At 45.5% G+C, this 144,179-nt stretch overlaps 2 protein-coding genes across 4 annotated transcripts; both read left to right on the top strand.

Annotated features, from left to right (window-relative positions):
• The first annotated feature begins 39,515 nt into the window (after positions 1-39,515).
• Positions 39,516-53,493, top strand: LOC144597556 (G-protein coupled receptor 26-like). Of its 2 annotated transcripts, XM_078407040.1 has the most exons (4): positions 39,516-40,240; positions 40,342-40,470; positions 42,713-42,826; positions 52,604-53,493. In XM_078407040.1, the coding sequence occupies exons 1-4, from the start codon at positions 39,803-39,805 to the stop codon at positions 52,973-52,975; spliced, it is 1,053 nt and encodes a 350-aa protein (XP_078263166.1). In that variant the 5' UTR covers positions 39,516-39,802; the 3' UTR covers positions 52,976-53,493. The 2 variants fall into 2 exon arrangements, with proteins under 2 accessions (XP_078263166.1, XP_078263175.1); XM_078407049.1 differs by having other exon boundaries at positions 39,516-40,470; positions 52,604-52,979.
• A 2,073-nt stretch (positions 53,494-55,566) lies between these two features.
• cpz (carboxypeptidase Z) lies at positions 55,567-101,300 on the top strand. 2 transcript variants are annotated; one of them, XM_078412782.1, is made up of 11 exons: positions 55,567-55,716; positions 76,449-76,478; positions 78,322-78,690; positions 78,903-79,100; positions 82,070-82,266; positions 85,844-86,005; positions 91,092-91,250; positions 91,854-91,989; positions 93,992-94,131; positions 98,613-98,712; positions 100,671-101,300. In XM_078412782.1, the coding sequence occupies exons 1-11, from the start codon at positions 55,629-55,631 to the stop codon at positions 101,003-101,005; spliced, it is 1,914 nt and encodes a 637-aa protein (XP_078268908.1). In that variant the 5' UTR covers positions 55,567-55,628; the 3' UTR covers positions 101,006-101,300. The 2 variants fall into 2 exon arrangements, with proteins under 2 accessions (XP_078268908.1, XP_078268900.1); XM_078412774.1 differs by having other exon boundaries at positions 78,897-79,100.
• Positions 101,301-144,179: the final 42,879 nt, after the last annotated feature.

Genomic DNA, 144,179 nt, shown 5'->3' with positions numbered 1-144,179 from the left:
CTCTTGAGTGCGGGATCAGTAGACTATTTCAGTACACTTAAGGGCCTGTCCTACTTAGGCGATTTTTTAGACGACTGCCGGCGATTGTCAAAGTCGTAGCAGATCGCCAAAATTTTCTTTTACCCTACGACAATGACCACGACAATGCCGAGTCAGGTCGAGATAACACCGTCTTCGGAAACATCTCAAAATTCCCACGCTGTCAATGCTTCTCCGGCGTCCTAATTTTTGCTGAAATCACTGACAAGTCGGTAAGTACATGAGAGTTTTGAAATATAACAACTTGCCCGGGTTACTTGAAAACCAAGCTTCACGGTAACAAGGCATAAACTGGATGACTTCCAGTTTACTAATAGCTGTATTAAGAAATTTAATTTTAAAAGTAGTTAAATGGATTTTTGTGAAAAGTGTATGGACATTCTTTGAAAATGTACGGGAGATGCATATCTGGTTTCTGGGTTGCATATCTTGGTTGGGATCCTACTTTAAATGTAATGGCCGATGGCCATAAACATCGCGAAAATTTCCACGCTTACCTGACCATCAAACTGTCGCCTCCAATCTACCTGTCAAATGTCCTGACGGTAAATAAATTGGCTAAACACAAGTATTTTACGGTATCTTGAAATGACTTTACTTATTTTAATATTATGTGCTTCTAAATGTATCTAAGAGATCCTAGCAAACCTGGGGACAGCATCTGACAGCGCCCGCAATAAGCTACGATACCTGGCGACAAGCCAGCTGTTGCCGAGAAATTTCACTCCAGATGATTTCTCAGCGACGCGCCGAGATCTACTACGATTCTTGGAAGACTCCTCACGATCATGCCCGCCACACCCAGCGAACTGTCAGCGACAGCCTAGCCGCCGGCAGTCGCCTTAAAATCGCCTAAAGTGGGACAGGCCCTTTACTAATCGTGGATGTGTTTGGGTATGGGAATACTGCACTGGACTATATGTAAGAGAAGAATTTCACTTTGCATTTGCCCATGTGACAATAAAAGTACTGTTGAACCATCCGTCACTTTGCAGCTAATGCTGGGAGGACAAATTGCTTGAGATTTGAGCTGTTCAAAGCCAGATTCTATTTGTTGAAGCACAACAGTGACCAGCAGCATATCTCAAAAATGTTTATGGAAGTATTGGGTTGATCCGCTGCCTCGATTCAATTATTAATGAACAATATAGTCCTGCAGAATATCTAGATGTTATTTTTTTTAATTTAGATTTTTAAAAAAGATTTAGAGATACAGCGCAGAAAAAGGCCCTTCGGCCCACCGGATCGCGCTGCCCAGCGATCCCCGCACACTAACACTATCCTACACCCACTAGGGACAATTTTTACATTTGCCCAGCCAATTAACCTACAAACCTGTACGTCTTTGGAGTGTGGGAGGAAACCGAAGATCTCGGAGAAAATCCACGCAGGTCACGGGGAGAACGTACAAACTCCGTACAGGACAGCACCCGTAGTCAGGATCGAACCTGGGTCTCCGGCGCTGCATTCGCTGTAAGGCAGCAACTCTACCGCTGCGCCACCGTGCCGCACCAGTAGCGAGGTATTTGGTAGAAACTCTCACTAGTTTCAATTGGCGAGGGTTGGGTTGGCTTGGACCCAAAGGGTTAGCCTTTCAATAACTGGGATAGATGGTGGTTCTTCCCCCGGCAGAGAATGGAGGTTTGGGGATGAATGAAATGGGACAGAAAGCTGATGAACAGGATTTGGCTCCAATTTCTTTGTTTTTCTGAGTATAAACTTCCTGTTCCACCTATCCCATCTCAGTTGGTCCTTTGCTTTGAGCACCGCAGAAGAGGTTGGACAGACTTGGATTGTTTTTTCCGGAAACCGGGAGGTCTAGGCAAGGCCAGATAGAAGCGTGCAACGTCTTGAGGGGCATACATGGGACAGATAGTCAGAACCTTTTTCTCCTAGGGTGGAAATAACCTAGCGTGGAAATGAAGGCCAGAGGGCATTGACTTAAGGTGACGCGGGCACAGTTGAAAGAAGATGTGTGGGGAACGTTTGTTATGCAAAGGTGGGTGCCTGGAACTTGCTACCAGTAGTGTGGTGCGGGCAGATACAACATGGTGTTTAAGAGGCTTTTGGACAGGCACATGGCTATGCAGGGAATGAGGGGATCCTGAGCTGGCAGATGAGATTAGTTTATCTTGGCATTGTATTCAGCACAGACATTGTGAGCCAAGGAGCCTGTATCTATGCTGTACTGTCCTGTGTTCTATGTCTCATCAATTCAACTCATTTATCTGCACTGTTGGCAGCATTTACTCAGAGGTGATCCCTGGGATTGTCTGCTGATTAGTGGTGTCCGTTGAGATAATTACAATGGCTCTATGTGTTTGCTTTCTCATTTGAATCAATCTTTGTGCAGCAGACTCGTCCATTGTTCCAACAGCTTTCATTTAAGAAATTGATCTCTATTGCACCTTGTCAAATGACTTTGAAATATTTGGACATTAAAGCCCCCAAAAAAATTCCAAGGGCGGACCTGCGTGGTACTGAGGAGACACGAGGGGGGGCCTCATCTATGATGGGAGTGGGAAACCCCCCCCCGTTCCCTAAAGAATGAGGACATCTCGGATGTCCTGGTATGGAACACCTCATCTTGGGCGCAGATGCAGCGTAGACGGAGGAATGACAAGAAGGGAATAGAGTCTTTGCAGGAAGCTGGGTGGGGGCAGAAGTGTAGGTTTTTTTTAGAGATACAGCACAGAAACAGGCCCTTCGGCCCACCGGGCCCGTGCCGCCCAGCGATCCCCACACACTAACACTATCCTACACACACTAGGGACAATTTTTACATTTGCTCAGCCAATTAACCTACATACCTGTACGTCTTTGGAGTGTGGGAGGAAACCGAAGATCTCGGAGAAAACCCACGCAGGTCACGGGGAGAACGTACAAACTCCATACAGACGGCGCCCATAGTCAGGATGGAACCTGAGTCTCCGGCGCTGCATTCGCTGTAAGGCAGCAACTCTACCGCTGCGCCACCGTGCCGCCGAGATAGTCGAGATAGTTGTGGGAGTCAGTGGGTTTGTGTGTGATGCTACCTGGCTCGTTGAGGTCCTCCAGCACTTTTGTGTTGTTCTTTTTGCGAACCAGCATCTGCAGTTCCTTGTGTCTACAAACTAAGTGAAAACTCTTTGTACATCAAAAGCATGTTCTAACTGCTCAAAACAATGTTTTCCCTTAGCTCCTGTAGAGAGGCCAATGTTGTCCTTCCTCAATGATCAGTGATAACTCTCCAGCAAGGACAAATGACTGAGTCTGGACAGAGTTGGTGACAACGGCTTTAAGCTGCTCTGTGATCACTTACACCATGGAGGAGGAGAAAGGAACACGGTACAAGAGGTTGAAAAATCCACTTTAATTGACTAATTTGATCTGAATCATTTTTTTAGGGGTGGGGGGGGGTTTGGTTAATTAATCAATTAAGAAGTGGTCAATAAGTTAAAACAGGAGGACTTTATTTTCAGATGCCCTGATAGAGTAGATGTGGAGCGCATGTTTCCACTAGTTGGAGAGTTTAGGACCAGAGGTCATGGCCTCAGAATTGAAGGAGGTTCCTTGAAGAAGGAGATGAGGAGGAAGTTATTTAATCAGAGCTGTGGTGAATCTGTGGAATTCATTGCCACAGAAGGCTGTAGAGGACGAGTCAATGGATATTTTTAAGGCAGAGATAGAAAGGTTCTTGATTAGTACGGGTGTCAGGGGTTGTGGGGAGAAGGCAGGAGGGTGGGGTTAAGAGGGAGAGATAGATCAGCCATGACTGAATGGCAGAGTGTACTTGATGGGCTGAATGGCCTAATTGTGCTCCAATTACCTAAGAACACAGTGGCGCAGCGGTAGAGTTGCTGCCTTACAGCGAATGCAGCGCCGGAGACTCAGGTTCGATCCCGACTACGGGCGCCGTCCGTACGGAGTTTGTACGTTCTCCCCGTGACCTGCGTGGGTTTTCTCCGAGATCTTCGGTTTCCTCCCACACTCCAAAGACGTACAGGTATGTAGGTTAGTCGGCTGGGTTAATTAAATGTAAAAATTGTGCCTAGTGTGTGTAGGATAGTTTTAATGTGCGGGGATCGCTGGGCGGCGCGGACCTGGTGGGCCGAAGGGCCTGTTTCCGCGCTGTGTCTCTAAATCTAATAAATCTAAAACATAGAAAAATGAATAGAATGGAACGAATGGAATTATTTGAGGAACAGCCATGATCCCGATAAAAATAAAATTAACAGCATGCATTTAGTTTGGAACAACAAAGTAAGAAGCAGGACTAAGGGTCTCAAAGTAAGATACGTCAGAATTGCATGTCTCTTTACGCCTGGATCAAATGTATCAGAGACTTGTAAGTTAAAAGATGGAACAGGAACGTGGTGACTCTTGGTTGGATGTTCTGGAAGAGGATCTATTGTACTCATATATGGGATAATTTGATGGAGAGCATGCAAGAACTAGCATTTGACGATACCCCATGGCACCAAATAAACTATTAACCATTAATCTTTCACCATTGCTTCAAATTCTATGTGTTTGAAGGAACTGCAGATGCTGGTTTAAACTGAAACCATCCCTCCCCCTTCCCAGTTCTCCGACCAGTCTCACTGTCCCAGTCTATATTTTATCTCAGTTTGCGTTGTTGTGTTCTCTTCTCCCAGCTAACCATGATAAATTCTACATCTTTCTTGATCGCCATCCTCTTTGTCCTATTTTCACACCTTTCACATCCGTGTCTATAGAAACATAGAAACATAGAAAATAGGTGCAGGAGTAGGCCATTCGGCCCTTCGAGCCTGCACCGCCATTCAATATGATCATGGCTGATCATCCAACTCAGTATCCCGTACCTGCCTTCTCTCCATACCCCCTGATCCCTTTAGCCACAAGGGCCACATCTAACTCCCTCTTAAATATAGCCAATGAACTGGCCTCAACTACCTTCTGTGGTAGAGAATTCCACAGATTCACCACTCTGTGTGAAAAAAAACTTTCTCATCTCGGTCCTAAAAGACTTCCCCCTTATCCTTAAACTGTGACCCCTTGTTCTGGACTTCCCCAACATCGGGAACAATCTTCCTGCATCTAGCCTGTCCAACCCCTTAAGAATTTTGTAAGTTTCTATAAGATGCCCCCTCAATCTTCTAAATTCCAGCGAGTACAAGCCGAGTCTATCTAGTCTTTCTTCATATGAAAGTCCTGCCATCCCAGGAATCAATCTGGTGAACCTTCTCTGTACTCCCTCTATAGCAAGAAAGTCTTTCCTCAGATTAGGAGACCAAAACTGTACACAATACTCCAGGTGTGGTCTCACCAATGGGGTATCTTCTCCTCCCCTGACATCAGTCTGAAGAAGGGTCTCGACCCGAAAAGTCCCCCATTCCATGTCTATAGAGATGCAGCCTGTCCCGTGTGAGTTACTCCAGCTTTTTGTGTCTAACATTTAACCATCGCTTCCAATTCTGTTGTATAATCTTTACATTTCACCTGAGAGGAAAAGGTTTAACCTCTAATTGAAAAAGGCAACACTTCATACTCAGTGACAGAGCACTTATCAGCTGGGAAGGCACAACTGACACTGACTACCACAAAGAGCCAAGGCTGACTATTCAATATAGGGCAATTAGCCTAGCAATTGTTCTTTGGAGGTAACATTACTCTTACTTCCTTTGTCTTTTGATATCAAAGGACGTGCTATGACAAATGAGTAATTCAGAGCCGGACATCCAAGCTATTATGTAAAATTAAATTAAGGAGGAACAGATGTCAAAAAAGGTTTGCAAAATCAACATGAAAATATATGGTTATGAACAACTTCAGATAATTTACACCATCGGTTTTAATCCTTTGTTTCCTTTCTCTACCTCCCAATGCAATGATTGACAATGTGCAAACCACAAAGATAAATAACAGCACAACTTTAGTGGTCGTGCACATACATACGTCAAGCACACATAAATGTCAAGGCCAAACAATTCAAATGCATTGGCCAAAGAGTTAAAATATATATCAGCCGATATTAGACTTCAGTTGTGAGGAATCTGAGAGGCTCAGGCTGCAAAACAGCTGGAAAGATCCTATTTCACACATCAAATTTAGCTGAAAGGTACAATTACTACAGCACTGAGCTGTAAGGGCAGCAGGGTGGCGCAGCTAGGAGAGTTGCTGCCTCATGGCGCCAGAGACCGGGGGTTCGATCCTGACCTCGAGTGCTGTCCGTGTGGAGTTTACGCATTCTCCCTCTGACTGCGTGGGGTTTCCTCCAGGTGCCCCAGTTTACATAGAAACATAGAAACATAGAAAATAGGTGCAGGAGGAGGCCATTCGGCCCTTTGAGCCTGCACAGCCATTCACTATGATCATGGCTGATCATCCAACTCAGTATCCTGTACCTGCCTTCTCTCCATACCCCCTGACTCCTTTAGCCACAAGGGCCACATCTAACTCCCTCTTAAATATAACCAATGAACTGGCCTCAACTACCTTCTGTGGCAGAGAATTCCACAGATCCACCACTCTCTGTGTGAAAAAAAACTTTCTCATCTCGGTCCTAAAAGACTTCCCCCTTATCCTTAAACTGTGACCCCTTGTTCTGGACTTCCCCAACATCGGGAACAATCTTCCTGCATCTAGCCTGTCCAACCCCTTAAGAATTTTGTAAGTTTCTATAAGATCCCCCCTCAATCTTCTAAATTCCAGCGAGTACAAGCCGAGTCTATCCAGTCTTTCTTCATATGAAAGTCCTGCCATCCCAGGAATCAATCTGGTGAACCTTCTCTGTACTTCCTCTATGGCAAGAATGTCTTTCCTCAGATTAGGAGACCAAAACTGTACGCAATACTCCAGGTGTGGTCTCACCAATGCCCTGTACAACTGCAGCAGAATCTCCCTGCTCCTATACTCAAATCCCCTCGCTATGAATGCCAACATACCATTCGCTTTCTTCACTGCCTGCTGCACCTGCATGCCTACTTTCAATGACTGGTGTACCACGACACCCAGGTCTCGTTGCATCTCCCCTTCTCTTAACCGGCCACCATTCAGATAATAGTCTGCTTTCCTGTTCTTGCCACCAAAGTGGATAACCTCTTACTCCCATATCCCACGCTTGTAGGTTAATCGGCCTCTGTAATTTCCCCAGAATGCTTGAGAGTGGATGCAAAAGTGGCATAACATAGAACAAATGGGCGATCAATGCTCAGCACGGACTCGTTTGGCCGAAGGGCCTGTTTCCATGCTGTACCCTTAAATAAAATAACATTAAAATAATTCCGGTCTCAAACGGCGAGTTGAATATCCCTCACTTGCGTGCAAACAGGATCCATTCACCCATGTGTGGGCGGCCATGTTATGGCATTAAAGAAATGGAGACTATGACAGGTGGCCAAGTGATAGTGACCAGTGTATGCATGATCTGTGCCCAAACCTGTCCCTTGCTCTTCTCTTACAGTAAAGTTCTGGTGGTTTTCAGGGAAGAAATTCTGTCCAGGTATTTTCCAGCTCCAGAATAAACAATAGGATCATAAAGACGGAGGCGAACAGAATGAAAAGAGGAATGCTGATACTGGGTGCTATAGCAATACAATGTAGAGAATGGAATGAATGAATGAATTAATTGATTAATGAATTAATGAATGAATGAATGAATTAATTAATTAATGAGTGAGTGAATGAATGAATGCATGAATGAATATTTTATTTTTACATGTGATAAGTCACAGTGAAATTCTTTGCTTGCATACCCAAGGTATGCAAATAGCCACCACATAAAGGGCACTGACAAAGTTACAAAGTTTCCCGCTCCAGGTCCTCCATGTTCTCTACCCCCCTCCCCCCCCCCCCCATGCCATGTCCCCCTTTGTTCCTTCCCCCACCAGCGGCGCCCTCGTGGTCCGTCCTTTTGGGGTCGGCCGGCGCCATCATCGACCGTCGCACCGACCCCTCCACTATCACTGCCGGGATGCTGAAAACTGGATGGGACGAACACATACTTTTTGAACTGATGTTTAGTTTAATAAATTCTATCTCTTTAATTCGTATAGTATTATGTAACAAAGGCCACCCCATAGGGCAATTATATTATATGAGGTGATATGGAGATCACTATTGGTTCCCCTTTAAAATTGGCGGAAAGCATCGGAGTGCTTGAGGAATGAGAAGGAATTTATTTCGTCAGAGGGTGGTGAATCTGTGTACATTGAAGGCAGAGATAGATAGATTGACGTACAGGTATGTAGGTTAATTGGCCGGGTAAATGTAAAAATTGTCCCTAGTGGGTGTAGGATAGTGTTAATGTGCGGGGATCGCTGGGCGGCACGGACTTGGAGGGACGAAAAGGCCTGTTTCCGGCTGTATATATATGATATGATGATATGATATTGGTACGGGTGTCAGAGGTTATGGGGAGAAGGCAGAACAATTGGGTTCGGAGGGAGAGATAGGTCAGCCATGATTGAATGGCGGAATAGACTTGGCCCGATTCTGCTCCTATCACTTACGATCTTATGAGTGGCACGCAAAGTGGACATGTGTTTTTAGATTTAGAGATACAGCGCGGAAACAGGCCCTTCGGCCCACCGAGTCCGCGCCGCCCAGCGATCCCCGCACATTAACACTATCCTACACCCACTAGGGACAATTTTTACATTTACCCAGCCAATTAACCTACATACCTGTACATCTTTGGAGTGTGGGAGGAAACCGAAGATGTCGGAGAAAACCCACGCAGGTCACGGGGAGAACGTACAAACTCCGTACAGATGGTGCCCGTAGTCAGGATCGAACCTGAGTCTCCGGCGCTGCATTCGCTGTAAGGCAGCAACTCTACCGCTGCGCCACCGTGCCGCCCAAGCCACTTATGATTTGGCTGCCTGAGGTGCTACTGGTAAACTGTAGATGCCATGTTGGTGCGGGAAGGTGCAGCGCAGTGGTGCAGCAGTCAGTGCTGCTGCCTCACCACTCCAGTTGGACCCTGATCTTGGATGTAGCCGGTGTAGAGTTTGTACTTTCTCTTCATGTCTTCATGGGTCTCCTCCAGGTGTTCCTGTTTCCTGTCATGTCCTGAAGTCGTGCCAGTAAATTAAGGGCCTGTCCCACTTAGGCGATTTTAAGGCGACTGCCGGCGACTAGGCTGTCGCCGACAGTTCGCCGGGGTGTCGCGGGCACGATCGTGAGGAGTCTTCCAAGATCGCAGTGGATCTCAGCGCGTCACTGAGAAATCAAACGGTTTGAAATTTCTCGCCGACAGCTGGCTTGTCGCCAGGTATCATTGCTTATTGCGGGCGCAGTCGCATGCTGTCCCCAGGTTTGATAGGTTCTCTTAAGATGCATTTAGAAGAACATAATATTAAAATAAGTAAAGTCATTTCAAAATACCATAAAATGCTTGTGTTTAACCAATTTATTTACCGTCAGGACATTTGACAGGTAGATTGGAGGCGACAGTTTGACAGTCAGGTAAGCGTGGGAATTTCGCGATGTTTATGGCCATCAGCTATTACATTTAAAGTGGGCTCCCAACCCAGATATGCAACCCAGAAACCAGATATGCATCTCCCTTACATTTTCAAAGAATGCCCACACACTTTTCACAAAAATCCACTTAACCACTTTTTCTTTTTATTTTTTAATACAGCTATTAGTAAACTGGAAGTAAATCCAGTTTATTCCTTGTTACAGTGAAGCTTGGTTTTCAAGTAACCCGGGCAAGATATTATAGTTCAAAACTCTCAAGTACTTACCGACTTGTCAGTGATTTCAGCGAAAATCAGGACGCCGGAGAAGCATTGACAGTGTGGGAATTTCGGGATGTTTCCAAAGACGGTGTAATCTCAACCAGACTCGGCATTGTCGTGGTCATTGTCGTCGGGTAAAAGAAAAGTTCGGCGATCTGCTACGACTTTGACAGTCGCCGGCAGTCGCCAAAAAAATCGCCAAAGTGGGACAGGCCCTTAAATTATCTGTCTGGGTGTATGTTACTTGTTAACGAATTAAAGAATCGAAGGGGAAATTGCTCGGTAGATGGGAGGGGGAACAGGTTGCAAGGGTACTGGGAAATAAGAGGAGGAATGGGACTAGTGGTATCACTTCCTTGGTGATGGTATGGACCCAATGGACCAAATGGTCTCCTTCCATGTCAAGTCAAGTCAATTTATTTGTATAGCACATTTAAAAACAACCCACGTTGACCAAAGTGCTGCACATCTGACTAGGAAAAAAAAAGAAACATACAGTGGCAGGCAGCCAAACACAACGGCGCGGCCATCTTGAACAAAATGTTAATTCAATGTAATTATAAGTGCACGATAAGGTGAGACATGAAAACATGGGGCTGCAAGGTAGCGCAGCAGGAGAGTTGCTGCCTTACAGTGCTTGCAGCGCCAAAAACCCGGGTTCAATCCCGACTTCGGGTGCTGTCGGTACGTTCGCCCTGTGACCTGCGTGGGTTTTCTCCAAGACCTTTGGTTTCCTCCCACACTCCGAAGACGTACAGGTTTGTAGGTTAATTGGCTTGGTATCAGTATAAATTGTCCCTAATGTGTGTAGGGCGTGCGGGGATCACTGGTCTGTGCGGCCTCGGTGGGCCGAAGGGCCTGTTTCCATGCTGTATCGCTAAACTAAACTAAACATAATTAAAATCAACCAGATCCAATATTGAGCCAGATGGCAGCACAAGCCTTAGGATGTGGAGGCAATGTCATAGTCATAGAGTCATCGAGTGATACACTGTGGAAACAGGCCCTTCGGCCCAACTTGCTCACACCGGCCAACATGTCTTGTATACACTGGAATTTAGCAGGATGAGAGGAGATCTTATCGAAACGTATAAGATTATTAAGGGGTTGGACACGTTAGAGGCAGGAAACATGTTCCCAATGTTGGGGGAGTCCAGAACAAGGGGCCACAGTTTAAGAATAAGGGGTAGGCCATTTAGAACTGAGATGAGGAAAAATGTTTTCACTCGGAGAGTTGTGAATCTGTGGAATTCTCTGCCTCAGAAGGCAGTGGAGGCCAATTCTCTGAATGCATTCAAGAGAGAGCTGGATAGAGCTCTTAAGGATAGCGGAGTCAGGGGGTATGGGGAGAAGGCAGGAATGGGGTACTGATTGAGAATGATCAGCCATGATCACATTGAATGGCGGTGCTGGCTCAAAGGGCCGAATGGCCTCCTCCTGCACCTATTGTCCATTGCCTATTGTCTATTGTCTACACTTGTCCCACCTGCCTGCGTTTGGTCCATACCACTCCAAATCTGTCCTATCCATGTACCTGTCCAACTGTTTCTTAAATGTTGGTATAGTCCCTGCCTCAACTACCTCCTCAGGCAGCTTGTTCCATACACTTTGTGTGAAAAAGTTACCCCTAAGATTCCTACCAAATCTTTTCCCCTTCATCTTGAACCAATGCCCTCTGGTCCCCGATTCACCTATTCTGAGCAAGAGACTGTGCATCTACCTGATCTATTCCTTTTATGATTTTATACACAAGCGTGATCCCCAAGTGGTCGCAGAGGCTTGCGGGAGTGTGGTTGAGAATGTTCCAGTACCGCAGAACAAAACAGACACCTTAAACTTGCTCCAGTCTGTTTATTGAGCAATCTCCATTGGCCGTTTTAAGGATTTGGGCTCAGTCACAATCCTGTTCAAGTGAGCAAATTGTCAACAATATGATTCATGGCTGAAAATTGTATTTGCCAAATCAAATGTTCCCATTTATGACAGGCCAAACTGAAGGTTGCAATTAGGCCCTTGGCATGAGTAGTACGACTGAAGTGCCCCCTTCTACGTCCAGCTTGCAATTGCTCAACAACTGTTCATCCTTCAAACAAAGTGGCTGATGATCGAAAATACCCGGGCGACGTTACAGGCAGGTCAGGGAAGCACAGGAAGTGTGCAGACAAAGGGTAGAGTTTCACCATAACATTTGCAGCTTCAGAGACAACATAAAAGCTCCTTGTTGCTCTTTGTCTAAACCCATAATCCCTCCAATCCTCCGAAACAGTCTTGAGTCGAGTCATTTTACCTTTGCAGCTAAATTTGATGTGTGAAATAAAATCTTGTCAGCTGTTTTGCAGTCGGAGCCCCTCTCAAGTTCCACACTGGTACCAGAACTGAAGTCTAATATCAGCTCATGGTCAATTCCGAAAAATATTAACAACTATTTTAGCTCTTTGGCCAATACTTCTTAAGGGCTTGACCTCAGCACACACCAAGCATGCTCGAGCTCACTGCTGCTGTAAAGACAGAAGCAAGGACCATGTTGTGCTGCTATTTATTATTTATTCTTGATTCGCACACTGCTAATCCTTGTATTGTGAAAGGAAAAAAGATAATTAAATGAAGGACAGCTTCATCCAGTATTGCAAATATCACTGTTTTCATTCATTTTCATTTGTTATTAAATCTTGCAAATGATATCTTCTTGATTTAATTTGCCATACAATGGCAGCCCCGCCAACATTCTGTCTTGTCCTTTCCTATCTTTGTTGTTTTAAGTATGTTGTTAGATGTGTGTTTTAGTGTATCTTTAGCTTTGTGTTATGTGGGGGGGTGGGGTGGAGGGTGGTTTGGGCAAATCTTTTAAAAATCTCTTTCCTCGACGGAGGTGCGATTTTTTTCCGTGTCGTATCTCCGTCCGTACTGTGGCCTAACATCGAGGAGCTGGCAGCCTCTTGGTGGGGATCGACCTTGGGAGCTCCAGCCGCGGGAGCCTGCGGACCTAACATCGTGGAGCTCGCGATCCGTTTGTCAGGGATCTACGGGACCTCCAACCCTTACTGCCCTTACTGAGAACAGTACTTGGATTTTTGAGCACCTTCAATGCAGGAAGACAACACACGATATTTCAGTGTGTCATCAGAAACGTGATTCAACAAAGTGGGACAATAGGGACATAATTGGGCGGCACGGTGGCACAGCGGTAGAGTTGCTGCCTTACAGCGCTTGCAGCGCCAGAGACCCGGGTCCGATCCCGACTACGGGTGCTTTTGGTACGGAGTTTGTACGTTCTCCCCGTGACCATGTGGGTTTTCTCCGAGATCTTCAGTTTCCTCCCACACTCCAAAGACGTACAGGTATGTAGGTTAATTGGCTTGGTATAAGTGTAAATTGTCCCTCGAGTGTGTAGGATTGTGTTCATGTGCGGGGATCGCTGGTCGGTGCGGACTCGGTGGGCCGAAGGGCCTGTTTCCGCGCTGTATCTCTACACTTAACTAAACTAACAACTGGCTATTTGGTCATAGTGATGCCTTTTATGCAACATTGCAAAGAAGGAAACAAAGTTCAAGATGAAAATTCAATAGCGGGGGATGTAGACGACTGATTATTTTAGGTTTAGGTATAGATTCTAGTCTAGATTATAGATATTAAATATTAAATGTTGCAACTTTAAAAAAAAATAAAAAAATTCTGACTATACTGTTCTGTATAATTAAAAATGTGAACCTAGATTTAATGTTACCATAGATTCTGATATTACTTCCATCACAAAGTTTGTTTCTTTTTTCTGAATTAATGCGATAAGCATAATTTAGCCAATACTTTTGATTTATTTGCATACAATAATTCCCAGCGCTGGTACAACTGTTATTTTTGAGTGGTATTATTAACCCCTAGGCCTGTGACATTTCAGATAATCTGCATATTGTGCAAATTGCGCAATAATATGCAAATCACTGAGATGCACATTTCTGAGCTTCAACCCTGAGGTAATGCCAGAAATAACTAATGCGGCTTTCACATCGACAGGTACATCACACCCCCGACAATATTGTTAAAGCTTCAAATTCACCTTATGCTCAAAACTGAATTTCGCAGTTCTCAGAACTCCTCCTATTTCCGGTAGAACAGCGCACGCACAAAAACCTAACATTTAACGATCTGGACACTCAGATAGAGTGACCTTTCGAAATGCTGTGATGATTTCTGATCTCTGGTAACTTCAAATGCACTGAAGAACACTCTTTTTAAAGTGATGTATTAACCCCTAAGTGTCAAAGGTAAAGGTTGGTTTCAGCAGGGAAAGCATAACATCCATAAGGAAAATAACATCCATAAGGTCGATCGGTTAAAATGTAAGGCTCAGAGCAACCACTCCTGTCCAAGTCTACCTGTCTTAATAATTAATATTACTAAAGGGGTAAGAAAATACCAGCCCAAAACTTGTTCATAAGATCATAAGATCATAAGAGATAGGAGAAGAATTAGGCCATTTGGCCCATCGTGTCTACTCCGCCATTCAATCATGGCTGATCTATCTCTCCCTCCTAACCCCATTCTCCTGCCTTCTCCCCATAACCTCAGACACCCCGTATTAATCATGAATCTATCCATCTCTGCCTTAAATATATCCACTGACTTTGCCTCCACAGCCTTCTGCGGCAAAAGAATTCAACAGATTCACCACCCTCTGACTAAAGAAATTCCTCCCCATTTCATATCATATATATACAGCCGGATCAGGCCTTTTCGGCCCTCCAAGTCCGTGCCGCCCAGTGATCCCCGTACATTAACACTATCCTACACCCACTAGGGACAATTTTTACATTTACCTGGCCAATTAACCTACATACCTGTACGTCTTTGGAGTGTGGGAGGAAACCGAAGATCTCGGAGAAAACCCACGCAGGTCACGGGGAGAACGTACAAACTCCTTACAGTGCAGCACCCGTAGTCAGGATCGAACCTGAGTCTCCGGCGCTGCATTCGCTGTAAAGCAGCAACTCTACCGCTGCGCTACCGTGCTGCCCTCCTTCCTAAAAGAATGCCATTTAATTCTGAGGCTATGACCTCCAGTCCTAGACTCTCCCACTAGTGTAAACATCCTCCCCACATCCACTCTGTCCAAGCCTTTCACTATTCTGTACAGTTCAATGAGGTCCTCCCCTCATTCTTCTAAACCCCAGCGAGTACAGGCCCAGTGCCGACAAACGCTCATCCTCTGATAACCTACCCATTCCTGGGATCATTCTTGTAAACCTCCTCTGGACCCTCTCCAGAGCCGGCACATCCTTCCTCAGACATGGACATGATTTGCTTTGGTGAAAAATTAAGGTTTGCTTCATACCTATTTTATTCATTTATCCTGATATATCCAAATAATTACTGCATTCAGGAAACTCGGTCCAGATTAAAGGCGTTCACATTTGATTAACAGAATGCAGAAGTGGAACAAACGGATTACTTACAGCACCACAAGGGGCACTGCAGCCTATCCTCCACTATAGGCCACACTCCATGCTCAGGTCAAGGACTAGAGCATTGGACAACACACATTGCCGCACTGGTGAGTAAGGCAAGGCAGCGCCTTTACCACCTCAGACAGCTGAGGAAATTTAGAGCCTCTCTGAGGATAATTCAGTGCTTCTACTCTGGGGCTGTAGAAAGCATCTTGTCCGGGAACATCACAATCTGGTTTGGGAACAGCTCTGCCCAGGACAGGAAGGCTCTGTGGAGAGTGGTGCGTTCGGCACTATGGGAACTACACTCGCCCCCCTGCAGGACCTATACATCAGGAGGTGCAGATCCAGAGCCAGCAACATTATGGGGGACCCCTACCACCCCAGCAATGGACTGTTCCAGCTGCTATGGTCAGGCAAACGCCTCAGCTGTCACGCTGTGAAAACAGAGAGGATGAGACGGAGTTTCTTCCCACAGGCCATCAGGACTGTTAACTCTCATATCACCAGGGACTAATTAATTTAACTGTATTCATTTATTTTTTGTGTTAACTTTTTTTCTCTATTCTGTTTTGTAGTTTAGCACAATCCGCAGGCGTTGCCACTTTCATTTCACTGCACATCTTGTATATGTATGTGACAAATAAACTTGACTTGACTGGACTTAACTTGACTTAACTTGACTTGACTAGAGGGCATAGCATTAAGGTGAGAGGGCCAAAGTTTAAAGGAGATATGTAGGGCAAGTTTTTTACAAAGAGGGTGGAGAGGAGGGGGAGGGGGGGGGGGGGGTGGGGGTGGAGCGCTTGAAATTCACTTCCAGGGGAGGTGCAGACATAGTAGTGACATCTAAAAGGCTTTTGGGTAGGCAGACAGATATACAGAGAATGGAGGGATATGGATCATGTGCAGGCAAGAGTGGATTAGTTTAAGTAGGTAGACACAAAATGCTGGAGTAACTCAGTCGGTCAGGCAGCATCTCAGGAGAGAAGGAATGGATGACATTTCGGGTCGAGGCCCTTCTTCAAACTGATGTCAGGGGACAAAGATAGGATGTAGACGGAGACAGGAAGACTAGTAGGGGAACTGGGAAGGGGAGGGAATAGAGAGAGGAAGCAGGGACTACCTGAAGTGGGAGAAGTCAATCTTCAAACCACTGGGGTGTAAAATACCCGAGCGAAATATGAGGTGCTGTTCCTCCAATTTGCGCTGGGCCTCACTCTGACAATGGAGGAGGCCCAGGACAGAAAGGTCAGATTGGGAATGGGAGGGGGAGGTGAAGTGCTGAGCCACTGGGAGATCAGGTTGGTTGAGACGGACTGAGCGGAGGTGTTCAGCGAAAAGACCGCCGAGCCTGAGCTTGGTCTCGCCGATGTAGAGAAGTTGACATCTGGCTTAGCTTAAGTAGGCATCATTCGGCATGGGGTTATTAAGAGCCGAAGGGCCTTTTCCTGTGCTGTGCTTCTATGTTCTATTTACGGGCTATCCTCGCAGCCAACCTCTCTCCACATCTCACCCAATCCTCTCATTTGGTGTAATTTCCCATTCCTCTCACCGAAGTACAGTGAAAAGCTTTTGTTACATGCTTACCAGTCAGCAGAAAGACAATACATGATTACATTCGAGCCGTCCACATGATACGTGATAAAGGGAATAACATGAATAATGTTTAGTGCAGGATAAAGTGCAGTAAAGTCTGATCAAAGATAGTCCGAGGGTCTCCAATGAGGTAGATAGTATCTCAGGATTGCTCACTCGTTGTTGGTAGGTTGGTTCAGTTGCCTGATAACAGCTGGGAAGAAACTGCCCCTGAACCCAGAGGTGTGCATTTTCACACTTCAATACCTTTTGCCTAATGGTTCCAGTCTGATCATCTTCCTGCCCTAAACATTCACTCCTTTCACTCCTTTCCCTGGTGCCCTTTGCTTTAAACATTTGCCCAAGAACTGCTGCAAGCATTGTAACAGCAACAGCATTGTACAGGAAGGATTCAGAATGGTGTTGCCTGGATTGGAGGGCTTATTAGAGGAGATTCGATTAACTAGGTCTGTTTTCCTTGGAGTGGAGGAGGCTGAAAGGTGACAGGATAGAGTTATATAAAATGATGGGGGGGTTTTAAATAGGGCCTATATCCATTGGTAGGATGTCTTCTTCCTCTTCTTCTTTCGTGTTCATCATCCATGTTTCAAATGTTAACATCACTGTCATCGTCCGTTCTGAAAAGGACACAAGCTTCCGGCGACAATCAGTGGGAGCCATCACTTGTACAATAGATGATGGTGGTGGCAGAATTAGCTCAGGACACTTCCAGTTTCCAGCCCCGCGACATGGACGCTTCTGCTATGGGGCCGGTAGGATGTCTAAGACTAGAGGAGAGAGGTTTAAGAGAGGATGTTTAAAAAGTAGTTGGTGCCTGGAACGAAGTGCCAGATGAGGTGGTGGAGCCAAGAAGGGTAACAACATTCAAGAGGTACATGGGACAAGTACTTTAATGAGCAAGGCATCGAGGGGGATGAAATTAACGCAAGCAAGGGGAACGGGTGCAGCTAGGCATGACGGTGAGTGTGAAAACATTGCGCTGAAGGCTTGATTCTAAGCTGTACCTCTCTATCATTGTATAATAATATGTATTTGAATAACATTTTTAATGGAGTAGACGATCACAAGGTGTTTCATTGGTGCTTTACCAAACCAAATTTATCACCAAAGTCATGCGATGGGGTGATGGTCTTCATCCAGAAGGTGGGTTTTAAGAAGTGCCTGAAAGATGGGCAGATAGGTAGACAATGTTTAGCAAAGGAGCTCAGCACTTGTAGGACGGCAATTAAAATCAGAACTACTCAAATGGACAACGTTGGAGGATTGTAGACAGCGAAGAGGTGGTGGGGCTGAAGGAGATAGTGTGACTGAAAGAGCAAAGTGTGGAAAGATTTAGAAAAGAAGGATAAAACATTAACCTGAGATACTTGGTAGCTTGATGCACCATTGCACATTGTTCACAGCGCACAGGTGAGTGGTAGAATATCGGAGTGCTGATAGAAATGTGAAGAGAATACGTTACAGAGAATATTAGTGCCCCTTGAGCCAAGATTGGTTCAATGGTTCAATGGTTCTCAAGGTTTCAAGGTTTGTTTATTGTCACTCAATGTCAAGTCAAGTCAATTTTATTTGTATAGCACATTTTAAAACAACCCACGTTGACCAAAGTGCTGTACATCAGTTCAGGTACTAAGAACGAACATACAATGGCACACAAACATAACAGCACATACATAAACAGTTCACAGCGCCCCCTCAGAGGGCCTCAAACGCTAGGGAGTAGAAATAGGTTTTGAGCCTGGACTTAAAGGAGTCGATGGAGGGGGCAGTTCTGATGGGGAGAGGGATGCTGTTCCACAGTCTAGGAGCTGCAACCGCAAAAGCGCGGTCACCCCTGGACCGCGGGATAGTCAGTAGCCCCAAGTCGGCCGACCTGAGGGACCTGGAGATAGAGTGGTGGGTTAGAAGATTTTTGATAGAGGGGGGCTCGAATGGCTTCCTTCCATGGTGAAAAGGGAAAATGGTAAAATCTTGTTCTAAACCAAGAGCCAGTGTATTTTAGCAAGCACAATAATGAAATGTGAAGGGGATTTGAGGATAGTTAGGACACAGACTGGAGTACGGGACAGTTTGAGAATATGAGGCTAAGGAGTGGTTCTAGTTCATCACATTTGGATATAACGAAGGCTTGTATGAAGATTCTATAGCAGCTGGACTGAGCAGGGACCAGGATATAGGCTTGTATACACTGGAATTTAGAAGGATGAGAGGGGATCTTATCGAAACGTATAAGATTATTAAGGGGTTGGACACGTTAGAGGCAGGAAACATGTTCCCAATGTTGGGGGAGTCCAGTACAAGGGTCCACAGTTTAAGAATAAGGGGTAGGCCATTTAGAACTGAGATGAGGAAAAACTTTTTCAGTCAGAGAGTTGTGAATCTGTGGAATTCTCTGCCTCAGAAGGCAGTGGAGGCCAATTCTCTGAATGCATTCAAGAGAGAGCTAGATAGAGCTCTTAAGGATAGCGGAGTCAGGGGGTATGGGGAGAAGGCAGGAACGGGGCACTGATTGAGAATGATCAGCCATGATCACATTGAATGGCGGTGCTGGCTCGAAGGGCCAAATGGTCTCCTCCTGCACCTATTGTCTATTGTCTATTGTCGATTTACAACCTCACCAAAGTCAATTAACCTTTTATCATCTTTAATAATTTAATCATCTTTAATAATTTAAATTTTTATCATCTTTAATAATTTAATCTTCACATTTTTGGAGTTTTGGAGAAAACCAGAGCACCTGGAGAAAACCTATGAAGTCACAGGGAGAAAGTACAAACTTTGTACAGACAGCACCCATTGTCAGGATCAAACCTGGGTCTCTGGCACTGTAAGGTAGCAACTCTCCCACTGCGGCACAGTGCCGCTTCTGCCTATCTCTGCTATCTGCGCAGTGCCTACATTAATTGACTATCTGATTAACCCGTTCAACCGTGCTAATAAACTACATATCCCCACTCTCCGTTCATCTCCATCAAGCAGGTGTTGATCATTGCAGCATCTGCTTGCTGAACATAAAATGACCAGACATTATCTCTGTCCTGGCACAGAGCAACTGCTATGGAGTTTAATCCAAGCAAGTATGAGGCATTGAGAAGTCGAAAGCAAGAGGAAAATATATAGTCAATGGCAAGATCGTTAACAGTATTGACGTACAGAGGGGTCTTGGGGTCCAAGTACACACCTCCCTAGAAACAGCAACACAAGTAGATAGAGCGATGAAGAAGGCACATGGCATGCTTGCCTTCATCAGTTGGGGCCCTGAGTATAAGAGTCAGGAGTCATGTTGTAGCTTTATAAGACTTTGGTTAGGCCCCATTTGGAGTATTCTGTGCAGTTACGGTCATTCATTGCAGAAAGGATGTGGAGGCTTTGGAATTATGACAGAACGCTGCATGGATTAGACAGTATTGGCCATAAGGAGAGCTTGGACAAATTTGGATTGTTTCTTCTGGAGCATCGGAGGCTGAGGGGAGACCAGATATAAGGTTATAAAATTATGAGAGGCAAAGCTGGTGTAGATAATCCCTAGGTGGAAACGTCAAAGACTTTCAGGATGTCAAAATGCCAAAACCATTCAGGATATTTTCTACCGGCGGTGCCTGCGGAAGGCACGCAGCATCGTCAAGGACCACAGCCACCCAGCACGCAGGCTGTTCTCCTTGTTACCGTCAGGCAGACGATACAGGAGTATGGCTGCGCGTACCACCAGACTTAAGAACAGTTTCTACCATCAGGCCATCAGGCTTCTGAAATCATAAACACATTTCACATCATATATGTTGATTATTTTTAATATTGTCTTTTTACCTTACTAATGTCATTTTTAAAATCTTATTTATCCTTGGAATATTACTGGGCGGCACGGTGGCGCAGCGGTAGAGTTGCTGCCTTACAGCGAATGCAGCGAAGGAGACTCAGGTTCGATCCCGACTATGGGCGCCGTCTGTACGGAGTTTGTACGTTCTCCCAGTGACCTGCGTGGGTTTTCTCCGAGATCTTCGGTTTCCTCCCACACTCCAAAGACGTACAGGTATGCAGGTTAATTGACTGGGTAAATGTAAAAATTATCCCTAGTGTGTGTAGGATAGTGTTAGTGTGCGGGGATCGCTGGGCGGCGCGGACCCGGTGGGCCGAAGGGCCTGTTTCCGTGCTGTATCTCTAAATCTAAATCTAAAATCTACTGCTGAGGTGACCCGTTGTCTTGTCAAATACATTTCATTGTACCGTTGATCCTGTGCCATATGCCGACCTACATATGACAAATAAAATGTATTATTATTATTATTATTTTGCTTTAAGGTGTGAGTGGCAACGTTTAAAGGAGACGTGCAGGACAAGTTTTTTTTACATAGTGAGTGGTGGGTGCCTGGAATACACTGCCAGGGGTGGTGGTGGAGGCACACATGACAGCGGTATTTAAGACACTATAGGTTAGGCACATGGCTTTGCAGGGAGTGGAGGAGTATGGATCACATGCAGGCAGCAGAGATTAATGGGCTCAAGTGCCACAGCTTAAGGATAAGGGGGAAGTCGTTTAGGACCGAGATGAGAAAACATTTCTTCACACAGAGAGTGGTGAGTCTGTGGAATTCTCTGCCACAGAAGGTAGTTGAGGCCAGTTCATTGGCTATATTTAAGAGGGAGTTAGATGTGGCACTTGTGGCTAAAGGGATCAGGGGGTATGGAGAGAAGGCAGGTACAGGTTACTGAGCTGGATGATCAGCCATGATCATATTGAATGGCGGTGCAGGCTCGAAGGGCCGAATGGCCTACTCCTGCACCTATTTTCTATGTTTCTATGTTTATGTTACTATGTTGTACTATGTTGTACTGTTCAGTGTTCTATGTATGTTCAGACAAATCAAAGTAATGTTGTAGGTCATGGTGTGGCAAATAGACAACAGAAGATAGGCAATAGACAATAGACAATAGGTGCAGGAGGAGGCCATGCGGCACTTCGAGCCAGCACCTCCATTCACCGTGATCATGGCTGATCATCCACAATCAGTAACCCGTTCCTGCCTTCTCCCCATATCCCTTGACTCCACTGTCATTAAGAGCTCTATCTAATTCTCTCTTGAAAGCATCCAGGGAATTGGCCTCCACTGCCTTCTGAGTAGAGAGTTCCACAGCTTCACAACTCTCTGACTGCAAATGTTTTTCCTCATCTCCGTTCTAAATGGCCTGCCCCTTATTCTTAAACTGTGGCCCCTTGTTCTGGACTCCCCCAACATTGGGAACATGTTTCTTGCCTCTCTCGTGTCCAATCCTTCAATAATCTTATATGTTTCAATAAGATCCCCCTCATCCTTCTAAATTCCAGAGTATACAAGCCCAGCCGCTCCAGTCTTTCAACATACGACAGTCCTGCCATTCCAGGAATTAACCTAGTAAACCTACGCTGCACGCCCTCAATAGCAAGAATATCCTTCCTCAAATTTGAAGACCAAAACTGCACACAGTACTCCAGGTGCGGTCTCACTAGGGCCCTGTACAGCTGCAGAAGGACCTCTTTGCTCCTATACTCAACTCCTCTTGTTACGAAGGCCAACATTCCATTGGCTTTCTTCACTGCCTGCTGTACCTGCATGCTTCCTTTCAGTGACTGATGAACTAGGACACCCAGATCTCGTTGTACTTCCCCTTTTCCTAACTTGATACCATTCAGATAATAATCTGCCTTCCTGTTCTTACCACCAAACTGGATAACCTCACATTTATCCACATTAAACTGCATCTGCCATGCATCTGCCCACTCACACAACCTGTCCAAGTCACCCTGCATCCTCATAGCATCCTCCTCACACTTCACACTGCCACCCAGCTTTGTGTCATCTGCAAATTTGCTAATGGTACTTTTAATCCCTTCATCCAAGTCATTAATGTATACTGTAAATAGCTGCGGTCCCAGCACCGAGCCTTGCGGTACCCCACTAGTCACTGCCTGCCATTCTGAAAGGGACCAATTTATCCCTACTCTTTGCTTCCTGTCTGCCAACCAATTTTCTATCCATGTCAGTACCCTACCCCAATACCATGTGCTCTAATTGTGCCCACTAATCTCCTATGTGGGACCTTATCAAAGGCTTTCTGATAGTCCAGGTACACTACATCCACTGGCTTCCCTTATTCATTTTCCTAGTTACATCCTCAAAAAATTCCAGAAGATTAGTCAAGCATGATTTCCCCTTCGTAAATCCATGCTGACTCGGATAGCACACAAACATTAACTAATAACCCTCAAGCATTTCCACAGCTGTTGTCATCTGCATTCTGTTGCTCCAAGGTTGTGACAGGTGGAAAGCTTCTAATTTGATGACCATGAAAGTGGATACCAATCACCTAGAACCTAGAAGATCTAACTTTAGACTGTAGACTTTACTTTAGACTTTAGACATACAGTTAGTATGTACACTAACTGAGTGTACTGAGTCCACACAGACCAGAGATCACCTCGTACACCAGCATGCGTATTGCGTACAGTTTTGGTCTCCTAATCTGAGGAAAGACATTCATGCCTTAGAGGGAGTACAGAGAAGGTTCACCAGATTGATTCCTGGGATGGCAGGACTTTCATATGAAGAAAGACTGGATAGACTCGGCTTGTACTCGCTGGAATTTAGAAGATTGAGGGGGGATCTTATAGAAACTTACAAAATTCTTAAGGGGTTGGACAGGCTAGATGCAGGAAGATTGTTCCCGATGTTGGGGAAGTCCAGAACAAGGGGTCACAGTTTAAGGATAAGGGGGAAGACTTTTAGGACCGAGATGAGAAAGTTTTTTTCCACACAGAGACTGGTGAATCTGTGGAATTCTCTGCCACAGAAGGTAGTTGAGGCCAGTTCATTGGCTATATTTAAGAGGGAGGTAGATGTGGCCCTTGTGGCTAAAGGGATCAGGGGGTATGGAGAGAAGGCAGGTACGGGATACTGAGTTGGATGATCAGCCATGATCATTTTGAATGGCGGTGCAGGCTCGAAGGGCCGAATGGCCTACTCCTGCACCTATTTTCTATGTTTCTATGATCCTACACATTAGTGACAGTTCACACTTTACAGAAGCAAAGTAATCTGCACATGTTTGGAGTGTGGGATGAAACCGGAACACCTGGAGAAAACCCACGTGGTCACAGGGAGAATGTGCAAACTCCATAAACACAGTACCCGTGGTCTGGATTGAACCTGGGTCTCTGGCACTGTAAGGCAGCAACTCTACCACTGTGCCACTGTGCTGCCCTGACATTAAACCATAGCTTCTTGGCTGTAGGGGCAGCATTCAGTGTTGGTAGCTGGCAGACCTGAGCAGGGGCACTGTCCAGCACGCCCGAAGTGGATCACAATAACTGTTAATCTCAGGATGGTCAGTAGATTCATGTCCCACTGAAGCACATCCTGGCAATCCTGGGAATCATGTGAATGGCAGGTTGCTGGAATGAATGAAGCTCTTGAAAGGAATCCAGATCCACAAAATGTCTTGCCAACTGCAGTCCTGGCACCATTCTCTCCTTCGACGTGCTCCACCAAGATCTCCGGTTAAGCACCAGAAAAGAATGGAGCCTCCATTTTCATGATCGCACCGTTCCTGGTTGACCACATTTCTTGCCGCTGCTGTTGGTTTGCCCCACTGCTGCCATCACCTGAGCTGCTTGCCTCTGCCTCCAAGTCTGATATCACCTACTTTTTCCCCTCTCTCTCCTCATTCACAGACTGATCAGGTGTGTCAAAGGTTAGAAATATATTTTTCAAAATAATTTTGCTCTTAAAACGCGCCTCTAAAAAAGTTAATAAAGTTGTTCTCTCGCATAGGCAGAGACCTGGGTTTGAACCTGACCTTGTGTGCTGCCTATGTGGAGTTTGCACGTTCTCCCTATGACCGCATGGTCTATCCTCCGTGTGCTCCGGTTTTCTCCCATATCCCACTGATGTGCAGGTTTGTAGGTTAAAAAAACCTGCAGATGCTGGTTTAAATTCAAGGTAGACACAAAATGCTGGAGTAGCCCAGCGGGTCAGGCGGCATCTCTGGAGAGAAGGAATGGGTGACGTTTCGGGCCTGAAGAAGGGCCTCGACCCGAAACGTCACCCATTCCTTCTCTCCCGAGACGCTGCCTGGCCTGCTGAGTTACTCCAGCATTTTGTGTCTACCTCAGGTTTGTAGGTTGTTTAGTTGCCAATGTGCGGGGAGTGAAAGTGAAAGTAGGGCAACATGGAACGAGTGTGTTTGGGTGATCGATGTTTGACTCGGTTGGCTAAAGGGCCCGTTTCCATACTGCATCTTTCAGTCGATTCAAAGTTTATGCTTGTGGGTGCTAAAAACAAACACTTTTTTTTTATCACTGCCACAGTGTCAGACTTCCAGTACCACGGCACAATTTAGCTGCTGAAAATAAAACCGATGCATGCTGAGAATTACTCCACAGTGCAGACACTCAGACTGTGACATATTGGGAATGTTAGAAACAGATGTTTGCTGAGATTTCGTTAAATGGCCTCAGCTGCCACGGCCTGAAATGAATGCTGCTTCAGTCTCCACACACACAGAGACACGAAAGATATTAACAACAAGTGTAATTAATCCATTGGTTGAATATAGATTTTTAATGTTTATTTATGTTGCAAATCTTGTTTGTAGTGATTTTAGTTACCAAGAAAATAGTGCATGCAGCCAAAGGGATTTTGTTATAAAGTATTTTAAGAGTTTAGATTGATTATACTATATCTTTTGCAGTGGCAACAGTTGTAATCACTTATTATTTTTTCATTTTATTAATTGTCCTTTATGCTGCTTGGAACATTTAATTGTCCATTTGCTGTGATTTCACTTGATTGGTATTGTTTATTTAAGGTTGGTGGACACCCTTTTTCAAGGGTCTTTTATAATGTTACAGAAATGTAGCACAAATAGATAATAGACAATAGGTGCAGGAGGAGGCCATTCGGCCCTTCGAGCCAGCACCGCCATTCAATGTGATCATGGCTGATCATTCTCAATCAGTACCCCGTTCCTGCCTTCTCCCCATACCCCCTGACTCCGCTATCCTTAAGAGCTCTATCCAGCTCTCTCTTGAATGCATTCAGAGAATTGGCCTCCACTGCCTTCTGAGGCAGAGAATTCCACAGATTCACAACTCTCTGACTGAAAAGGTTTTTCCTCATCTCAGTTCTAAATGGAGATATAACTGACCTATGATGATTTAAAAATTAAGATAGCATTTTGCAGTATTCAGTCTGAAGAAGGGTCTCGACCCGAAAAGTCACCCATTCCTTCTCTCCAGAGAAGCTGCCTGTCCCACTGAGTTACTCCAGCATTTTGAGTCTATCTGTACTACAGTATTATCGAATTCATTTTTTGCCTGGGCAGCTTACACCCCAGCGGTATGAACATTGACCTCTAACTTCAAGTAACCCTTGCTTTCCCTCTGTCTCCGTCCCTCTCCCTTCCCAGTTCTCTGACCAGTCTTACTGTCTCCGACTATATTTAATCACTGTTTGCTTTGTTGTTAGCTTCCCCCAGCTAACAATGATCTATTCTACATTTACCTTGATCTTTATTCCCTTTGTCCTATGTTCACACCTCACACTTCCTTATCTATGTATCTCCCTCTACACTGACAATGGTCTGAAGAAGGGTCTCAATAGTCAATAGTCAATAGTCATTTATTTGTCACATACACATAAATGTGTAGTGAAATGAAAAATTACCCGCAGTTCAACAATAAGACCAATAAGAATAATCAATAAAAATGCAATAACACACACAATCATAAACTAACACCAAACAAAAGAAACATCCATCACAGTGAGTCTCCTCCAGTCCCCTCCTCACTGTGATGGAAGGCCAGAATGTTTTTTCCCTTCCCCTGCCGTCTTCTCCCGTGGTCAGGCTGTTGAAGTTGCTACGTCGGGGTGGTCGGGGCTCCCGACATTGAAGCCCCCGCCGGGCGGAGAAAACCCCGCGGCCTATTTCAGGCCGCGCCGGACGGTGAAAGGTCCGCGGTAGGCCGACCCAAGCCCCGCGATCTGGGGCGGGCGAAGCCGCTGCCGGAGCTCCCGATGTCGGCCCCCACCCAGGGACCTGCAAGCTTCCGAAGTCCAGGCGGCCCACGCCGGAGCCTCCGGAGACGAGTCGCAGCCGCTCCCGCAGCCTCCGAAGGCAGCCAGCGCCGCAGGGGATGAGTCCTGCGAACCAGAGCCCAGGTGGTCCCAGCCGGAGCCCGCCAGCTCTAGGTGAATGGCCGGTGGTAGGCCGCAGCGGGAACGGAGACACAACACAGAAAACAAAGGTCGGGTCTCCGTTCGGGAGAGACAATGTTACAGTTCCCACCCCCCCCCCCCCCCCACATAACACACAACCACAAACACTACATAATATCTAAACTACAATTAAGACAAAAACAACAAAAAACACAAAAGTCAAACGGACTGCCGGCAAGCCGCAGCTGCGAGGGCAGCGCTGGCTCCTCCGAGACACAAAGTCACCCAAAACGCCACCCATTCCTTCTATCCAGGGATGCTGCCTGTCCCGCTGAGTTACTCCTGCATTTTGTGTCTATCTGCAGTATTCTGAATATATGTTTTAGAAATACATTCAATAATCCTGTCAATTTAATTAGAAAAGGCTTGAATGTGGTCTTTATTTGCACTAAAATCATTTGCTTCTGCATTCTGTACTTTTAATTTATCTGCAGATGATGTCTACAGGGAAGCAAGAACGATCCATTATATTTAGGATATGCCTGCAGTTTAGAGGTACAACAATGCATGGCATCATCGAGTTTAGAATCCTTTGCTTTATAACACTGTTAGTTAATGTTAGCTGAGTTTGATAACTTCATCTATGCAAACTTCCATAGAGCTCAGAAGACATCTACAACACACGATGCCTCAGAAAAGCCACCAGCATTTACAAAGACTCTTCACACCCCTGCAACAGTCTGTTCGAACCTCTACCATCGGGCAGATGCTACAAGGCCTTCTACGCCCGCACCTCCAGACTCGGGAACAGCTTCATCCCCAGGGCCATAACTGCTATGAACCTGCTGAGCCAGATGGTCACATCGCACAGTGAACCGGCACAGATCTACTTGCACTTTATTCTGTTTTAAAACTGTTTCTAATTTGTTTCATTGGGTTGCTTAAATTAATACTGATTAGCTAATTAATTTATTGCATCGTATGGGAGACGCATTCCCAATCTCGTTGTACCCCTGTACAATGACAATAAAGATATATTGTATTGTATTAATGCAGTCAACTTGTGCTTTGGTGGAAGTACTAACGTTTAGGATTATGAAAAATCTCCAGCTTTGGTTTGTGTTGTAAGGAGGATACTTACATTAACAACAATACACAACTGAAATTTTAAGCATTGGTAATATATTTTTTATGTATTTATGTGAATGTGTGCTTATGCAAGCATATATGAGAGCATAAGTGATAGGAGCATAATTAGGCCATTCGGCCCATCAAGTCTACACCGCCATTCAATCATGGCTGATCTATCTCTCCCTCCTAACCCCATTCTCCTGCCTTCTCTTCATAACCTCTGGCACCCGTACTAATCAAAAATATATGTGCTTATGTGGAGGATAGGCACAAAAAGCTGGAGTAACTCAGTGGGTCAGACAGCATCTCTGGAGAAAAGGAATAGGTGACATTTTGGGTCCAGACCCTTCTTCGTTTTGACCTGAAACGTCACCTATTCCTTTTCTCCAGAGATGCTGTCTGACCCGCTGAGATACTCCAGTTTTTTGTGTCTATCTTCGGTTTAAACCTGCGTCTCCAGTTCCTTCGTACACCTGTGCTTATGTGCTGCTGAGCACTAATACTTTATGTATGCCCCTTGCATGTGTGTATGTTTTCTTACATGTGTGCCTGTGTCAATGTCACTATGTGGCAAGTGTGTGCCTGCATTTGATTTTGCTCAGATGTACACTCAATAACATGTGCACTTATATGTACTCATGTGTGTATGTGTTTTTGTGTGTGGGAGGGTGTTTGGTTACGAAGGAGGTGAAAAAAATATGACACGCTAAGATAACAATCTGGTGTAACTGAAAGCTCTGAAAAAATACAGTAAGAAATCATACCAGTCGAACCAAAGGAATGATCCGCCTCAGGGAATCCTCTTTTTGCAGGCACCAGCATACATGAGACATCTTTTATTCCAATAATCAGAAATTCCACAGGATACATTAGTGCGATTGCCTCCATGAAACTACAAAGAGAAAGCTGTTGCCTTGTCGATAATGATGGGCCCAGAAACATATTATTCGTGGATGATTTTAGAAATAATTACCTCAGGCTTTGGCCCAGAGTCAATTCAGAAAATTGAAATTATGTTTGCCTTCTCCAAATTTAGCTAGACACGTGCATCCAAATATTTATATAAATAATCATTGGTTTCAAAATAAATAAACCTTAAACATTTTAACATCTACCTCTTTCACTCATTGCCCTTTAGGCCTGTATCCATGATATGCCTCTTTGTCAACAAAGCATAAAACGGCCAGAATACCTCTGGAAAACATGTTTTATCTTGCCTGAAATGCTTGGAACAATCTGGATTATTCACAAATTTACAGAACAATGCAAAGACATTTTCAGGTTTGCTTGACGGGTGCATTTTTTACACGATCCTAACCATCTATATCTTTCTCTCGGCTAACACCTGAACTAAACAATCAGTTGGTTGCTTCAATTTGAGAATGTTGGCACCATATGCCTTTATATTTCTAACATGATTTATATTGATTTTTCTTTATTTTTTAGAAATTATACATATATATATATATATTTAAAATAAATTATATGTTTGTAACATAATAACATTACATAACATAATCTAACATCACATATGTTTCTAACATTTAAATATTTCCAACATAAATTATCTGTAAAGTTAATTATGGAATATGGAATTTGCATTTTGAAATTGTTTTGCTGCACTCCAATACAGGAGTTTAAGGATTTAATATTGTGAGAAAAAAATTAAAGGTAGTGAAAAGTTATATTAAAAATATATTCATTTATCTCAATGGATATTTTATTTTGGTTGATTATAATTATGGACTGCAGTGTGTAATTGTATTTAATGTAGTGCTGGAGCACACACGAATTTTGCTTCAGAATTAAACATACTGGCAGCTAAGCAGCTCAAGTGCAGTGGCAATTTTACCGTCTGCGTGGCAATGTGGAAAATTGTTCAGCCATATCCTGTCTAGAGAAAGCAGGATAAATGCAGTACAAATTTCTCCCCATTAGGCATTCCTGAATCATCGCAAAATCATTGGAAATTTTGTTGTCAGTGCTATTAAATGTCAATAACATGTTCATTCATGTTCGATGCAGAGTATTCTTAACTGCAGACCTTCTTGCAACCTTACTCCAAACATATGCAAAAAATGCTGAATTCCAAGGGTGAAGTGACAGTGACTACCCTTGACAGGGAGTCACAGAGACATTCAGCACAGAAACAGATGCTTTGGTCCCCCACATTCATGATGACCTTTTTGCCCATTTACTTTAATCCGCTTTGCTCACGTTAGGACTATACCTTTCTAGGCCTTGCTTTTTTAAATGTGTGTCTAAATGCCTCTTAAGTATAGTAATTGTATCTCACCCCATCACCACCTCTGGCAGTGTTCCAGATATCAACCAGTAAACACCAGCGCTCGGTCCGCATTAACCAAACTGATCTCCCGGTGGCTGAGCACTTCAACTCCCCCTCCCATTCCCAGTCTGACCTTTCTGTCATGGGCCTCCTCCAGTGCCATAGTGAGGCCCACCGGAAATTGGAGGAACAGCACCTCATATTTCGCCTGGGCAGTTTGCAGCCCAGTGGTATGAACATCGACTTCTCCAACTTTAGATAGTTCCTCTGTTCTTCCCGTCCCCTCCCCCTTCCCAGATCTCCCTCTATCTTCCTGTCTCCACCTATATCCTTCCTTTGTCCCGCCCCCCTGACATCAGTCTGAAGAAGGGTCTCGACCCGAAACGTCACCAATTCCTTCTCTCCCGAGGTGCTGCCTGACCTGCTGAGTTACTCCAGCATTTTGTGAATAAATACCTTCGATTTGTACCAGCATCTGCAGTTATCTTCTTATATCAACCAGTATGGACTGGAGGAGAACCAATATCCTTGTGGGGAGGTTTTGCATTAAAAAAATGTTGTAATTCAAGATTCAAGATAGCTTTATTTGTCATCCAATATTGGACGAAATTCAGTCACCCACAGTCCAACAATAAAAGTATTAAATAAGCATTAAAATTACACAACCCCAAAAAAAACCCAAAACACAGTCCAACAATAAAAGCATTAAATAGGCATTCAAATTACACAACCCCAAAAACCCCCAAAACACAGTCCAACAATAAAAGCATTAAATAGGCATTCAAATTACCCAACCCCAAAAACACACAAAAAAGAAACATCCATCACAGTGAGTCTCCTCCAGTCCTCTCCTCACTGTGATGGAAGGCCACAATGTCTTTCCCTTCTCCTGCTGTCCTCGCCCGCAGTCAGGTTGTTGTGGTTGCAGGCCGCACCGGACGGTCCACAGCGGGCCAAGCCCAAGGCGAGTCGCAGCCGCTCCCGCAGCCTCCGAAGACGGCCGGCTCCGCCGATGATAAGTCCGATCCGGGGCGGGCGAACACGCTGCTGCCGCTGTTGCTGCACGTCGGGGCGGTCATGGCTCCCGACATTGAAGCCCCCGCCCAGCAGAGAAATATCCCGCGGCATATCTTAGGCCGCGCCGGACGGTGAAATGTCCTCGACCCAAGCCCCGCGATGTGGGAGGAGTCGAAGGAGAAGTTATTGAGGGTGAGGGTCAGCTCCGCTAGGCGGGGTAGAGTGCTGGTAGAGGGAAGTTGGATGGTTCTGCGGTCGAGAAAGAAACGGAGGACTTTAAGGCCTTCCTGGTGGGGGATGGTGTAGAGTGGTCTGAAGAAAGGTCTTGACCTGAAACGTCACCCATTCCTTCTCTCCAGAGATGCTGCCTGTCCCGCTGAGTTACTCCAGCTTTTTGTGGCTATCCTTGTGGGGAGGTTTGCCAATGACACTCAGGTGGATTTAAATTTGAGTGGCTGGGGGGTGTGTGGGGGGGGGGGGGGGGGTGGGGGGAGAGGCAGAAACCGGAGCAGCAAGTCAGCAGGTGGAGGGATTGATGCGAAGATAGAAGTTATGATAAGTATGCCTGAAAGGAAGGACATGCAAGAACAGATTAATGAACATGGTGATAATAATGGACTGATCTATGTTTATTTCGAAACAAGGGATATTATGGATAATGAACTAAGAGAATGGATGTGCATGTAACTATAGTGTAAGAAAATAACTGCAGATGCTGGTACAAATCGAAGGTATTTATTTCACAAAATGCTGGAGTAATTCAACAGGTCAGGCAGCATCTCAGGAGAGAAGGAATGGGTGACGTTTCGGGTCGAGACCCTTCTTCAGACTGATGTCAGGGGGGGCGGGACAAAGGAAGGATATAGGTGGAGACAGGAAGATGGAGGGAGAACTGGGAAGGGGGAGGGGAAGAGAGTGACAGAGGAACTATCTAAAGTTGGAGAAGTCAATGTTCATACCGCTGGGCTGCAAGCTGACCAAGCGAAATATGAGGTGATGTTGTGGCTATTACGAAGAATTGGTTGCACCAGTGACAGCACAGGAAGCTTAACGTTCCAAGGTTTCAATATTTCCAATGTGATGGAGAAGGAGATAAAAGAGGAGCAGGAGTTGTATTACTAATCAGGGAGGATAGGACAGATGCACTCTGAGAGGTCATACAGAAGGGTTTATCCACTGAGGCAATATGGGGAGTTTTCTAAAATAAGAATGATACCATTACTCTGATGGGATTAGACTGTAGGCCGCTCAATAGCCAGCAGGATATAAAGGAACACGTATATTGATAGATCATGGAAAGATGTATAAGCGGCATGATTGTTTAAAGTGAGTGACTTTGACGTCCTCAATATTGACTGGAACCTAATTAGTGCAATAGGCTTACATGGGGCAGAAAATGTTATGTATATCCAATAAGGTTTCTGGGAACAATAAATAGCCAGTCTTTTGGAAGGCATAAAGAACTTAAGGCACAGGCATCATTAGAGGAATACAGAAGGTGTAGGGCGGTTCATAAAAAAGAAATTAGGAGAGCAAAAAGGGGCCATGAGATAGCACTAGCGGGCAAAATAAAAGAAAATCCCAAAGTGTTCTATAAGTATATCAAGGGTAAGAGGATAACGAGGGAAAGAGTGGGGCCCATCAGGGACCATAGTGGAAAGCTGTGTGTGGAGCCAGAGGATGTAGGAGATGTTTTTAATGATTTTTTTGCATCTGTTTTTACGAGGGAGGAGGGCGATGCGGACTTAGAAATGGAGCAGGAGGGTTGTGATGTTCTTGAGCATATTGCTATTGACAGGGAGGCGGTGCTGGAGGCTCTGGCAGGCTTAAAAGTGGATAAGTCTCCGGGCCCTGACGAGATGTATCCCAGGATGCTGAGAGAGGCAAGGGAGGAGATTGCGGGGGCTCTGGCACAAATTTTCAGAGCCTCTCTTGCAACAGGGGATGTACCGGAGGACTGGAGGATAGCTAATGTGGTGCCATTATTTAAAAAGGGCAGTAGGGATAAACCTGGGAACTACAGGCCGGTGAGTCTGACATCGGTGGTGGGGAAGCTGCTAGAAAAGATTCTGAGGGACAGAATCAGTCTTCACTTGGAGGATCGAGGGTTAATTAAGGATAGTCAACATGGCTTTGTTAATGGAAGTTCGTGTCTGACTAACTTGATTGAATTTTTTGAGGGGGTGACCAAGGAGGTAGATGGGGGTAGTGCAGTGGATGTGGTATACATGGATTTCAGTAAGGCTTTTGACGGGGTCCCACACAGGAGACTGGTCAAGAAGGTAAGAGCCCATGGGATCAAGGGCACCTTGGCAAAATGGATAAAAAACTGGTTTAGTGACAGAAGGCAGAGGGTGATGGTAGAAGGTTGCTTCTGTGACTGGAGGCCGGTGTCCAGTGGGGTGCCGCAGGGATCGGTGTTGGGTCCCTTACTGTTTGTAATCTACATTAATGATCTGGATGTCAACGTACAGGGCATGATCAGCAAGTTTGCAGATGACACAAAGTTAGGGGGGGGGTGGTGAATAGCGAGGAAGGGATCTGCAAGCTGCAGGAAGATATAGATGAGATGGTCAGATGGGCGGAGCAGTGACAGATGGAATTTAATCCTGAAAAGTGCGAGGTGATGCACTTTGGCAGAAATAACTTGGAGAGGGAGTACACCATGAATGGAAGGACCCTAGGGAAGACAGGGGTACAGAGGGACCTTGGAGTACAGGTACACAAGTCCTTGAAGGCAGCAGGACAGGTGGACAGGGTGGTCAAAAAGGCATATGGGTTACTGGCCTTCATTAGCCGGGGCATCGAATATAAAAGTAGGGGGGTAATGATGGAATTGTACAGAACACTGGTGAGGCCGCAGCTGGAGTATTGTGTACAGTTCTGGTCACCACATTATAGAAAGGATGTGATAGCTTTGGAGAGGGTGCAGAGGAGATTCACCAGGATGCTGCCAGGGATGAAGGGCCTCGGCTATGAGGAGAGACTGAGCAGACTGGGGTTGTTTTCCCTGGAGCAGAGAAGGCTGAGAGGGGACATGATCGAGGTGTACAAGATCATGAGGGGCATAGATAAGGTAGATGGCGGGGAACTTCTTCCACTGGTGGAAGGTTCAACAACGAGGGGACATAGATACAGGGTAAGGGGAGGGAGGTTTTGGGGGGATGTGAGAAAGAACTTTTTCACCCAGAGGGTGGTTGGAGTCTGGAACTCACTGCCTGGGGTGGTGGTGGAGGCGGGAACACTCACAACATTTAAGAGGCATTTGGATGGGCACTTGAAATGCTACAACATTCAGGGCTACGGTCCAAATGCGGGAAAATGGGATTAAAATTAGACTGTGTTTGGTAACGGGCGGCGCGGACACGATGGGCCGAAGGGCCTCTTTCTGTGCTGTAGGACTCTATGGCTCTATGACTGACTAGAAGAGGGACCATGCGGGCTCTCATATTGGGAAATGAGCTCGACCAGGCAACCAGTGTTTCAGTGGAGGAACATTTTGGGAATGGAGATCACATTTGAACGGAAGGTAGACACAAACTACTGGAGTAACTCAGTGGGACAGGCAAAGTGGAGGGTAGGACTATTCGAGGATAAAGTAGAGTGTGGGAGGAAACCAAAGATCTTGGAGAAAACCCATGTGGTCATGGGGAGAACGTACAAACTCCATACAGACAGCGCCCATAGTCAGGATCGAACCCGGGTCTCCAGTGTTGCAAGCTCTATAAGGCAGCAACTCTACCGCTGCATCACTGTGCCACTCCTTGAAGGACAGTGAGATCCATGAAGGATATACTAAAATGCAAGGGTATTTTGAGATCAAGATGGGCGTGGTGTTGGGTCTCATGAAGAGCATTAACCTGGATAGGTTCCCATGGGCCTAATGGGATCCATCTCAGTTTATTGAGAGAGCAAGAGAGGAGATTGCTGTCAAAGATGTTTAAATCCTCCCTAACCACAGGCAAGGTCCTGGAGGACTGGATATCAGCTAATATTGTTCCTCTGTTTAAAAAGGGAAATATGGATCATCCAGGGAAATTATAGCATGGTGAACCTCACATCAGTGATAGTGAAATTAGTGGACAGAAATTGTAGGGTCAGAATTGACTTACTTTTAGAAGGGAATCAGCTAATTAAGCACAGCATAGCAGGTCATGTCTTACAAGCCTGATTGAGATTTTTGAGAAGCGACAAAGCTAATTGATGAGGGTAGGATAGTGGATGTCGTCTACTTTATTGTCAGTGAAGCAATTGACCAAGCCCCTCATAATAGACTGATCCCGAAGGTTAAGATGCATGTGATTCATGGTGACTTGGTAGTTCAACTCAGAACTGGCTTACCGATAGAATACTGAGGGTTGTGATCTAACAATGTTATTCTGGTTGGAGATCTGTGACTAGTAGTATTCAGTGCTGGGACCTCTGTTACTTGTGGTATCAGCCAAAACATTATGACCACTGACAGGCGAAGTGAATAACATTGATTATCTTGTTACACTGGCACCTGTCAAGGGGTGGGATGTATTAGGCAGCAAGTGAACAGTCAGTTCTTGAAGTTGATGTGTTGGATGCAAGAAAAATGGGCAGGAATAAAGACCTGAGCGACTTTGACAAGAGCCAAATTGTTATGGCTAGACGACTGGGTCAGAGCATTTCTGAAACGGCAAGGCTTGTGGGGTGCTCCCGGTCAGCAGTGGTGAGAACCTACCGACAGTTGTCCGAGGAGTGACAAACCACAAACCGGTGACAAGGGTGTTGGGCGCCCAAGGCTCATCGATGAGCGAGGGCAACGAAGGCTACTCCGCCTGGTCCGAACGGACAGAAGGTCTACTGTGGCACAAGTCACAGAAAATTTTAATAATGGTCACGGAAGGAATGTGTCACAATACACAGTGCATCGCACCCTGCTGCATATGGGGCTGCACACGGAGGACCAACAGCATATTAGGCAGGTGGTCATAATGTTTTGGCTCATCAGGTCATAATGTTTTGGCTGATCGGTGGAGATAAACTAACCAGACGAAAATGTTGGTGCTTGGACATTAAGTTTGCAGACAACACAAAAATTGATGGAGTTCAAGAGACAAGGGTGTTTTATTGCCATATGTCCCAGTCAGAACAATGAAATTATTGCTTGCAGCAGCACAACAGAATAGGTTAATATGTAATAAACAGACAAAAAAATGTTCAGTGTACATATATTTATACTGAACATTTTTTCAGTATAAAAACAAACAAACAAACAATAATACTGCAAAAACATAGAACCACTGCCCCCAAGTATATATAGAGAGAGCTTATTTGGAGGTTATAAGATGCCGTAATATATGGATCAGTTACAAATATGGGTGGAGAAATGGAAGTTGGAGTTTAATCCAGGCAAACTGGGGAGTTCAAAAGTAAAGAGAAAGTACACAGTTAATGGCAATCCTTGACAACATTGCTTTACAGAGGGATCTTGTGGTTCAAGTCCAAGTTCCCTGAAAGTAGCAACATAAATTGCAACAGTGGTAAAGAAGGCATATGATATGCTTGCCTTCATTAGTCAGGGTATTGGAGTCAGGAAGCCATGTTGCAGTTTTATAGAATTTTGGTTCGGCCACATTTGGAGTACCGTTCTGGGCTCCCCATTACAAGAAGGGTCAGAGGCTTTGGAGAGGACACAGGAGATGTTAACCAGGATGCTGCCTGGGTCAGAACGTATTAGTTGCAGAGAGAGGTTGAGCCAAATTGGAGATGGACGCAAAATGCTGGAATAACACAGCAGGATAGAAAACGTCTCTGGAGAGAAGGGTCGAGACCCTTCTTCAGACTAGAGTCAGGGGAAAGGGAAATGAGAGATATAGACAGTGAAGTAGAGAAATATAGATCAATTGAATGAAAGATGTGCAAAATAATAATGATGATAAAGGAACTTTTTCAGTCAGAGGGTGGTGAAGGTGTGGAATTCTCTGCCTCAGAAGGCAGTGGAGGCCAGTTCGTTGGATGCTTTCAAGAGAGAGCTGGATAGAGCTCTTGAGGATAGCGGAGTGAGGGGGTATGGGGAGAAGGCAGGAACGGGGTACTGATTGAGTGATCAGCCATGATCGCATTGAATGGCGGTGCTGGCTCGAAGGGCTGAATGGCCTACTCCTGCACCTATTGTCTATTGTCTATTGTCTATTGTCTAACATAAGCAGATATATGTTAGCCTTTTGCTAGTTGAGAACGAGAGGCTAGTGCAACTTGGGTGGGGGCTGAGTTACTGCAGCATTTTGTGTCTATCTTTGGTTTAAACCAGCATCTGCTGTTCCTTCCTACACTTTGAACCAAATTGGAATGTTGGTCTTCATAACAAGGGGAGTTGAGTATAGGAGCAAAGAGGTCCTTCTGCAGTTGTACAGGGCCCTAGTGAGATTGCATCTGGAGTACTGTGTGCAGTTTTGGTCTCCAAATTTGAGGAAGGATATTCTTGCTATTGAGGGCATGCAGCATAAGTTAATTCCCGGAAAGGCGGGACTGTCATATGTTGAAAGACTGGAGCGACTGGGCTTGTATACACTGGAATTTAGAAGGATGAGAGGGGATCTTATCGAAACGTATAAGATTATTAAGGGGTTGGACACGTTAAAGGCAGGAAACATGTTCCCAATGTTGGGGGAGTCCACAACAAGGGACCACAGTTTAACAATAAGGGGTAGGCCATTTAGAACAGAGATGAGGAAAAACTTTTTCAGTCAGAGAGTTGTGAATCTGTGGAATTCTCTGCCTCAGAGGGCAGTGGAGGCCAATTCTCTGAATACATTCAAGAGAGAGCTAGATAGAGCTCTTAAGGATAGCGGGGTCAGGGGGTATGGGGAGAAAGCAGGAACGGGGTACTGATTGAGAATGATCAGCCATGATCACATTGAATGGCGGTGCTGGCTCGAAGGGCCGAATGGCCTACTCCTGCACCTATTGTCTATTTTCTAATTAGGCCATTCGGCCCATCAAGTCTACTCCGCCCTTTCAATGGTGGCTGATCTATCTCTCCCTCCTCATCCGATTTAACCTCCTAACTTCTGACACCTGTGCTAATCAAGAATCTATCTATCTCTGTCTTAAAAATATCCACTGACTTGGCCTCCACAGCCTTCTGTGGCAAAGAATTCCACAGATTCGCCACCCTCTGACTAAAGAAATCTCTCCTCGTCTTCCTAAAAGAAAGGCCCTTTAATTCTGAGGCTATGACCTCTATAGTTCTGGACTCTCCAACTTACTTAACCAACCACTGGTCGGGCCCTGAATCCCGTAGTATAACAGTGTACTCAAATGAAATCGATATTGCACAGAGCACTGTAATACAAAGCAGTATATTTCCCTGGGTGTATAAATAACTGGGGGTCGGATACATGGAATGCCTCACTGCGAAGCTGCTTCCATTTGGAATGTTTTAAGGCAGCGACAGTCAATTAGGTGGAACCACATATGTTGGGGGTGTGTGTTGTGATTGTGTCGGGTGCTTTCAGTTACAGAGTAGCTCAGCCATCGTCTTCATCCGCCGGTTCAGATGCAACTGAAGCAGGTGGGCACGCGTTTCTTTCTCTTTGACTCAGAGTGTTTCACTTTCAGAGCTGGCTTTCAGAGCTCGGCTGGAGTTGAAGTGCGCTCAGACTGATGAGTCTCCGACCTGCTCTGAGGATGTGAAAAAACCCAAACATTTGCAAATTCGACAGGAGGGGGCGGATCGTTAGAGATGGCAAGGGTGTCAAACGGCGTGTAGGTAAAAACGCACAACCCACGCCCGGGCGCCCAGTTCACCGCCTCCACAGGTCTCCCTCGCAGTGCTTTGGACTCGGAGAGGTGCCCACAAGCTCTCGCCCACTGCCTCCGTTATCCCTCCATCCCAGTCAGTGTGCTGATGGATTTCTGTGCCGAGGTGGGCTGTGCGCATGAACCGGCCGCTGTTGTTGGATGTAGCTGCTGCTGAGGAGGTGTCTGTTTCACACAGAGAGAGAGATCCGGCGTTGCCCAAACCTCGGGCTTGGGTTGAGCGCCACTGACGGCGGGGGGGTTGGGAGGAGGTTTGGGGGGTGGTCTTGTGGATAGGTGGTGGGAGGGGGGGGGGTTAGGTGGGGGGGATCCCGCAGTGCCCGAGCCATCATTCAAGGAAGCCAGTGAGGGCTGCGCAGGTGAACGTCGCTTTATTCGGGCAACACCTGGATCGCTTCAACTTCCAATTCCACTCTCCCGAGCCGGCTCCGGGACTTTGGACAGCTCCGCTTTTGCGTTAAGCCCTCTCGGACTTCGGATTGCTGGGAAGAACAGAAATAGGGCAGCAGGGGTAGATTATCACCGCCAGAACCGATGTCTCCATGGAATCTCTCGCCAGGCAAAAGGACCTATTGTTATAAATCTACCCATTGAGAGATGGACTTGGCAGAAGTACTTCTGGTGCTGTTCATCGTGGTGGTGCTGATGGTGTCTTTACTCTCCAACTTGTTGGTGTTGATATGCTTCGTCTACAGTTCGGACATCCGCAAGCAGGTGCCGGGCATATTTATAGTTAACCTGTCTTTTTGCAACCTTCTCATCACCGTGGTGAACATGCCGGCGACCGTGCTGGGGGTGGTCAAAAAGCAGCAGCCATTCGGAGATTGCATCTGCCAAACCGTTGGGTTTCTGGAGACCTTCCTCACCACCAACACGATGCTGAGCATGGCGGCGTTGAGCATCGACAAGTGGATCGCCGTGGTGTTCCCCTTGAGTTATATCAGCAAGATGAGACACAAGGACGCCGTGCTGATGATGAGCTACACTTGGCTTCACTCCCTCTCCTTCCCCGTCGCCGCGATGTTTTTCACCTGGGTCGGTTTCAATAACATTTACGCGTCGTGCACCTTGCACCTGCAGGAAGAGACGGCGAGGAGACAGTTCACAATACTAACCGTGGTCTTTCACTCCACCAGCTTCATGCTCTCGCTCGCTATACTGTGCTTTACGTACCTGAAGGTTTTGAAGGTTGCCCGCTTCCATTGCAAGCGAATAGACATTATCACCATGCAAACTTTGGTTTTACTGGTGGACATCCACCCGAGGTAAAGTCACCTTTTAAGTTCGCCGCGACTGGTTTTACTGTAAATCGTGTCACTGTTTCCATGAAACGGGAAACATTGCCAATGCATGTTGTAAGTGCTACCGTGAACAGTCTGAGACAGGTAACACATGGGATGTGCAGGAAATTGAAGCATATGCATCATTATCCCTGGGATGGCAGGACTTTCATATGAAGAAAGACTGGATAGACTCGGCTTGTACTCGCTGGAATTTAGAAGATTGAGGGGGGATCTTATAGAAACTTACAAAATTCTTAAGGGGTTGGACAGGCTAGATGCAGGAAGATTGTTCCCGATGTTGGGGAAGTCCAGAACAAGGGGGTCACAGTTTAAGGATAAGGGGGAAGTCTTTTAGGACCGAGATGAGAACGTTTTTTTCACACAGAGAATGGAGAATCTGTGGAATTCTCTGCCACAGAAGGTAGTTGAGGCCAGTTCATTGGCTATATTTAAGAGGGAGTTAGATGTGGCCCTTGTGGCTAAAGGAATCAGGGGGTATGGAGAGAAGGCAGGTACGGGATACTGAGTTGGATGATCAGCCATGATCATATTGAATGGCGGTGCGTACAGGCTCGAAGGGCCGAATGGCCTACTCCTGCACCTATTTTCTATGTGCAGGCAGGTGAGTTTTGTTCCTGTTAGCATCGTGCTCGGCACAGACGTTGTGGGCCGAAGGGCATGCTGTTCTGCTGCACTGCAATATGTCGCATGAAATTAATACCACAGACGTGTAATAGGCGCGGGTTACAGCCAGTACATTTGGTTCATTTCATTCGCCTGGGTCTTTTCACTCAATTTAGCTTCGAGAACCAGAAGTTTTGCTTAGAAAGGTGGAACAAAGTGAAAGGTTACGGACAGTCATCGAGTTGTTTCATGGGCAGTTTTACCTTCCAAAATGACCCGTTTAAACAAAGTCACTGACATATTACATTAGTGCAGTGGGGGGTGAAAAATTAAGGAACGAAACTTGTTAGGTTTCTTTAAAAATGTTTGTGCTAGATTATTATTTGAATAAATTAAGTAAAACGTGTCAGAGGAAATATTTGACCGGGGGGTGTGTGTGTGTGTGGGGGTGGGGGGTTAGTGGAAGCAGATACGATGGGGCCATTTAAAATGCTATTAGAAAGGTGCGTGGATATGCAGGCGGGGTGAGATGTGGATAACATGCAGGAAGAGGTGATCCGTTTAACTTGGTTTCGCGTACGGCACAGATAAGGTGGGCCGAAAGATCTGTGAATGTACTGTACTGTTCTATGTTTTATGCCGAATGAGGCAATGAGGAGCACCTCCACCATGCATTTTCTCAGCACTCCTCAATAGTCTTCTTTCCACATCACTCCAAGTAGACATCCAGACATCTTTTTTAAGATGGTGAAAATTATGTTTCAAACAGTGAGTTTAGAACAGTGCGCTGTACAAAAATACAAAAACAACACACCAGCCCTACAGTCATTTCATCAGCCATGTTAAATCTCTGCTCCCTGATTCTTGGCCCTTCACGTTTTCTTTCAATCCCTTCATAATTTTATGCCGCTCAATTAAGTTTCACCTCAGACGCTTCCGTTTCGTTCAGAATACTTCCACCTGTCCAGTCTTTCACCGTAGATACCACTTTTCAGTGATTTTCACTCAGTAATTACGTTTCTGGCTGGTAAGTTGGTCTGTTGGTTGCTACTCGCATGACAATAGACAATAGGTGCAGGAGGAGGCCATTCGGCCCTTCGAGCCAGCACCGCCATTCAATGTGATCATGGCTGATCATTCTCAATCAGTACCCCGTTCCTGCCTTCTCCCCATACCCCCTGACTCTGCTATCCTTAAGAGCTCTATCCAGCTCTCTCTTGAATGCATTCAGAGAATTTTTAATTGGCCTCCACTGCCTTCTGAGGCAGAGAATTCCACAGATTCACAACTCTCTGACTGAAAAAGTTTTTCCTCATCTCCGTTCTAAATGGCCTACCCCTTATTCTTAAACTGTAGCCCCTTGTTCTGGACTCCCCCAACATTGGGAACGTGTTTCCTGCCTCTAACGTGTCCAACCCCTTAATAATCTTATACATTTCGATAAGATCTCCTCTCATCCTTCCAAATTCCAGGTTATACCAGCCTAGTCGCTCCAGACTTTCAACATATGACAGTCCCGCCATTCCGGGAATTAACCTAGTAAACCTACGCTGCACGCCCTCAATAGCAATGGAATTAAGTGTCGGATTTCTCATTTCAGTGTGAAACAGCGTTGTATCGCAGAGCAAAAGAGCAGAAGACAGCGCGCAACCAAGAAGATCAGCATTTTTATAGGGTCGTTTATTGTCTGCTTTGCTCCTTATGTTATCACCAGGTAAAGTACCCCAGCCACTTGGCTCCTGTCGGTTTCAATAGTGTTCAAAATAATCGAGTCGGGCTTCATTTTGATCTCATTAAGCGGACGATGGTGCAATAACACCGCCGATTAACGGTGTAGAGATAAAATCAGAGGATCGTGGTGTTTTGTATAAATACATCTAAGTTCGCATTGTTGTTTGCCTTGCGAAGTGTGGTACTGGAAGACCTTCCACTGAAAGAAGGCGGTCGCAAAGCAGTAACCACAGCTGTTGCTCAAATTTAGGGATTGCCTGACATGTGCACATCCCCCCCCCCCCATATTAACGTGCATGCAGTTTAAGTGCAATATGTTTTCACATCTGGTCGCAAATTTCGGGTCATTGAATCTCGGGTGTGAGTTAGTCACTAATTGTCTCCGAATGTTAACCACGCGTCAATTGTGCCCCCTCTTTCCCACGCATTACTCTAAAGGCGACACCCCCTCGTGTTTACCGCGCCACTGTAATACAACGATGAAACACTGCATTATTCATTGAATGAGTGAATTAGCCTATTGGCCAAGTATGTGCATGTACAAGGAATGCGCCTTGAATTTGAAGACAAGGAGCCTGAAGAAGGATCCAGACCCTAAACGTCACCTATCCATGTTCTCCGGAGATGCTGCCTGACCCGCTGAGTTACTCCGGCACTTGGTTTCTTATTTTTAATTATGTGGATGATTATTCTGCCTTGGGGACGTTGGGATTATAAATTCTGGCAGACTGCCCCATCAATCGCTTGTTGCATCTTCGTTCCACATGGGTTAAATGATCCTAATTAAACACCATTTTAATAATGCGGGATCATAGACATAGAAACATAGAAAGTAGGTGCAGGTGTAGGCCATTCGGCCCTTCGAGCCTGCACCGCCATTCAATATGATCATGGCTGATCATCCAACTCAGTATCCCGTACCTGCCTTCTCTTCATACCCCCTGATCCCTTTAGCCACAAGGGCCACATCTAACTCCCTCTTAAATATAGCCAATGAACTGGCCTCAACTACCTTCTGTGGCAGAGAATTCCACAGATTCACCACTCTGTGTGAAAAAAAAACTTTCTCATCTCGGTCCTAAAAGACTTCCCCCTTATCCTTAAACTGTGACCCCTTGTTCTGGACTTCCCCAACATCGGGAACAATCTTCCTGCATCTAGCCTGTCCAACCCCTTAAGAATTTTGTACGTTTCTATAAGATCCCCCCTCAATCATATGCAGGTTGAGAATATTAGTTCAATTTGGCATCATGTTTGGTACAGACGTAGTTGGCCGAATAGACCCGTTCCTGTGCTGGTCTATGTGAGCAACTCAGGGCTTCACCTGCCTCACAACACTTACAACCACAGAGACAGGGGTTCGATCCCCGACTACGAGTGCTGTCTGTACGGAGTTTGTCCGTTCTCCCCGTGACCGCGTGGATTTTCTCCGGGTTCTTCGGTTTCCTCTCACAAATCTAAAGACGTGGCAGGTTTGTAGGTTAATTGGCTTGGTATAAAATATAAATAGTCCCAATTATTTCAAATGATTTCAATCAGGGGGAATAAAAAGTATTTGTCATTTAAAACTAGAGGGTTCATGAGCCCACACGTTTTCTTCGGTACCAAAAAAACTTTAAGCGTCTAGAATAAAGCGGATCCTTTTAATGAGCTTTCCATTGAGAATACTTCCAAATATTCTATTCGGTTGAAAATAGACTCGCGTTTGCAGGCCGGAAATAACTGCCTATGGATATTACTTCTAGTAGGTTCATTGTTAAAATGGGGTTAAAATGTGTAGGATAGTGTTAATGTGCGGGGATCGCTGGTCGGTGCGGACTCGGTGAGCCGAAGGGCCTGTTTCCGTGCTATCTCTCTACAAACTAAAAACTATAACTCGCCTAACCTGGTTTCTCCTCCTACTAGCTTCTCTCATTTTCAGTCTACCCATTGAACTCCCCTGGAAAAAAAACACGATGGATTCTGTATATTTTCCATATGAGGGCAAATACACAAATTCGAAGTTTGTCCCACATTAAAGTGAACGGGTTGTCGGGAAAGGGATAACAGATTCACAGCACAGACGGCACGGTGGCGCAGCGGTAGAGTTGCTGCTTTACAGTGAATGCAGCGCCGGAGACTCAGGTTCGATCCTGACTACGGGCGCAGTCTGTACGGGGTTTGTACGTTCTCCCCGTGACCTGCGTGGGTTTTCTCCGAGATCTTCGGTTTCCTCCCACACTCCAAAGACGTACAGGTATGTAGGTTAATTGACTGGGTAAAAATGTAAAAATTGTCCCTAGTGTGTGTAGGATGGTGTTAATGTGCGGGGATCACTGGGCGGTGCGGACTTGGTGGGCCGAAAAGGCCTGTTTCCGCGCTGTATCTGAAATATGAAAAAATAATATAAAATAATATCTCCCGCTGTCTCCTAAACCGGGGGGAATGCGTTGGATAATTTCCCGCAAAATGATAGTGAATCTGGATGATCTTCACACAGAGAGTGGTGAATCTGTGGAATTCTCTGCCACAGAGGGTAGTTGAGGCCAGTTCATTGGCTATATTTAAGAGGGAGTTAGATGTGGCCCTTGTGGCTAAAGGGATCAGGGGGTATGGAGAGAAGGCAGGTATGGGATACTGAGTTGGATGATCAGCCATGATCATATTGAATGGCGGTGCAGGCTCGAAGGGCCGAATGGCCTACTCCTGCACCTATTTTCTATGTTTCTATGTTTCTATGAATGTGAAGTTGGGGTGCTCCTAGAACCGAGAAACATTGAACTCGGCAGCATTTTGCGCAGGTAAAAGTCCAATCCACGTCGCATTGTGGACCATCATATCCTGTCAACTATGTAATGACATCCTAAGGGAAAAGGCCGAGCTATTTATTGATGTGCTTGGTCATGTATTTTGATCCACCACAGTCCTGTTAACATGCTGCCCGTACCCGTCACACACACACACACACACACACACACACAAAACACACATACACACACACGCACACAAACACACACGCACACACGCACACACGCACATACACACACACACACATACACACACACACACACACACAAACACAAACACACGCACGCACACGCACGCACACACACACACACACACACGCGCGCACACACAAACAAAACACACACACAGTAAACTCTCAACTGATAAACAAAACTGATCTGTCAGTTCAGTAAAAAGAAGCAGCCTCACGCTTAAAATAACTAGGGGAACACATGGAGCAGCAGGTGCTGGAACCTTGAGCATAACACAGTGCTGGAAGAACTCAGTGGGTCAGGCAGCATCTGTGTAGTGAATGGGGAGGTCGGGAATGGAGGAAGGTCCAAACCCGAAACATCGCCCGTCCATTCCTTCCACAGATGCTGCCTGGCCGGATGAGTTCCTCCAGCAGCACTCTTGTGTTTTGCTCAAGTAAACGTCGGGCCAGGTGGTAGACTGGACGCCGGGAGCAGACTTCACAAGGTCTGGGATCACCTATTCGGTATCCCATTCTGAGAAATCCGCCCCATCCTAATCACATCCCTGTTTTGAAAGTGTGCCATATCCTAACAAAACATTTCAACGTTATTTCTAACGCGATTTCCCATGTGAATATCTTACCATTTCGCTACAAAAATTAAGATACATCTCGGGTGGATGATTTGACTTCTGGCCAACGTGCAAGACTTGAAGTTATAATGAGGGCGGTATGGTGGCGCAGCGGTAGAGTTGCTGCCTTACAGGATTTGCAGCGCCGGGGACGTGAGTTCGATCCTTACTACGGGTGCTGTCTGTACGGAGTTTGTACGTTCTCCCCGTGAGTTTGCACGTTCTCCCCGTGACCTGCGTGGGTTTTCTCCGAGATCGTATTCCTACCAAGACGTTTCCAATGACGTTTCCAATGACGTTTGTATACTTGGTATAGGTGTAAATTGTCCCTGCTTGTGTTAATGTGCGGGGATGGCTGCTCGGTGCATCTCTAAAACTAAAACTGATATTGGAAAGTGACAATAGACAATAGGTGCAGGAGGAGGCCATTCGGCCCTTCGAACCAGCACCGCCATTCAATGTGATTATGGCTGATCATTCTCAATCAGTACCCCGTTCCTGCCTTCTCCCCATACCCCCTGACTCCGCTATCCTTAATAATAATAATAATAATAATCCATTTATTTTATATAGCGCCTTATCACATGCTCAAAGCGCTTTACAAAAACAATTAACATAGAAACAAACAGACAAACTATCCTGACGGAAAAGCGGCGAATACTCAACGCCAGCGTACTCTCACGTCAGGGTCCGGCAGTAGACATTAAAAAGCACAAGACACACAGATATAATTTTTTACACAAAACAGCCATCACAGTGATTGCTCTAGGCATACCCTCACTGTGATGGAAGGCAAAGTCTTATCTCCTCCTCATTCTTCTCCCGTGGTGCCACGAGGTGATCGAGGCTCCCAACTTTTAGAAGCCCCCACCGGGCGATGGAAAGTCCCAGGGCCGAGCCGAGCAGGCCGATGAAAGTCCGGAGCCCCCACCGGGCGATGGAAAGTGCTGCAGCCGAGCCACGCAGGGCGATGAAAGTCATGAGCCCCCACCGGGCGATGTAAAGTGCTGCGGCCGAGCCACGCAGGGCGATGAAGGGCCTGCGAGCGGGTCGATCGTACCTCGCGCTTCGGGGCGGTCGAAGCTGCTACGGCTGGAGCTCCCAAAAGCCGGTCGCCAGCCAGGGACCTGCGAGCTCCCGATGTTGCGGTCTGCAGGGCCCACGGCCGAAGCCTCCGAGATGGTAAGTCCAGGCCCTGCGACCGGAGTCTTCAAGGTCGATCCCAGCTGGAGGCCGCCGACTCCACGATGTTAGGCCGTAGCGTGAACGGAGATACGACACGGTAAAGGTCGCATCTCCGTTGAGGAGGAGATTTGAAAAAAAGGTTTCCCCCAACCCCCCCACCACCCCCCTACATACACAGAATTAAAAATAAAACAAAACGTACATTTAACAACGACAATGACAAAAAAACAACAACAAAAACGGAGAGACTGCCGGTGAGCCGCAGCTGCAGAACACAGCCACGCCCCCCTTAAGAGCTCTATCTAGCTCTCTCTTGAATGCATTCAGAGAATTGGCCTCCACTGCCTTCTGAGGCAGAGAATTCCACAGATTCACAACTCTCTGACTGAAAAAGTTTTTCCTCATCTCAGTTCTAAATGGCCTACCCCTTATTCTTAAACTGTGGCCCCTTGTTCTGGACTCCCCCAACATTGGAAACATGTTTCCTGCCTCTAACGTGTCCAACCCCTTAATAATCTTATACGTTTCGATAAGATCTCCTCTCATCCTTCTAAATGCGCTCGGCGTTACTGTTAAGCACCAGTCGTTTGTGGGGTTGTGGAAGGATTGTCATAAGCGTGAATGTGGAACTGTAACACATCCTCACGCCAGTGTCGTAAAACCCCATTTTAACAATGAACCTACTAAAAGTAATATCCACAGGCAGTTATTTCCGGCCTCCAAACGCTTGTCTATTTTCAACCGAATAGAATATTTGGAAGTATTCTCAATGGAAAGCTCATTAAAAGGATCCGCTTTAATCTATAAGAAAATAACTGCAGATGCTGGTACAAATCGAAGGTATTTATTCACAAAATGCTGGAGTAACTCAGCAGGTCAGGCAGCATCTCAGGAGAGAAGGAATGGGTGACGTTTCGGGTCGAGACCCTTCTTCAGACTGATGTCAGGGGGGCGGGACAAAGGAAGGATATAGGTGGAGACAGGAAGATAGAGGGAGAACTGGGAAGGAGGAGGGGAAGGGAGGGACAGAGGAACTATCTAAAGTTGGAGAAGTCGATGTTCATACCGCTGGGCTGCAATGGAATGTGGAATGTAATCTAGATGCTTAACGTTTTTTGGTACAGAAGAAAACGTGTGGGCACATGAGCCCTCTAGTTTTAAATTACAAATACTTTTTTTCCCCCCTGATTGAAATCATTTGAAATAATTGGGACTATGAAATGGCAAGGCTTGGATGGCAAACCCATGATTGCAATGCTAAGACTTAGAAATGAATATTACCATCAAATCCCTTCCCTCCCTGTCACAATAGACAATAGACAATAGGTGCAGGAGGAGGCCATTCGGCACTTCGAGCCAGCACCGCCATACAATGTGATCATGGCTGATCATTCTCAATCAGTACCCCATTCCTGCCTTCTCCCCATACCCCCTGACTCCGCTATCCTTAAGAGCTCCATCTAGCTCTCTCTTGAATGCATTCAGAGAATTGGCCTCCACTGCCTTCTGAGGCAGAGAATTCCATAGGTTCACAACTCTCTGACTGAAAAAGTTTTCCCTCAGATCTGTCAGAATGCTGATTTGGTAGAGAACCAGATTCTGGTCTTCGTTCGCCCTAATCCTTGCTGGCCTGCGAAGAGTTCAGATTTGGAGACAAAAGGAACTACAATACTGGAATCGTAACCAAAGCAAAAGTGCTGGTGGAACTTAGTTGGACAGGTATCATCTCGCCAGAGAATGGACAAGGGTTACTTCGTCATCTGTCCACTCCTTCCACGGATGCTACCTTCTTTCTTTCGTATGTCAACTACAACAATCGAAAGTGGCAATTGGTGCTTCGGAGTATCGTAATTTTGCCAGTTCGGTAGAGCTACCCAGGGTGGACCTGACCCGCTAAGTCCCTCCATCATTTTGTGCCTTGCTCAAGTGTCCAGGTTCTCCACTCAGCAGAGCTCCGCCGATTTGATAAAGAAATGAGAGTCTCACTGTGATTGTGGAACGAATTTCCTGATCATCGTAAAAATTTCAATTGCAAATGTGCGATGGAAGTATTCAGGAGACTGTATTGTTATCCCGTGCTACCTTGAGATCTACCCCCAACAAGATGACCACGCTGCGGGAGTAAAGGAAAAAAGCAAAACAGTTCTTTGTCCTCACACAGTTCTCTTTATATATCATATCATATCATATCATATATATACAGCGCGGAAACAGGCCTTTTCGGCCCACCAAGTCCGCGCCGCCCAGCGATCCCCATACATTAACACTATCCTACACTCATCAGGGACAATTTTTTACATTTACCCAGCCAATTAACCTACAAACTAATAACCAATTAATATACTAATTGAGTATAGGAGCAAAGAGGTCCTTCTGCAGTTGTACAGGGCCCTAGTGAGACCACACTTGGAAAATTGTGTGCAGTTTTGGTCTCCAAATTTGAAGAAGGATATTCTTGCTATTGAGGGCGTGCAGCGTAGGTTTACTAGGTTAATTCCCGGAATGGCGGGACTGTCATATGTTGAAAGAATGGATCGACTGGGCTTAAATTCACTGGAATTTAGAAGGATGAGAGGGGATTTTATAGAAACATATAAAATTCTTCAGGGATTGGACAGGCTAGATGCAGGAAAAATGTTCCAGATGTTGGGGGAGTCCAGAACCAGGGGTCACACTTTAAGAATAAGGGGCAGGCCATTTAGGACTGAGATGAGGAAAAACTGTTTCACCCAGAGAGTTGTGAATCGGTGAAATCCTGTGCCACAGAAGGCAGTGGAGGCCAATTCACTGGATGTTTTCAAGAGAGAGTTAGATTTAGCGCTTGGGGCTAATGGAATCAAGGGATATGGGGAGAAAGCAGGAACAGGGTACTGATTCTGGATGATCTGCCATGATCACATTGAATGGCGCTGCTGGCCTCGAAGGGCCGAATGGCCTACTCCTGCACCTATTTTCTATGTTTCTATATGTATCTTGACACATTTTTGCTGATTATTAGGGAGGGTAGCTCATTATTCTCTCCACCCGTGAATCCACATCACTCTCAAACTCTTTCTAGCCTTCACAACAGGTACCGAAACAGGAAAATGACCCTCCCCCATCCCCCGTATTAAAAACAGATTTATTCTATTAAAAAAAATTGTTGCTATTGAGGGCATGGGTTGGTATTTGGGATGAGAGAAACATGTGCAAATATTATAACAATGGTCTGTGCTGATATTTATGTAGGCCATGTGCTCAAGGTTGCAACTCCAAGGTCTGTGGACACGAAACCCAGCCTTGCCTTTGTAAAGTGTATGGCATGGAAACAGCTGGAAAAAGTTGCTGGGGACCATGTAGTAGAAAACCAGATATTCTGCCTTGTTTCAGAACAGAACAAGGCAGACCTAACTGATGCGCAAGAAGAGAGGCATAAGTGGAGCATCCTATCTCAAAGCAAGAAAAATTCAGCCACGAATTAGCAAGCAAGTGTTACGTACGGTCATAAGTTCATAACTGATAAGAACAGAATTAGGTCATTCGGCCCATCAAGTCTACTCCGCCATTCAATCGTGGCTGATCTATCTCTCCCTCCTAACCCCATTCTCCTGCCTTCTCCCCATACCCTCTGACACGCGCACTAATCAAGAATCTATCTATCTCTGCCTTAAAAATATCCATTGACTTGGCCTCCACAGCCTTCTGTGGCAATGAATTCCACAGATTCACCGCCCTCTGACTAAAGGAATGTCCCTTAATTCTGAGGTTATGACCTCTGGTCCTAGACTCTCCCACGAGTGGAAACCTTCTCTCCAAATCCACTTGCTCCTGGCCTTTTACGACTCGGCAAGTTTCAATGATGTCCCCCCTCATCCTTCTAAACTCCAGTGAGTAGCGATTCACCATCCGACCATTCATGGGCGGCCACGGTGGTGCTGCGGCAGAGTTGCTGCCTTACAGCGCTTGCGGCACCGGAGACCCGGGTTCTATCCCGACTGTGGGTGCTGTCTGTACGGAGTTTGTACGTTCTCCCCGTGACCGCCTGGGGTTTTTCCGAGACCCTCGGTTCGGTCCCCCACTCCAAAGAATGTCCAGGTTTGTACGTTAATTCTGGTATAAGTGTCAATTGTCCCTGTGTAGGAAAGAACTGCAGATGCTGGTTTAAGTCAAAGGTGGACAAGCGGGGCAGGCAGCATCTTTGGAGAGAAGGAATGGGTGACGTGTTGAGTCGTGACCCTTCTGTGTGTGTGTAGGGTAGCGTTAATGTGCGAGGATCGCTGGTCGGCGCAGACTCCACGCTGTATCTCTAAATTAAACTAAACTAGAGGCCCAGTGCCATCAAATGCTCATCATATGTTAACATACTCATTCATAGGCTTATTCTGGTGAATCTCCTCTGGACCCTCTCCAGTGCCAACACACCCTCAGATTATGGGAACCAAAATTGCTCACTGTATTCCAAATGCAGTCTGACCAGCGCCTTATAGAGCCTCAGCATTATATTCCTGGTTTTGGTTATTCTAATCATCTGGAAATAAATTCTGGCATTAGCCGTTTGCCCTCTACGCGCCTCTTTGGTGCATCGGATCAAATCATGTGGAAACTATTCAACAAGTTGAATGCATTTATCTCAAGCATGCTTGTGCACACCAAGACAGAATTCAAAACACTACCCGGTCCACCAGCCAAAAAAATACACAGTGATAGGCTGATAAGAGTAGAATGGTTGGCAATTTGGGTGGAGCGTTTAATGTGGGCCGAAGATTAGACTTTGTGGGAAAGTCTACGCGACGAGAATACGGCATCATTATGACCCAAAGTGCTGGAGTTACTCAAGCGGGTCAGCACATGTTCTCCAGAGATGCTGCCTGACCAGCGTCTGCAGTTATTTGTTTCCATCATAATGACCCGTTCCTGTTTTGAACTGCAAGTAAATTACAGAGCGCCAAAGAAGACGATTAATACTAATAAAAGGTGTATCATTTTGCCCCCTCCTCTCCCACAGGTTGATAGAGCTATTGTCCTTCGTGTCCATAAGCTATCACTGGGGAGTTCTGAGCAAGTGCCTCGCCTACTGCAAAGCGGCTGCCGACCCCTTCGTCTACTCGCTGCTACGCCAACAGTACAAGAAGGCTCTGGTCAACATTGTCAACCGGACATTCAAAAGAGATTTGTACCCGTCCTCTGGACACAACAGCTCCTTGGATACCGAGAACGACTACTGCCTGCAGAGAAGCTGAGAAGCCACCTCAGCTGTGTGGTGAACCTTTCACCCAGTGTAAGTGAAACTTGGCCACGCGGAGACTACATGCACTTTTTGATCATTCCAGTGTTACGGGGAAAACTAAAAGAGCCAAAGGCAAGCGTCTTTTTATGATGAATATTTTATGAAAGAATGTAATATGGTTAATTCTCATGTCTTTTCCCGTAAAATATTTGTATTTTCGCAGTTTTGTGCAAATTATTATCAAGCTTTGAGTATTTGTACATTGGGAAGGAGAGTTGTGAATTGAAATTATCTGTATGCACTGTATCACTTAAACCATTACAAAAAGCTTTCTATAGAGTTGTTACGGGATTAATAAACTTACTGTAGGAGCAAATGTTCATTAACAGGTCCAGGTCCTGTGCCAAAGGGTAAAACAGTTGTCCCCTGTTTAAAACTAAAACTACAACAAAAATTTTTTTTGTCATAGGTCAGGGCAACTCCACCAAACACTTGGGTTGGAAAGAGCCAGCAAATGTAGAATCAAAATCAAAGTTGTTTGAGACAATATTTAATGATGAATGGGTGGGTGAGGGTTTGGTGGAGGTGTAGAGTTAATACTCAATGTGTTTACGGTGTTTACATTCTATGTAAGCTTCACGACAGATTATCGAAGCAACAATAAATTTTCATGAGTACACTGTGTCGAGCAGAATTTTATTTAAACACGAGTCCGTCGTTTGACGAAACTAATTTGACTGCAAATAAATAAATAGTGTCGTGTGAATACGATTCCAGTTCATACGACCGTTTATACATTGGTCGGAGTGTTTATCCAGTGCCCTCCATAATGTTTGGGACAAAGGCCCATCGTTTATTTATTTGCCTCTGTACTCCGCAATTTGAGATCTGTAATAGAAAAAAATTACATGTGATTAAAGTGCACATTGTCAGATTTTATTAAAGGGTACTTTTATACATTTTGGTTTCAACATGTAGAAATTACAGCTGTGTTTATATATAGTCCCGCATTTCAGGGCACCATAATGTTTGGGACACATGGCTTCACAGGTGTTTGTAATTGCTCAGGTGTGTTTAAATGCCTCCTTAATGCGGGCATAAGAGAACGCTCAGCACCTAAATCTTTCCTCCAGTCTTTCTATACCTTTGGAAACTTTTATTGCTGTTTATCAACACGAGGACCAAAGTTGTGCCAATGAAAGTCAAAGAAGCCATTATGAGACTGAGAAACAAGAATAAAACTGTCAGAGACATCAGCCAAACCTTAGGCTTACCAAAAATCAACTGTTTGGAACATCATTAAGAAGAAAGAGAGAACTGGTGAGCTTACTAATCGCAAAGGGACTGGCAGGCCAAGGAAGACCTCCACAGCTGATGACAGAAAGAATCTCTCTATAATTTTAAAAAACCTGTCCGACAGATCAGAAACACTATACAGGAGTCAGGTGTGGATTTGTGACCACTGTCTGCAGAAGACTTCATGTTCAGAAATACAGAGGCTACACTGCAAGATGCAAACCACTGGTTAGCCGCAAAAATAGGATGGCCAGGTTACAGTTTGCCAAGAAGTACTTAAAAGATCAACCACAGTTCTGGAAAAAAGGTCTTGTGGACAGATGAGACAAAGATTGACATATCAGAGTGATGGCAAGTATGGAGGAGAGAAGGAACTACCCAAGATCCAAAGCATACCACCTCATCTGTGAAACAGGTGTTATGGCCTGGGCATGTATGGCTGCTGAAGGTACTGGCTCACTTATCTTCATTGATGATACAACTGCTGATGGTAGTAGCATAATGAATTCTGAAGTGTATAGACACATCCTATCTGCTCAAGTTCAAACAAATGCCTCAAAACCCATTGGCCGGTGGTTCATTCTACAGCAAGACAATGATCCCAAACATACTGCTAAAGCAACAAAGGAATTTTTCAAAGGTAAAAAATGGTCAATTCTTGAGTGGCCAAGTCAATCACCCGATCTGAACCCAATTGAGCATGCCTTTTATATGCTGAAGAGAAAACTGAAGGGTACTAGCCCCCAAAACAAGCATAAGCTAAAGATGGCTGCAATACAGGCCTGGCAGAGCATCACCAGAGAAGACACCCAGCAACTGGTGATGTCCATGAATCGCAGACTTCAAGCAGTCATTGCATGCAAAGGATGTGCAACAAAATACTAAACATGACTACTTTCATTTACATGGCATTGTGGTGTCCCAAACATTGTGGTGCCCTGAAATGGGGGGGGGACTATGTATAAACACTGCTGTAATTTCAACATGATGAAACCAAAATGTATAAAAATCGTATAAGAAAATAACTGCAGATGCTGGTACAAATCGATTTATTCACAAAATGCTGGAGTAACTCAGCAGGTCAGGCAGCATCTCGGGAGAGAAGGAATGGGTGACGTTTCGGGTCGAGACCCTTCTTCAGTATAAAAAGCGCCTTTATTAAAATCTTGACAATGTGCACTGTGGTTTTTTTTTTCTATTGCAAACCTCAAATTGTGGAGTACAGAGGCAAATAAATAAAATGATGGGCCTTTGTCCAAAACCCTGGCCAGGAGACGATTTTTTTGCAATTTGGTAGCTTTCCCATCTTCTGCGCCCCCTTGTAATGTTCACTATTGTAATCGGACTTCCACGTGGCAATACGGTAACATGATATTCCGCCGTATTTCTTATAAAACATGCACATTGCCTTTCAGTTCCCCCTGTTTCGCAGAGCTGTACGTACACATTATAGCAGCCCGTCGTCCAGCGGCGTTATCAAAGGGCAGTGCAGACAAACGGAGCGAAAATGAACCTGGTGCCGTTTGTCCTGCACGTCCTGTTTGTCACGGTCGGACACTGTGCTCCAAGGTGCGAGCCCGGCGATGCAGCACTCGGTAAGCAAGGGGGACAACTGTATATGCACATACATGTCTGATTTAGCGCCGCGTTCCGGGAGTAAAGAACTGGCCATCAAACGTGTTACCCTGCACTGTCATAATGCCGAACGAGTGTGTCTCTTTGAATAGAAAAGATTCGAGGCGCATTTGTATAACGTCGGTGCATGTTCTGATGGTTTAACTGAATGCTGCCTCATGTGTAATCTCAGAACCATTGTTCTCATCATCCAAAAGCAACTTTGAATGGCGAACAACTTCTTCTGACCAGGGAAAAACTGTAGGGGAATTAGAGGTCGACCATCAAATCACACATGTGATATATTGGTTTGAAAACTCAACAGAACAAACATGCGTGAGGTTTGCACAAAAATCAAAAAATGAAACAAGCTGCAAAAAAGAGTAAAGCATTTGCATCCCGTATTACCAGGGCGATGTGGCAGTGACTGGCTGGTCTGATCGCGTTAGCAGAATGTGGTGGAGCTCTTAGATTTTAACCATGGTGGGCGCAGCAGACCTTTTTAATCATTCTGAAAACGAGACAGAAGTAGTTTAGGAGAGTCAATGTCTAAGTCGGGGTCACGTTGCGACCACACCTTGCGGGGGCTTTTCCAAATCCCACACGAGGGGATTTTATAAGTTTTGCTGCTCCCAGATGTTCGTGGGCCAATGGAGGCTCCTAGAGGAACCGTCTCTTCCAGTCAGCAGCTTGAATGAACATCAACAGCTCGAAAGTGCTTTCATGATTCAATTAACAAATGCTTTGCAATCTGCTGAGAACGGCAGAGCCGACTAAGTTATATCTTTATTAAAGACTGACGAATAGCATTGTGTTGGAAGGAACTGTATATGTAGGTTTATTCACAAAATGCTGGAGTAACTCAGCAGGTCAGGCAGCATCTCGGGAGAGAAGGAATGAAGAAGGGTCTCGACCCGAAACGTCACCCATTCCTTCTCTCCCGAGATGCTGCCTGACCTGCTGAGTTACTCCAGCATTTTGTGAATAAATCGATTTGACAATAGACAATAGGTGCAGGAGTAGGCCATTCGGCCCTTCGAGCCAGCACCGCCATTCAATGTGATCATGGCTGATCATTCTCAATCAGTACCCCGTTCCTGCCTTCTCCCCATACCCCCTGACTCCGCTATCCTTAAGAGCTCTATCTAGCTCTCTCTTGAATGTATTCAGATAATTGGCCTCCACTGCCCTCTGAGGCAGAGAATTCCACAGATTCACAACTCTCTGACTAAAAAAGTTTTTCCTCATCTCAGTTCTAAATGGCCTACCCCTTATTCTTAAACTGTGGCCCCTGGTTCTGGACTCCCCCAACATTGGGAACATGTTTCCTGCCTCTAACATGTCCAACCCCTTAATAATCTTAATAATCTTAATCATTTGTACCAGCATCTGCAGTTATTTTCTTATACTGTATATGTAGGTTCATACTGAAGTTAGACACACAATGCTGGAGTAACTCAGCGGGACAGGCAGCATCTCTGGAGAGACGTTTCTCGACCCGAAACGTCACCCATTCCTTCTCTCCAGAGACGCTGTCTGTCCCGTTGAGTTGCTCCCCAGCATGTCGTGTCTGTCTTAGGTTCTGAGGAATATAATTTCTCGATTGCTTTCGATTGGAACTTATTTTCGAATTAATTGCGCACAGTCCAAGCGCACGCTTTCATCTGGGTGCCCATAAACATTTCCAATAGGTCCCGTGCGGACTCAAGTTTTATTGTCCAGCCAGATGTTAGTTTCCTCGTCTTTCCAAAGGATGATTTCTAAATGGAAGAAAATGAAGCGACCCCCCCCCCCCCCCTCACCAGTCACCATTAAGCGCGTTCCCTCTGCTTTGTTCACTAAATACTGCAGCCCCATCAAGTTTTACGAGGTTATTTTTAGTTGTCTCCTACGTTAATTTTGCCAGTATACATTGGTTTTTTTCAAAACGAGCCTTGTCTCTGCTGCCTCCTGGCGCCTGTTGTATAACCAACTTGGAAGCTGTTCGCATGTGAGTTACTTCATATGAGAACACACAAGCCGGGCGGACAAATTACACTAGTATAAGAAAATCACTGCAGATGCTGGTACAAATCGATTTATTCACAAAATGCTGGAGTAACTCAGCAGGCCAGGCAGCATCTCAGGAGAGAAGGAATGGGTGACGTTTCGGGTCGAGACCCTTCTTCAGACAAATTACACTGATGTTCTACCATCCGGTGTTACATCCGATCCTGTACCTCCTTCATTTCAGCCAGCATTACATTTCCTTAGTGTAAAACTCCATCGATTTTAGCCTGGGGTATATTCTATGACCAAGCGCCCACGGAATCTCAAAGATTTACAATGCCATTTTTTTTAAATCGCAGTCTTAAATAAACTCTTGAGGCCACGATGCTGGTTCTAGACTCCCCTCGCAGTGGAATCGCCATCTCTGCAATTCTTCTGCCGGTTCCTCTCAGAACCCTGCTATTGTCCATGAGATCATCTTTTTTTTTTCCACGAGTAGTAGTTCTACTCAGTAACCAAAGTCTGTAGTCTCTTTTTTTGCTCTGGTTTATTTTCACCCACATGTTTAGACCGTAATGTTGTATCCTTGTTGTTTTGAAGTCTGACCCAGGGTCTGAAGAAGGGTCTCCACCCGAAACGTCACCCATTCCTTCTCTCCAGAGATGCTGCCTGACCTGCTTAGTCACTCCAGCATTTTGTGAATAAATACCTTCCATTTGTACCAGCATCTGCAGTTATTTTCTTATACTCCTTGTTGTTTTGATGTGTTTATGCTTTATTCTTAATTGTTAACTGTACGTTTGTGTTGTCATTTGTGAGCGGAGCACCAAGGCACATTCCTTGTATATGCACATACTTGGCCAATAAACTTATTCATTCATTCATTCATTCATTCATTCATTCATTCATTCATCTCTCCTAAATTCTGGTGACTTTCGGTCAATGTTATTCAATCTCCACGTGACAACAAACTCATTCCTCCAATCAGTCTGGTGAATATACCAAGCAACATCTTCAAGGTCTGAAGAAGGGTCTCGACCCGAAACATTACCCATTCCTTCTCTCCCGAGATGCTGCCTGACCTGCTGAGTTACTCCAGCATTTTGTGAATAAATACCTTCGATTTGTACCAGCATCTGCAGTTATTTTCTTATATAACATCTTCAAGGTAAGTATATATTTTCTTAGGTATGGAACAAATAGAGTACCAATATTATCGGTGGACTCACTCTACAATCAACATTTCAGCAAGACTTTCCCAAAGTTCATCACGTTTCAGCTTTGACTTGTAACCTGAACTGTCATCCATTGGGTTGATTTCCCTACCCTGGAAGAAAGACTCTGTGCATTCACCCTATCTATTCCCTCATATTTTACACACCTCTCACCCCTCAGCCTCCTGCACTCCAAGGAACAAAATCCTAGCATGCCCAACCTCGACCATTACTGGGATAACATGGGGACCTCGGAAACTTTCATTGTAAAATACACACTTAAGTTATTTTTAACATTCAAATCCTCTCTCCCAAACAACATGAAGTTTAGTCCTCTCCATTTTCCAGGCAGATCTCCACTTCCAATTTGCAAGCACCTAAATCTGTGAATCCCTCCAGCCTTTGATTTCACCTAAATCTCCTGGCCTCTGACCATCTCCCTCCCCACAAACACGTATGGATCCATTGCCTGAGATGGTGGTGGAGGCATATATGAGAAGGACATGAAGGTGGCTTGTAGATAGTCACAGGGAGACACATGGAATGGGAGGGTATGTAACACCGGTAGGCAGAGTAGACTGGCATCATGTCTGGCATGGACATTATGAGCCGCAGGGCCTGTTTCTGTTCCTGTTCTATGTTCTATGAGCACTGTTGTTGAAATTTTCCTGCTTTCCATCCATCACAGGAACAGTAGCAGTGTTCCCAATCCCTGTAACAAGACATCCAGGTAGTTCCCTGTCCCCTGACAAGACCCAGTCCCATTCCCTCATAGGCCCAATAGGAACTAGCCAATTTCTGTGTGTGTGTGTGGGAGGGAGGGGGGTGGGGGGGGGGGGGGGGGGGGGTGGGGATGCGAAGTCACACTTACAAATCTGGACTTTAAATCACCAACTAATTTTGATGAGGTGTGATAGTAACTGAAATGTTGCAGCCCCATCACAGTGTAGTAAATGTTAGTCAATGGAGTATTCTTCTGCTCCCAAGATAGAATGATATAAGAAAATAACTGCAGATGCTGGTACAAATCGAAGGTATTTATTCACAAAATGCTGGAGTAACTCAGCAGGTCAGGCAGCATCTCAGGAGAGAAGGAATGTGTGACGTTTCGGGTCGAGACCCTTGAAGAGAAAAAGACATTCTGGCCTTCCATCACAGTGAGGAGGGACTGGAGGAGACTCACTGTGATGGATGTTTCTTTTTGTTTGGTGTTAGTTGTGATTGTATGTGTTATTGCATTTTTATTGATTAATCTTATTGGTCTTATTGTTCAACTGCGGGTAATGTTTCATTTTACTACACATTTATGTGTATGTAACAAATAAACGACTATTGACTATTGACTATTGACCCGAAACGTCACCCATTCCTTCTCTCCTGAGATGCTGCCTGACCTGCTGAGTTACTCCAGCATTTTGTGAATAAATACCAAGATAGAATGATGTCTTCGGACTAGTTTTAGCTTTATTATTATCATGTGTACTGAGGTACATTGAAAAGCTTTGTTTTCATTGCTATCCAATCAAATCAGATAAGTCAGATAGGAAGGAACTGCAGATGCTGGTTCAAACCGAAGATAGACACAAAACGCTGGAGTAACTCAGCAGGACAAGCAGCAACTCAGAGTGCACAGTCCACAGAAAACAGAGTGCACAATGTTGCACAATGCTAAAATGTTAAATAAGAATAAGTTGTCACTCTTGCTATAAAAATTAGTCCAATTATAACGGCAGAATGATTGAACATGAATAACTTTAATATTTGAGGTGTTGGGAAGGAAGACTTTTGAGAAGCAAGCTGGGATAAAAAGAACATAAATTGGATGCAAGGCTTTATAGTTGAAAGGGAATGAATGGAACAACAGCAGAGTAGAAAAGTACAGTAGGGGAAAAATAGATTGGAGAATATATGTTCGTGAAGGGGTCCTATTTGATTCTTTCTGCTTGCAATTTATACAAGAGTAAAAAAGAATTGGTAAAATGGCTTTCTTAGATATGAGAGATTATTGAAGTCTTGGACTGGGTTCAGATTTATAGAAAGATACAAGTTGGCACGCTGAAAAATAAGTGAAAATTGAGCTTTTTGAAGGCAACTTTAGCATTGGAGAAAGTCCAGGATTCCCTTTGCAGTGAAGCAAAATGTGAGGCCGATGTTGATGGAGTTGACCTTGAAGTGGGTTCTTCAAAAAGTCTGAAATAGCTTGGTTGAATACATTTATAAGATACTAGACCAAGTGGACCCGTTGGGTCCAAACCTCTCCTGCATTGGTGCAGCACCCTCTCCTCCCCTCCTCCCCTCTCCCCCTCTCCCCCTCAACCCCTCCCCCCTCCCCTCCCCCTCCCCTCCCCACCCCCTCCCCCTTCCTCTCCCCCCCATTCCATCCCCTCAACCCCCCTTATCCTCCTCCCCCCTCTCCCTCCCTCCCCCCTCCTTCACTCCCTGGAAGATAGATTTAAACTTTAAAATGTGAATAACTGTAAAAATATAACAACTATTTCAATGAAAATTCTTCCATTAGCACCAAAGGGACGATGATGAGTAATTTGGGCCTCAAATTGTTGCGCTATCGTGTACCGTTTTGGCTGTAGTTCAGGAACAAACAAACAAGAGTTTTAGTATGTAGATGAAGACCCAAAAATGTATTTATTTTTTCTTGTAATTTCTTAGAAACATCGAAAAATAGGTGCAGGAGGAGGCCATTTAGCCCTTCGAGCCAGCACCACCATTCATTGTGATCATGGCTGATCACAACGTCTTACAACATATAAATAAGTCATTTGGACTCCAAGTTTTTTGTCTAGTTTCAGGGCATTTTCATAAGTCCAATTCCCTTAGTTTATTTCCTCATCAAGGAAAATTAATTGTCAGTTCCAACCAAATTATGAAACTTTTCAATTCTGTTTTTTTAATGTTTAAATGAAACTTACTCTTAGGAATTAAATTCCACCTCCTGTACTTGTTCAAAAGGGCTCTAATGTAACCAGGTGCAATGTAACATTCTGTTATCTGAACAGTACAACTTAAACCAAATCAGCTTCAGTACATCGTTTCCGTTCCTTCATATATTTTCCCTTCAGTATCAGCTGCCATTGAATGTAAGAAATTTGTATCATCATTATGAAGTTTGGGCCCAAAATGCCAAAATATTCATCTGATTATGGGCCTTGATGGACAATGAATTGTATTTTAATCTTCTAGCATGAGCTTGGTTTGCATAACAGAAAATCCCATATCTCTTTACTTAAAACTTGTGCATTCTTTAAATCTGAATACCATATTTCAATTGAATTTTCGACATTAAAAACAATCTTAAATGTTCTTAATCTTCTCAAATAAATAGGTACATTGGTAGGATAGGAATAGTGGTATCTTGGCCAAAAGCATGCAAGGGGGATTAGTGTAGATAAGCATGTATATTAAGTCTGAAGAAGGGTCTCGACCCAAAACGTCACCCATTCCTTCTTTTCTGAGATGCTGCCTGACCCACTGAGTTGCTGCCTGACCCACTGAGTTACTCCAGCAATTTTGTGTCTAGCATCTATATTAACATGGGCGAGTTGGGCTGAATATTTCTATTTAAGTGATATAATGCGGTAAAAACAATAGAAGATACTGATGGTGAATAAAGACAATTATATCTTTAATTACACATGATAAAAAACAATTACAACATTTCTGCACTCTTATCATATTCAGTTTACATTGTATACCTGCCTGTATCTTGAAGCTGGACCAAATAAAATAGGTGCACTGAAGTGATATCATAGACAGTGACTGTCAGAAAATAACTGCAGATGCTGGTACAAATCAAAGGTATTTATTCACAAAATGCTGGAGTAACTCAGCAGGTCAGGCAGCATCTCAGACTGAAGAAGGGTCTCGACCCGAAACGTCACCCATTCCTTCTCTCCTGAGATGCTGCCTGACCTGCTGAGTTACTCCAGCATTTTGTGAATAAATATCATAGTTGGTTATCGAGAACTAAGGTAGGACCTTGATCAGCTGGCCAACTGGCCCAAGGAATGGCTCATGGAGTTTAATTCAGATGAGTGCGAGGTGTTGTATGTTGGGAAGTCAAACCAGGGCAGCACTTCACATTGAAAGGTAGGGGCCTGGTAAGTGTTAAAGAGCAGAAGGATCAAAGAGTACAAGTACATCGTTTCCTGGCCATCATTCAGGCAGTTGAGTACAGATGTTGACATGTTATGTTGCAGTTGTTGGTGAGTCCGCATTGGAGTATTGTGTTCAGTTTTGGCCACCCTGCTACAGAAAAGATGCCATTAAACTGTTAAAGAGTGCAGAAAAGACTTATGAGGACATTACTAGCACTTGGGTATCAGGGCCGTCTTTACAGCATTATGGGCCCCGGGCAAAGCAGTGTACTGGGGCCCCTACGACAACTACTCTCCCCAGACCAACTGTTACTCTCCGCCACCCCCCTTTCCCCAGCACCCCCATTTCCCCCACTCTCTCTTCCCCCCCACCACCAACCTCCCACCCTTGCTGTCCCCCTCCCCAGTCCCACTCTGCCTCCTCCCACCCCCACTCTCTCCTCCTCCCACCCTCCCCGTCGCCCCCACCATTACTCTCCCCCACCCCCCTTTCCCTACCAGCCCCCCCTGTCGTGCCGGCGAAAAGCACTTACCGAAAAGCACTTAGCGATGGACTTAGGGTACTACATTGTTGCGAAAAGCACTTACAGATCGCTGTGAGAAGCACTTAGGGATGGAATATGTTGCGAAAAAAGCACTTATTGAACCTACATTTTTAAAGTAGTATTTATTTATTGCAAGTCACTTAACATACACAGATCAGCATGGGGCCCTTATGCTCGTGGGGCCCTGGGCAAGTGCCCATCAGGCCCATGCGTTAAGACGGCCCTGTCGGGTATATGTGCTTTTGGAAGCGGTTGAGCAAGCTAGGACTTCTTCCTCAGAGCTGAGGAGGCTGCGATGCGTTCTTACGGATGTGTTCTCATCAGGAGGAGAATAGATAGAGTGAATACACAGAAGCCTTTTCCTAGGGGAACCTAGAGCTCGAGGGCATACGTTTCAGAAGTAAACATTTTAATAGGAACATAAGGGGACACTCACACAGAGGGTGGTTGGTTTATGGGATGAGCTGCCAGAGGAAGTAGTTAAGGCAGGTTGAATAAGAGCATTTCAAAGACATTTTGAGAAGTACACGGATAGGAGAAGCTTAGATGAATATGGGCCACATGAGGGCAGATGGCATTGGCATAGATGGGGCATCTTGGTTGGCATGAACTACTTAAGCCAAAGGGACTGTTTCCCTGCTTGTGAATCTATAACTCAACCTGTTGGTAGCTGATCTTTGTTGTACATCAAACAGTTTGAACAATAATGTAGGTCCAATCTGATGTCTGCTCCATTAGTAATTCATATAAACCTGACATGGCTTCCAGCGTAAAAAAAATAAATAATTTCCTGCCAGAACAAATAAAAATATTTTTCTACATTTAAAATCCTCAAAAACTAAGCTCCAAGAACAAAATGTCTCACTCAAACTGAAATGAATTTTCATGAATCTTTTAAACTATTTTATTGCCACGGCGGCACGGTGGCGCAGCGGTAGAGTTGCTGCCTTACAGCGAATGCAGCGCCGGAGACTCAGGTTCGATCCTGACTACGGGCGCTGTCTGTACAGAGTTTGTACTTTCTCCCCGTGACCTGCGTGGGTTTTCTCCGAGATCTTCGGGTTTCCTCCCACACTCCAAAGGTATGTAGGTTAATTGGCGGGGTAAAATGTTGAGAAAAAAAATTGTCCCTAGTGTGTGTAGGTTAGTGTGCGGGGATCGCTGGGCGGCGCGGACTCGGTGGGCCGAAGGGCCTGTTTCCGCGCTGTATCTCAAAATCCAAAAAAAATCTAAAAGGACTACCAGTTTGCAACTATCGTAGTGTGTAAATATTTTCAGCGTGGTTCTGCAACCGGTTTCGTGATCTTCCAGGCCTTCCCATTGTACTCTTATGACTTTCCCTTTAATATGTTTGCCAACTTAATTAATGTTCCGATCTCTGGGGCCTTATCATTTATACAACCACAATACGGCCCCAAGACTCACATTGAGCAATTTTGTGAGCCTACACCACCCGTGAACAAAATAAATATGATTAGAATGTACTTTTGACTTTTGATTATTATTTTAACACAAGGGCCAATGCACTTCTCAGCTTTTTCCATGCATTTTTGTATTATCAGGATTGCAAACAGAGTGTTATTTATCCTGGAAACAATATGTTTATCTCTTAGCGTTCCTGCCCTATTTTATGCTGTGTACATATTAATGATCATGTTTATATTCAATATTTCACAATGTAATAGCTTTTTATTTATCTTAGTTCCCTCAAAAAGGATCATGCTGTTGACTCATTTCTTGGCAATACTCTGCAGAGTTTTGCTGGTTTTGATTTTTTTTTTTACCCTTGAGTTCGAGAAAAGACAAAAAGGGAAAAGGTGCTCCATCAAGTTTGCTTCAAACCGTGACGGTTGAAGTATCCTCACTAAAGACTTCCCATAACAAGCTAGCATTTAAACACCGGAAAAAAACATTAATGGAACTCAAACTTCTACTTGTCAGGTGTGCTACTTATAAGCATAGGTCAACTATTTAAATTCAGCGATTTCTAAGTGCCAGAGAAAATCAATCTTTTGATAGACTACAAGTTCTTTATGGATTAAACTGTCATTTTTGCACCGTTCAGATTTTGCCCTCAGATCAGGATGTCAGGATTATTTTAAGTCATAAAAGGGAAATTTGACGGAAGTTATTTGAAATAATTGTTAAATTTAAAAAAAAGGCATGAGCAAATTGACCCTGAAAAAAATGATGCAATGTTGACCATGACTGACAAATGCAAAGCCAAAGAATATTTTTGCCCACAATAAACATGTGGAAAATGTTCTAAACAAGTCTGTATGGAGTTTGTACGTTCTCCCCATGACCTGCGTGGGTTTTCTCCAAGATCTTCGGTTTCCTCCCACACTCCAAAGACGTGCAGGTTTGTAGGTTAATTGGCTGGGCAAATGTAAAAAATTGTCCCTAGTGTGTGTAGGATAATGTTAATGTCCGGGGATCGCTGGGCGGCACGGACCCGGTGGGCCGAAGGGCCTGTATCTCTAAATCTAAAAAGCATTCATCAAAATATTATCTGAGTTGTTGAACTAATTTACCTGCTTTGTTTACAGTAACTGGCTTTCAAGGAAGTCAAATCATTTGTTAATAAATCATTATTCAACCAAATAAATATTCGTTATGTGCATTGGTTGCCACTTCTCCCCATGTCCTGAGATTCACGGAGGTGAGTACAATCACATGCGTAAAAGGTTAATTACCAAATAGGATGAGTGCACATCGGGAAGGGGAATCTGCAGGTAACACTGCTTCCATACACTTATTACTCTTGTCTTTCTTCGCAGTAGAGCTCACAGTTTGGGAGGTGATGTCGGCCTAGTTCTCCTTTTTAATCCAGTTCATTTTTTTGGTCATTGGTGAAGCAGCAGGTATAGTCAATGACCAAGTGTGTGTGATTAGATTCCTCTTTGATAGAGGTCATTGCCTGGAATGTTTGTGGGGTGAATCTTATTTGCCAGCTATCAGCTCTTGCCTGCATGGTGTCAAAGATTCGCTGTGGCTAGCCAATGTGCTGCTTCATTTGCTGAGGAGACGAAAATTCGACAAAAAACTGTGCCGTCAGCTTCCTTTGTGCAAGTTATGACACCGTGTTGTTGGAAGGGGTTATTGTCCATTGACTAGTTTTACTAGTGTGCCTTCAGTCTGAAGAAAGGTCTCGACCCGAAACGTCACCTATTCCTTCTCTCCAGAGATGCTGCCTGACCTGCTGAGTTACTCCAGCATTCTGTGATACCTTCGATTTGTACCAGCATCTGCAGTTATTTTCCTACGTTACTAGTGTGCCTTAATGACTCAATTGGTCAAACAATGCGAATACAGTAAAAAGCAGTTATTGTCAACTCTCACCTAGGATTATATAATATAAGAAAATAACTGCAGATGCTGGAACAAATTGAAGGTATTTATTCACAAAATGCTGGAGTAACTCAGCAGGTCAGGCAGCATCTCGGGAGAGAAGGAATGGGCGACGTTTCGGGTCGAGACCCTTCTTCAGACTGATGTCAGGGGGGCAGGACAAAGGAAGGATATAGATGGAGACAGGAAGATAGAGGGAGATCTGGGAATGGGGAGGGGAAGAGAGGGACAGAGGAACTATCTAAAGTTGGAGAAGTCGATGTTCATACCACTGGGCTGCAAGCTGCCCAGGCGAAATATGAGGTCCTTTGTTTATGTTTCAACATGCACACTTCCATCTGTTTCTCCGGGCGTGCCTTAAATTGAGGTCACTTTTGATACTGTCGCCAATGGCATCTGCAATGTGTCTGCAGTGGACAATGCCACTGAAAAGGAAAGAAGAAGATCAGCGTCACAAATGGCAAAGGTCGCTCGAGCGGGGAAGACATTGAATGCAAGGCTCAGGGAGTTCAGGATTGAGGATGATCAGCAGCGTGAAAAGCTAACATGCAGCGCCGGAGACTCAGGTTCGATCCTGACTACGGGCGCCGTCTGTACGGAGTTTGTACGTTCTCCCCGTGACCTGCGTGGGTTTCCTCCGAAATCTTCGGTTTCCTCCCACACTCCAAAGACATACAGACGTAGGTTAATTGACTGGATAAATGTAAAAACTGTCCCTAGTGTGTGTAGGATAGTGTTAATGTGCGGGGATCGCTGGGCGGCGCGGACTCGGTGGGTCGAAGGGCCTGTTTCCGCACTGTATCTCTAAATCTAAAATCTAAATCTAAAAAAACAGCAAAGAATAGACTGGAATTCTGTGCCTTCAACATGAAGACTGGAATTGAGCACGAGAAGCCGAATGGCAAAGTCGGAGACGAAGGCAAGCAGAAGATTTTGAACGAATGAAATGAAGTTATCAGCTGGCTCGGTAAGAACCAGACTGCAGAAAAAGATGAATGTGATCCAACAGATGGAGCTGGAGAGGATCTGCAATCAAATAATGACCAAGTCGTACCAGGGAGCTTGTGTCCACCAGGGGGCTTTCCTGATGCTAACAGTTTTAATGCTGGGTCAGGGCATGATCTGGACCAACAATTCCTCAGGTCGATTAAAATGTGTAGCGTGTATACTGGTCATGAGTGGCTTGACTCAATGGCTAAGTTCGCTTACACTACATTGAAAGTGAACCAGCTTTGATTTTAAGTGCCAAGTTTTGAACATCATTTACTCTTTGATATGAATAAAAGCAACGGTCAGAACATTAAAAATACAACCTTTTGCAAATTGTGCAATTGGATCCTTTGCATCTCCAAAGTTTGACAATATTTCACAATATTTATAAAATCTATTTTCTTTTTTGCCAAAATGGGCTAATTTCACATTTCTTACAGTATGCTCCATTTGCCAGAACCTTTTCCCACTCACATTAACTGTCCATATGGGTTGAGTTGTAACGATAGATCAGATAAACTGGGATTATTTTTTCTAGAGTGAAGGAGCGTGAAGAGTCCTGAGCAGATAGTCCATGGTGACTTGCAAACGAATCCACCCAGAGGCTGAAGCTAGTTGATGTGAAAACCTTTGTTCATCAAGCCAAACCAAAATTCTCTTGGAGACCCTCTCGATGTAATCTCTAAACTTAAAGTACATCAATTTTTTATATTTTTGTTATACACAAAGACAACAATCAATGATTAACATCATTTAGATCAGATCAGCCTGAAGAAGGGTCTCGACCCGAAACATCACCCATTCCTTCCATCCCGCTGAGTTACTCCAGCATTTGGTGACTATCTTCGATTTAAACCAGCATTTGACGTTCTGTCCTCCACAACAAATAACTACAGTTTTAATGGCTATCGATATAGCTACATAGCTTTAACATTTTGAATGCAGGCAGGTAACTTTTGCAGAATTACATGTTTACTCTGGGAGCATACTGTAACTGCAAAAACACCTATGAATATTTACACTCAATTGCTGGGACAAAGTAATTCATATGGATGGTCTAGAAACTTCTGCGGACAGAACCCAGACACCCAAAATACGTGTAGGACAGAACTACAATAGACAATAGACAATAGGAGACAATAGGTGCAGGAGGAGGCCATTCGGCCCTTCGAGCCAGCACCGCCATTCAACGTGATCATGGCTGATCATTCTCAATCAGTACCCCGTTCCTGCCTTCTCCCCATACAGATGCTGGTTTACACCAAAGATAGACACAAAATGCTAGAGCAACTCAACGGGTCAGGCAGCATCTATGGAGATGGAAAAGGAATAAATGATGTTTCGGGTCGAGACCCTTCTTCAGACCTGTGTTGTAACAGCGTTGAGGGATGGCTCCTTAGATACACAAACAACAAAATATTAAACGACCACCTCCAATTTCCATCCTGCCCTTAAATATACCTGGACTATCTCTGACATCTCCCTCCTGTTTCTGGACCTCACCATCTCCATCACAGGAGAAAAACTAGTGACGGACATTTACTACAAGCCCACCGACTCGCACACTGGACTATCTCTGACATCTCCCTCCCGTTTCTGGACCTCACCATCTCCATCACAGGAGAAAAATTAGTGACGGACATTTATTACAAGCCCACCGACTCGCACAGCTATCTGGACTACACTTCTTCCCACCCGGTCCCCTGCAAAAAGTCTATCCCCTACTCCCAATTCCTCCGTCTACGCCGCATCTGTGCCCGGGATGAGGTGTTTCAGACTAGGGCTTCCGAGATGTCCTCGTTTTTCAGAAAACGGGGCTTCCCCTCCTCCATTATAGATGAGGCTCTCACTAGGGTCTCTTCTACATCCCGCAGCTCCGCTCTTGCTCCCCATCCCCCCACTCGCAACAAGGACAGGATCCCCCTCGTTCTCACCTTCCACCCCACCAGCCAGCGGATCCAACATATCATCCACCAACATTTCCGTCACCTACAACAGGACCCCACCACTGGCCATATCTTCCCATCCCCTCCCCTCTCTGCATTCCGCAGAGACCGTTCCCTCCGCAACTCCCTGGTCCACTCGTCCCTTCCTACCCAAACCACCCTAACCCCGGGCACTTTCCCTTGCAACCGCACGAGATGCAACACCTGTCCCTTTACCTCCCCCCTCAACTCCATCAAAGGACCCAAACATTCTTTCCAGGTGAGACAAAGGTTCACCTGCACCTCCTCCAACCTCATCTATTGCATCCGCTGCTCTAGATGTCAACTCATCTATATCGGCGAAACCAAGCGCAGGCTCGGCGATCGCTTCGCTGAACACCTGCGCTCGGTCCGCATTAACGCCACTGATCTCCCGGTGGCCCAGCACTTCAACTCCCCCTCCCATTCCCAGTCTGACCTCTCTGTCATGGGCCTCCTCCAGTGCCATAGTGAGGCCCGCCGGAAATTGGAGGAGCAGCACCTCATATTTCGCCTGGGCAGTTTGCGGCCCGGTGGTATGAACGTCGACTTCTCCAACTTCAGATAGCTCCTCTGTCCCTCCCTTCCCCTCCTCCTTCCCAGATCTCCCTCTATCTTCCTGTCTCCACCTATATCCTTCCTTTGTCCCACCCCCGACATCAGTCTGAAGAAGGATCTCGACCCGAAACGTCACCCATTCCTTCTCTCCCGAGATGCTGCCTGACCTGCTGAGTTACTCCAGCATTTTGTGAATAAATTGACCTTTTCCCTGATCTCGTCATGGAGGTTTCAATGAGGGCCAATTGACGTGTGCATTCATCCATTGTCCTCAATCACACTGATCAAAATGTCCCACACCCAATAAGTGGTGTGGAGAGGCTTAAAGTATTATTGCACGTTAACTGGCAAACAGGTCATTTTGTCATTTTGGTTCTTATTTTAAAAAGTATCTCCTATCCACATATTTCTTTCACTCCTGCATATTCCCCAACACAGCCACCATCTTTTCCCCAGCCTAAACCTACAGGGCAGAGGTTTGCAGTGAGAGGAGAAAGATTTAAAGAGGACCTGAGGGGGAAATTTTTTCACACAAAGGGTGATGGGTGTATTAAACAATCTGCCAAACAAGATGGTAGTGGCAAGTCGACATAGGTACAATCACCATACTTTAATAAAAATAGTTTAGTTTAGTTCATTGTCACTTTTACCGAGGTACAGTGAAAAGCTTTTGTTGCGTGCTAACTGTCGTATGTTGAAAGACTGGAGCGACTAGGCGTGTATACACTGGAAGTTAGAAGGATGAGAGGGGATCTTATTGAAACATATAAGATTATTAAGAGATTGGACACGCTAGAGGCAGGAAACATGTTCCCAATGTTGGGGGAGTCCAGAACCAGGGGCCACATTTTAAGAATAAGGGGTACGCTATTTAGAACGGAGATGAGGAAAAACTTTTTCACTCAGAGAGTTGTAAATCTGTGGAATTCTCTGCCTCAGAAGGCAGTGGAGGCCAATTCTCTGGATGCTTTCAAGAGAGCTGGATAGAGCTCTTAATGATAGCGGAGTCAGGGGGTATGGGGAGAAGGCAGGAACGGGATACTGATTGTGAATGATCAGCCATGATCACATTGAATGGCGGTGCTGGCTCGAAGGGCCGAATAGCTTACTCCTGCACCTGTTGTCTATTGTCTATTGTCTATTGAAATAGGTGACATTTTGGGTCGAGCCTTTTTAGGCTAGTCAGGGGAAAGGGAAAAGAGCGATATAGACAATGATGTCGAGAGATATACAGCAAATGAATGAAATATATGCAAACAAGTGACGTTTGCTAGGTGAGAACAAGAACCTGGTGCGACTTGGGTGGGGGAGGGATAGAGAGAGAGGGAATGCAGGGGTGACTTGAAGTTGGAGAAATCAATATTCATACCACTGGGTTGTTAGCTGTCCAAGCGAAATATGAGGTGCTGTTCCTCCAATGGCCTCACTCTGACAGTGGAGGAGGCCCAAGACAACAAGGTCGGTGTGGGAATGGGAGGGGGTGTTAAAATGTTCAGCAACCGGGAGATAGCGTCGGCCCAGGCGGACTGAGCGAAGGTATTCAGCGAAACGATTGCGTGGTCTGCGCTTGATGTCACCGATATATTGGAGTCTTTGCGTGTGGTGATTGCGTGCTCTTTCAGTGACCGTGTGGATTATCTCCCACAATGGCAAAGACATGCAGGTCGGTCAGCTTATTGTCGACTGTACAATTCCCCTAGTGCAGAGTTGAGTGGGAGAATCTGGAGAGAGTTGATGGGAAATCAGGGGAGAATAATTTAGGAGAAAATTGCTTGGAAAATGGAATTACTTTGTCACAGACTCAATGGGCTAAAATGGCCTTGTTCCATATCATATAGAAATATTGAAATTTGTAATTAGACTACAAGTTCAGGGAATTGAGAGTAAAGAACACTCGGCATGGGTTTTCATTACCATTGGTAAGTCTGTGCAGTGTAAAGGCTGGTCATAATCAAATTAGTGACAATAGATAATAGACAATAGGTGCATGATTCTACCTTTCACAATTTCAGGACATCCTAGAATGTGTAACAGTCAATGGCATATTTCTGAAATAAAGACATTTCTGCAGTGTTGAAAACACATTGGCTTTGATGTATTACAGTTCATAAATCATAGAAACAGAATTAGGCCACTTAGCCCATCGAATCTACTCTGCCATTTAATCATGGCTGATCTGCCTTTCACTCTCAACCCCATTCTCCTGCCTTCTCCCGGTAACCTTTGATCAAGAATCTATTAATTTCCGCTTTAAAAATACGCATTGACTTGGCCTCCACATCCGTCTGTGGCAATGAATTCCACAGATTCACCACTAAAGAAATTCGACCTCATCTCCTTTCTGAAGGAACATCCTTTTATTCTGAGGCTGCCCTCTGGTCCTAGACCCTCCCACTTTGGGTGGTGTGGTGACACAGGGGTAGAGTTGCTGCCTTACAGCGCCAGAGACCCGGGTTCGATCCCGACTAGCTGGAGGCTCAGCGGCGTCGGCAGTGATGGAGACGCCCGGGGTTTAGAGTGGGAAGAAGCAGCGACGGCTCCGGAGCTGAGCGGTGAAGGAGACGCTCGGGGTTTAGAGTGGCAGCGGCGGTAGTGATGACGGGGCGAGGGCTCCGGGGCTCAGTGACGTGGCAGCGATGGAGACGCCCGGGGTTTAGTGTGGCAGCGGGAGCGGCGGCCATGATGATGATGCCTGGGATTTGGAGCGGGAGCGGCGGTGATGGCGGGGCGGGGACCCCGGGGCAGAGCGGCGGTCATGATGGAGACGCCCGGGGTTTGGAGCGGGAGCGGCGGTGATGGCGGGACGGGGACCCTGGGGCGGAACGGCGGCCATGGTGGAGACGCCTGGGGTTTGGAGTGGCGGCGCTGACGCTCCCCCCACTTGGGCCGCAGAACCAAACGGGCATATGGCGGGAAGTGGGATGATGAAAATGACGACCTTCCCCCACAACTGCGCACGCGCAGTCACCCGGCGGCCATCTTATGTAAGTGTAGGCGCTGGTCTGGCGGCCATCTTAGATGAGGACCAGCCACCAACTGCGCATGCGTTGGTTTTTAAAACCTTTAAAATGTGAATAACTAAAAATATAACACCAATTTCAATAAAACTACCATTTTTACCATTAAAGCGACGAGGTGAATAAGGTGGGCCTAAAATTGTCATGCTATCTGGTACAGTTTTGGTTGAAGTTCAGTCACAAACAAACAAACAAATGAGAGTTTTAGTATATAGATGATGGGGTTGTTGGCCTTTGATGAGAGTGCCGTTCCAGCAAGTCTTTCTCCCACCAATTCCAACCTGCACTCTAGTCAGGTCCATTGTGCTCCCCTCTGCTGCAGAACCAACAGGAAGGGCATGCTGGAAGCCTCTTCCATAGCAAGAGTGAAGCAGAATGGGCCGTCAGCACCAACAAGGCCTCGGGTGGCGGAAACCTCAGCTCCCTGCGGTCAAAGGAATCATTCATAGTTTTCTCAGAGGCAGCTTAAAACAATTGATTAAAATAATGACAACAATTATTGACAATAAAAGGGTACCACATTTAATTAGCACATAGAAAATGGCGCAGGAGCAAGCGCACGGCGGCACGGTGGCGTAGCGGTAGAGCTACTGCCTTACAGCGCCAGAGGATCCCAACTACGGGCGCTCTCTTTACCGAGTTTGAACATTCTCCTCGTGACATGCGTGGGTTTTCTCCGAGATCTTCGGTTTCCTCCCACACTCCAAAGACGTACAGGTTTGTTGGTTAATTGGCTTGGTATAAATGTAAAAATTATCCTTAATGTGTGTAGGGTATCACAGTGTGTGGGGATACTGTGTGGCTACTGTGCGGGGATCGCTGGTCGGCATGGACTTGGTGGGCCGAAGGGCCTGTTTCCGTGCTCTATCTCTAAACTAACCTGATGTACTAAACAATGTCTGTGTCAAACATGATGCAAGACCAATTTCTATCGTGCTGGCACATTATCTATATCCCTCAAAAACTCTTAAATTGTGGTTTATGAATAGCATAATATTAGACAAGATAAAGATGGGTAAACCAAAACCAAGAGTGAAACATACTTTTAATAAAAGCCAGCAAAGAAACCCCACAGCGGCTGCCCTCCCACTTCCCCTTCATATTCCCGCTGCAACTATGGGAGGTCCAACAGTTAGCACATCGCCCACCCAGGGACATAAAGTGCCCCTCCAGGTGAGGCAGAGATTCACCTGCTCCTCTTCCATTCTGTGCTCGCAATGTGGTCTCCTCCAATCTGGGGCGACCAAGCGTAGACGGGAGGACAGATTAGCAGAGCACCTGTGGTCAACTTGAGGTTGTAGTTGCTGGTCTTCTCAAGTCCCCTTCCCATTCCCATGCTGACCTGTTTGACCTCGGCCTTTTCCATGGGAAGCCGAATGCAAGTTAGCATAGCACCTCATATTCCACTTGGGTAGCCAACAACCTAATGGCTTGAACATCAAATTATCCAATTTCAGGTAACCCCCAACCCTGTGTGTAATTTTACAACTCTCTGACTGAAAAAGTTTTTCCTCATCTCCGTTCTAAATGGCCTACCCCTTATTCTTAAACTGTTGCCCCTGGTTCTGGACTCCCACAAAATTGGGCACATGTTTCCTGCCTCTAACGTGTCCAACCCCTTAATAATCTTATATGTTTTGATAAGATCCCCTCTCATCCTTCTAAATTCCAGTGTATACAAGCCTAGTCGTTCCAGTCTTTCAACCTATGACAGTCCCACCATTTCAGGAATTAACCTCGTGAACCTACACTGCATGCCCTCAATAGCAAGAATGTCCTTCCTCAAATTTGGAGACCAAAACTGCACACAGTACTCCAGGTGCAGTCTCACTAGGGCCCTGTACAACTGCAGAAGGACCTCTTTGCTCCTCTTTGACTAAATGAGTACTTCCAGGCACTCAGTCCTGATGCAGAGTTCTGCCCTAAAACGTTGCCTCACTCTTTGCCTCCACATTTGCTGCTCGACTCAATGAACTCTTCCAGGCATTTGACTAGGTTTGCTCCAGATTGCAGCATCTTGTGTTTCCACCATGATCACTGCTTGCTGAGGGCTGTAACAGTGCAAAGAAATAGTAGCTGAAGACAAAGTGGCCAGATGGGTGGCAGTCTGTAAGGAAGTTCAGTCTGACCCATAAGTTTGGGTTATGTTTGCAGGTGCAGTACCTGCTTTGTCTCAAACTGAGGAAAGAACAGAGGTTAGAGCTGAATTACATATTGCCAGCTTATGGCTTCCTAAAGCAAATATTCATTCATGAGTGGCACATGACGTTCAACAGTGATATGCGAGAGATGAATTAAATCGCTCGGATATATTTTAACTTTGGGTGAATTGTATTGATTTGTTATTTGAGGAAGGACATTCTTGCTATTGGGGGAGTGCAGCGTAGGTTCACCAGGTTAATTCCCAGGATGCCAGGACAGGCATATGATGAAAGAATGGGTCGACTGGGCTTATATTCACTGGGATTTGGAAAGATGAGAGGGGATCTTATAGAAACATATAAAATTATTAAGCGATTGGACATGCTAGATGCAGGAAAAGTGGTCCCGATGTTGGGGGAGTCCAGAACCAGGGGTCACAGTTGAAGAATAAGGGGTAGGCCACTTAGAACTGAGATGAGGAAAAACTGTTTCACCCAGAGAGTTGTGAATCTGTGGAATTCTCTGCCTCAGAAGGCAGTGGAGGCCGATTCACTGGATGCATTCAAAAGGGAATTAGATCGAGCTCTTAGGGCTAGCAGAATCAAGACATATGGGAAGAAAGCAGGTATGGGGTACTGATTGTGATCAGCCATGATCATATTGAATGACGATGCTGGCTCGAAGGGCCGAATGGCCTACTCCTATACCTATTGTCTATGTACCTATGTTATGTGTCTTTCCTAAGTTTCTTTCCCATGGATTGCAAATCATAAGTCATCCCTCCTGTGGCTTTTATCCATTTATATTAAACACTACTCTTATTTCTTTCAGGTCGATGTCAAACTCAGCCTGCCGATGCAGGTAAGGGCACAAGTTTTTATCTTTTGAAAGTTTTTGGTGAAATATAAGTAAATTGTGTGTCCATGTGAATCATGCCCTCGTTTAAGCCTGCTTCACTTTGAGTGTCACAGTGGCGTCCATGGTAGAGCAGCTTCCAGAGACCCGGGTTCAATCCTAACTTCGGACACTGTCTGTGTGGAGTTTGTACGTTCACCCTGCAAGCACATGGGCTTCTTCTGGGTGCTCCAGTTTCCTCCCACATCCCAAAGGCATGCAGGTTTGCAGGTTAATGGACCTCTGTAAAATTGGCCCTCGTGTGCGGGCAGTGGATGCAGAAGTTGGATAACGTTGAACCGCTGTGATGGTCAGTGTAGACTTGGGGCGGGAGGGGCAAAGTCTGTTTCCCTACAGTATCTCAAAACAAAGATACTAAAGCCCAGAACAAAATGCCATGGTGCCACGATATTGGTGATGTCGATCTAATTAATTTGTAATGTTGTCAGGCATTTAATTCCTTAATGGTGCTTTTCATTACCAGTTCCATCAAGTTCTATCCAATCAACAGTAAAAGATACATAACGATGGGTAGAGGGGGCTAGCAAGTGGGGTCCCACCTCTCAAAACCGAGAACAATAGACATAGATATATAGATATAGATTATAGATATATAGGGGAAAAACTGCAGATGCTGGTTTAAATTGAAGGTAGACACAAAATGTTGGGCAGCATCTCAGGAAAGAAGGAATGGGTGACGTTTCGAGTCGTACGGAGGGAACGGTCTCTGCAGAAAGCAGAAACGCATGGAGATGGGAAGATGTGGCCAATAGTGGGATCCCGTTGGAGTTGGCGGAAATGTTGGAGGATCATTTGTTGTATACGACGGCTGATGGGGTGGAAGGTGAGGACAAGGGGGACTCTATCCTTGTTACGAATGGGGAGAGGGGGAGCAAGAGCGGAGCTGCGGGATATAGAGGAGACCCTAGTGAGAGCCTCATTCCCCATTCCCAATCCCCCTCCCATTCCCATTCTGACCTTTCTGTCCTGGGTCTCCTCCATTGTCATAGTGAGGCCCAGCGCAAATTGGAGGAACAGCATCTTATATTTCACTTGGGCAGTTTACACCCCAGCTGTATGAACATTGACTTCTCTAACTTCAGATAGCCATTGCTTTCCCTCTCTTTCCCCTCCCCCTTCCCAGTTCTCTCACTAGTCTTCCTGTCTCCGACTACATCCTATATTTGTCCCGCCCCCTCCCCTGACATCAGTGTAGAAGGGTCTCGACCTGAAATGTCACCCATTCCTTCTCTCCCAAGATGCTGCCTGACCCGTTTACTACAGCATTTTGTGTCTACCTTAGACATAGATATAGATAAATTGCGATTATGATTATGTTTGGGTATATGGAGAGGGAGAGGGAGAGGGAGAGGGAGAGGGAGAGGGAGAGGGAGAGGGAGAGGGAGAGGGAGAGGGAGAGGGAGAGGGAGAGGGAGAGGGAGAGGGAGAGGGAGAGGGAGAGGGAGTGAGGGAGAGGGAGAGGGGACAAGATACAGTATATAGCCTAAAGCTGAGAATGCATGTGCACTCCTTGCCCCATGTCATTACAGAGGAAGGTGCATGCCCTTCCAAAGTTTGCAAATTGAAATGAAAATCCTGTGCATGCCTTTGAAATGGATGGTGTCTAAATGTGAGCCAATCACACAAATCACGAAACCAAATGCACTTCTGCTCATTCTGATTTTCCTTTTGAAATTCCTGCACGTCTGGAGTACATTCACTTTGGTAATATCATCCAACCTGATTTAAGTGAATCTCTTTGCATCATCTACCTGACTTAAGTGGCTTCATGCATTTTATGTTTCCTCAGCTCAATGCGTGAACAACTATCTGAACTACTGCTCCTCCTACTCACAAATTTTGTATCCCAACCTAATTGGCCAAGTGTCAAGAGCAGAGGTTGAGACGAGTGCAGAGTACGCCCTCCTCAGTGTGCTGGACAACCTGCTGAACGGGGAGTGCACATTCGACCTGAAGTTGCTGGGCTGTTCCATCTTAGCGCCGCGATGCGAAAACAACGTGATCCTGAAACCCTGCAGGTATTCGTGCGAGGCACTCAAAAGAGACTGCCAGCATGCATTCGAAATGATCAAAATGGCCTGGCCGTATTTCCTGGACTGCGACCGGTTCTTTGTAAGTGAAGAAGAGGGATGCTACGACCCCGTGGGGAAATACTCGGGTAGGTACATTTCCATTAACAAGGGGTGGATCGTGGTGAAGTGGCATTTGCTTACCAGCTTCCACATGGCAGCAGCACAAAGCAAGCGCAGTGGATAATGCCGCTGCCTGACCGTGCCAGAGAATCAGATACCACCCTGACCTCGGGTGCTGTTGTTTAAATTATACAAGTACCCGAGTTTTGGAATATAAATTTTCTTTTGACAGATACAGGCCTGACAGATGATCTTGATGCGCCAGCAATCAACTTAGAATTCAGACACCACGATTACATGGAGATGACAAAGCTGCTGAAGCAGACAGCCTCGCTGTGTGCAGATATCTCAGTGTTGTACAGTATTGGCCGCAGTTTTGAAGGCAAAGAGCTTTATGTAATTGAATTCTCAAACAATCCTGGGCAGCACGAAATGTGTGAGTAGCTCATTTATTCTTTTTGCTGCTTCTCCCCTCAGCCTTCCTTTCAGCATATATCTATCTTTCTTGATTCGGTGGAGTAATTTTAATCAAACCTGGGAAAAAGTAAATAACGTATTGTTGCCACTGTTATTTGACCATGGTGGATTTGATTTAAATTGACCCGAGGATTTAGCATTTGTCTTACAAAACCCAATGGCATATCCAACAGGTCTGAAGAAGGGTCTCGACCCGAAACGTCACCCATTACTTCTCTCCCGAGATGCTGCCTGACCTGCTGAGTTACTCCAGCATTTTGTGAATAAAAACCTTCGATTTGTACCAGCATCTGCAGTTATCTTCTTAAGCATTGCAGAAGAAGGGCACCATTCAAGTAACTTCTTAATTAACTTATATTCACAACAAGGAAGTCTTGGAGTACAAACTAGAAACTAGAAACAGCGGACCATAGCTAAGAACTAATGAAAAGAGTCTCGGGTTGTTAGTAGACAAAGGACAATTGAGAGGTTAGGGGTTCTAGCAGGATCAGAGGTGGCCATGGATGGGTAGTCAGGGATGGGTGGGCAGGGATGGGTGGGCAGGGATGGGTGGGCAGGGATGGGTGGGCAGGGATGGGTGGGCAGGGATGGGTGGGCAGGGATGACTGGGCCCACAAAGTCTCTGGCATGGACATCCCTAAAGGGCCTGTCCCACTTAGGCAATTCTTTTAGGCGACTGCCAGTGACTGTCATAGTTGTAGCAGGTCGCCGAAAAACCGGCGACTGGAACCCCCCCTACGACAATGTCTACGGCAAGCTACGGCAAGCTACCGACAACCGGCGACCCAATCGTCGTGACTTAGGACGTCCACCTACGACCGCGCCTACGACAACCTATGACCACACAGGCGACAACCTATGACAACCGAAGTCAACCTACGTCTACCAAGCTACAACAAGCAACGACCGTGTCGGCGACAACTGAAGACAATTCACGTCATTTTGGCCTCCGGTTTTGAGACTGCGTCTGGTTTCGCCGATCGCTTCGCTCAACACCTGCGCTCGGTCCGCGTTGGCCAAACTGATCTCCCGGTGGCCGAGCACTTCAATTCCCCCTCCCATTCCCAGTCTGACCTTTCTGTCATGGGCCTCCTCCAGTGCCATAGTGAGGCCCACCGGAAATTGGAGGAACAGCACCTCATATTTCGCCTGGGCAGCTTGCAGCCCAGTGGTATGAACATCGACTTCTCCAACTTTAGATAGTTCCTCTGTCGCTCTCTTCCCCTCCTCCTTCCCAGATCTCCCTCTATCTTTCTGTCTCCACCTATATCCTTTCTTTGTCCCGCCCCCCTGACATCAGTCTGAAGAAGGGTCTCGACCCGAAACGTCACCCATTCCTTCTCTCCTGAGATGCTGCCTAACCTGCTGAGTTACTCCAGCATTTTGTGAATAAATACCTTCGATTTGTACCAGCATCTGCAGTTATTTTCTTATACTGCCTAGTCGCATGTAGTCGCCTACTAAAATCGCTTAAGTGGGACAGTCCCTTAATAAAAAGCTTCCAGCCTGCAACAACTTCTCCAGGTGCTTATGTTTAAAACTCATTAACGTGACTTGTATCAGCTAGGGCAGCTGACAGAAGGACTTCCCCTGTGGTGGAGTTGACTAATGTATCTACCTGTCTTTTGAATGAGGCATTCAAGGGCTGCACCTGGGGAAAGTAATAATGAAATGGCCTGGGAAATAGCGATTAGCGATATGATACGATACCATACGATGGAACCTTATTCATCCCCGGAGTACACAAAAACTTGAAATTAAAATTAAATTAACAGTGACATAAAAGAAATGGACAAGCGACTGTCGTCTGGCTGCCACGAGCACAGCGCCTTCACCGGAACAAACAAACAAACAAACAAACACAGACTTATCCCCTGGGCAGAGGATTGTAAACTAGAATGCCCCCCCTCCCTCCCCCACACCAGGTCCCTCTTTGTTCTCCTGTAGCCTGGATGTCGAATTTTTAAAACCCTTATTCCAGGGGGGTAGGAAGGGAAACTTGAAATCAGAGTGTAACTTTATATGAAATAATTTAAGCTGAATATAAAACAAAATTATTCGGATCCGATGGCACAGTGGCAGCACAGTTGCGCAGCGGTAGAGTTACTGCACTACAGAGCCAAAGACGTGGCTTTGATCCTGACTACAAGTGCCGTCTGAACACAGTTTGTACATTCTCCCTGTGACCGTGTGCGTTTTCTCCGTGTGCTCTGGTTTCCTCCCACATCCCAAAGACGAGCAGGTTTGCAGATGAATTGGCTTCTGTAAATTGTCTGTGAATAGAACTGGTATATGAGTGTTTGCTGGTTGGCATGGACTTTAGCTCTAAACTAAACTAAACTAAAATCTCTTTGTTTAAAGTTAAACTACCTACTTGGCAGAAAACCGATGGAGTAAGATCGTGTCCTGTACTTTTACAAATGGCCTGATTTTCCTTTTCTTTAACTTTGGGTACAAATATGTCCAGACTGATCCTTTCAGTTTCTGCCATACAATAAGGTCAAGCCACCTCTTTCATTCACAAAATAAATCTTACTAACCTTACATAGAAACATAGAAACATAGAAAATAGGTGCAGGAGTAGGCCATTCGGCTCTTCGAGCCTGCACCGCCATTCAATATGATCATGGCTGATCATTCAACTCAGTATCCCGTACCTGCCTTCTCTCCATACCCACTGATCCCTTTAGCCACAAGGGCCACATCTAACTCCCTCTTAAATATAGCCAATGAACTGGCCTCAACTACCTTCTGTGGCAGAGAATTCCACAGATTCACCACTCTTTGTGTGAAAAAAAACTTTCTCATCTCGGTCCTAAAAGACTTCCCTCTTATCCTTAAACTGTGACCCCTGGTTCTGGACTTCCCCAACATCGGGAACAATCTTACAAGTGGTGTATTAACTATAAAACCCATTTTATTTTTCAGTTGAGCCAGAATTTAAATACATTGCAAATATGCATGGCAATGAAGTGTTGGGAAGGGAGATGCTGATCTATCTCGCACAGTATTTGTGTTCTGAGTATTTAAGTGGAAACCAAAGGATTCAGACTTTAATCAATAACACCAGAATCCATCTTCTACCTTCAATGAATCCTGATGGATATGAAATAGCATCTGAAGAGGTATGGTTATTTTGTAAGCTTCTAGTAACACGCATACCAACCGATATCTTGTGGAATTGCTCATGAGAAATTGATTATATCATGTGGAGCAGATTACACTGTTAAAACTATAAGAAATGTCTGAAGGTTTCTCCTGCTGCACCAATCCTCACACTGTTTTATTAAATGTAACAATAGACAATAGACAATAGACAATAGGTGCAGGAGGAGGCCATTCGGCCCTTCGAGCCAGCACCGCCATTCAATGTGATCATGGCTGATCATTCTCAATCAGTACCCCGTTCCTGCCTTCTCCCCATACCCCCTGACTCCGCTATCCTTAAGAGCTCTATCTAGCTCTCTCTTGAATGCATTCAGAGAATTGGCCTCCACTGCCTTCTGAGGCAGAGAATTCCACAGATTCACAACTCTCTGACTGAAAAAGTTTTTTGTCATCTCAGTTCTAAATGGCCTACCCCTTATTCTTAAACTGTGGTCCCTTGTTCTGGACTCCCCCAACATTGGGAACATGTTTCCTGCCTCTAACGTGTCCAACCCCTTAATAATCTTATACGTTTCGATAAGATCTCCTCTCATCCTTCTAAATTCCAGTGTATACAAGCCTAGTCGCTCCAGTCTTTCAACATATGACAGTCCCGCCATTCCGGGAATTAACCTAGTAAACCTACGCTGCACGCCCTCAATAGCAAGAATATCCTTCCTCAAATTTGGAGACCAAAACTGCACACAGTACAAACTATCTTTACCTTTAATTAATTCCTCCCTGTCTCCCAACACCACCTCACGGCAGCTTCCCATATTTATCCATTCCATAGTTATATCTGGAAAACACAAAGTGCTGGAGTAACTCAGCAGGTCAGGCAGCGTCTCTGGAGGACACGGATAGGCGATGGTACGGGTCAGGATCTTTCTTCAGACCCCAAACTGTAACGTTACCTATCTATATCCTCCAATTATGCTGCCTGATCTGTTGTGTTATTCCAGCACTTTGTTTTGTTTTGTAAACCAACACTTCCTTTGGTCTAACTTATGTCAGGATGTCTTCTCGTTTCACACCACAATGCATTCTAGATTTCTACCCCTAACCATCTCCTCTTCGCTCTGATGTACATTCCACTACACTCTCTCTCCAAATGACCTGTTGCCTCACAATGAGTTTCTCAAGCAATAGTTCAATGCGTCCTTATTTCTCTACCCTCCCGCCTCTCTGATCTAACTCCGAAAGTAAATGACACAAAATCTCCTTGTGTCTGTAGCATAGATTGATTTATTTTTACTGCAAACCTTTCTTTTTCTGATACACGTATTCAACTTAAAATATTCATGATTCAGTTACCCCCACCTCCTGAACTAACATCTATTTTCTTTATGGTGCCAATTAAAATATATGTCTATTCACTCCCAAAACTACTTGGATATATGGTTCTATGGGACTCCATTATCTTCATCACATTTTATTATTTGATTATTTTGTATGTGCCCCATGGGCTTGTGCTGTGGTATCAGTAAGTGTTCATTGCTCATCTTGACTTCACTTGTGTAACAGTGAATGCCCCAGTATGGTAAGCTGAAGCAGGACTTGCATTTATAGCAGCTGGCCTTACCAGAGTGGGTGTGTGTGCAGTGGGCAGAAGGGTGGAGGGGGGAACAGCTGCAGCTAGCCATCTATTTTCAGATTGCTGCATGCTACAGGTTTCCATAGTCACTCTTCAGTCTCGGACTCATGCCACCCCATCCACATCCAGCCCACTATCCACCATGTGGTGGTCATAGAGCTTAGTGTAGTTGGGGAACAGACGCTTGTTCTCCACAGCTAAGACCGAGAGTCATGGCTGTGTAAACTGGGGATAAGGACATTTCTTCTGGGTTTATGGAGAACGAAAGGGAAAGGGAGTATCCAGTTGTTGTGGTCCATGTAAACACTCATGACCAAGATGAGACTAGATAGGAAGTTCAGCAGAAGAATCGTTGGACAACCTGGGACAACATTGAAAACCAATGCCTCCCACAGGTGATAATCACTGGATTATTATCTGAGTCACTTGCAAACTGGAAGAGGATAAATAAGATTAAAGAAATATACTTGTGGCTCAATGGAGGCATGGGAGAATTGGGCCAAATGTCAACCAAAGGTCTAAATTCTAGAGGGGGGAGCAGGAATGATCAATATCCTCAATATCGTGACAGTATGTGTGACATCAGGCGAGCTGTTAAAATTGTACTCAGTTGGACTCGATGGGAAAGTAATCCACTGGAAGTAGTCATACACAGCATAAAGATGGATGCTCATCTTGTTGCGGACCAATTCTCTTTACCTCGGGGGGGATTGATTTCTCATGGCGTTGGCAAGGGCATTTACCATCCCCATCGGTTTCACTTGCGACATCCCATCGATAGAAGTAGAGATGGCCACGAACTGCTTAATATTCAATCCCACTTGCAACTCTGTTTCTTCTTCTTGCGTTTGAGGCAGCGGAAGTTATGAAGCTGCTTCTGCTTCTGCCGTCTCTGTTTGCTGTCGTTCACCTGACTGAGGTCAGGTGACAGGGCTCACCATGGGGAGGTCGACAACGTGAGCCCCGCAACTCTGCTGATAATGAAGCAGTCCTTGCTTGTTTGTTGTAACACCTGTTCCCATTTAGAACTGAGATGAGGAAAAACTTTTTCAGTCAGAGAGTTGTGAATCTGTGGAATTCTCTGCCTCAGAAGGCAGTGGAGGCCAATTCTCTGAATGCATTCAAGAGAGAGATAGATAGAGCTCTTAAGGATAGCAAAGTCAAGGGGTATGGGGAGAAGGCAGGAACGGGGTACTGATTGAGAATGATCAGCCATGATCACATTGAATGGCGGTGCTGGCTCGAAGGGCCAAATGGCCTCCTCCTGCACCTATTGTCTATTGTCTGTGTATAATTCAGGAATGGGATTTGAGTCACAATTAAGATTCATGTTGCAAAGGTGGCAATAACCATTGAGCAAGGGAGAGTTTAATTATTCAATTTTCCATTTTCCATATTTAATCATTCTACATTTGCATTTGGTGGATCTATCATCATCTACTTTCTCACCTTGGGGGTCCCCATTGACAAGAATATTATCTGGATAGTCATATATAACCATCTCCTATTTTGCATGGGCAGCTCACAACCCAGTGACATGAATATTTATTTCTCTAACCTCAAGTAACCCCTACATTCCCTCTCTCTCCATCCCTCCCCCACCCGTCACATCAGGTTCCCATTCTCACCTGGCAAACAGCTGACAATGCCCTGGTTCCTTTATCATTGTTTCTCTTTTGCACATCTTTTCATTCATTTGTACTACATCTCTCTACATCATCGTCTATATCTCTCGTCTCCCTTTCCACTGACTTTCAGTCTGAAGAAGTGGTCTCGACCCGAAACGTCACCCTTTCCTTCTGCCTGTCCCGCTGAGTTACTCCAGCATTTTGTTTCTATCTTCGGTTTAAAACCATCATCTGCAGTTCCTTCTGACACCTTACAATTAATGAAACTTATTTGTCTCTAGCCCAAAGAAACATGTCCAAGCAAATATATGTGTGCTTTGTTCAATAATGCAGGGACCTGGGTACAATGGATGGGCTACTGGAAGATCAACTGTACAAAGCATTGACCTGAACAGAAATTTTCCAGATCTAACAACACAGTTTTATCGAGAAAGAAGAAGAAGGGGAGGCCGTATTGATCACATCCCAATTCCAAGGTCATACTGGAATGGTAAGGTATGAGCTGTTAACAAAAAATAGACCTATTCTGTTGCATCTAATGGTGAATTGTATTTTCATTCATAGGACAAAATCAAAGGCTCAAAGATTATTTTATTGTCACGTGTACCAATTAAGGTGCAGCGATATTCGATTTACCATAGAGCCATTCTAAAAAAGGCACCAAGACACACGACTACATAAAAGTTAACATAAACCACAGCGAGTTCCCCACACTGTATTGCGTACAGTTTTGGTCTCCTAATCTGAGGAAAGACATTCTTGCCATAGAGGGAGTACAGAGAAGGTTCACCAGATTGATTTCTGGGATGGCAGGACTTTCATATGAAGAAAGACTAGATAGACTCGGCTTGTACTCGCTGGAATTTAGAAGATTGAGGGGGATCTTATAGAAACTTACAAAATTCTTAAGGGGTTGGACAGGCTAGATGCAAGAAGATTGTTCCCGATGTTGGGGAAGTCCAGAACAAGGGGTCACAGTTTAAGGATAAGGGGGAAGTCTTTTAGGACCGAGATGAGAGAGTGGTGAATCTGTGGAATTCTCTGTCACAGAAGGTAGTTGAGGCCAGTTCATTGGCTATATTTAAGAAGGAGTTAGATGTGGCCCTTGTGGCTAAAGGGATCAGGGGGTATGGAGAGAAGGCAGGTACGGGATAATGAGTTGGATGATCAGCCATGATCATATTGAATGGCGGTGCGTACAGGCTCGAAGGGCCGAATGGCCTACTCCTGCACCTATTTTCTATGTTTCTATTCCTCACTGTGATGGAAGGCAATAAAGTCTAAGCTTCTTCACTCTTTATTCTCCTGCGGTCGGGGCAGTCGAACCATCCGCAGTCGGGGCGATCGAAGCTCCCGCAGCCGGCGATCCAAGCCCCCATGTCGGGACGGTCGAAGCTCCCGCGATCGGGCCGGTCGAAGCACCTGGGGCCTCGAGCTCCCGAAGTCGGTCCCTAACCAGACACTGCTGGACACTGCTTTCATTTACTGCTGCTAACTCCAAATGCAGCCCAACCAGAGACCTGCCTGCATTAGATGGCATAGCCTTAAGGTGACAGGGACAATGCTTAAACAGGTGTGCAGGGCTTTTTTTTAAATACAGATAGTGGTGGATTCGTGGAACATGCTTCCAGGTGCGGCGATGAAGCAAATGTGATGGTAGTGTTTAAGAGGCTTTTGAATAGGCACATGAATAAACAGGGAGTGGAGGGATATTTATCATGTGCAGGCAGAGGGGATTAGTTTAAATTGGCATCATGATTAATATTGGCATCATGATCAGTTTAAGGTCACAGTTTAAGGATAAGGGGGAAGTCTTTTAGGACCGAGATGAGAAAGTTTTTTTTCACACAGGGAGTGGTGAATCTGTGGAATTCTCTGCCACAGAAGGTAGTTGAGGCCAGTTCATTGGCTATATTTAAGAGGGAGTTAGATGTGGCCCTTGTGGCTAAAGGGATCAGGGGGTATGGAGAGAAGGCAGGTACGGGATACTGAGTTGGATGATCAGCCATGATCATATTGAATGGCGGTGCGTACAGGCTCGAAGGGCCGAATGGCCTACTCCTGCACCTATTTTCTATGTTTCTATGTACTGTGTTGTACTGTTCTATGTATTCTGAACAGAATATAAACAGGCTGGTAGAATGGGAAGTCACATAGATGATAACGTTTAGTGCTAGCATCTGCAGGATGATACAATTTATTAGAACCAATGAGAAAAGATAAAGCCCCTGTCCCAATTAGGCGACTACAGGCGACTAGGCTGTCACCACACGGTCGCCGGGGTGTCGCCTGTACGGCCGTGAGTCGTCTCCAAAGAGTCGTAGCGTTTTTCTGGTCATCGCTGGTTTTTGAAATGTTTAAATATTTTCGGCGACTGTCGGTTTGACGCCAATGATCGTAGCTTGACGTCTCCTGACGGGGGCGCTGTCGTAGGTTGTCGCCAGGTTGTCGCCAGGTAACGTAGGTTGTCGCCGGTGCTGACTTCGGTGAATTCCATTGGCAACTACCTACGTCAACCTACGTCAACCGGCGACAGGTCAAAACCGGAGGCTAAAATGAATTGGCTGCAGTTGGTGCCGACAGGGTCGTGGCTTGTCGCGGGTGGATGTAGGTTGACTTCAGTTGTCGTAGTTTGTCGCCTGCGTGGTCGTAGGTTGTCGTAGGTGCGGTCGTAGGTGGACGTCCTAAGACGCGAGGTTTGGGTCGCCGGTTGTCGGTAGCTTGCCGTAGCTTGACGTCGACTAGGTGGTAGGTTGTTGTAGCTTGTCGTAGACATTGTCGCGGGGGGGGGGGTTCCAGTCGCCGGATTTTCGGCGATCTGCTACGACTATGACAGTCGCCGGCAGTCGCCTAAATAATCGCCTAAGTGGGGCAGGCCCTTAACACATTGGATACTATTTGAAAGGTGATACAGGAACAGATGAATCTGGGGCATGGGTGAATAAGTCTTTCAAAACGGCAGGAAAGATTAGGAAAGTGCTCAAAAAAGTGCAGCCATGTTTTGGCTTTATGAATAGAGTACAAAAGTCATGGAGAAACGCTATAAATACTGACCTGGCCTCAACTAGAATATTTAGTGCAATTCTGGTCACCACATTATCGGAAGGAAGTGAAGGTACTATGTCCAACAAAGATTTCTGAGAATGGTTCGTGGAAAGAAGGACTGCAGATACAAGAAATCATTAGAGAGTCTGATACCAATTTCTTTGGTGAAGAGAAAGCTCAGTGGCAATTTGATGGAATATATAAAAAGTGGACAGAACGTTTAGCGGAAAACTGTTCTCCTTTGGTGGTTGGAGTTGAGGACTTGAGTTTACAGATATAATTTAAAGGGGAAGAGAATTAAAAGTGATGTTTTTTGAAAAGCCCTTTATCAGTGCTCGATTGGAATTTGGAATTAACTGGCCACAGGTGTGATGAAGGGCTGGTTATATGGCAACCTTTTAAGATGGAAATGGATAAATATATGGTACAGAAAAATCTGAAGAGTGATGGAGGCAATGCTGGTGAATGAAGTTGCAAGAGAGAGGTCAGGTGGGGGGGGGGGGGGTGGGTGGGGGGGGGGGTGGGGTGGGGGGGGGGGTGGGGGGGGGGGGGAACAGAACCCAACTACTGTAGTGAGTCCGAAGGCGAGTGGATGTTGCAGACGAAGTTTATTGCATAGTTCTAAAACTCCGTGACAATTCGCAACACTCAACTCTAGACAACTACCTAACGTCTTACCTATACAGAGTTCAACGCTAGACTCCCGAATCTACCGCGCTATCACACCTCGTGACATCGCTAGCCAATCCGAGGGTTCGAACTATTCTAGCCAATCCCTATGTCCCTACACTACATTGATTTTAGTACTTTTTAGATACAAGTACAAGGTGAGCAAATTTGATCGTGACCACATACAAACAAGGAACTGAAGACACTAGTTAACAAGAAAAAAGACAGAAAGTGCTGGAGCAACACAGTTGGTTAGGCAGCATCTCTGGAGGACATGGATAGGTGATGTTTCAGGTCGGGGCCCTTCTTCAGACTAATTGTTGGGGGGGGGGGGAGGGGAATGAATGCTGGAAGACAAGTGGGGCAGGACAAAGCATGGCAGGTGAGCACAGGTGAAGGATCTATCAAAACACCCCCAGGCACATGGGATGCTAGTCCTCATCAGCCGGCGCATATAAAATCAGAGCAGGAAGGTTTTAGTAATGGTTTTATAAGAGATTGTAGCGGCCAAATTTAGGTATATTTTGTGCAGACTTTGCTCCTGTGGTGATGAAAGTTTGTGATTACTCTGCAGGAGATTGCAGAGGAGATTCACCAGATTGATGCATGAGATGGATTGTCCCAGCTACACGGAGAGACTGGACAGGCTAGGTGTATCTTCCTTGGAACAGAGAAGACTGAGCAGCAACCTGATCGCAGTGTATAATATTATGAAGACCATAGATCGGTAGACAGTTGTAAATCTTTCCTCATAGCGGAGGTGCCTATAACTAGAGGCACAGTTTGCAGGCCGGTTGTGAAGTATCCAGACTATGTTTAACTTTCCTCCAGTTTGTCACCGATTGTTGTACATGACGTGCTTAGTTTATGGGTCTGTATCGTTGTTGATTCTTTAAGAGGGGGGGGGTGTAGATTAGTGTAATGGTGTCACTCGTGTTATGCTTCATGCTTTTGTAGTTATGCCCCTTTAGCTTTTGAGTGACCACTGCTGGCGAGATTCGGGTTAGTGTAAGTGGAACGTGCATGCGTGAGGTCGTGCCCGCTATGTAGTTAATAAAGTCTTTGGATCGTTATCCAGGTTTAAGGCTTCTGTTATTATAGGATCACCACAACATACAGGTACGGAGTAGGACGTTTAGAGGAGATGTAAAGAAGATTTTGTTCTCCCAGAGGGGGCTTAGAGTTTGGAATGCACTGCCTGAGCGAGTAATAGAGACAGATAGTCCAACAACCCTTGAGAATCTTTGAGAAACTCCAAGACATTGAGTGTAAAAGACCAGGTTTTGGTCAATGGGATTAGTATAGATGGATACTTAATGGATAGTGGACCAAAGATGTTCTGCTTCATGTCCATGACTCTAAGATCCAGGCTTTTGCTTTTTCCTCATAGCTGAAAGTTAATCGGCTGGAAAGATTGGGAAGATTGTTCCCGATGTTGGGGAAGTCCAGAACCAGGGGTCACAGCTTAAGGATAAGGGGGAAGTCTTTTAGGACCGAGATGAGAAAACATTTCTTCACACAGAGAGCGGTGAGTCTGTGGAATTCTCTGCCACAGAAGGTAGTTGAGGCCAGTTCATTGGCTATATTTAAGAGGGAGTTAGATGTGGCCCTTGTGGCTAAAGGGGTCAGGGGGCATGGAGAGAAGGCAGGTACAGGTTACTGAGCTGGATGATCAGCTATGATCATATTGAATGGCGGTTCAGGCTCGAAGGGCCGAATGGCCTACTCCTGCACCTATTTTCTATGTTTCTATGTTTCTAAATATACATTGTTGTGATTGTTTGTGAATACAATTAAATGAAACAATTGAGTATTTAAACGTGACATTAACTTTTATTTTATTCCATTTCCTTTGGAATATTTACAGGTAGCACCGGAGACACGGGCAGTGATAAAATGGGTGAAAAAAATACCTTTTGTTCTTTCTGCAAGCATACATGGTGGAGATTTAGTGGCTAGTTATCCTTTTGATTTGTCACGACTTCCAACAGAGGACAAGTATTTTTCACCCACTCCAGACGAGCAGGTACTTTACTTATAGTATAAGAAGATAACTACAGATGCTGGTACAAATCGAAGGTATTTATTCACAAAATGCTGGAGTAACCAGCAGGTCAGGCAGCATCTCGGGAGAGAAGGAATGGGTGACGTTTCGGGTCGAGACTCTTCTTCAGACTGATGTCAGGGGGGCAGGACAAAGGAAGGATATAGGTGGAGACTGGAAGATAGAGGGAGATCAGGGAAGGAGGAGGGGATGGGAGGGACAGAGGAACTATCTAAAATTGGAGAAGTCGATGTTCATACCACTGGGCTGCAAACTGCCCAACTGAACATCGACTTTTTCAATTTTGGATAGTTCCTCTGTCCCTCCCGTCCCCTCCTCCTTCGCAGATCTCCCCCTATCTTCCTGTCTCCACCTATATCCTTCCTTTGTCCCGCCCCCCTGACATCAGTCTGAAGAAGGGTCTCGACCCGAAACGTCACCCATTCCTTCTCTCCCGGGATGCTGCCTGACCTGCTGAGTTACTCCAGCATTTTGTGAACAGGTACTTTACTTACCATGTCTGCGTAGTGTTTTGCTGTGAAGTAAATTGGTTGACATATTAATTGTTGACATTTACCATTCCAGATGTTCATGTTGTTGGCTAAGACCTATGCTGATGCCCATCCTGTCATGTCCGCCACGTCAAGGGAAAGATGCGGAGGGAACTTTGCTGAAGATGGGGGCATCATAAACGGAGCACAGTGGTATAGTTTTGCTGGAGGTACGGTGGGTGGCGCTGCCCTTACAGCGCCAGAGACCCGGGTTCAATCCTGACTGTGGGCGCTGCCTGTTCGGAGTTTGTGCGTTCTCCCCGTGACCGCGTAGGTCTCCTCCCACATTTCCAAGGCTTGCGGGTTTGTAGGTTAATTGGCTTTGGTAACATTGTAAAAATTGTCCTAGGTGTGTCGTTAGTGTGATAGTGTGGAGTGATCGATGATTGGCATGGACTCGTGGGCGGAAGGGCTTGTTTCTGCGCTGTATCTCTAAACTAAAAAACTAAACTAAACTATTGTAGAACCAGTCGCATAGGTCCATGTAAAAAAAAGGATGCGCCGGTTTTATGCATATTTCATTACGAATTAATACAATGAGTTGATAGGTGACATGGACACTGTCATTGTATTTATGTCGGATTTTCAGCATCTGCGGGCTCTTTTTTGTGTTTGCACATCAACCATCTTCACCAGTAGCCGTCGAGCCCTGCCTTGAATCCATCCGTCCACCCAGTGCACATGACCTTCACTGCAGGACAACAGCTTCAAGAGAAATACATGGAGCAGTACATCTTATCGAAACGTATAAGATTATTAAGGGGTTGGACACGTTAGAGGCAGGAAACATGTTCCCAATGTTGGGGGAGTCCTGAACCAGGGGCCACAGTTTAAGAATAAGGGGTAGGCCATTTAGAACGGAGATGAGGACAAGCTTTTTCAGTCAGAGAGTTGTGAATCTGTGGAATTCTCTGCCTCAGAAGGCAGTGGAGGCCAATTCTCTGAATGCATTCAAGAGAGAGCTAGATAGAGCTCTTAAGGATAGCGGAGTCAGGTGGTATGGGGAGAAGGCAGGAACGGGGTATTGATTGAGAATGATCAGCCATGATCACATTGAATGGTGGTGCTGGCTCGAAGGGCAGAATGGCCTACTCCTTCACCTATTGTCTATTGTCTATCCAACCTGTTTACATAGAATATAGGACAGTGTAGCACAAGAACAGGCCCTTCGGCCCACCATGTCTGTGCTGCACCTGATGCCTAGACCAATTCTTATCTGCCAGCACATGAAACATATCCCGCCATCCCCTACATAACCATGTGCCTAACTAAAACCTTTTTAAAAGCCACTATTATATCTGCCTTCTCCACTACCCCTGGCAGTGTGTTCCGGGCACTCAACCCTCTGTTTAAAAAAAACTTGCCTCACACATCTCCTTTAGACTTTTCCCCTCTCACCTTAAAGCTGTGCCTTTTAATTTTTGATATTTCCATCCTTGTGAAAAAGTTCTGACTGTCGAGCCTATCGATGCTTCTCATAATTTTATATACAGTAGACAGTGGTTTTAACGGGCTTTATGACAGATAATTTTACATCGGTTTCCAAGGCCATCCCTGGCCTACGAGGTGCTACACGGTCCAGTTGATGAGGCTGTTGTTGCGGCTCACGTTGTAGCCCCTGGGGACAGCCCTCTCTTCAGGCCGCTGCCACCTACAGGATGTGCTCGGTCACTGTGGGGCTCCCTCCCTTCTCTCCAGCTAAGGCTTCTTTCTGTTGTCCGTCGCTTTGTCCACTTGGTCTCTCTCCCCCTCCACCGCCTTCCCCCTCCTTCTTCTCACGTCACTTTGTACACTCCCACAGTCACTACGGGTGTCCTATCAGTAGTGGCGGCCTGAGGAAAGGGTCTTGTCGGGGGCTACAACGTAAGCCACGTCAACCGGTGAAGAACAGCTCACTGGTTCAGACCAGTAGCATCGGCCCCTAGTTTTAAGCTGAAATGGCACAAAGTGCTGGAGTAACTCAGCAGGCTGAATCAGTCTGAAGAAGGGTTCCAATGTCATCCTTGTTCTCCAGAGATGCTGCCTGGCCCCTGAGTTACTTCAGCACTTTTTTGCATTTTTGAAGATTAATCTGCAGTTCTTTGTTTCAACTACATACAATGATAATTCCTTACTCAGTTATAGCAGATAAGTCGTCAATAAGAGACACCATTGTTAATTTTGCAATTTCAGGGATGTCGGATTTTAACTATCTACACACAAACTGTTTTGAGATAACATTGGAGCTCGGCTGTGAGAAATTTCCTGCTGATGAGGATCTCCGTCCGGCCTGGCAAGATAATAAAGAAGCCCTCTTGACCTACATGGAAATGGTAATTTATAAAGCTTTAATTAGTGAGGAAGAATTGATGGCCAAAAAAAAAGTTTATTAATATCAATGTTAACGCAATCTTCTTAATTACTTCAAATCTCGACTTGCTGCTACAAATGATTTATTTTTAAAAATGTATGATTTTTTAAATTACCTCCTCATAATCTGCTGTAAGATCACCTTATTTACCCACTTTATCTGTGGTATGAATATGATAAGGATGTCTATTATTATTGTCTTTTAATCTTGTTTTTGTGGAAATGTCAAGTTTATTTGTCACGTACACATACACGATGTGCAGTGAAATGAAAGTGGCAATGCCTGCGGATTGTGCAAAAGAAAGTTACAATTACAGCATATAAATTAGAATTAATACAGAAAAGAAAATTTAGTCCCTGGAGTTATAATAGTTAACAGTCAAGTCAAGTCAAGTTTATTTGTCGAAGGCCGAATGGCCTACTCCTGCACCTATTTTCTATGTTTCTATGTTTCTATGTCACATACACATACACGATGTGCAGTGAAATGAAAGTGGCAATGCCTGCGGATTGTGCACAAAAAAGAATTACAGTTACAGCATATAAATAAAGTTAATAAGTTACTATAGTGTAGAGAAAAATTTAGTCTCTGGAGTTATAAAAGTTGACAGTCCTGATGGCCTGTGGGAAGAAACTCCGTCTCATCCTCTCCGTTTTCACAGCGTGACAGCGGAGGCGTTTGCCTGACCGTAGCAGCTGGAACAGTCCGTTGCTGGGGTGGCAGGGGTCCCCCATAATCTTGCTTGCTCTTGATCTGCACCTCCTGATGTATAGGTCCTGCAGGGGGGCGAGTGTAGTTCCCATGGTGCGTTCTGCCGAACGCACTACTATCTGCAGGGCCATCCTGTCCTGGGCAGAGCTGTTCCCAAACCAGACTGTGATGTTGCCGGACAGGATGCTCTCTACAGCCCCAGAGTAGAAGCAATGAAGGATCCTCAGAGACACTCTGAATTTCCTCAGCTGTCTAAGGTGGTAAAGGCGCTGCTTCGCCTTACTCACCAGTGTGGCAATGTGTGTTGTCCATGTCAGATCCTCTGTGATGTGGACTCCCAGGTATTTAAAACTGCTCACCCTATCCACAGTAGACCCATCACAAAACTGATCTCTGAGTTTTTATAATATATGACACGCGGTAGCCCTGGAAAGTATGAAGATTGTTAACTTTATTTTTCTCTTCAAATTAATCACTTAATAAACAGATTCATTTAGAAATTCCATGCAGCTTCTCCATTTACAAAATCAAAAGGGTTAAATTATTTAAGGTGAGTTGAAAGATAACAAAGTAAGGCTCGAGGAATACAAATGTTTATTGAATATACCCAGAGATACTGTAAGAAGGGTGGTACAGTGGCTCAGCGGTAGAATTGCTGCCTTACAGCACTTGCAAGGCCGGAGACCTGGGTTCGATCCCGACTACAGAGTTTGTACGTTCTCCCCGTGACCTGCGTTGGTTTTCTCCGAGATCTTCGGTTTCCTCCCACACTCCAGAGACATACAGGTTTGTAGGTTAATTGGCTTGGTAAATGTAAAAATTGTCCCTAGTGGGTGTAGGATAGTGTTAATATGCGGGGATCGCTGGTCGGCGCGGACCCGGTGGGCCGAAGGGCCTGTTTCCGTGCTGCATCTCTTAACTAAACTAAACGGGGAATGAAATAGGGCGTGGAACTGCAGGTTTGTTTCAAGGCCTCCTGTTTAGGGGCACCCTGCTGTTGTCCAGAATGGTTGTTGTGCTGATCCTGCCAGTGATGTTCATGGCTCCTTATTATGGATAACAATCGGTGGATAGTGTGCCACTTGAGTTAGAGTCGGTGTATGCCCATCTAATATGCAATTTGATTCCCAATGGCACAAAGGGCGGCCACGGTGACACAGCGTTAGAGTCGCTGCCTTACAGTGCTTGCTGCGCTGGAGACCCGAGTTCGATCCCGACTACGGGTGCTGTCTGTACGGAGTTTGTACGTTCTCCCCGTGACCTGCAAGAGTTTTCTCAGAGATCTTTGGTTTCCTCCCACATTCCACAGACGTACATGAATGTAGGTAAATTGGCTTGGTATAAATGTCAATTTCCCTAGTGTGTGTAGGATAGTGTTAGTGCGCGGGGATCGCTGGTCAGTGCGGACTCGGTGGGCCGAAGGGCCTGTTTCCGCGCTATATCTCTAAACTAAACTGAAAGGATCCTAGGATAGACACAAAACGCTGGAGTAACTAAGCGGGACAGGCAGCATCTCTGTAGAGAAGGAATGGGTGACGTTTCGGGTCGAGACCCTTCTTCAGACTGATAAAAGGATTCTACATTGGCAAGAGGAGGGTGTGTCTTACCTTTGTTCAGCTCTTTCTAGATGTCACCAAGGATGATGAGTGTGGGTGTGAGAGATTCATCGACCCAACCCTTGGTGTCAATATCAAGGTAGCAGTTTGATATTTAGTATCAACCTGAAGAAGGATTCCAACCCGAAACATCACCTATCCTTTTTTCCCAGAGATGCTGCCTGAGCCGCTGAATTGTTACAGCACTTTGTGTCTATCCTTGGCAATAGACAATAGACAATAGGTGCAGGAGTAGGCCATTCGGCCCTTCGAGCCAGCATCACCATTCAATGTGATCATTCTCAATCAGTACCCCGTTCCTGCCTTCTCTCCATACCCCCTGACTCCGCTATCCTTTAAGAGCTCTATCTAGCTCTCTCTTGAATGCATTCAGAGAATTGACCTCCACTGCCTTCTGAGGCAGAGAATTCCACAGATTTACAACTCTCTGACTGAAAAAGGTTTTCCTCATCTCCGTTCTATTGTCTATTGTCTATTGTCAATGGCCGAGACCCCAATGGTCACTTGAAGGTCGCTCCCGACGGGCGTGGACACAGCCATGCCCGACAACAGGCCTGGCTCGCAGTCCTGGTATCGAGAACCAGCCTCGGAGAGGATGCAGCCGAGCCCGGGCTCTGCTCACCCCGTGAGCCGTGAGCGGACCGGTGGCAGGAGAACGGGCGGAGGTCCAGCAGCAGCCTGGGACTAGGTCCAGTGGTCCGGCGAGCCACGGCTGTATCCCAACTGCATGCCTGGCTCACCCAGAGAGTGTAGGTCACCGAGTCCGGCCCCGAGGACCAGGAATTGGAGAGGGGGGGTGGAAAGATACGGCGACGGCGACAGATGCCGGACAAGGGGCCCGTTGAGAAGAACCGGGGGGGGCTTACCTTCTGCACCCTGGGGATCGGCTGTGGGGCGCGGCCCCTGGGGAACAAGGGCTGAAGGGGGCCAGACGTGGAGAGGGACATCGGTTCGCGGGGACAACCAAAATGGTGGCGATGGTTGCAATGGGCCTTTGTGGGACTGTAAAAAAACTCCAAAATGGTGCCTCTCGCACGTAGATTCAGTGGGCTGTTCCGTGCATACTGTGCTGACCCAGGATTGTGCTCGTGTACAGAAACAGTCTTGCTGAGCTGAGCTGCGCTGCCCTAGCAGCTGTGGCTTACCTGCAGTCCGTCTGTCTTTGTGTTTTATGTTGTTTTTTTGTCGTGATTGTAGTGTAAATGTGATGTCGTTTTTTGGGGTTGTGTACTATGGGGGGGGGGGGGGGGGTGGCGGGAACTGTAAATGTAAAATTGTCTCTTCCGAGCGGAGATGCGACCCTTTGTTTCTGGGTGGTGTCTGCGTTCCCGCTGCGGCCTACCATCGGCCATGCACCTGGAGCTGGCGGCCTCCACCCGGGACTCGCCTGTGGAGGCTCCGGCCACGTGGACGTCGGAAGCTTGCAGCCCTTGCCCTGGGTGGGGGCCGGCATCGGGAGCTCCGGCAGCGGTGGCGTCTTCGCCCGCCCCGGGTCGCGGGGCTTGGGTCGGCCCGCCGCGGACTTTTCACAGTCCGGTGCAGCCTGAAATAGGCTGCGGGATTTTCTCTGCCCGGCGGGGGCTTCAATGTCGGGAGTCAGCGGCACCAGCAGCGGCGGCGTCTTTGCCCGCCCAGAGTCGCGGGGCTTGGGTCAGCCCGCTGCGGACCTTTCACCGTCCGGCACGGCCTGGAACGTGGCAACTACAACAGCCTGACCACGGGAGCAGATGGCAGGGGAAGAGAAAAGACATTCTGGCCTTCCATCACAGTGAGGAGTTGACTGGAGGAGACTCACTGTGATGGATGTTTCTTTTTGTTTGATTGTGTGTGTTATTGCTTATTTTTATTGCTCTTATTGTTGGACTGTGGGTAATCTTTCATTTCACTGCACATTTATGTGTATGTGACAAATAAAGTTGACTTGACTTGACTTGACAAAAAAATGTATTTCACTGTACCTGGTACACACGACCATAAAGAAATTATTGAACCAGTGTTTTAATGAAACATTTGGTGGGTGAGTTCCCAATTAAAACTCCTCCACAGAACCTCCAGAAACTTGAGAATTATTCTTGTTGGGGTGGAACTAATTTATGCCTCTATGTTGGTCTTGTAGGTGCACCAAGGAATAAAAGGAGTCGTATTGGATGACAGAGGAAGAAAAATTAAAGGAGCACAAATCAAAGTTAGAGGGATCCGACATGACATTTTTTCAGGTAAAAATCAAAAAGTGGGATGTTTTGAATATAGGGGTTCCTTTGGCTGCCATAGACAGTAATGTTGGGCACTGCCTGCCACCAATGGTGTGATGCCCACATTTAATGTTAAGGAAGAAAACAAAGACATAATTTGTACAGGGTCGCAATACTAACATCTTCACAATTAAAATCCAATTAGGATCCAAAAGATTGAGGCCCCGTACAGTGGCAAAGTCTTGCATGAGAGTGGTATATATCCACCAGGTGGCGCCACCAGCAATAGCTCCCTCGCCAAAAGTCTGTCTGTTCTTCCTGCTGTTTTTCTTATTTTAAGTATGTGTTAAAAGTATGTTTTAATGTTTCTTGGTTTGTTTTATGTGGAGGGTGGGGGCGGGGGAATTGGGAAAAACTTTTTTCAATCTCTCACCTCGACGGAGATGCGATTTTTCTCCGTGCCGTATCTCCGTCCCCACACTGCGGCCTAACATCGAGGAGTTGGCGGCCATTCCTGGAGACCGGCCCGGCGCTTCAAGCATCGTGGAGCTTGCAATCCTTTGCTGAGGATCGACTGTGGAAAGCTCCAACCGTGGGGCCTGAAACCGAGACTCCAACCGAGACAACCGTTCCGATGCCGGAGTTTCGATCATCCCGACGTGAGGGCCTCGGACAGTCGGCAGTGGCGACTGTGGACGGTTCAACAGCCCCGACCGCGGGTGAACAAAGAGGAAGAAGTTTGAACTTTATTACCTTCCATACAGTGAGGAATGTGGAATCCGCTGTGTTGGATGTTCATGTTAAATTTTATTTTATGTGGCTGTGTGTCTTGTTGCTTTTACTTAGTATGGCTGTATGGTAACTCAAATTTCACTGTACCTTAATTGGTACATGTGACAGTAAATTGATCTTGAAATATTCTCTTGAATCTATTGCTGAGCAGAGGGACCTTGGAGTACATACATAGTTCCCTGAAAGTGGTGCCACAGGTAAATAGGGTGGTAAAGAAGGCTTTTGGTACATTGAACTTCATTAGTCAGGGTACTGAGCATAGAGGTTGCACATTATGTTACAGTTGTGCCAGACATTGGCAAGGTCGCATTTGGAGGATTGTATTCAGTTTTGGTCACCTTGCTATAGAACATCATTAAGCTGGAAAGATTGCAGAGGTTTTCCGAAGATGTTACCAGGACTCGAGGGCCTGAGTTATAGGGAAAGGTTGGGCAGGATATGATGTACAGGAGCTGAGGGGTGATCTTTTAAAGGTGTAGAAAATCGTGAGGGGATTTTTCCCAGTGTAGGGGAATCAAGAATCATAGGACATGGACATAGAATCATTGGGGGAGTCCAGAACCAGGAGCCACAGTTTAAGAATAAGGGGTAGGCCATTTAAAACGGAGATGAGGAAAAACTTTTTCTGTCAGAGAGTTGTAAATCTGTGGAATTCTCTGCCTCAGAAGGCAGTGGAGGCCAATTCTCTGAATGCATTCAAGAGAGAGCTAGATAGAGCTCTTAAGGATAGCAGAGTCAGGGGGTATGGGGAGAAGGCAGGAACGGGGTACTGATTGAGAATGATCAGCCATGATCACGTTGAATGGTGGTGCTGGCTCGAAGGGCCGAATGGCCTACTCCTGCACCTATTGTCTATTGCCTATTGTCTATTGACATAGGTTTTAGGTTAGAGAAGAAAGATTTAATAGGATCCTTGAGGGGCAACATTTTCACTCAGAGGGTGGTGGGTGTATGGAATAGGTAGGTAGAGTAGGTAGATGAAGCAGGTACTATAGCAGCATTCAAAAGACACTTGGACAGGTACATGGATAGAAAAGGTTGACAAGGATATGGGCCAAGCACAAGCAAATGGGGCAAGCAGTTAAAACAGATGAGTTGGACCGAAGAGCCTGTGTGACCCTATGACTCTATGACCTGTTAATGCTTTTTACTTCATTCATGCAAGTTTGTTCTCTTCTTTTTGGCTTCAGTTGCTAATGGAGAGTATTGGAGACTGCTGCCGTCAGGCACATACTATGTGAGCGCATCTGCACGTGGTCACACACGAGTTTTGAAGAAAATCTACCTACCCATCAAGATGCAAGGGGCAGGTCGTGTGGACTTCATTCTGCGTCGCCTGCAACCCAACATTGAAACTGACTCGGAGGAAGGAATGGATGAAATAGATCTGATAGAGCATCTCGAGAGGGCTGAGGGGAGATCCGAAGATGAAGATGAATATTCATATGAAGAGAAGCCTTGGTGGTGGTCCTTCTTTGCCAATTTGGGACAGAGTTCGCCAGACTGGCTTTTAAGAACCATGTAATTGCTGCGGCGTGTATCATATTAAAGTTTGCATTAACCAGTACATCAGTGATTTCTACTTTAGTAAATCGCCTTACGATCTGGGATACAATATATTCTTTAATCTTTTAGTCCTGGAGGAGCCAAATGCAATTATGCGCCCTTAACACAAGAGGGCATCATAGATCACAGTATCATGTGATAAACACTAATTCATAATGTCCAATGTACGCTTACATATTATAGCACATGTTGCCTGAATCAAATCAAGGGGTTTGGGGAGATGCTTCATGTATGATTTTTTTAATTAAAATATATTTTCTCTCAACATATTTAGCCTGCGGTGCATTTTATTAATCTAGCAAAATAGAACATCTTCATCCTGTAGCATAATTTCACAGTAGTAGAACTTCATTCTTTTTTGTTTTTGAACAAAGTTTATTTCTGATTTTTTATTGATACAGCTTTGACAATTCAATGCATGAACACATTAGTACTGATAAATATCCCCACCCACCACCCCCCCCACCCACAATACCATTCAGAGGGTATACAACAAGATATGCAAGGAAAATAAGTAAATAAGTAAACATAAGCATATATTTTAATTAATAAATAAGTAAATAAATAAATAGATAGATAGATAGATAGATAGATAGATAGATAGATAGATAGATAGATAGATAGAGAGATAGATAGATAGATAGATAGATAGATAGATAGATAGATAGATAGATAGATAGATAGATAGATAGATAGATAGATAGATAGATAGATAGATAGATAGATAGATAGATAGATAGATTAAAAAAAATTTAAAAAAGAGGGCCAAAAACAATAAATAAATAAATAAAGAACTTCATTCTTAAAAGAAAAATAAACACAAGGTGCTGGAATAATTCAACGTTGTGTTTTTATCTGTGAACCAGCATCTTCAGTCTGAAGAAGGGTCTCCACCCGAAACATCACCCTATTCCTTCTCTCCAGAGATGCTGCCTGTCCCGCTGAGTTACTCCAGCACTTTGGTGATGCTGCCTGCCCGCTGAGTTACTCCAGCTTTTTGTGTCTATCTTCGACCAGTAACATGCAGTTCTTTCCTAAACATCTTCAGTTCCTGTGTCTCCATTTAGTTCTTAGTAACTGATTAAAAAAGGGAATCGCAGAGACACTAGTTCAACCAACTGTAGACAGAATTAGAAATAATGTGACCACAATATAGCCAATAATTTTTTGTTATCATGTGATTTTATTTTAAAGATGTACAGGCACTGTTATGGTTCATTAAGAGACAGAAAGCCTGGCTGCAGGAATCAAGCTTTATGAGTGTTTGGTCATTCGTTTTCCTGCAGAAAAGGCTCTGCAAAGACTACAAACTTCTTAATAATGTTGATTTCCTTATTTCGAACAACCTTCGTCAACTCTGTTACTGCTCGGTGTTTAGATTTTTTTAGATTTAGAGATACAGCGCAGAAACAGGCCCTTCGGCCCACCGAGTCCGCGCCGCCCAGCGATCCCCGCACATTAACACTATCCTACACACACTAGGGACAATTTTTACATTTACCCAGCCAATTAACCTACATACCTGTACGTCTTTGGAGTGTGGGAGGAAAACGAAGATCTCGGAGAAAACCCACGCAGGTCACGGGGAGAACGTACAAACTCCGTACAGACGGCGCCTGTAGTCAGGATCGAACCCGAGTCTCCGGCGCTGCATTCGCTGTAAGGCAGCAACTCTACCGCTGCGCCCATATTTACAATCTTAGAAGTTTCAAAATAAATGTTTTCAATAACCTTTCTATAAATAGCAGAATATACTCATGATAGGCCTGGCATTGCACATGTAGTCCAAGAACTACAGACTGTTGGAAATAATAGTCGTTTTACACACATGAACGTAGCGCATTTGGTGTGCAAACCTTTTTTTGCTGAAAAGTTGCATTACGCGCCATATTGTGAATTTTGATGTAAAACTCTGAATTTTGGACATCAAAATTTTGAATTTGTAAAATCAAATGTTGGGAGGTCTGCATCGGGGATGACGGTGGTGACCACACCAACACATGCAGTAGGTCGACACAAAATGCTGGAGTAACTCAGCGGGTCAGGCAGCATCTCGGGAGAGAAGGGATGGGTGACGTTTCGGGTCAAGACCCTTCTTCAGACATTTTTTTTTCCCCAACACATGCAGTAGGATGAACTCACATGATATGTTTGATTTACAGTGACAAGGAAGTCCAAGACCACACGGGGACTCTTTCCTCATCGTCAGGGTGCATATCTGGTGGAGCTGGCGATCTCAGGCTTGTCCTGGCAGCTCAATGCTGGAGAAAAGGAATGGGTGACAATTCAGGGTCGAGACCCAGATCCAGGTTGGAAGTTGGGGATGCACTGGATGTTTTCAAGAGAGAGTTATATTTAGCTCTTAGGGCTAAGGGAATCAAGGGATATGGGGAGAAATCCGGAACGGGGTACTGATTATGGATGATCAGCCATGATCATATCGAGTGGCGGTGCTGGCTCGAAGGGCCGAATGGCCTACTCCTGCACTGTTTTCTATGTTTCTATGTTTCAGGAAGAGGCACAGTGATCTCAGGCTTCTCACTGCACCTTTGCCTCGAGAGAAGGCACTGGTGGTCCCAGGCTTAATCTGATGGCTCAGCTTAGTGGCTTGAAGACGTGGCAATGGCAGTTTCTGGATTATCCTTACGGCTCAGCCTTTGCCTGTGTGTGTGTGTGTGTGTGTGTGTGTGTGTGCAGGTGCAGTCCCCCGTTGTTCGTGGGCAGAAAGGGGCACTAGCATCTCAGGCTTGCCCTGGCCTCAGGTTGAAGTGCTGGGTGTCTAAAGGGCCTGTCCCACTTAGGCGATTTTAAGGCGACTGCCGGAGACTTGGTTGTCGTTGAACGTTTGCTGGGGTGTCGCGGGCATGATCGTGAGGAGTCGCGGAAAAAAATTCCAGATAGAAATTTCTGGCCGACAGCTGGCTTGTCGCCAGGTATCGTAGCTTATTGCGGGCGCTGTCTGTCGCACGCTGTCCCCAGGTTTGCTAGGTTGTCGCAGATGCATTTAGAAGCACGTAATATTAAACAAAGGCATTTGAAGATACCAGAAGATAGTTTTGTTTAACCAATTTATTTACCGTCAGGACATTTGACGGGTAGATTGGAGGCGACAGTTTGACGGTCAGGTAAGTGTGGGAATTTCGCGATGTTTCCGAAGACGGTGTAATCTCTTAGCCAGGTGCTGGCTTCACAAGAAAAGTAACTTGTATCGACCTGACTCGGCATTGTCGTGGTCATTGTCGTAGGGTAATAGAAAATTTTGGCGATCTGCTACGACTTTGACAGTCGCCGGCAGTCGCCTTAAAAATCGCGTAACTGGGACAGGCCCTTAAGGCTTCTTCCTGGCAGTCCACTCTGGATAACACGGTGGCGCTGGTGGTCTCGGGTTTGCCCCAGTGGCTCAGTCTTCCTCGAAATTGTGACAGCTAGCAGGGAAACGCCCCACAATCTCTCCCTTCCTCCCTCTTTTCTTTCTTCTTTCTTCTTCCTTCTTTTTCCTCCTTGACTGCTTCTTAGCAGCAATTGTCTAGTAAGTCAGTTAAATATCTCGAGGCATTCAGGGGGACACAGTCACACAGGAGAGGTAACTTTCAACACACAAAGGGTGGTGGGCGTATGGAACAAGCTGCCGGGGGTGTATGGAACAAGCTGCCGGAGGAGGTAGTTGAGGCTGAGACTATCCCAACGTTTAAGAAACAGTTAGACAGGTGGGATAAGGATGGTCACGTAACCATGGATGACCAGAAAAAGTTACACATATGGTCAGAAAGATAAAGGAACCACAACAAGGTTTAAGAGGATGAAATCAGTCAAGGGCGTTTGAAGAATATAAAGGAAGGAGAAAAAAACTCGAGCGGGGAATTAGAAGGCCTTAATGGGGCCACAAAATGTAATTGGTGAGTCAGAATAAAGAAACTCCCAAGGCTTTTTATACCTACATTAAAAGCAAGTGGGTGACCAGGGAGAAGATGGGACTACTCAAGGACAATGGAGAGAATTTGTGCTTGGAATCTGGGGAATCAGGCGAGGTACTAAAGGAGCACTTTGCATCTGTTTTCACCAGTGAAGGACATGGAGGACAGTGAGATCGGCGTGGAGAATACTAATGTTTGAAATCGAGAAGGAGGAGGTGCTGGGGCTCTTGAAGAGAATTAAGGTGGATGATTCCCCAAGGGGTTGATGGGACCTATCCCATGTTATTGAAAGAGGCAAGAGAGGAGATTGCAGGAGTCTTGATGAACTTGTGTCTTCTCCACCCAGAGACATGTCACGTGTCCTCCTCGTTAAGAAGGGAAGTAGGGAGAACGCAGGGAACCATAGGCCAGTGTGTCTCGTGTTAGTGGTGGGGAGAGTATTGGAGGGGATGGACAACGTGGTTTTGGATGCAGCAGGTCGTATCTTACCGACTTGATTTCGTTTTTTTTTTGAGGAGGTGACATAGGAACATAGAAACATAGAAAATAGGTGCAGGAGTAGGCCATTCGGCCCTTCGAGCCTGCACCGCCATTCAATATGATCATAGCTGATCATCCAACTCAGTATCCCATACCTGCCTTCTCTCCATACCCCCTGATCCCTTTAGCCACAAGGGCCACATCCAACTCCCTCTTAAATATAGCCAATGAACTGGCCTCAACTACCTTCTGTGGCAGAGAATTCCACAGATTCACCACCCTCTGTGTGAAAAAAAAACGTTCTCATCTCGGCCCTAAAAGACTTCCCCCTTATCCTTAAACTGTAACCCCTTGTTCTGGTCTTCCCCAACATCGGGAACAATCTTCCTGCATCTAGCCTGTCCAACCCCTTAAGAATTTTGTAAGTTTCTATGAGATTCCCCCTCAATCTTCTAAATTCCAGCGAGTACAAGCCGAGTCTATCCAGTCTTTCTTCATATGAAAGTCCTGCCATCCCAGGAATCAATCTGGTGACAAAGGTGATCGATGGGGAAAGGGCGGTAGATGTTGTTCACATGGATTTTAGTATGACGTTTGACAAGGTCTCCCATGGTAGGTTGATCCAGAAGATTGAAGTATTCTGGATCAACAGTGACTCGGTCGAATGGGCACAGAACTGGCTCAGCAATAGAAGACAGGTTTGTGGTGGAAGGATAATGTTCAGGCCCGTGGCCAGTGGTGTTCTGCTGGGATTAGCGCTGGGATCTCTGGTGTCCGTGATATGTTTATCCTACTTTCTCAAGAACTCATTGTAGACAAGTACACATTGGTGGCAATTTACAGGGACCAATTTAACCTACAAACCCACAGGTTTTTAGGATGTGGAGGAAAACTGAGCACCCGGATTGAACCGACGCGTTGCAAAAAAAGGTAGTCTTATAAAAGACTACTGCGCGTCTTGTGAAATGTGAGAGTGTAAGTACTAAAGGGTAGCACAATTACGATGACTGAACTCTTCCATCATTGCAAACAAACAGGCTCTAAACTACTAGCAACCTTTTCCCCCCTTCTTGGTGCAGATCGAGTACGAACCTGATGGACATGGACAGGTGTTCCTTTGGGTACCGACCCGAAACGTTGCCTATCCATGTGCTCCAGAGATGCTGCCTGACCTGCTGAGTCTTCTATGGGAGAACCAAGCTACCCCTCTCTCCTCCTGTTCATAGCCTTCTCCAAAATCTCCAAAGCAGGTCCTAGGAACTTTAGTGCCGAGATGATAATGATACTTACTTAAGCCATTTCTCATTGAAGGGACAATGAGACCACTTCCTAAGGGTCTGCCGAATGCCGGTAAATCGCCACAGAGACGTTATGATCCAGTCCATTTCAAGCATGCAAGCTAAGAGTCCATTACAAACCCACTGACTCCCACAACTATCTCGACTACACTTCTTCCAACTCTGCTTCCTGCAAAGACTCTATCCCCCTACTCCCAATTCCTCCATCCATGATGCATCTGCGCCCACGATGAGGTGTTCCAGACCAGGACATCTGAGATGTCCTCATTCATCCGAGATGTCCTCGGTGCCCCGCAGTTCCGCCCTTGCTCCCCCTCCCCCTAGTCGCAACAGAGACAGAATCTTCCTAGTCCTTACCTTTCATCCCATCAGCCGTCGTAGACAGCACATAATCCTCCAAAGTTTTTGCCACCTCCAACGGGATCCCAACACTAGTCTCGTCTTCCCATCTCCACTCCTTTCCGCCTTCCGCAGAGACTGTTCCCTCTGCAAATCCCTGGTTAACTCATCCTTTCCGACCGAAACCACCCCCTCCCCAGGTACCTTCCCCTGCAACTGCAGGAGATGCAACACCTGTCCCTATACCTCCTCCCTCGACTCTGTCCAGGGACCCCGACAGTCCTTTCAGGTGAGGCAGAGGTTCACTTGCACCTCCTCCAGCCTCATCTACTGTATCCGTTGTTCAAGGTGTGGACTCTTATACATCGGCGAGACCAAACGCAGATTGGGCGATCGTTTCGCTGAGCACCTTCGCTCAGCCCACCTGAACCTACCTGATATACCGGTTGCTAAACACTTCAATTCTCCTTGCCATTCCCACACAGACCTTTCTATCCTGGGTCTCCTCCATTGTCAGAGTGAGGCTAAATGCAAATTGGAGGAACAGCACCTCATATTTCGCTTGGGCAGCTTACAACCCAATGGTATGAACATTGATTTCTCTAACTTCAAGTAACCCTGGCATTCCCTCTCTCTCTATCCCTCCCCCACCCAAGTCGCACCAGCTTCTCGTTCCCACCCAACAATCAGCCAACAATGGCCTGTTTCCTTCATCATCGTGGCTTTTGTGCATATCTTTCATTCATCGTCCTATATATCTCTACATCATCGTCTATATCTCACATTTCCCTTATCCCTAACTAGTCTGAAGAAGGATCTCGGCCCAAAATATCACCCATTCCTTCTCTCCAGAGATGCTGCCTGTCCTGCTGAGTTACTCCAGCTTTTTGTGCCTATCTTTTGCCTAGCAAAATATATGTTCTGTTTGAGATAGTATTAACTGCTGTGTGCAATGAACACTGTATCGCAGGACTGTTGTGTGTAAGTTCAAAGCAAGTATTGAGCATGTCTGCATTTCTGAAGAAGGCCACATAATCTTTGCTCTAATACAGGTTTAAATGGAATCTTGTAGTCCAGGTCCATTTTAGTTTAGTTAGACGGCAGGATCGAACCTGAGTCTCCGGCGCTGCATTCGCTGTAAGGCAGCAACTCTACCGCTGCGCCACCGTGCCACCCTTTATTTATTTATTTATTTATTGGGACAATTTTTAACACTGTCCTACACCCACTAGGGACAATTTTTTACATTTGCCCAGCCAATTAACCTACATACCTGTACGTCTTTGGAGTGTGGGATGAAACCGAAGATCTCGGAGAAAACCCACGCAGGTCACGGGGAGAACGTACAAACTCCGTACAGACAGCACCCATAGTCAGAATCGAACCTGAGTCTCCGGCGCTGCATTCGCTGTAAGGCAGCAACTCTACCGCTGCACATTTTAAAAAAATGTTCTTTATTTATTTATTTATTTATTTATTTTTTGGGGGGACAATTTTTAACACTATCATACACCTACTAGGGACAATTATTTACATTTACCAAGCCAATTAAGCTACAAACCTGTACGTCTTTGGAGTGTGGGAGGAAACCGAAGATCTCGGAGAAAAACCACGCAGGTCACGGGGAGAACGTACAAACTCCGTACAGACGGCGCCCGGATTCAGGATCGAACCCGGTTCTCCAGCGCTGCATTCGCTGTAAGGCAGCAACTCTACCGCTGCGCCACCGTGACCGCCAGAGAAATGTGGAGGTGGTGTCACTTAAATATTTTCAAGATGAAGACTGTCAGAAATTTAAAAGGCAGGAGGCAGGGGGTCAAGAGGTATGAGGAGCGAGCAGAGAAGTGAGGTTGAGGCCAAGGACATCTCCAGCTCGCGTTGTCTGAACAGGGCCAGAACTATAATTAAGGACAGCACACACCCAGGATATGAACTGTTTGCTCTCCTGCCCTCTGGGAGGCGCTACAGGAACCTAAGGGCCAGAACAAACCGACTTAAAAACAGTTTCTTCCCCTGGGCCATAAGAACTGTGAATGGAAATACTTGACTTGACTTGACTCTCACTTTCTTTGCACTTTTTTAATATATTCAGCATCTTAGGTGCAAAACTCATTTATTATTTATTAGATTTTATTGGTTTTTATTGATATTGGTACTTGTTGTGTTGGTTCCCTATGTTTGTGAGATTGTTTTTGAAAAGATTTGCACTGTCGCACTGTTTCAGGTGTAGCACTTCTAATTTTGTTGTACCTTTCATGCAATGACAATAAAGGCATATTATTATTATTATTATTATTGTTATAATTATTATTATTAAGATTGGATTTGTTTTGATCTTATCGAATGGCAGAGCATGTGCCAGGTGAAGATTGAAGAAGAGTCTCGACCCGAAACGTCACCCATTCCTTCTCTCCCGAGATGCTGCCCGACCTGCTGAGTTACTCCAGCACTTTGTGAATACATACCAGGTGAAGATTGGTCTAATCCTGCTCCCATTTCTTACCATTGACTTGGACAGGTTGTGTGAGTGGGCGGATGCATGGCAGATGCAGTTTATTGTAGATAAGTGTGAGGTTATCCACTTTGGTGGTAAGAATAGGAAGGCAGATTATTATCTGAATGGTGTCAAGTTAGGAAAAGGGGACGTACAACGTGATCTGGGTGTCTTAGTGCATCAGTCACTGAAAGGAAGCATGCAGGTACAGCAGGCAGTGAAGAAAGCCAATGGAATGTTGGCCTTCATAACAAGAGGAGTTGAGTATAGGAGCAAAGAGGTCCTTCTGCAGTTGTACAGGGCCCTAGTGAGACTGCACCTGGAGTACTGTGTGCAGTTTTGGTCTCCAAATTTGAGGAAGGATATTCTTGCTATTGAGGGCGTGCAGCGTCGGTTTACTAGGTTGATTCCCGGAATGGCGGGACTTTCATATATTGAAAGACTAGAGCGACTGGGCTTGTATACACTGGAATTTAGAAGGATGAGAGGAGATCTTATCGAAACGTATAAGATTATTAAGGGGTTGGACACGTTAGAGGCAGGAAACATGTTCCCAATGTTGGGGGAGTCCAGAACCAGGGGCCACAGTTTAAGAATAAGGGGTAGGCCATTTAGAACAGAGATGAGGAAAAACTTTTTTAGTCAGAGAGTTGTGAATCTGTGGAATTCTCTGCCTCAGAGGGCAGTGGAGGCCAATTCTCTGAATGCATTCAAGAGCGAGCTAGATAGAGCTCTTAAGGATAGCGGAGTCAGGGGGTATGGGGAGAAGGCAGGAACGGGGTACTGATTGAGAATGATCAGCCATGATCACATTGAATGGCGGTGCTGGCTCGAAGGGCCGAATGGCCTTCTCCTGCACCTATTTTCTATTGTCTATTGTCTATTATCATGCTCACCGTTCAGTGGAGACCTCCGGCCCACTTTGCCATGATGGGAACACTCTCTGTGGATGGAAATGACTGAAGATGGGTTTGCTGACAGGAACATGACAGTGCCTGGGCTGTCCCTTAAGATCCATGAAGCGTGGTATTCACCCTCTGGCCAATGTAATATTATCGTTCAGTGACAAGAGGAGATTAATAATTGTAGCACATTCTTCTGGGATAGGAGATAACGTACGATTATCATGCAGTTTCCTCATGTGCCTGGGGCCATTATAAATTCATTTTTGAACAATTGGAAAGATCTATATAATATATATTCAAATTGTTTTTATTTCTTTTTTATCACATTAGAGTGGAATATTGTACATTTATTACCATTTTTTAAAAAACTTTATGCTTTAAATTTAAATCGTCCTTTGACATGATTACTTCAGGATGAAATTATGTTAATTGGTAAACATCGGATGCAATAAAGAGTCAAGCCGTTGACTTCTCAAGCTCATTGCTGCATTAAAATGTGCTGTGCCACAGTTAATTACTTACAATTGACTACTTAATAAAGCAATCAGGGCCTAAAATGCCTCCTAGACAAAGAACTAGTAGATCAACAGCTGTAGTGTATTATAATATTAGGACGCAAAAAAAATTGTTCACTGACTATGTCTGGTTAGGATTTTCGAATGGAAAACGAGAATTGAGGTTCACACGTTAGCTCTAAGAATGCTTTTGGTATTTGTAATTCTCGTCTACTTACCGGAGTTTTAAAAGCATGTTTTAGTGCTACAATGTTTTGTAACCGTTAAGCATCACGTTGAAGCGAACTGCTTCAGAATGAAACATGTCTTTTGCTGCATCTGGAAAAGGCATCAAGGTAGGTGTAGGTGTACACAGGGTAGGTGTGAACATGATACTGGACAAAATGCTTGCTCCTGATTAAAGTGCAAAAGATTCAGTCAGGGTGGTCTGTAACCCGTTTTAATTGGGTCAGTCTAGGTTGGCATAAGGTTTCCTGCTTATGGGAAGAAAATGACCTGGGACCCATGACTCTGTTTCCATCTGTCTCTTCTAAAATCCTTTCAACAGCATAGCAAATTCAAGAATTTACTGACTAATTCTCTCACACATTTGAATGCACACAATAAGCTTCACTAGTAATTTTTTCCAGGAGATAGTACAATTGGGGTAGATTTCAAAACCTAATTGCAACTTAAGTGGAATGATGTCAGTGAATGAAATGATGGTAATTATATTAATTATTCATATTATATCGGATAATTGAGTTGTTACTACTGAGAGATCAACATGCCAACTAAATGATTCCATATAAAGCTATATACAGTGCCCTCCATAATGTTTGGGACAAAGACCCATCATTTATTTATTTACAACTCTACTCCACAATTTGAGATCTGTAATAGAAAAAAAATCACATCTGGTTAAAGTGCACATTGTCTGATTTTAATAAAGGCCATTTTTATACATTTTGGTTTCACCATGTAGAGATATTTGTTTTATGTTTCTAAATATTTCAGTGCATTTTTAATTTGTTCTTATGTCAAAAATGTTTTTTTTAAGATTTGCCGTAAATAGTTGGAAACATGATATTTGATACCAACGTCTGAACTAGAATATATCCCAGTGACAGATTCCCAGTGTCATTGCCCTTAATGCTGAGTTGCAGCAGTAAACAAGTGAAATATTTTAAGAGTTTAGGCTTCCTTGACACGACTTTTCAACTGTGGCTTCCTGCAGGCTTAATTGAATGATTGGACAACAGTCCATCCACTGTGTCAGATGGAAGAGTCCATTGAGGAGACCCAACAGAATGGTGAGCAAGGGCTCTGTTCATGATGCAAGAATTCCAATAGAGTATGTTGGCTCGGGTCAGGTCAGGTTGGGTTGAGAATGGAAGATTTTGCTTGCGATCTGATTTCCATTTAGGTCTCAGATTTATGCAGATGCCATTTCGAGCCCGCAGGAAAGCGAATGGATAATAAGTTCTTAGGTTCATAACTTAGGAGCAGAATCGGCCCATCAAGTCTACTCCACCATTCAGTCATGGCTGATCTATCTTTCCCCTTCAACCCCATTCACCTGCATTCTCCCCCATAATCCCTGATACCTGTACTAATCAAGAAACTGTCGATCTGCACTTTAACAATGCCCAATGACTTGACCTCCACCGCCGTCTGTGGCAATGAATTCCACAGATTCACCACCCTCTGACTAAATAAATTCCCCCTCATCTCCTTTCTAAAGGTACGTCCTTTAAGTCTGAGGCTTTGTGTTCTGGTCCTGGACTCTCCCACGAGTGGAAACATTTTCTCCATGTCTACTCTATCGAGGCCTTTCACTATTCACTAAGTTTCAATGAGGTCCCTCCTCATCTTTTTAAACTCCAGCGAGTACAGCCCCAGGGCAATCAAATGTTCATCATATGTTATCTAAATCATTCCTGGGACCCATTCTCGTAAATCTCGTCTGGACCCTTTTCAATGCTACCACATCCTTCCATGGAAATGGGGCCCAAACCTGCTCACGATACTCCAAATGCACATTTAACTCTGGAACCTCTCCTGGAAATTGCTGCTAATATCTCCAAAGTTTGGATCAAGGGTGGTGATCATTCTACCCTTCCTAAGGACTTTCTCTCTCAAGAAGAAGGCCATGGGGTTCTGAGGAATACATTCTCTTTGTGGTATGGGAAGACAATAATTATTATTGGTTTCGCTACAACATTGCCCTTTTGAGTCTTATTTTAAATCTGGGATAAAATGCACTGGCAGGGATCGGTGAGAAGAAAAAAGATGTAATTTTGTAAATGAGCTGTCAATTGCAATTTAGTAATGAGACAGCATTAAGAAGTCAAAGCCAAATACTTATTTTGTACACAGTTCCCCTTGATATATTGTTCTTATGGATTGTATCTCTATTCTAATGTATCACCCTTCTTCGTGTTTCTGACGTCAATTAAATAACATTTCACTGGACAGTACGGACTGAATCAGAATGCTCTTATTCCGCCATTATTTTATGATCAGCTGACAAGAAGCGAAATTCGAGCACCTAATTTTTAATCCCATGAAACCAGTTGGAATTAAAATAATGATTACTCATGCGGATTAATCATGACTTACAGCTTGGGAAACTGCTTGTTTTAGCTGTTGTGCCACCCATAACTCACTGCTGAAGCAACATTAGTCAGATACAGTATCTCTTTGCCATGGGGTCTATTTGAAATGTTGATGTATGAAGAAACGTAAGCCATAATGTACTCTTCTCAGTCACGACAGTCAAAAACAGGATATCTAATTGAGGTAACTCAAATGAAATGCAAAATGAGTTGTAATCGGGCTTGGTAGAATAATTTATGAACATTCCCCAGTAAAGAGCCAAGAGCAAAAATCACATCATGGTAACATTATTTCCACTCTTCCATAGATTGTGCTGATAATCGGTTTAGTTACTTCAAGTGTAACGAACCAATTTATCTGAACTATAGAGGATATATGTTTGGCCAAGGCTAGTAACTGAATTAAATAGGCAAGAATTAAAGAAATAATGTAAATACAATCTAAGTGGTACTGAATCTAGAAACCATCAGAAATTCTCCAACTGAAGAAAGAATATTTCTGTTTTGTATTAGGTTTATCTTAAGCATGTTCAAATTATAAATGGACAATTTTAGAGAGTTTATGCAGATCTCCAACAGCCGTTGTCGTTCTTTTTAAAATTCAAATAATCTGGAAAAACTACCACAAATGATCAAGAAGTACAAAATGTGTAGGGGAAAAAAACTGCAGATGCTGGTTTAAATCGAAGTAGACACAAAATGCTGGAGTAATTCAGCGGGTCAGGCAGCATCTCGGGAGAGAAAGAATGGGTGACGTTTCGGGCCGAGACCCTTCTTCAGGCAAGAGGTACAAAATAGCTTTTTTTTAATTCATACTTAACAATGGGGTCATGATAAAAGGAGAGATTGTGAAACAGAAATATTGATTAGGTCAATAAAGTTAACTTTATTTATGTTGAAAGTACAAGTTGCTGGATTCTTGAGCAAAACACAAAGTGCTGGAGTAACTCAGTGGGTCAGGCAGCATCTGTGGAAGGAATGGATAGATGACGTTTCAGGTCAGGACACTCATTTGTCTGAAGTAGGATCAGACTGAGGAAGGGCCCCAACTCAAAACATCGCCTATCCATTCCTTCCACAGATGCTGCCTGACCTACTGAGTTACTCCAGCACTTTGCATTCTATTTAAGTTGAAATTGGGTAGCAATTTCCCGAAGCCAAATGGTTTGTGCTGTTGATAGTGAGGATAGACGCAGATTACAGGGTGACGCTGATCAATTGGTAATATGGACAGAATATGACAGATGGAATTTAACCCTCAGGTAGTTGGTGATACAATTTTAGGGATGACTAAGAAGGATAGGACATACACATTGAATGGTAGGAGGCAAAGGTACACAGAGAAGCCGATCAACCTTGGTGTACAAAATCCACATATCACTGAAGGTGGTGGCATTTATAGATAAGATGGCAAAGAAGGCATTCATGATATTTGCCGACAGTAGGTGGGGCATGGAATATAAGGGTAGAGAGATTATGACACATCTTCATAAAACATTGTGTGTAGGATGGAACTGCAGATGCTGGTTTTCAGCAGACGATAGACACAAAAAGCCGGAGTAACTCAGCGGGTCAGGCAGCATCTCTGGAGAAAAGGAAGAGGTGACATTTCAAGTCGAGGCCCTTCTTCAGACTGAAAGTCTGGGGATATCTGAAGAAGGATCTCGACTCCAAACATCACCTATTCCTTTTCTCCAGAGATGCTGCCTGACACGCTGAGTTACTCCAGCATTTTGTGTCTATCTTCGGGTAGACACACAGAGTCTCTTGCCCAGGGTAGGGGAATCGAGAACCAGAGGACATAGGTGAGGGGGGATAGATTTAATAGGAACCTGAGGGGTAACTTTTTCACATAAAGGGGGGAGCGAGTTGCAGGAGGAGGTAGTTGAGGCAGGTACTATCGCAATGTTTAAGAAACATTTTTGACAGCTTCATGGAGCGGACATATGTAGAGGGATACAGTGTAGGTTGGACATGTTGGCCCATGTGGGCAAGTTGGGCCGAAGGGCCTGTTTCCATGCCGTACAGTTCTATAACTCCTTAATTGCACATGTAACCATTCACAACACCAAGAGGCTTGCCAATGCAATCCGCCTAACTCAGACTTCAATGCCTGAATTTCTCCAGTGAGCGAGTTAGTTGGTGGAGCCTGATGATTTGATTTCAGTGAGCAGTCAGCCCTAACTGTGCTTTACATTCACTGCATGTATCAGGCAGAGACCACAGCTATTGTGCCAAGGCCAAGCGATAGCTGATCAGCACGAGGGAAAGTAGAAGGCACCTGATCTGAGGCCAGTGGCCAACAGCTCAAATAGAGAAAAAATATATACAGTAGAAATCTTGTCAGAGGTTGAAAATGCATTATCAGATCATTGGGCACAAATGCCCAGTAGTCAGACCAGGAAAAGAGTAGCCCACATCTATACTTGGAGGAGAGCAAAATCCCATTTGGGTTCTGCTGTGGAGAATTTGAAGAGGACAAATTAGGGCAGAGTATAATGTTGATGGCTCGGTAGCTTGTTTAGATTTTTTTTAAGATTTAGAGATACAGCGCGGAAACAGGCCCTTCGGCCCACCGAGTCCCAGCCACCCAGCGATCCCCGCACATTAACACTATCCTACACACACTAGGGCCAATTTTTACATTTACCCAGTCAATTAACCTACATACCTGTACGTCTTTGGAGTGTGGGAGGAAACCGAAGATCTCGGAGAAAACCCACGCAGGTCACGGGGAGAACGTACAAACTCCGTACAGATGGCGCCCGTAGTCAGGATCGAACCTGAGTCTCAGGCGCTGCATTCGCTGTAAGGCAGCAACTCTACCGCTGCGCTACCGTGCCACCCCGTTGTATCGGTAGGCCTGCCTAAGCACTTGTACACAACAGAGCAGGGGAAGACCAAGCACCAGTCTTTTGCAGACTTAGTGCAGAGTTTGAACCCCATATTCTCCAGAGGGGCGAATGTGACCATCTGTGCTAAAGCCTCCTGGAACTCAGTTTCCATGACGGTTAAATTGGAAGCTGCATAACTGAGTCCAGCAGTTAGTTTGTGGATACAAATTGAGAACGTTTAAACAGTAATGTTAAAACTATTAGGTAAAAATATTCACTTAAAATAGATTGGGTGAGGGAAAGCTTGGCGTCGTGGCAGCTAGCTGGATGCCAGACTAGTGTTTTAAGGAGGTGGTGAGTTTAGCTTTGATAAGACAAGTGACACTTTCCCCTGTAACCGCAGGAGATGCAACACTTGTCCCTTTACCTCCCCCCTCAACTTCATCCAAGGACCAAAACAGTCTTTCCAGGTGAGACAGATGTTCACCTGCACCTCCCCCAAACTCATCTATTGCATCCGCTGCTCTAGATGTCAACTTCTTTACATCGGCGAAACCAAACGCAGGCTCGGCGATCGCTTCACTCAACACCTTCGTTCAGTCCGCCTTAACCAACCTGATCTCCCGGTGGCTGAGCACTTCAACTCCCCCTCCCACTCCCAGTCTGACCTTTCTGCCATGGGCCTCCTCCAGTGCCATAGTGAGGCCCACCGGAAATTGGAGGAACTGCACCTCATATTTCGCCTGGGCAGCTTGCAGCCCAGCGGTGTGAACATTGACTTCTCCAACTTTAGATAGTTCCAAGTCAAGTCAAGTCAAGTCAAGTCAAGTTTATTTGTCACATACACATACACGATGTGCAGTGAAATGAAAGTGGCAATGCCTGCGGATTGTGCACAAAAAAGAATTACAGTTACAGCATATAAATAAAGTTAATAAAGTTAATATAGAGAAGACAAAATTTAGTCCCTGGAGTTATAAAATTAACAGTCCTGATGGCCTGTGGGAAGAAACTCCGTCTCATCCTCTCCGTTTTCACAGCGTGACAGCGGAGGCGTTTGCCTGACCGTAGCATCTGTCCCTCTGTCCCTCTCTTCCCCTCCTCCTTCCCAGATCTCCCACTGTCTTCCTGTCTCCACCTATATCCTTCCTTTGTCCCGCCCCCCTGACATCAGTCTGAAGAAGGGTCTCGACCCGAAACGTCACCCATTCCTTCTCTCCTGAGATGCTGCCTGACCTGCTGAGTTACTCCAGCATTTTGTGAATAAATACCTTCGATTTGTACCAGCATCTGCAATTATTTTCTTACACTCTGTTTCCTTGAAGTGTTTGTGTTCTTGGGTTCTTAATGCTTTTATTGGAGTAGTAAAGTAGAACTGGCAGTATCAGCGTGGTATTCAGGGTTCCACCATATTACAAACAGCATTGACTATCTGTTCCGGTGTCTCAGGCAAAATGTTACAGTTGAATGCCATTTGTATTTTTTTTTAAAGAGGAGCCATCTCAAAAAAACCCTTGGGGAAAGAAAAAGCTTTTCCCTGGTATTAGAAATATCCCTCCTGAATATGAAAATATTCAGCAATTGCTCCATTGAATGTAAAGTACTCATTGTGTTGAAAATTTCAGAAGTTGTTCGAACATTTAACAATTGTGCCATTACATATGCCATAGAACATAGAACATAGAACAGAACAGCACAGGAACAAGCTCTTTGGCTCCCAACGTTCCACGCTGAGGCATAGCGCCAAATTAAATTAATCTCCTCTGCTTGCATTTGATCCATATCTCTCCACTCTTTGCCTATCTAAACACCTCTTCATTGTCGATATCATATTTGCCTCCACCATTACTCCAGGCAGCATGTCCCATGCACCCACCATTCTTTGTGTTAAACAACCCCCCCCCCATCTTCTTTAAATCTTGCCCCTCTCACCGCAAGGTATGCCTTCTAGTCTTTGACGTTTCCAGCCTGCGAAAAAGGTTCTGACTGTCTACCCTATCAGTGCTACTCACAATTGTATACACTTCTATGAGTTCTCTCCTCAACCTCTGAAGTTCCAGAGGAAACTATCCAAGTTTGCTCAACATCTCCTTGCAGGTAAAACACTCTGCATCTTTGCAAACCTTTTCTGCACCCTCTCCAAAGCCTCCACTCCTTCCTACAATGGAGTGGCCAGAATTGTACGTAATACTGCCAAATGCGGCCTAACCAAAGTCCTATACAGCTCCAACAATATTTCCCGACTCAATGCCCCCGACTGATGAAAGGCAAGCATTCCATATGCTTACCAAGTCCGCCACAAGGTACTATAGTAACCTTTGTTTTCCAGCAGGTTATGTACTGAACCAGTTGATGGCACTTCCATAAAGAGATAAAAGTGGAGAAAAAGATACAAGGTGCTGGAGGACCTCAATGTGTTAGATAGCAACAGCTCTGGATGACATGGGTACATGACATTTTGGGTCGGCACTCTTCTTCAGACTGAAAATGGACACTTACAGTATTTCAAATGATGGTCGTGGCAGTGTAATGGTAAATTTATTGGACTAACAGTCAAAATCTGAACTATTGACCCAACAATTCCAAATTCCAACAGCAGCTGTGAAATATAAATTCAAGCAAATTAAATTAATCTGGAATTTTAAAAGTAAGTCCATTATAAATATTGTTACCCAGGACATTTCTGGGTTCCTATTAAAATTCAAATGGTTCACATACTTTCAGAGAAGAAGATATGTGCCCGGTGCGGCTCGGCCGCGGGACGTTTCAGTGCCCGGTGCGGCTCGGCTGCGGGACGTTTCAGTGCCCGGTGCGGCTCGGCTGCGGGACGTTTCAGTGCCCGGTGCGGCTCGGCCGCTGGACTTAACATCGCCCGGTGCGGCCGCGGGACGTTTCAGTGCCCGGGGCGGCTCGGCCGGGGGGCCTTCCATCCCCTTGCGGGGGCTGTGCGTGTCGGTTGCCTCGGTAGGCGCGGGGAGGAAGAGAGTGGAAGTTTTGTTGCCTCCATCACAGTGAGGGGGTGTTTGGAGTCACTGTGATGGATGTTTGTGTTGGGGTCGTGCGTCCTGTGTTCTTTTCTCTTTTTGCTGTGTCTTGTGACTGCTGAAATTTCATTCGGTGTTGTGCCGAGTGACAATAAAGTTTTGTTATACTGTTATACTGTTATACTGTTATATGTCCACAAAGGTTGATGAGGGAAGGTTGTAGGCTTAGCCTACATGGACATCTGCAGGGCCTTTGAGAATATTCCGCACGGTAGACCACTCTGGAAGATTAGATTTCCTGAGATCCAGGGAGACCAAGCTGACTGTGTACAGAATTGGATTCATAGATTTAAAGAGATCGGGAATGATTCAAATAGGAACCTGAGGGGCAACTGTTTCACTCCCAGGTTGGTGGATATATTGGTGGGACAAGGTGCCTGAGGAGGTAGCTGAAACAAGTGCTACAACAACATTTAAAAGGCACATGGACAGATGCATGGATTGGAAAGGTTTAGAGGGATGTTGGGATGTTGGGACCAACTTCGATGGAGCATCCTTGGTCGGCATTGGCGAGTTGGGCTGAAGGGCCTGTTTCTGGGCTGTATGACTTCATGTCTCTATGGCCGGTCTGCCATATTCTCTACACCTGCTCTGCCATATTCCGAACACCAGGCCCATTTAATTGCCTCCTCGGGTCAAGGCCATTGGGAATGGATATTAACAGGCCCATCCTGCAAACACACTGCAATTGCATGAAAAGCCGAGAGCTTGCAGCTGCTTGCAACCTTGAATGTACATCATGACCTTCGGATCGTTCACCTTGTTGTGGTGAAGAGGCTTGCGTGCCCCCATGATTCCGAGAGTGATGCCTTCGGAAGCACTAGCTTCTGGTAGGGCCACCCATGGCGGTAAGGTCGAGGATGAGGGTCCAGGCTAAGAACGATCCAACGTACAAGACCTCAACGGCGGACCAGGCGGACAAAGTTATCTCGAACTCAGCGGCTGTGAAGGCGGATGAAGGCTGCAACAGATCTATCAGCTCCGATCGTCTTGGATCCCTTGCCATTGGAATTAGTTGATTGATTTGTGAAGGAGTTTATTCACAAAGTGCTGGAGTAACTCAGCAGGTCAGGCAGCATCTCAGGAGAGAAGGAATGGGTGACTTTTCGGGTCAAGACCCTTCTTCAGACTGATGTCAGGGGGGCGGGACAAAGGAAGGATATAGGTGGAGACAGGAAGATAGAGGGAGATCTGTGAAGGGGGAGGGGAAGGGAGGGACAGAGGAACTATCTAAAGTTGGAGAAGTCGATGTTCATACCACTGGGCTGCAAGCTGCCCAGGCGAAATATGAGGTGCTGTTCCTCCAATTTCCGGTGGGCCTCACTATGGCACTGGAGGAGGCGCATGACAGAAAGGTCAGACTGGGAATGGGAGGGGGAGTTGAAGTGCTCGGCCACCGGGAGATCAGTTTGGTTAATGCGGACCGAGCGCAGGTGTTGAGCGAAGCGATCGCCGAGCCTGCGTTTGGTTTCGTCGTTGTAAATAAGTTGACATCTGGAGCAGCGGATGCAATAGATGAGGTTGGAGGAGGTGCAGGTGAACCTCTGTCTCACCTGGAAAGACTGTTTGGGTCCTTGGATGAAGTTGAGGGGGGAGGTAAAGGGACAGGTGTTGCATCTCGTGCGGTTGCAGGGGAAAGTGCCCGGGGATGGGGTGGTTTGGGTAGGAAGGGACGAGTGGACCAGGGAGTTACGGAGGGAACGGTCTCTGCGGAACGCAGAAAGGGGAGGGGATGGGAAGATGTGGCCAGTGGTGGAGTCCCGTTGTAGGTGACGGAAATGTTGGCGGATGATTTGTTGGATCCGCTGGCTGGTGGGGTGGAAGGTGAATGGAGGAGCGTGTGCTTCTTGGAGTGCAACATCAAGTACACGTTAAACAAACACACGCACAGGCGTCTTTGTTCTGACATCGGAACGTAGACCATCATCCTCGACCTCGAGCGATAGCCAGGGGAAAAGAACTTCAACAACATAAATTAATCCAGACAAAAATGTATGACAAAATGTAATCAAACTATAACTTAGACAATTCCGAGCTGGATTATGTTGTGTATGTTATATTATGTTATGTTATGTTATGTTATGTTATGTATTCCATACCACTTGCCTTTTGATAGTGCTAAATTACAATTAAAGTTGATCTCGCTGGAATGAATCAAATTGTGGAACTTCGAGTCCAGATACGTAATGCACAGCCCCTGCCTAAACAAAATTGTTTACACCTCTGTGCGAGAATGAGGGTAGAAACATGTTTTTACTGAATTGTCGGGAGACTTTGCTCTGTGTACTCAACACAAAATGGATTATATTCAATGCTTCTTGGTCCAGAATCCTTAGCTGGTAAATCTCCATACAATAAGAATGAATCGACTGGGAATTGAAATTAAATTAAATTAAATTCACTGGAATTTAGAATGATGAGAGGGGATCTTATAGAAACATATAAAATTCTTAAGGGATTGGACAGGCTAGATGCAGGAAAAATGTTCCCGTTGTTGGGGGAGCCCAGAACCAGGGGTACCGTTTAGGAATTTAGGACTGAGATGAGGAATTTCACCCAGAGAGTTGTGAAGCTGTGGAATTCTCTGCCACAGAAGGCAGTGGGGGCCAATTCACTGGATGTATTCAGGAGAAAGTTAAATAGAGCTCTTAGGGCTAAAGGAATCAAGGGATACGGGGAGAAAGCAGGAAATGGGGTACTGATTTTGGATGATCAGCCATGATCATACTGAATGGCGGTACTGGCCTCGAAGGGGGGAATGGCCTTCTCAATAGACAATAGACAATAGACAATAGGTGCAGGATTAGGACATTCGGCCCCTCGAGCCAGCACCGCCATTCAATGTGATCATGGCTGATCATTCTCAATCAGTACCCCGTTCCTGCCTTCTCCCCATACCCCCTGACTCCGCTATCCTTACGAAACTCTATCTAGCTCTCTCTTGAATGTATTCAGAGAATTGGCCTCCACTGCCCTCTGAGGCAGAGAATTCCACAGATTCACAACTCTCTGACTAAAAAAGTTTTTCCTCATCTCTGTTCTAAATGGTTTACCCCTTATTCTTAAACTGTGGCCCTTGGTTCTGGACTCCCCCAACATTGGGAACATGTTTCCTGCCTCTAGCATGTCCAACCCGTTAATAATCTTATACGTTTCGATAAGATCCCCTCTCATCCTTCTAAATTCCAGTGTATACAAACCTAGTCGCTCCAGTCTTTCAACATATGACAGTCCCGCCATTCCGGGAATTAACCTAGTAAAACCTACACTGCACGCCCTACACTGCACGCTCTCCTGCACCTATTTTCTATGTTTCTAATAAGTATTACCCAGCAGGGTGATACAGTGGCACAGATGGTAGAGCTGCTGCCCCACGACGCCAGAGGCCCGGTTTAGATGCTGACCTCAATTGCTGTAAGTGTGAGTTTGTACGTTCACCCTGTGACAGCATGGATTTCCTCCCTTTCCACCGGCGTTGCCCCGACATCCCAAAGATGTGTTTGTTTGTAGGTCTATTGTAAATTTTCTCTAGTGTGTAGGATGCAAAAGTGGGATACCATGGAATGAGTATGAATGGTCGGCGTGGACTCAATACGCTGGGGGGCCAGTTTCCATCCTGTATCTTTCAGTCAATCAAGTCCCAAAAACATAAAACTCTGGACGTCGACACTTCTTGGGGTTGACCATAAGTTAGCACCAGAAACATAGAAACATAGAAACATATAAAATAGGTGCAGGAGTAGGCCATTCGGCCCTTCGAACCTGCACCGCCATTCAATATGATCATGGCTTATCATCCAACTCAGTATCCCGTACCTGCCTTCTCTCCATACTCCCTGATCCCTTTAGCCACAAGGGCCACATCTAACTCCCTCTTAAATATAGCCAATGAACTGGCCTCAACTACCTTCTGTGGCAGAGAATTCCACAGATTCACCACTCTCTGTGTGAAAAAAAAAATTCTCATCTCGGTCCTAAAGGACTTCCCCCTTATCCTTAAACTGTGACCCCTTGTTCTGGACTTCCCCAACATCGGGAACAATCTTCCTGCATCTAGCCTGTCTAACCCCTTAAGAATTTTGTAAGTTTCTATAAGATCCCCCCTCAATCTTCTAAATTCCAGCGAGTACAAGCCGAGTCTATCCAGTCTTTCTTCATATGAAAGTCCTGCCATCCCAGGAATCAATCTGGTGAACCTTCTCTGTGCTCCCTCTATGGCAAGAATGTCTTTCCTCAGATTAGGAGACCAAAACTGTACACAATACTCCAGGTGTGGTCTCACCAATGCCCTGTACAACTGCAGCAGAACCTCCCTGCTCCTATACTCAAATCCCCTCGCTATGAATGCCAACATACCATTCGCTTTCTTCACCGCACCATCACTAATCCACCCCGCTACGGCACAAAATTACATCTTAGTCCTTGAGATATTATTAGGAGGCGAATTAAGATAATTTAATCAGTTGCAATCTGGCACAGGATTTTCAGTTTCAGGGTCAGCTGAAGACCGATCGTACATTTGGGTTGCTACCCTCGGGTTACTGCCAGTGACGGTCCCTTGAGACCAAAGATACTAGAGGAACAAGATAGACCACTCGACCCTAAAAACCGTGGTGCGTCACGGCGCCATTTTAGTAGGCAGAAACTCGCAGAAACATTTAAAAAGAAAAATAACAAAAATCTGTGAATTGATAGATGAGATATATTCATAGTATAAGAAAATAACTGCAGATGCTGGTACAAATCGAAGGTATTTATTCACAAAATGCTGGAGTAACTCAGCAGGTCAGGCAGCATCTTAGGAGAGAAGGAATGGGTGACGTTTCGGGTCAAGACCCTTCTTCAGACTGATGTCAGGGGGGCGGGACAAAGGAAGGATATAGGTGGAGACAGGAAGATAGAGGGAGATCTGGGAAGGATGAGGGGAAGAGAGGGGCAGAGGAACTATCTAAAGTTGGAGAAGTCGATGTTCATACCGCTGGGCTGCAAGCTGCCCAGGCGAAATATGAGGTGCTGTTCCTCCAATTTCCGGTGGGCCTCACTATGGCACTGGAGGAGGCCCATGACAGAAAGGTCAGACTGGGAATGGGAGGGGGAATTGAAGTGTTCGGCCACCGGGAGATCAGTTTGGTCAATGCGGACCGAGCGCAGGTGTTGAGCGTGTTGAGGTGATGAGATATATTCTGCATTTTAATAATGTTCCCCAAAAACACCAATTACACTGCGAGAGGCATAGCGAATGGTGGGTTTTGCCTACTAAAATGCCTCCTTTGCATACTACACTTCATCATAGGTGATTTTGATGGAGTGGTCTATCTTTCTCTGCTCTATTATCTTTGCTTGAAATTCCATCAATCAAGTCAAGTCAAGTCAAGTCAAGTCAAATTTATTTGTCACATACACATACACGATGTGCAGTGAAATGAAAGTGGCAATGCCTGCGGGTTGTGCACAAAAAGAATTACAGTTACAGCATATAAATAAAGTTAATAAGTTACTATTATTGTCGACAAAAATTTAGTCTCTGGGGTTATAAAAGTTGACAGTCCTGATGGCCTGTGGGAAGAAGCTCCGTCTCATCCTCTCCGTTTTCACAGCGTGACAGCGGAGGCGTTTGCCTGATCGTAGCATCTGGAACAGTCCGTTACTGGGGTGGCAGGGGTCCCTCATGATCTTGCTTGCTCTGGATCTGCACCTCCTGATGTATAGGTCCTGCAGGGGGACGAGTGTAGTTCCCATGGTGTGTTCTGCCGAACGCACTACTCTCTGCAGGGCTATCCTGTCCTGGGCAGAGCTGTTCCCAAACCAGACTGTAATGTTGCCGGACAGGATGCTCTCTACAGCCCCAGAGTAGAAGCAATGAAGGATCCTCTGAGACATTCTGAATTTCCTCAGTTGTCTAAGGTGGTAAAGGCGCTGCTTAGCCTTACCCACCAGTGCGGCAATGTGCGTTGCCCACGTCAGATCCTCTGCGATGCGGACTCCCAAGTATTTGAAACTGCTCACCCTATCCACAATAGACCCATTTATCTCCAGTGGCGTGTACGTCCTTGGATGTTTAGCCCTTCTGAAGTCCACAATCAGCTCCTTTGTTTTAGTGACATTCAAGAGGAGGCTATTGTCCTGACACCAGAGTGCCAGATCAGCCACCTCCTCCGGGTAGGCCTTCTCATCGTTGTTGGAGATCCGGCCCACCACCACAGTGTCATCAGCAAACTTGATGATGGAGTTTGAGCTGAACCTGGCCCCACAGTCATGTGTGTACAGGGAGTACAGTAGGGGGCTAAGGACGCAGCCCTGGGGGGATCCTATGTTCAGGTTGAGGGAGCTAGATGTGTGTTCCCCCATCCTGACCACTTGGGGCCTGGCAGTGAGAAAGTCCAGGACCCAGGCACACAGAGGGGTGCTAAGCCCCAGTTCCAGCAGCTTCTCAACCAGTCTGCTGGGGACTATTGTGTTGAATGCTGAACTAAAGTCAATGAACAGCATCCTCACATAGCCCCCCTGGCTGTCCAGATGAGAGAGAGCGGTGTGTAGAACCTGGGAGACCGCATCATCCGTGGACCTGTTCGGACGGTATGCGAACTGTAGTGGGTCCATGTTGCGAGGAAGGAGGGCGCAGGTGTGCTTCTTGACTAGCCTCTCAAAGCATTTCATGACAACCGAGGTGAGGGCCACCGGTCGGTAGTCATTTAAACACGCAGGAGAGGCATTCTTTGGCACCGGTACAATGATGGATCTTTTGAAGCATGCAGGGACCACGGACTTTGCCAAGGAGAGGTTGAATATTGTGGTGAGCACTGGAGCAAGCTGAGTAGCACAAGACTTTACTACTCGCCCAGATATACCATCTGGGCCTCCAGCTTTCCTCGTGTTTGGGCCAATCATTGGGTTTTTTAAATTAATACTGACTAGCTAATTAAATTATTGCATCGTATGGGAGGCGCATTCCCAATCTCGTTGTACCCCTGTACAATGACAATAAAGATATATTGTATTGTATTGTATTGTATTGTAATGAGTGCAATCTTAGAAAAGAAAAAAAGGGGAAGCTCTGAAATTCGAGGATTTGCAGTGAGCATGAAGTGCCAGAAGAGGGTGCTATTGCTGCAAAGATGATCAACACTTTACAGCTGCTCTCAAGGCTTTGTTCTCCAATGCTCTGAGATGAAAGTGAATAAGAACACACATATGGGTTTAGTTCAGTTTAGTTTGTTTTATTATTGTCACATGTAATGAGACACAGTGAAATATTTGTTTTGCATGCTGTTCAGTGCAATCATACTGCACATGAGTAGTCGTACACATGTAAAACAGTGTAATAGATGACTGCAGATAGATCCTCTTCTGGGACAGCACGCAAAGAGTCCCCACTTTCCAGGTCCTACTTACATTTTCCGAGTCTTAAAGTCTCTGAAAAGCCTGTTCTTGTCCTACGGAGATAAGCAATTCTCTCACTTCAAGACCCGGTGAACTGGCAGCACTGGATCGGTGATGTAAGGGTTCAACCTGGCCCAACACGTTGACAATAGACAATAGACAATAGACAATAGGTGCATGAGGAGGCCATTCGGCCCTTCGAGCCAGCACCACCTTTCAATGTGATCATGGCTGATCATTCTCAATCAGTACCCCGTTCCTGCCTTCTCCCCGTACCCCCTGACTCCGCTATCCTTAAGAGCTCTATCTAGCTCTCTCTTGAATGCATTCAGAGAATTGGCCTCCACTGCCTTCTGAGGCAGAGAATTCCACAGATTCATAACTCTCTGACTGAAAAAGTTTTTCCTCATCTCAGTTCTAAATGGCCTACCCCTTATTCTTAAACTGTGGCCCCTTGTTCTGGACTCCCCCAACATTGGGAACATGTTTCCTGCCTCTAATGTGTCCAACCCCTTAATAATCTTATACGTTTCAATAAGATCTCCTCTCATCCTTCTAAATTCCAGTGTATACAAGCCTAGTCGCTCCAGTCTTTCAACATATGAAAGTCCCGCCATTCCGGGAATCAACCTAGTAAACCTATGCTGCACGCCCTCAATAGCCAGAATATCCTTCCTCAAATTTGGAGACCAAAACTGCACACAGTACTCCAGGTGCGGTCTCACTAGGGCCCTGTACAACTGCAGAAGGACAGAAGGAATTGCTGACAGTTCCTTCCACTGCCTCTCCGTGCGGCTGCAGCAGGCTGCACTCGATCTACTCATTCAGCCGACTAATGGAGGGCCTCCAGCAGCCGCCTCCACCAACACCATGACGGAAAAAGTACTCGTGAACTGTTAGACAACTTTAAGTTCCACTAAGCTTCGAAGCACTTCCCTCTGGAAGGCGACTCCGGACTGTCAAAGCAGCCACAGCCAGACATAAAAACAGCTTTTGTTTCCACGAGTGACAGTTCTACTCAATAACCAAAGTCTGTAGTCTCTTTTTTGCTCCGGTTTATTTTCACCCAAATGTTTAGACCGTAATGTTGTATCCTTATTGTTTTGACGTGTTTATGCTTTATTCTTTATTGTTAACTGTATGTTTGTGTTGTCATTTGTGAGCGGAGCACCAAGGCACATTCCTTGTATATGCACATACTTGGCCAATAAACCTATTCATTCATTCATTGATTGATTCATTCATAAGCTGTGTTAATGATCGTTGGTAGGGTGATCGTGGGATTAATAGGAATCTGAGGGGAAACTTTTTCACACAAAGTGTGGTGGGTGTATGGAACAAGCTGCCAGAGGAGGTAGTTGAGGCTGGGACTATCCCAACTTTTAAGACACAGTTAGACAGATGCATGGATAGGACAGGTTTGGAGGGATATGGACCAAACGCAGGCAGGTGGGACTGGTGTAGGTGGGACATGTTGGCCAGTGTGGGCAAGTTGGGCCAAAGGGCCTATTTCTACACTGTATCAATCTATGACTTTATGACTTTATGACTCTATGACTTTATGACTCCATGTTCATAAATAAATGATACCAGTCAGATCTGTTGAACTGAGTGAATGGGATAGATGATATTTGTCCGATTCTTACCAAGGGTAAGGGCATAGTTTAGTTTCAGTTTAGTTTAGAGATACAGCGCGGAAACAGGCCCTTCGGCCCACCGAGTCCACGCCGACCAGCGATCCCCACGCATTAACACTATCCTACACACACTAGGAACAATTTACAATTTTACCAAGCCAATTAACCTTCAAACCTGCATGTCTTTGGAGAGTGGGAGGAAACCAGAGCTCCCGGAGAAAACCCACGGGGAGAACGTACAAACTCCGTACAGACAGCACCCATTGTCAGGATCGAACCGAAGTCTCTTGCGCTGTAAGGCAGCAACTCGATACGTCACAATGCTATGCATAGGGGGAAAATAACATTTCCCTGTCAAATAGGCCTTCGCAGATTAGCTGTAATTTTGCACAAAACAATTGGAGGTCTCATAAGTTATTCTTAATGCACAAGTAGCAATAAGGAAGAGCAATGCTGCAATTGGAATTGCCGCAAGTAGCTCTCCATTTTGTATTCCTTACATCCTCGTGTAAATTAATTGGATCATGGGTTGATTTTGCTATTTTTTCCATATGATGTTTTTACGTCCACCTATATTTTTCCTATATTTTTCCCATATTTTTCTGAATCCTTATAAAATTCCCTGAAAAGAGAGTTCTTCTGGCTGTTTTTCATTCTCTGGATATTCAATTCCAGTGTTTTATCATCATTTGAGAAGAACTCGTCAAGCAAATCACAAAATGGATATCAAGTAATTTACAAAATGGATATCACTCCAAGGAGGCAAACAAAGATCAGAACCTTGCATCAACATTGCTCAGTCATAGCGAGAGATTGCAAAGCTGGTAAGGGGCGAGCCAAGCTTCTGTATCCTGGAATGTCAAGCAATCTCACTTAGATCTTCAAAGTGAGATCTTCTACAATATAATGATTGGGCATGCAGCTTCGGAGAAACATATTAATCAGTGATGGAAAAAACACTGGTTCAGGGCCAATATCTTTGGAGATCAATTAATCAATTAATTTCCACAAGGAAGTGGCAGTTAGCTTTACAAAAAAACATTGATCGCATTTAGATCTTCACATTTTGATGGATTTAGAAACAAATTGGTGGTTAAATTCACGATGGGAAATTAAATTTTAGTATTCAATGGAACAAGTTCCATTTTTAACAACACAGTAATGGTTTACTATTAACATTCATGTCTCTTGGCATGAGAGTGAACATTTTATAGACAATAGACAATAGACAATAGGTGCAGGAGGAGGCCATTCGGCCCTTCGAGCCAGCACCACCATTCAATGTGATCATGGCTGATCATTCTCAATCAGTACCCCGTTCCTGCCCTCTCCCCATACCCCCTGACTCCGCTATCTTTAAGAGCTCAATCTAGCTCTCTTGAATGCATTCAGAGAACTGGCCTCCACTGCCTTCTGAGGCAGAGAATTCCACAGATTTACAACTCTCTGACTGAAAAAGTTTTTCCTCATCTCCGTTCTAAATGGCCTACCCCTTATTCTTAAACTGTGGCCCCTGGTTCTGGACTCCCCCAACATTGGGAACATTGGGAACATTGTCTCCTGCCTCTGATGTGTCCAACCCCTTAATAATCTTATATGTTTCGATAAGATCCTCTCTCATCCTTCTAAATTCCAGTGTTTCCTTCAGTTGGTTTCATACAATACAATACAATACAATACAATACAATATATCTTTATTGTCATTGTACCCAGGGGTACAACGAGATTGGGAATGCGCCTCCCATACGATGCAATAATTTAGGTAATTTAGACAGCAGCAACCCAACGAAACGAACAGTTGTAACAGTTTTGGACAGGGTAAAGTGCAAGTTGATCTATGCGTTGTGGCCATCCGGCTCAGCAGGACCGGTTCATAGCAGCTATGGCCCTGGGGATGAAGCTGTTCCTGAGTCTGGAGGTGCGGGCATAGAAGGCCTTGTATCGTCTGCCCGATGGAAGGAGTTCGAACAGACTGTTGCAGGGGTGTGAAGAGTCTTTGTGGATGCTGGTGGCTTTTCTGAGGCATCGTGTGTTGTAGATGCCCTCCAAGTCTGGTAGCTGTGTTCCGATGGCCCTCTGAGCTCTATGGACTACCCGCTGTAGAGCTTTCATTGCATTAGAATGTAATAAATAGGTGCAGGAGTGGGTCATATGGTATCTTCAACCTATTCCACCATTCAATAAGATCTTTGGCCTGAGATCTATATTCCTGCCAACTCTCCGCAATCTTTGGTTCTGTCATTGTCTATAAATCTAGCGGCCACAACCTTGACTTCATGACTTAGCATCTTCCCAATTCTTTGGGATGGAGCATTCCAAAAGATTCACTACTATGTTCAGAAGAAACCCTTTCTCATCATTGCTTTATGAGTTCAACCCCTTATCCTAAGCCTATGCCTCCCAATCCTAGTCAACATTGGGCAAAAGGCCCCCCACCGTCTTTGTTTGGTCCTATTAAGATTGCTAAAATCTTCAATTCGCTGACTTCAACTTCCTCGAGCAAAGCACAAAATTACTCAAGCTTCCTTCACCAGACAAAGTCATAAGGTTATGTCAGAGGGAATAGGAGTAGAATTAGGCCATTCGGCCCATCATGTCTACTCCACCATTCAATCATAGCTGATCTATCTCTCCCTCCTAACCCCATTCTCCTGCCTTCTCCCCATCACTTCTGACAAGCAATCTAATGACCATTTTCTGTGCTGCTTCCAAGGCAGATATATCTGTACATTAAAAAAAAGAGCTGAACTGTGTGCAATACTCCAGGTCACAGCAAGAAATTCTTATTTTTGTACTCTATCCTTCTGGTAAAAAAAGCTAAATATTCCATCTGTCTCAAATATTTTTTATTGATATCTTGTGTGAGGACAAGTAGATCTTTTTGAACTTGACCATTGACATAGTACTTTGCTTTCTCAGAGTGGGAATCTTGCATTTGCCCTTCTTAAACCTCATCTACCTATTTATTTTTCAGTCACCTAACTTTGAAGATACTGTGTTCTCTTCATAATTTACTTTCTTACCTCAAGCAAAACACAGAGTGCTAGAGGAACTCAGCAAGACAGGCAGCCTTTGGGAGCCGGAGGGAGTGGACAGGTGATGTAATGGGACGGGATCCTTCTTCTGACTGTTGGAGAAGAGGGGAGATAGCGGGAAAAGAGAGAGGTGGGTGGGGTGGAACCCAGTAAGTGATAGACAGACTACTTAGTGACAGGCGGGTGACTTTCCAACCTTTCTTTGTATCAGCCACTGTCCTCAATACCATACACTCTGCTTGTTCATGCAAGTCATTAACATTGATGCAAAGGGTAGTGTAAGAAAATAACTGCAGATGCTGGTACAAATCGAAGGTATTTATTCACAAAATGCTGGAGTAACTCAGCAGGTCAGGCAGCATCTCAGGAGAGAATGAATGGGTGACATTTCGGGTCGAGACCCTTCTTCAGTCTGACGTCTCCAAAGTCGTACAGGTATGTACGTTAATTGGCTGTGCAAATGTAAAAATTGTCCCTAGTGGGTGTAGGATAGTGTTAGTGTGCGGGGATCGCTGGGCGGCACGGACCCGGTGGGTCGAAGGGCCTGTTTCTGCGCTGTATCTCTAAATCTAAATCTAAATCTAAATCCTGAGATGCTGCCTGACCTGTTGAGTTACTCCAGCATTTTGTGAATAAAAACATTGATACAAAGGTGCAAAGTCCTAGTTACAGTTTCCCAATGTGCACACAGCCACCTAAACTTTAGGCCTTTGGGTTTTCTGTGTGTTAACCAATCCTTTATCCATGTCAAGATTGCATCTAAACATCATGGCCTTTTATCTTGCGCAATAATCTGTTACTGTGACTGTTTTGGAAATCCATGTGTATGAATCCAGTGGCTCTCCTTTGATTAACCTATCAGTTTCATCCTCGAAGAAATGTCACAACTTTTTCTTTCGTAAGACTGCAATGGTTCTGCCTAATTACTTCGTGCATTGCAGAAGTGATCTGTTATCTCTAACATAATAAAGAGTTCCACTAATTTTCTGACAGGTTAACCAACACCGCATTCCCTGTTACCCACCCCTCCTTCCTGTGTTCCACCTGGATACACACCCATTTCTCCCCTTGTCCTTCCCCCTTATTTCTCTTTACCCTGTCACCTTCCATTTACATCCCTTCCAATGGCTTCACATTTTGCACATATCTCCTTATCTCAAGTCTTTTGTCTTCTTCCCATCTCTGGCATTTGTCCACCCATCCTCCAATCAACCCCCCACCCCCTCACCTGCATTCATCAGTCACTAGCTTTGTCCACCTCTCTTCCAGCCTTCACACCCCCCCCACCCCACCCCCATCTCAACTACAGTAAATCTATCGGGGAGGGGTCCGATCCAAAATGTTGCCTATCCCTATACTAAAACTCTAGTTTGTTTGTTTGTTTGTTCCTGAACTACAGCCAAAACGGTACACGATAGCGCAACAATTTTAGGCCCACCTTACTCACCGTCATCCCTTTGGTACTAATGGAAGAAGTTTCATTGAAATCGGTGTTATATTTTAAAGGTTATTCACATTTCAAAGTTTAAATCTATCTCCTAGGGAGGGAGGGAACAGGTGGAGGAAGGGGGGGAGGAGGGAGGATAAGGGGGGTTGAGGGGGATGGAGTGGGGGGGGAGGTGAAAGGGGGGGGAGAGCGGGAGGGGGGATGGAGGTGGGGGGGGGGAGGGGGAGGGAGTGGGAGGGGGAGGAGGGAGGGGGGAGGGGGGGAGGGGGAGGGGAGGAGGGGCGGAGGGGAGGGGGAGGGGGAGGGGGAGGGGAGGGGGAGGAGGGTTACGGGGAGAGGCGGGGGAGGAGAGGGTGCTGCACCAATGCAGGGGTTTGGGCCCAACGGGTCCACTTGGTCTAGTGTTCTCTAAAGATGCTGCCTGACTCGTTGAGTGTCTTCGTGTCTTTTCCTGACAGGTAATGTTGGACTAATTGGCCCGTGGTTATCATTTTTCCCCTCCTTTCTTCCTTGAGTAGTCATCCATATGCTGGAGTTTGGGAATATATGGTAGATGTAGATTATTTCAAAGATCATCCCTGCAGTCACCCCTTTTCGAAATGTATATGCGGGTCATCTGGTCCAGGGTTTTGGCAGTCCACTGTTCATTCATATTGTTGGAAACAAAGGCTCGGAAAGTTACTCTATGTTTCTCACTCCCATTGCCACTTGGTTCCCGAATAGGGTGGCACGGTGGCGCAGCGGTAGAGTTGCTGCCTTACAGCGAATGCAGCGCCAGAGTCCCGGGTTCGATCCCGACTACAGGCACCGTCTGTACGGAGTTTGTACGTTCCCCCCGTGACCTGCGTGGATTGATTGATTCCTGGGATGGCAGGACTTTCATATGAAGCAAGACTGGATAGACTCGGCTTGTACTCACTGGAATTTAGAAGATTGAGGGGGGATCTTATAGAAACTTACAAAATTCTTAAGGGGTTGGACAGGCAAGATGCAGGAAGATTGTTCCCGATGTTGGGGAAGTCCAGAACAAGGGGTCACAGTTTAAGGATAAGGGGGAAGTCTTTTAGGACCGAGATGAGAAAGTTTTTTTTCACACAGAGAGTGGTGAATCTGTGGAATTCTCTGCCACAGAAAGTAGTTGAGGCCAGTTCATTGGCTATATTTAAGAGGGAGTTAGATGTGGCCCATGTGGCTAAAGGGATCAGGGGGTATGGAGAGAAGGCAGGTACAGGATACTGAGTTGGATGATCAGTCATGATCATATTGAATGGCGGTGCAGGCTCGAAGGGCCGAATGGCCTAGTCCTGCACCTATTTTCTATGTTTCTATGTTTCTATGGCAGGGCCACCAGTAGATTGTGGCAAGGCATGCATGCTACAACAGGCTATAACAGGCAAAGTCAGAGAGTATCGCTGGAAACCACAGGTCCCTCCCCGTTGAGCTCAGTGCATTCTACGCCCGCTTTGAACAGAAGGTCAGTGGGGGAAATGTCACCTGCCCCGACAGTCCAGGGTGCAGTAATACCAACGCGCATGTATGATCGGCCTTCCTCAGAGCAAATCTGCGGAAAGCAGCTGACCGGAATGGACTCCTCCAACCCTGTCCTTAGGCTTTGTGCAGCCCAGCGGGCACAGGTATTTGCAGATATCTTTAGCCTTGCACTACTCTGTTCTGAAGTCCCCACCTGTTTTATAAAGATCACTATCATCCCGGTGCCATAGAAAAGCAAGGTCCCATGCCTTACTGACTACCATCCAGTGGCCCTGACATTCACCATCATGAAGTGCTTTGAGAGGCTGGTGATGGTGTACATTAACTTCAGATTCCCAGTCAGCTTGATCCACAACAATTTGCCTCCTGTTGCAACATGTCCACAGCAGACACCATCTCTCTAGCCCTCCACCAGACTTCTATTAATTGACTATAGCACTGCCTTCAACACCATAATCCCATTCAAAGTCACCTCTAAACTTTTAGGTAGACACAAAATGCTGCAGTAACTCAGCGGGTCAGGCAGCATCTCAGGAGAGAAGGAATGGGTGAACGTTTCGGGTCGAGACCCTTTTTCAGACTGATGTCATGGAAGGGGGCGGGACATAGATAGGATGTTGTAGGAGACAGGAAGATTAGTGGGAGAACTGGGAAGGGGGAGGGGAAAGAGAGGAACAGAGGAACTATCTGAAGTTGGAGAAGTCAATGTTCATACCGCTGGGGTGTAAACTGCCCAAGCAAAATATGAGTTGCTGTTCCTCCAATTTGCGCTGGGCCTCACAATGACAATGGAGGAGGCCCATGACAGAAAGGTCAGACTGGGAGTGGGAGGGGGAGTTGAAGTGCTGAGCCACTGGGAGATCGCGTTGGTTAAGGCGGACTGAGTGAAAGTGTTGAGCGAAACGATCGCCGAGCCTGCGTTTGGTCTCGCCGATGTAGAGAAGTTGACATCTGGGTCAGCATCCCTCTCTGCAACTGGATCCTCAACCTCCCGACCCATATACCACAATTAAGGCAGAGATAGATAGATTCTTGATTAGTACAGGTGTCAGGGGTTATTGGGAGAAGGCAGGAGAATGGGCTGAGAGGGAGAGATAAATCAGCCATGATTGAATGCTGGAGTAGACTTGATGGGCCAAATGGCCTAATTCCCCTCCAATCACTTATGAACATACGAACAATCAGTGAGGATAGGTGACAACACATCCTCCACAATAATCCTCAAAACCTGTGTGCCGCAAGGATGTGCTCTCAGTTCCCGACTATACTCCCTGTAGGCTCTTGATTATGCAGGCAAATTCAGCTCCAACTCAATCTACAAGTTTGCAGATGGCACCACTGTGGTGGGCTAAATCACGAACAATGATGAGACAGAGTTCAAGAAGGAGTTTGAGAACTTAGTAGCATGGTGTCAGGACGACAACCTTTCTCTAAGTGTCAGTAAGCTGAAGGAGGTAGTTAATTCAGGAACCACGGTGGAGAATATGCCCCAATTAGCATCAATTGTGCCGAAATGGAAATGGCTGGGAGTTTCAGGTTCCTCGGCATGCATATTCTGTCGTGGACCAACTACATTGAATCAACAGCCAAGAAGGCTGTTCCATTTCAGGACATATGACAATAAAACATTCTTGACTCTTGAACACCTCTACTTTCTCAGGAGACTGAGAAAATTGGTCATGACGTCTTCAAAAGTCATTGCAGACTTGGTGAATTTCCGCCAATATGCTTTCTATGGCGTCTCTGGAGCCAGATGCAGATACAGAGATAAAGATTAATCAGGGGTGGGGCAGTCGGACTGGTGGGAGAAGTAGGAAGGGTGAGGGACAGAGGGAGAGGGAAAGTAAGGGTTACCTGAAGTTAGAGAAGTCAACATTCATACCACTGGGGTGTAAGTTGCCCAAGCGAAATATGAGATGCTGTTCTTCCAATAATCATACTGGCTAAACCCTTTAGGAATTCTTTAAGTTCCAATGAGATATCCTCATTCTTTGAACCTCTGGCGAATACAGTCTTGGTCTATTCATTCTCTCCTTATATTGCACATTAGCCATGATGTAGAGAAAAGGTTTTGTTTTTTGCATTCGAGGTTGATTCTGGAATGATGAGCAACTTTAGCAAAGAATGGCTGTCCGACATCATGTGTGTTGTACGGTTTATTGGATCTGGCAATTAATAGCTAAATAGGATGTATAGATAAATATTGAAAGCCTATTTTTTTGAGTTAGGTGAAGGCAAACACTGTACTGAGGCACAGCGAGTGTCTGATGGTTTTGACGAGCAGACGTGTCATTGAAAAAATGTTGTGATGAATGGAAAGTAATTAGTTGGGATTTTGGAAGTAAAGCTATTTACATAGAAACATAGAAAATAGGTGCAGGAGTAGGCCATTCGGCCCTTCGAGCCTGCACCGCCATTCAATATGATCATGGCTGATCATCCAACTCAGTATCCCATACCTGCCTTCTCTCCATACTCCCTGATCCCTTTAGCCACAAGGGCCACATCTAACTCCGTCTTAAATATAGCCAATGAACTGGCCTCAACTACCTTCTGTGGCAGAGAATTCCACAGATTCACCACTCTGTGTGAAAAAAATCTTTCTCATCTCGGTTCTAAAAGACTTCCCCCTTATCCTTAAACTGTGACCCCTTGTTCTGGACTTCCCCAACATTGGGAACAATCTTCCTGCATCTAGCCTGTCCAACCCCTTAAGAATTTTGTAAGTTTCTATAAGATCCCCCCTCAATCTTCTAAATTCCAGTGAGTACAAGCCGAGTCTATCCAGTCTTTCTTCATATGAAAGTCCTGCCATCCCAGGAATCAATCTGGTGAACCTTCGCTGTACTCCCTCTATGGCAAGAATGTCTGTCCTCAGATTAGGAGACCAAAACTGTATGCAATACTGCAGGTGTGGTCTCACCAATGCCCTGTACAACTGCAGCAGAACCTCCCAGCTCCTATACTCAAATCCCCTCGCTATGAATGCCAACATACCATTCGATGTCTTCACTGCCTGCTGCACCTGCATGCCTACTTTCAATGACTGGTGTACCACGACACCCAGGTCTCGCTGCATCTCCCCTTCTCCTAATCGGCCACCATTCAGATAATAGTCTGCTTTCCTGTTCTTGCCACCAAAGTGGATAACCTCACATTTATCCACATTATACTGCCTGCCATGCATTTGCCCACTCACCTAACCTATCCAAGTCACGTTGCAGCCTCCTAGCATCCTCCTCACAGCTAAAACTGCCCCCCAGCTTCGTGTCATCCGCAAACTTGGAGATGTTGCACTCAATTCCCTCGTCCAAATCATTGTAAATAGCTGGGGTCCCAGCACTGAGCCTTACGGTACCCCACTAGTCACTGCCTGCCATTCCGAAAGGACCCGTTTATTCCTACTCTTTGCTTCCTGTCTGCCAGCCAGTTCTCTATCCACATCAATACTGAACCCACAATACCGTGTGCTTTAAGTTTGCATACTATTCTCTTATGTGGGACCTTGTTGAAAGCCTTCAGGAAGTCCAGATATAACACATCCACTGGTTCTCCCTTATCCACTCTACTAGTTACATCCTCGAAAATTCCAGGGGTTGGTACAGAAGTGAGAAAGCGCATTCCTCCATATTCAGGGACACTTTCTTCCCAAGTCATCGGACAAATGAACCATCCTATCAACAATTAGAGAATGGTCCCGAGCTATCATCTACCTCATTGGAGACGGTCAGACTATCTTTAATCGGACTATACTGGACTTTATCTTGCACAATATGTCATTCCCTTTATCCTGTATCTGTGTACTGTGGACGGCTTGACTGTAATCATGTAGAGTCTTTACACTGACAGGATAACACACAACTGAACAGTCTGAAGAAGGGTTTCAACCCGAAACGTCACCCATACCTTCTCTCCAGAGATGCTGCCTGTCCCGCTGAGTTACTCCAGCTTTTTTGTTGTGTCTAACACACAACAAAAAGCTTTTCACTGTACCTCAGTGCACGTGACAATAAACTGAACTAAACTAAATCAAACTGGACTAAACTAAACTAAACTAAAGGAATTTGAAGTGAGTGTTGAACAGTACAACAAAGTACATGATCAGTACTGGCATCATCTGAAACAATGGAACCAGAGAGGCCAGATAAGATACAAGGTTAAAAGGGCAGACATAAATCATAGTAGATGTATTTGTTTGGAGGGATAGGTTTAGGGAGGTTATAGGATTGCCAACTGTCCCTTATTAGCTGGGACATCCCGTATATTGGGCTAAATTTGTTTGTCCCGTATGGGACCGCACTTGTCCCGTATTAGGCCCAGGGGGCGCTGTAGGCCCGGACAGTGTAGGCCCGGACACTGTAGGCCCGGACACTGTAGGCCCGGGGACCGCTGTAGGCCCGGGGGGCCGCTGTGGGCCCGGACAGTGCAGGCTAACGGAGTGTGTTTGGGGAGTGGGGCCGAGTGTGTTCGCCTAACGGAGGTTGCGTAGCAACCCGCCTCCCGACCCCGGGCGGCCGCCATTGGTGGAGCGGGAGCATGTTGTCGCTGGCTGGGTGAGGTCACGTGGGGCAAGGGCGGTGACATCGCCTTTTGTCCCTTATTTGGGAGTGAGAAAGTTGACAACCCTAGGAGGTTAGGAGGCCATGAACTTGAGACAGCAGATTGGTGCAGCATATAGAGCTTCCCATCAGATCTCCAGCCACTTGGGTTCAATGCGCACCTCCGGTACTCACTCTGCGGAACTTGCATGCTCTCCTTATGATCAAATGGGTTCCTCCCACCCCCCCCCCCCCCCCCCACATCCCAGAAACATCCATTTTGATTGGCTAATGAAATATGTCGATAACAAAGTTTGGGAAGAGTGTAAATTGTTTCTTGTTCGGCATGGAATCCGCACTACTTGCCAAATCTGTGGAAAAGTCTGCATTTCAAGACATTGCCCTCATTAGCCACCTGGGGAACTAGCGAGAACGCAAGCCATCTTTAATCCCTTGAAGTTGTCTAAAAAGATTGTAAGTGTAAGAAATGATCCTTTCATGGAAGGTAAAGATGCAGAAGCAATGTGTACGAAGGTAAGAAATTGCAAGGGAAAGAAGTCACTGGTTGGAGAAGTCTATAAATTCTCTAACGGGAGTTATGCTGCAGGTTAGACTCATAGGCTGGTGTGCAAGGCCCCATCGGACGGCAAACATCCTTTGCACCACCTCGCCCAGGATTCACAGCAACTGGGACCTCAACACCTGTCATCTCATCACCCGTCATGCAGCGACCCTCTGTGGCTCCGGTTTCAACATACTAGGAGCATGGAGAACCAGCTGGGAACAGGCATCGCCACCTCCTCAATTCACTGTCGCACTGAACACTACAGCCCCACCCGGCTCGGACATGCCCCGCAAAGAGTGGGTCGCCCTGAACCGGCTCCGCACAGGGGTCGGCCGGTTCAACGCCAACGTGCATCGTTGAGGGGTTGCGTCCATCAGCAGCCTGCGTGCGTGGAGCAGACCAGCAAACAGCGCGGCACATCATGTTCGACCGCACTGTCCTCCGTCCCCCTGGTGGAGGGGTAGACCTCACGGCCCTCGACAACAGCACGTTGCACTGGCTACAGCGCCTGGAGGGTGTCACATAACTTCTGCTGCCTCAAACACAAGAAGAAGAAGACTATAGATCATGAAGGAATAACATTACAGAGCGGAAGAGCCACCCAGTACGGAACTATGCTTTACAGCCCACTCAGTAAGGGACATTTCCAGTGGCCAATTCACCTACCAACCCACATGTTCTTAGGATATGGAAGGTGGCCAGAGCAACTGGAGGGGACCCACACATTCACAAGGAGAACGTGCAAACTCTACACAGACAGCGCTTACGATCAGGATTGTGGAAGGGTCATGGGCGCTGCGAGGCCCCAGCTCTACAAAGCTTCGCCCCAAAGGCAGCTTGCAAGGTGCGGTGCCTGTTTTCTCCACATTCAAGCCAAAGAGTTCAATCTTGGTTTCATCAGGCCAGAGAATCTTGTTTCTCATGGTCTGAGAGTCCTTTAGGTGCCTTTTGGCAAACTCCAAGCGGGCTGTCATGTGCCTTTTACTGAGGAGTGTCTTCCATCTGATCACTCAACAATTGTGGGTGACTTTAATCTTCAGGGAGAGTGGACAATTCAAATCGCCAAAGATTGTCTTCAAAATGGAGTGTATTCAGGACAGTTTTTGAGATCAATGCTATCACACCGACCAAGGATCCAGGCTATTGTAGATGTGGTCACATGGCATGAGACGGCATTCATTGTAGATCAAGTAAAGAATCCTCTGGGAAAAATGGGATTATTGTAATGATAGAACTTCACACTCAATTTGGGAATGAAAATGTCAGATCTGAAACTGGTGCCTAAAATTGCAATAAAGGTGCCCGAGATAGCGAGGAATTACAGAGAGTTGTGGACGCAGCCCAACCATCACGCAAACCAGCCTCCCCTCCATTGAAGGTAGACACAAAAAGCTGGAGTCACTCAGCGGGACAGGCAGCATCTCTGGAAAGAAGGAATGGGTGATGTTTCAGGTCAAGATCCTTTTTCAGACCCGACCCGAAATGTCACCCATTCCTTCTACCCGGAGATGCTGCCTGTCCCGCTGAGTTACTCCAGCATTTTGTGTCTACCTTTGGTATGAACCAGCATCTGCAGTTCCTTTCTATACATCCCCTCCATTGACTCCATCTGCAATCCACACTGCCTTTGTTAAGCAGCCAACATACAGTGCATTCAGAAAGTATTCAGACCCCTTCACTTTTTCCACATTTTGTTACATTACAGCCTTATTTTAAAATGGATGAAATTCTCTTTTTTTTAATCATCAATCTACACACAATGCCCCATAATAAAAAAGCAAAAACAGGTGTTTTGAAATTTTTGCAATGTAATTAAAAAGAAATAACTGAAATATCACATTTTCATAAGTTATCAGACCCTTTACTCAGTACTTTGTTGAGGCACCTTTGGCAGCGATTGCAGCCTCAAGTCTTCTTGGGTATGACACTACAAGCTTGGCACACCTGAATGGTCATTTCTCCCATTCTTCTCTGCAGATCCTCTCAAGCTCTGTCAGGTTGGATGGAGGGGGCATCGATGCACAGCTATTTTCAGGTCCCTCCAGAGATATTCGATCGGGTTCAAGTCCGGGCTGTGGCTGGGCCACTCAAGGACATTCACAGACTTGTCACGAAGCTACTCCTGCATTGTCTTGGCTGTACTTTGCTCCGTTCATCTTTCCCTCGATCCTGACTAGTCTCCCAGTTCCTGCCGCTGAAAAACATCCCCACAGCATGATGCTGCCACCACCATGGTTCACCGTAGGTATGGTATTGGCCAGGTGATGAGTGGTGCCGCTTGGCATTCAAGTCAAAGAGTTCAATCTTGGTTTCATCAGACCAGAGAATCTTGTTTCTCATGGTCTGAGAGTCCTTTAGTTGCCTTTTGGCAAACTCCAAGCGGGCTGTCATGTGCCTTTTACTGAGGAGTGGCTTCCATCTGGCCACTCTACCATAAAAGCTTGATTGGTGGAGTGCTGGAGATATAGTTGTCCTTCTGGAAGGTTCTCCCATCTTCACAGAGGACTCTGGAGCTCTGTCAGAGTGACCATCGGGTTCTTGGTCACCTCCCTGACCAAGGCCCTTCTCCCCCCGATTGCTCAGTTTGGCCGGGCGGCCAGCTATATGAAGAGTCCTGGTGGTTCCAAAATTCTTCCATTTAAGAATGACGGAGGCCACTGTGCTCTTCGGGACCTGCAATGCTGCAGAAATTGTTTTATACCCTTCCCCAGAGCTGTGTCTCGACACAATCCTGTCTCAGAGGTCTACGGACAATTCCTTCATCTTCATGGCTTGGTTTTTGCTCTGACGTGCACTGTCAACTGTGGGACCTTATATAGACAGATGTGTGCCTTGCCAAATCATGTCCAATCAATTTAATTTACCACTGATGGACTCCAAACAAGTTGTAGAAACATCTCACGGATAAACAGGATGAACCTAAGCTCAATTTTGAGTATCGTAGCAATGGATCTGAATACTTATGTAAATGTGATATTTCAGTCATTTCTTTTTAACTACCTTGCAAAAATTTCTAAACACCTGTTTTCACTTCTTCATTCTGGGGTATTGTGTGTAGATTGATGATAACAAAAAAGAATTTAATCCATTTTAAAATAAGGCTGTAACGTAACAAAATGTGGAAAAAGTGAAGGGGTCTGAATACTTTCTGAATGCAATAGACAATAGACAATAGGTGCAGGAGGAGGCCATTCGGCCCATCGAGCCAGCACCGCCATTCAATGTGATCATGGCTGATCATTCTCAATCAGTACCCCGTTCCTGCCTTCTCACCATACCCCCTGACTCCACTATCCTTAAGAGCTCTATCTAGCTCTCTTTTGACATGCACTGTAATCCAGGATCACTGCTATGCCGGTTATTCTTTCCCTCTTTCATCTCCCATCCTGAAAAACCTTGAGGACACGTACCACCAGATTAAAGAATGCCTTCTTCCTAGCTTTCATCAAACTCTTGGATGCACCTCTCATGTGCTTGTGTGGAATTCCTGATCTTCCAATCTATATTGTTGCAATACTTGCACATTATTATGCTGCACTGTTTCTGCAGCTACATGTGTAACACTGTATTCTGCACTCTGTTTCATTTCTCTTTCCGCAGCCTGTTGAACTCATGTATGGTATGATTGGAGTCATGCACGATATGATCTGTGTGGATAGCACAGTGAGTTTTCATTGTATCTCGGTACAGTTGACCTGAATAAACTAACAGCATCAACAGTATAAATGCAGTTTGGGCTCAGCGGTAAAGTTGCTGCCTTACAGCGAATGCAGCGCCGGAGACCCGGGATCAATCCTGACTACGGGCGCCGTCTGTACGGAGCTTGTACGTTCTCCCCGTGACCTGCGTGGATTTTCTCCGAGATCTTTGGTTTCCTCCACACTCCAAAGACGTTTGTAGGTTTGTAGGTTAATTAGCTTGGTAAATGTAAAAATTGTCCCTCGTGGGTATAGGATAGTGTAAATGTGCGGGGATCACTGGTCGGCGCGGACCCGGTGGGCCGAAAGGGCCGGTTTCCACGCTGTATCTCGAAAAGCAGTTTATATGCATTATAAATGCAGTCTGAAGAAAGGTCTCGATCCGACACGCCACCCATTCCTCGTCTCCAGAGATGCTGCCTGTCCCGCTGAGTTACTCCAGCATTTTGTGTCTATCTTTGGCTGAAACCAGCATCTGCAGTTCCTTCATACACAGTATAAATGCAGTGTTGGCTAAAGAAAACCAGGACAATAAATGAAGAGGTAAGTTAGCAATTAAATACCAGCAAAAAATAGACAATAGACAATAGGAGGCCATTCGACCCTTCGAGCCAGCACCGCCATTCAATGTGAGCATGGTTGATCATTCACAATCAGTACCCCGTTCCTGCCTTCTCCCCATGCCCCCTGACTCTGCTATCATTAAGAGCTCTATCTTACTCTCTCTTGAAAACATCCAGAGAATTGGCCTCCACTGCCTTCTGAGGCAGAGAATTCCACAGATTTACAACTCTCTGAGTGAGAAACTTTTTCCTCATCTCTGTTCTAAATGGCCTCCCCCTTATTTTTATTCTAAAAATGAGGAAATAGTTCATGATTTTCGATAAAGAGATCATTTGTTGATAACTAGAAGCTACAAAAA

This window comes from Rhinoraja longicauda, chromosome 1 (genome assembly GCF_053455715.1).
Source record: "Rhinoraja longicauda isolate Sanriku21f chromosome 1, sRhiLon1.1, whole genome shotgun sequence".
Lineage (NCBI taxonomy): Eukaryota > Metazoa > Chordata > Chondrichthyes > Rajiformes > Arhynchobatidae > Rhinoraja > Rhinoraja longicauda.
Note: the sequence above shows the minus strand (reverse complement) of the source record. Positions and strands in the feature narration are given on the sequence as shown.

Bases quoted from the DNA above. Each gene is read 5' to 3' on its own strand.
- cpz (XM_078412774.1), top strand. From the start codon at position 55,629: ATGAACCTGGTGCCGTTTGTCCTGCACGTCCTGTTTGTCACGGTCGGA. The intron at 78,691-78,896 runs GTAGGTACATTT...TTCTTTTGACAG, and splicing joins CCCCGTGGGGAAATACTCGG to ATACAGGCCTGACAGATGAT. The intron at 91,990-93,991 runs GTACGGTGGGTG...TTGCAATTTCAG, and splicing joins GTGGTATAGTTTTGCTGGAG to GGATGTCGGATTTTAACTAT.
- LOC144597556 (XM_078407040.1), top strand. From the start codon at position 39,803: ATGGACTTGGCAGAAGTACTTCTGGTGCTGTTCATCGTGGTGGTGCTG. The intron at 40,471-42,712 runs GTAAAGTCACCT...TTCTCATTTCAG, and splicing joins CTGGTGGACATCCACCCGAG to TGTGAAACAGCGTTGTATCG. The intron at 42,827-52,603 runs GTAAAGTACCCC...CCTCTCCCACAG, and splicing joins GCTCCTTATGTTATCACCAG to GTTGATAGAGCTATTGTCCT.